Here is a 144179-nt window from a genome sequence, read left to right as displayed (position 1 = left end):
TTTCAGACTAACAACCTCTACAACTGCAAGATAATAAATTTTTATTGTCTTAAGTCATTGTCTGGTACTTTGTTGTATCAGCCCTAGGCAACTAATGACAGTAACTTTCAAGGTTTCTTCTCCTAGGCCCTCCCCAACTTATCTCATTAATTCTGTCAGTGAATATGGCAAACATCTTTGGAACCTAAATCAAATTACATGCTTTGATCCTTAAAAGTGTATTTATGAAAATGAAAAAAAAAAAGGATGCTTCAAATGAAACTTTCAGAAAACAAACATTTAGTTGCAAGTCTTTATATTTCGGTTTGGGTGGTAAAGCCAAGAACTACAGAACTCACCATCTTATTGTAGATGGTCTCGGTTTTGGATGAAGATGTGGAAAAGGGACTTGGAAAATGCTAGTAGAGGTTGCACGAGGCTTTCCAAACATTTCAAGATCCTTCAAGGGTACTCTATCTCTCCAAGCCCATACTGGCAAAGCTGGAGAAATATTTGTGGGAATGAGTGGACATGCCTCAGGAAAGCTTGCTCTGTCTTCAAGCCCAGGAGGTTCTCATGGGATCTCACAGTGGGGAGATAAAGGCCCACAGAAACAAGGTGACTTGCTCTGCATCACACAGCTTATCAGCAGAACAGCCAAGAATTAAACAAAATGCTCTGCTCTCAGTTCACTGCTCTTTCTACCACAACACAGCCAGCAGAGGGATGACATCGTTTTCGAGTCATTTAAGGTACGCTTAGAGGACTATATAGCTGTGTCTTAAATATAGCACCGTGGTTAAAATTAAAAAGCTGGACCTAAGAACTGAGTGCTTGAGCCACTCAGTTAACCCTTCTGAAGGACAACTTTTCACATTTTTAAAATGGAACAATTATATCTGTCTCATGTGGTTGACATGAATTTATTTTAAAAGGCTTTTTGGTGGTTGAAGACAAATTTCTGAAGAAACTCTTCTAAGGAAAGGAACTACTAAAATGGGGGACAGGAAGAAATGGGTGAGCCTTGCCCTTCTTTGGGAATATTTGTAGTTAGTGGCATTGCCTTTTCAGATCAAGAAAACTTCTCCTTCCCAGTTCTGACAATAATAGCAAAGGCACCGTTGGGAAAAACCCACCTCTGAAACTTTCTAAGAGATTGAACTCCCAGACAGTCCTCTCTGCTGATTATTCTTGTTTGTAGACAAGGCATGATCTCTTGCTATCCCAAAAGACTTAAGATCTTGGAACTGTTAGTAAAAGTCAGGCAAGAGGTAATGAGGACTCCTTCTGTTTCCTTTACTCCTGCCATGGCATACATTTGAGAGAATGTTCTGCAGTTCTCCATCTGAATGCCCTCCCGACAGCTCCTCCATGCCAAAAGAAAGTTGTTTTAGTGCCAGGGACCATGGACATGAATGGAGGAGACAGGGAGAACCTAGATGGATGGAAGTGCACATAGACCAACATCTCATAAGATTCTATACCCAGGGTAAAAAAATTGGTCTACTTACTTACTTACTTTAGGCAAGATATTTCTCTTATGCTTGATTTTACTTCTTTTTCAATACCATGAGGGATCTGGATCAGAATGACTCCTAGTTATGCAAACACATGAAAAGTGGACCTTTTTTACCCCTATTGCTGAGCTGAATTATTCTAAATTTGGCTCCTGTTTGGGGTTCTGAGCCAGATTGCTTACTCCTTCACACAGCTGGGCAAGTGGGAGGGGACAGTGCTCTGGGTAGGCCTTGAGCAAAGTCAATTTTATAACCTCTATGGGGTCAGTTCTAGCTAACACCTAAAGGGCTGGTATTCTCTGCATTGGGACTTTCTGGGCCTTGCTAAAAGTCTTTCTATAGTAACCTACCTGAGTCCCGAGAAAAACTCCTGACCAGTCTTTAGGAGTCTTATATGTCTGCAGCCGTATTCTCTTTGGCTACCTCTTTGCCAAGACAACCCTAGGAAAGGAGCATGAGGAAAGACCCTAGGGAACCTGCTCACTGCCCATGGGGCAGTATCAGAGTCATTTGAGATCTGGTGTTGACTTTGAAGGGCTGGCTGTAATTTGGAAGCAGGGACACAGAAACATTTCCAGGAGGAGCACAAGGGATGATGCAGAATCTGATAAATAAAGCTCAGTTTAGGGTTTCTCAATCTCAACTATATGAGTATGTGCATACAGAGGCATGAATGTGCCTGCTAGCGCACATGCACAAATACCACCTACATACTCCTATAAAGTCTAATGTTCCCTTTTCTCTTTTGGATTTCCTCCAAACTATTGTCTTCGGATGTGTTATCTTTTTTCCATCACATCCTCAAATGGCCTTGCAAGAGCAATTAGAGCCATGAGGCTGGAGCCCTTTCATTTTTTTTTTAAATTTTTATTTATTTATGATAGTCACAGAGAGAGAGAGAGAGAGAGAGGCAGAGACATAGGCAGAGGGAGAAGCAGGCTCCATGCACTGGGAGCCCGATGTGGGATTCGATCCCGGGTCTCCAGGATCGCGCCCTGGGCCAAAAGCAGGCGCTAAACCGCTACGCCACCCAGGGATCCCCCTTTCATTTTTTTTAATTTATTTTTTATTGGTGTTCAATTTACTAACATACAGAATAACCCCCAGTGCCCGTCACCCATTCACTCCCACCCCCCGCCCTCCTCCCCTTCCACCACCCCTAGTTCGTTTCCCAGAGTTAGCAGTCTTTACGTTCTGTCTCCCTTTCTGATATTTCCCACACATTTCTTCTCCCTTCCCTTATATTCCCTTTCACTATTATTTATATTCCCCAAATGAATGAGAACATATAATGTTTGTCCTTCTCCGACTGACTTACTTCACTCAGCATAATACCCTCCAGTTCCATCCACGTTGAAGCAAATGGTGGGTATTTGTCATTTCTAATAGCTGAGTAATATTCCATTGTATACATAAACTACATCTTCTTTATCCATTCATCTTTCGTTGGACACCGAGGCTCCTTCCACAGTTTGGCTATCGTGGCCATTGCTGCTATAAACATCGGGGTGCAGGTGTCCCGGCGTTTCATTGCATTTGTATCTTTGGGGTAAATCCCCAACAGTGCAATTGCTGGGTCGTAGGGCAGGTCTATTTTTAACTCTTTGAGGAACCTCCACACAGTTTTCCAGAGTGGCTGCACCAGTTCACATTCCCACCAACAGTGTAAGAGGGTTCCCTTTTCTCCGCGTCCTCTCCAACATTTGTGGTTTCCTGTCTTGTTAATTTTCCCCATTCTCACTGGTGTGAGGTGGTATCTCATTGTGGTTTTGATTTGTATCTCCCTGATGGCAAGTGATGCAGAGCATTTTCTCATATGCATGTTGGCCATGTCTATGTCTTCCTCTGTGAGATTTCTGTTCATGTCTTTTGCCCATTTCATGATTGGATTGTCTGTTTCTTTGGTGTTGAGTTTAATAAGTTCTTTATAGATCTTGGAAACTAGCCCTTTATCTGATATGTCATTTGCAAATATCTTCTCCCATTCTGTGGGTTGTCTTTTAGTTTTGCATCCACCTGCAGAAGAATGAAACTAGACCGCTCTCTTTCACCATACACAAAGATAAACTCAAAATGGATGAAAGATCTAAATGTGAGACAAGATTCCATCAAAATCCTAGAGAAGAACACAGGCAACACCCTTTTTGAACTCGGCCATAGTAACTTCTTGCAAGATACATCCACGAAGGCAAAAGAAACAAAAGCAAAAATGAACTATTGGGACTTCATCAAGATAAGAAACCTTTCATTTTTTTTGATTCCCAATTATGAATGTATTTTTCTGCTCTTTCTTTAGTAGAGGTATCTGCCTTGAATCCAAGACTAACATCTGTATGTGTATTTTAGCTCCCATTCCATCCTGGGCCTCTGGGTCCTTCTCCTTCAACTATGCCAATTATCTGTTTTTATCATCAGTTTCTTTCTCTTTTTTTAAAGATTTTATTTATTTATTTGAGATATATAGAGAGAGTACACACAAGCAGGGGGAGGAGTAGAGGCAGAGGGACAAGCCTACTCCAAGCTGAGTTCAGAGCCCAAAATGGAGTTCAATCCCAGGACTTTGAAATCATGACCTGAGCCAAAATCAAGAGTCAGTTGCTCAACCGAGTAAAAGAGTTACTCATTTGTACTAAGGATATAAACGTATTAAAATATCTCTCATATTTAAAAGTATCCAGTTGACCCCATTTTTAACTGGGAGTGAACTGATTTTACATTGTATTACTCTACTTCTCCCATGTAACTTTTACTGAAAGTCTAACTTCACTATATTACCTGCCAAACTTTTTAGCTTCTTATGCCACAACATTCTAGATCTGTATCCACCATTCCTTTTCCTTCATGTTGCCAGTGACTTCTACAACCAATGTGACTCTAAGATGTAAGAAACATCACATTTTAGTCACATTTTCTAGAGTTGACTGGACATCTAATACCTGGACTCCACGTGGTTAAGAAAAAGTTGGGTAGAGGGAGTGATTATTCTTTCTGAGCCATCATGAAAATAGCCCTTTATCCAAGCCTAATTTTGGAAGGAGTCTGGAATTCTTCCTCAATAGGATAAGCTCAGGAGGAAGAGTAGTTTCCATTAGTGATGGACACCTTTTTTCATAAGCTGTAGGATGCTGGCTGGTATGGATGACTAGAAGTACTTACATTGCATACGATGTACCATAAAAATGTAAATATCAATTCACTTTTTTAAGGGATATAAGGCTTAGAAGTATTAATATAGCTTTATTATTTACTTATATGTTTATTAATACATAAACTACCACTTTACAAAAATTAATTTGATATGGTTATATTAAATTTAGTACTACTAGGTTAAAAAGCCTAAGTATTCTTTTAGTATATTCTTTGAGCAAGAGATCATGGGCAATAAATTTCCTTAGCCTTTGCATGCTTGCATATATCTTTAGTTATTCCACATTTTAAAATATGCTTTAATACATATCCATGGTTCAAAAAGTAAGTTTTTCTGCAATCCCTACTGCTCAATTATTTAATGCCTTTCTTAGATACAAGAATTGTTTTCCATTTTACTTGTACAAATTTCCTGAGATAGTCTATGAGTATAGCCACATATGTGTATATAGTATTTTCACAAAAAAATGATAGCATAGTCTATACCATTTTGTAACTATCTTTTTTTAATTATCAATTTATTTAAAAAATATTTTTTTGTTTATTTGAGAGGGAGAACTCGAGTGCACAAGGCAAGAAGGGGAAGAGAGAGGGAGAAGCAGAATCCCCACTGAGCAGGAAGGCCGATGAGGGCTTCATCCAAGGACCCTGAGATCACGTTCTGAGCTGAAGGCAGGACACTTAACCAACTCATGAGGCACCCCCTCAATTTATTTTGAAGACCATTCCATATTGATGTATACAGAGCTGCCTCATTTTTATTTTATTTATTTAAGGACTCAAAGGTCATAGTTCATGTTTCCAAATGAAAACAGTTTCTCAGACAAAGAGATATCAGAGGTAATATTTTATGAGCACATTGAAGACTGTGGTTTTTAGGATTCTCTTAATGGAGGATCATGTTTTCTCCACACAGAACACTGGCTTTTTTTTTAATTGATGTATAGTTGACACTCATTGTTACATTAGTTTCAGGTGTCAAAGTTTCTCCATTTTTAAATGGCTGTCTAATAGTATTGTATGGGAGTACTACTATAATTTATTTAACATGTACTTTATAGATCACAATAGCCAAGATTTCATTATACTTTCATTCATTCACCAAATATCTTAAGCATCTATGATGGCCAAGGAACTCTTCCAAGGTGCTCAGGAAGACATTAGTGAACAAACAGCTCCTTGCCTGCATAGAGGAATATACTGATTATTCTTGTATATGTTTCCTTTTGCACACTTGTGAGATTATTGGTAAGATTAATTCCTAGGAATGATATACTTGATCAAAGCATTTTTGATAGAGATTTCCAGATTTCTCTTCATGAAAGCTGTATGAATTTAAAATTCATGAGCAATGTACAATAGTGCCTATTCCCCATACTTTTGCCAACAGTGCCTTATCAAACCTTTTGATCTTTGCCAAGCTAATAGTTAAAAAAAATCTCATTGTAGTTTTATTTTGCATTTATCTCCATTTTAAGTGAATTTACACATATTTTCATAGGTTTAAGAGCCTATATATTTTCTTTTTTGGTGAACTCTCTGTTCATGCAATTTGTCCAGTTTTATACTGGTTAGTTGACTTTTTTTCGTTCATTCATAGCCACTCATCATATTTTAGAGAATTGAGTGATATAAGTTGCAAATTTTTCCTAGTTTTTTTGTTGTCTTTTTAATTTGTTTAAAGTTTCTTCTTTGAATAACTTTAAAAATTTTGGTATAGTTCAATTTATTAATCTTTTACTATGTAGTTTTAACTATTTTGGTCATACTTACAAAGACATTTTACTTGCAACATATTTAGAAATTCTACATTTTTGTAGTTTCATTAATTTTCTTGAATTCACTTGGAATTTATTTTGGTATAAGACAGGAATCCAGTTTCATTTTTCACACTGAACTCCCAGTTATCCCGTGCCATGTAGTGAATAATCCGTCTTCAGCCTATTGATCTGAATTAACACCTTTTCCATATTCTAAGTTGTCTGTATACATATGGGTTCATTTATGGGCTATTCTGTATATTCATGTATGTCTGAATTATTGAATCCTTAGAATATGTTTTCATATCCTGAAGAATTAATCCCCCACTGCACCTTTTTCCTGGAAATCTGCTGATAATTCTTGCTTTTTTATTTTTCCCTAGAAATAAATAATTCAATTCTAAAAGAAGCTTGTTGCTATTTTTATTGAGACCACATTAAATCCATAGGCTTTCTAGATAGATATGAAATCTGTGGTCTACTGAGTTCTACCATTCAATAATAGGATATGCCTTTTATTTGTTTAAATCTTCTTTTTGGTTCCTTGATAGAATCTTAAAGTTTCTTCTGAAAGTTCTTGCCAATTTTGCTTAAGTTTATTCCTAGGTATTTTACATTTTTTCATTGCTACTGTAATGTTAAATTCTTTCATTATGCTTCTAATTGGTTGTTATCTGAAGATATAAAGACTATTGATTTATCTTTTTATATCCAGTCACTTTGTAAATTCTCTTATCATTTTTAACAGTTCTGAGTATAAATCTCCCAGATTTTCCAGGTAAACAATCATAAACTTTGCAAAAATCCTAATGTTACCTTCTTTTCAGTTTTTATTCTTCATTTCTTTTCTTTTTTCATTGTATTCGCTAATATCTCTAGAGATATTCCATGAATATTTAATGCATATATATACATATAAATGTATTTACAAAGTAGTGATTATTAATTTTTTATTTTTATTTATTTATGATAGTCACACAGAGAGAGAGAGAGGCAGAGACACAGGCAGAGGGAGAAGCAGGCTCCATGCACCGGGAGCCTGACGTGGGACTCGATCCCGGGTCTCCAGGATTGCGCCCTGGGCCAAAGGCAGGCGCCAAACCGCTGCGCCATCCAGGGGTCCCCAAAGTAGTGATTATAAACGACTCCCCTTTCTCATTCATGGAAATGTTCTTAGTATTAGGCCATTAGCATAATGTTGGCTTTGGAGATAAACAATTACATAAACACATGTATATTATTTATTTATACATATTCATATATTTATATATAACATGCTAAATAATTTTAACCATATTTATCATATCAATAAGTGCAAACAATAAAAATCATTTATTAAAATTAAAATGTGTTATTTTAAGTTATAAGCCAAAATTAAATATAGTATAGACAAGAAACAAACAGAATAATTTCAAAATGAAAACCAAGAATAGATAAAGTTATATCAGATAAATAGAAACAAACAGAAGGCACATTGTTAAGATCTTAGTAATAGATAAAGTTTAACTATTGGTAAAAAGATCACTCATGTCAAAAAAGTGTTTTATAATTACATTGACTATTCTTCATGATAAAGAACTGATAATTGTGAGTAGCTCTATTTCAAAATAAAAACCATTAGCTTCCAAAATAATCAGAAAAGCCAGAGGTATACTGAACCAAAATAGTAAAAGAGGCTTTAATTCAACTCTTCAATTCATCCTAGACCCAGAAGAAAAAAAATGAGAATGTAGATGATCTTAGTAATAGAATTTAGTTGTATACCTTTAATTCTATAATTCATAGGATATTTTTACTTTTTATTTTTTAAAGATTTTATTTATTTATTCATGAGACACACAGAGAGGCAGAGACAGGCAGAAGGAGAAGAAGGCTCCTCAAAGGGAGCCTGATGTAGGACTGGATCCAGGTACTCCAGGACCACGTCCTGAGCTGAAGGCAGATGCTCAACCACTGAGCCACCCAGGTGCCCCTCATAGAATATTTTTAAATGTACTTTTAATTTTATTTGGCTAGAAAGAAAATCTTAATATATTTTCACAAGTAGAAAAAATATAGATAATATTTTATTAAATTCAATAAAACCATAAATTAATTACAAACTCGTAAACCATCCTTGCCATCTGGAATATCTTATAGAAAAAAGGGATTCAAAACCAAAATTTGATAATATCTAGCAAATGTTTTGAAAAATACAAGATATCAATTATGGTGGAATATCAAACAGGAATAGGAAGAAAAATCCATAGCCTTATTTATCTTAATGATAAATACAGAACAAAAATAAAGCATTCAGCTTAAAAACTACTTAAATAGCCAACAAAATAAAGGAAAGAGCCAATAAAGAGACAAGCGGAAATAAATTAATAAGAAGAAACATCTGATTTCATAAATCCAAGAATTTGTCTTATGAAGAAATTGAATTACTCAATAAAAAAGAGGGAGGAAAAAAATCACTGAAATGGGAAATAATAATGCATAAATAACCACAGAGAAGAAACAGAAACTACAACCAACTAGTTATCATAAAATATAAGAAAAAAGTAGTTAAAGATCCATCTCCCCAATGCTCTCTCCTACTCTCCTATTGCTGAAAGCAATAAGCAAAGGATATTTCATTGTGATTTCTATCAAACCTTCAAAGAAATGATAGTCCTAATACTGTATAAGTTGTTCCATGAAACAGAAAAAGAAGAAAACTTCCAAGTTCTTTTTATAAAGGAAATATAACATTAATACCAAAGCTCCATGAAACAGCCCAAAGGGGGAAAAAAAAAACTAACTAGAATTGATGTAAAACATCCTAAGTAAAACATTAGCAAAGAAAATACATCATGATATTAATAAGTGATAATCCAAGACCTAATGCTATTTTTTGCAAGAATGCAATTATAGTTCAATATGAAGAAATTTCTTTCTTCTTTCTTTCTTTCTTTCTTTCTTTCTTTCTTTCTTTCTTTCTTTCTTTCTCTCTCTCTCTCTCTCTCTCTCTTTCTTTCTTTCTTTCTTCTTTTAGATTTTATTTATTTATTCGTGAGAGATACAGAAAGAGGCAGAGACACAGGCAGAGGGAAAAGCAGGCTCACTGCAGGGAGCTCCATGCAGGACTTGATCCTGGGACCCCGGGGTCACTCCCTGGGCCAAAGGCAGGTGCTCCACCGCTGAGCCACCCAGGCGTCCCTATATGAGGACATTTCTTAACAACTTCTATACTAACAGAGAAACTGAAAAATGATACAATTATTTCTGCAAATTCATTAAACATACATTTATTGAATGTTTACTATCTGCTATGCACTGTTCTTACTACAGGGGGTAGATTAGTGAGCCAAATAGATAAAAATCCCTGCATTCGTATTTGTTTGGAGCAGTGGAGAGCTTCAGAGCTTAAATCTGGAATGCCATTTTGACCTAATATAAAGCCTATACCGCTACACTGTACTTTTTCAAAATAAAATTTAAAAAGCCATCTTGAGTAGTGATACTAGTCCTCTATACTTTTCTCTGTACTTCCTAACTACTACAGCCAAGTACTCTTTTCAACACTAACTCACATTTTAAAATATTATTTTTTAAAGATTTATTTATTTATTTTTAAAGATAGATTTATTTATTTATTTATTTATTTATTTATTTATTTATTTTATGATAGGCACACAGTGAGAGAGAGAGAGAGAGGCAGAGACACAGGCAGAGGGAGAAGCAGGCTCCATGCACCCGGAGCCCGACGTGGGACTCGATCCCAGGACTCCAGGATTGTGCCCTGGGCCAAAGGCAGGCACTAAACCGCTGAGCCACCAAGGGATCCCCAATATTATTTATTTTATTAATGACAAATCTGAGGTGGCCAAAATTTGGTTTTTCTGTCATCACTCTTCTCACCCTTACTCCTTACCCACATCATCAATTCCACCACCAATTGACCAACCCAGAACTATTTCATTAGATGTGTTGAGAATATCAGTCCTTTGAGAAACTGCAATTTGGAAATTCACCTTAAGATATAGAAACACATGAGAAATACTGAATTAAAAACTGTTTGAGGGATCCCTGGGTGGCACAGCGGTTTAGCGCCTGCCTTTGGCCCAGGGCGCGATCCTGGAGACCCGGGATTGAATCCCACGTCGGGCTCTGGGTGCATGGAGCCTGCTTCTCCTTCTGCCTGTGTCTCTGCCTCTCTCTCTCTCTCTCTCTCTCTCTCTCTCTCTGTGACTATCATAAATAAATAAAAAATTAAAAAAAAACTGTTTGATTGGCTTACCATTTCACAAATTTATTTCATCTCCTAACATGTTTTAATTTTTTTGGTATTTTTTTTATTGGAGTTTGATTTGCCAACATATAGCATAACACCCAGTGCTCATCCGCCAAGTGTTCCCCTCAGTGCCTGTCACCCAGTCATCCCACCACCCCCCCCCGGCCCACTTCCCCTTCCACTACCCCTTGTTTGTTTCCCAGACTTAGGAGTCTCTCATGTTATGTCACCCTCACTGATATTTCCCACTTATTTTCTCTCCTTTCCCCTTTATTACCTTTCACTATTTTTTATATTCCCCAAATGAATGAAACCATATAATGTTTGTCCTTCTCCGATTGACTTACTTCACTCAGCATAATACCCTCCAGTTCTATCTACGTTGAAGCAAATGCTGGGTATTTGTCATTTCTAATGTCTGAGTAATATACCATTGTATACACAGACCACATCTTCTTTTTTTTTTTTTTTTTTTTCAGACCACATCTTCTTTATCCATTCATCTTTCAATGGACAACGAAGCTCCTTCCACAGTTTGGCTATTGTGGACATTGCTGCCATAAACATTGGGGTGCAGGTGTCTCAGTTTTTTCACTGCATCTGTTTCTTTGGGCTAAATTCCCAGAAGTTGCTGGGTCATAGGGCAGTTCTATTTTTAACTCTTTGAGGAACCTTCACACAGTTTTCCAGAGTGGCTGTACCAGTTCACATTCCTACCAATGCAAGAGGGCTCCCCTTTCTCCACATCCTCTCCAACACTTGTTGATTCCTGTCTTTTTAGTTTTCTTTTTCTTTTTTAAGATTTTATTTATTTATTCATGAGAGACAGGGGGATGAGGGGGAGGCGGCAGAGACACAGGCAGAGAGAGAAGCAGGCTTCATGCAAGGAACCTGATGTGGGACTCGATCCCAGGACTCCAGGATCACTCCCTGGGCCAAAGGCAGGCGCTAAACTGCTGAGCCACCCAGGGATCCCTGTGTTGTTAATTTTCATCATTCTCACTGGTGTGAAGTGGTATCTCATTGTGGTTTTGATTTGCATTTCCCTGATGGCAAGTGATGCGGAACATTTTCTCATGTGCTTGTTGGCCATGTCTATGTCTTCCTCTGTGAAATTTCTGTTCATGTCTTTTGCCTGTTTCATGATTGGATTGTTTGTTTCTTTGCTGTTGGGTTTAATAAGTTCTTTATAGAGAACCCAGAAATGGGCCCTCAACTCTATGGTCAACTAATATTTGACAAAGCAGGAAAGACTATCCACTGGAAAAAGGACAGTCTCTTCAATAAATGGTGTTGGCAAAAATGGACAGCCACGTGCAGAAGAATGAAACTACACCATTCTCTTACACCACACGCAAAGACAAACTCAAAATGGATGAAAGATCTAAATGTGAGATAAGAATCCATCAAAATCCTAGAGGAGAACACAGGCAACACTCTTTTTGAACTTGGTGACAGCAACTTCTTGCAAGATACATCTCTGGAGCCAAGGGAAACAAAAGCGAAAATGCCTATTGGGGCTTAATCAAGATAAAAAAGCTTCTGTACAGCAAAATAAACAGTCAACAAAACTAAAAGATAACCTACAGAATGGGAGAAGATATTTGCAAATGTCAGATAAAGGACTAGTATCCAAGATCTAGAAGGAATTTATTAAACTCAAGAGCAAAGAAACAAACAATCCAATCATGAAATGGGCTAAAGACATGAACAGAAATTTCACCAAAGAAGACATACACATGGCTAGCATGTTTTCATTTAGCCTCCATACATATCCTTAAGAAATCTCATCTATGTTCTTTTAAGGTCAGCAACTCCTAGAAAACAACTGGGTTGGGAGGAAATAGGGATTAGGGATAGTACATTATATTCTGAAAAAGGTAAACACACCAAAAACTTAGGTAGTAAAGGAGGAAAATGTAGGATGTTTATAAGCTTAGTGAAATGGACATTTTTATTTTGTCTTTCCTTTCTTTCCATTTATAGATTATTCATCATTTGCACAGAGGTTTCCTCACCCTCTGAGATTAAACTAGGTTGACATTTCAGAGATTAATCCCAAGAATGGACATGTAATCCACACAGAGCTGATCTCAGTCACTTAATGAGATCTAACATTAAGATATGTTTGGGGAGAGAGAGAGGGAGAAAATGAGAGAGAGAGAGTGTGTGAGAGAGAGCCTGACTCTACCTTTGAGATTTTAAACTGAGGAATATGAATCTAAAACTACCAGTGAACAACTTTACAACTTTCCTACTGTGTGAAGTCTTGAGAATGAAGCCAAAACAGTGAAGTTCAACTAAAATCTGGAGAGAGGAAAGTACAGAGGACCAAAATCATTGTTTGAACACCTGAATCCAGCTGTCCCTGGATCATTTGAAATCCTGAACTTTCCTGTAGCAAGTTTTCAGTGTGCAACATGAATTTGAAGGAAAAATGGATCAATGGTCTGGCACCAAGAGAATGTTGGAAGGTACAACTGATAACCAGTTTGAGTTCTGAAGCCTGAGATTTAAAAATGTTGACTCTATGCAGAGAAATAAGTGAAATAGGGAAACCTGGGTGACTCAGTTAATTAACCCTCTGAGCTCTTGATTTCAGCTCTGGTCATGATCTCAGGGCTGTGAGATGCAGCCCTGCATTGGGCTCTGTGCTGGGTGTGGAACCTGCTTGGGATTCTCTCTCTCCTTCTGCTTTTGTCCCTCCTCAACTCCAAAAAAAGAAAAAAAAAAATGAAATAATGAGGATAAAGAGAAACTATAAAGTTTCTTTCTTCTAGAACATAGAGGAAGGAGATAGATGATTTTTAAAATGTTCAGAGAGAAAATAAGAGATGTAGAAGAAGAAGAATTAGCTTTCCCAAAGAAGAGAATTGAGAAAATATGAATGAATATGAATAATAATATTCATTGGCACAACAGAGAAAGTTTCTCCTGAATTTAAGAAATTTTTGACTATGTTCACCTAGAATGTCATTCAGAATTCAAAAGAATGAATATTAATCACCATTCATAAATTTCCTGCCTGCTACCAGATGTTTGGATCTGATAATCTTTTGTTATCCCATTTGGTCCATTATTTCCATTGTTCCATTTTTATATTTTTGTATTTGAATTGTCACTGTCTATGTATCAGTACGTGGTTTATAACGAATATCTTGCTTCAATACTGTAAAGAAATATGGCTGTTTTAAGTAAAATTGATTCAAAATGTATAGCCATATAGTTTTACATACTTAAAAAATAAATGTAACTGATGTGACTGTTATGTTAACAGAAATATCATGAAGTATTAAAAACAAGAAAAAACAAGAAAAACTAAAGCTAGTTGGATACAGATTTTACTCACTTTGAACAAGTGTTTTGATAATTATATGGGCAACAGTATTTCTTCCTGAATTCCATTAGTATGGAATATCAAAGATTAGAGAAAGCAGAAAAAAGATCCCCTTCATTCATAGATTTTCTTGCCTCTATGTTCTTGAGAAATGTTGGCATTTGTTTTCTTGTAATGTCTTTCCAGTTTTGATATGGAAATTCTGGCTTTATAAAATGAAGTTGCAACTTTTTCTCTCCACTGTTTTTGGAAATATCTTTGTGAGATTGGTATTTTTCTTCTTTAAATGTTTAATAGAATTCCCTGATGAAGGCATTTGAGCCTGATGTTTTCTTTGTGGGATGATTTTTAATTACTCATTCAATTTTTAAAAATAGGCATAGGGCTATTGAGATTTTCGTTTCTTTTTCTTGTTCTGATAATTTGAATCTTTAAGGATTTTTTCCTATTTCATCTAAGTTGTCAATTTGGTAGCAGAAAGTTGTTTATCATTTTCCCTAATTATCCTTTTAATATTGGTAAAATTTGTGGTCAGGTTCCTCTTTCATTGTTGATACTAATTAGTTTTTCTGATCCTTTTAAAGAAGAAAACCTATTTACTATGTCCCTATTTTTTACATTTTAAATTCTAATCAGTTGACATACAGTTCAATATTTGTTTCAGGAGTAGAGTTCAGTAGTATTTGGTTCATCATTTACATATAACATCCAGTGCTCATCATAACAAGTGCCCTCCTTAATACCCATCACACGTCTATCCCATCTCCCACCCCTTCCCTTCATCAACCTTATTTGTTCTCTATATTTAAAGAGTCTCTCATTATTTGTTTCCCTGTATCTCTCTTTTTCACTCTCCTGTATGTTCATCCGTTTTGTTTCTTAAATTCAACATATAAGTGAAATCATATGGTATTTGTTTCACTCTGATTGACTTATTTTGCTTAGTATAATACACTTTAGCTCCATCCACATTATTGTCCTTATTTTTTGTTCATTATTTATATCCTTGGCTTCAATTACTATCCTTATAACTTATACTCTTATATACTTATAACTTTCTTCTGTCTGGTTATTTTGAGCATAATTTGCTCTTCTCTTACTAACGTCTCAAGATGGGAGCTGGTATCATTGAGTTTAGACTTCATTTCTAAGCATTAAAGCTCTAAATTTCTCTCAAATCGGTTTCTTTGACAACTTTTGAAAATTGAATTATAATTGACATATGAAATTGTGTAAATTTAAGTTGTACAAAGTGTTGATTTGATACGTTTATATATTACATGACTACCACCTTACCATTACCTGACACTTCTATCACTTCACATAATTATCATTTATTTTTTGCAATCAGAGCACTTAAGATCTTAGCAACTTATACAACTTTGAAGTATATAATACAGTATTGTTGACTGTAATCACTATGCTGTGCATTAGATCTCTAGAACTTATTCATCTTCTATCTGCAAGTTTGTACCCTTTGACCAACATCTCCCCTATTCCTCCCTCCCCAAGCTCCTGGTAATTACCATTCTACTCTGTTTCTGTGAGTTCAGATTTTTAGATTCCACATATTCAATATTTTTCTCTGTCTTAGCACAATGCCCTCAAGGTCCATCCATGTTGTCACAAACGGCAGGATTTACTTTGCCATGGTTGAATAATATTCCCCCCCCCCGTGTGTGTGTGTGTGTGTGTGTGTGTGTGTGTGTGTGTGTTACATTTTCTTTACCCATTTATCTGTTGATGGGCACTTAGGTTGTTTTCCTATCTTGGCTATTGTGAATAATGCTGCAATAAACATGAGTGCAGGTATCTTTTTGATAAATTGTTTTCATTTCTTTTATGTATATACCCAGAAGTGAGACTGCTGGATCATATGGTAATTCTATTTTAAATTTTTTAGGAAAAAATTTTTCCATTATTTTTTCTATAGTGGCTGCACCAATTTACACCCCCCACTAACAAGTGTTCTCTTTTCTCCATATCCTTCCCAGCACTTGTTATTTCCTGTCTTTTTGATGCTACCCATTCTAACAGGTATAAGGTGATATCTCATTGTGGTTTTGATTTACAATTCCCAGATGATTAGTGAGGTTGAGGATCTTTTCATGTACCTGTTGGCAATTTAGATGCCTTCTTTGGGAAAAGATTTCATTAAGTCCACTTCTTGATCATTGCTTTGCTTCTTGTGCTTTTGTTGCTATATACAAAAACTCATTGCCAAGACCAATGTCAAGGGTATTTTCCCCTATTTCCTTCTAGGAGTTTAAAGGTTTCAGGTCTTAGGGATTTAAATCTGTAAGCAATTTTGTTACTTTTTCTGAGGTATGTATGATAGGGGTCAGATTTCATTTTTATGCATGTGGTTATCTAGTTTTACCAATATCATTTATGGAAGAGAGACTATCCCTTTTCCATTGAGTATGCTTGGCTCACTTGTCAAATATTAGTTAACTCTATATGTGGGATTTATTTCTGGTCATTCTATTCTGTTCCATTGGTCTATGTGTCTATTTTTATGCCAGCACAATACTAATTTATCAAACTTTGTAGTATAGTTTGAAATCAGGAAGTACGGTTCCTCCAGCTTTGTTCATTGTCAGGATTGCTTTGGCTATTTGGAGTCTTTTGTGATTCCATCCAAAATTTAGAATCATTTGTTTATGTGAAAAATGCCATTGGAATGTTTATATTAGAACTGCATTGAATCTATAGAAGACTTTTAGTAGTATGGATATTTTAACAGTAATAATTTTTATGATCCATGAACATGGGATATCTTTTCATTTGATTGTCTTCTTAAATTTCTTTCACCCAAGTCTTGTATTTCTCAGGTATATAGATCTTTCTGTATACTTCTGTGGTTAAATTTGTTCCCATGTATTTTATTGGTTTTGATGCTATTATGAATGGAATGGTTGTCTTTACTTCTTTTTAAGGTATTTCATTCTCAGTGTATAGAAGGGCAACTTCTATATATTGGTTCTCAATCTAGCAACTTTACTGAATTTGTTGATTTAGTTCCAACTGTTCTTTTGGTTGAGTCTTTAGAATTTTCTCTATATAAGATCATATCATCTGCAAATAATTACAATTTTAATTCTTCTTTTCCAATTTATATGTCTTTTACTTCTATATCTTATGTATTTGCTGTAGCTAGGATTTCCATTATTATGTTGCTTAAGAGTGGTGATAGTGGCCTCCTTATCTTTTTCCTGATATAAAGAAAAGCTCTCATTTGCATAAAGGAGGGTGCTTGATGTGATGAGCACTGGGTGTTTTATGCAACTGATGAATCACTAAATTCTATCTCTGAAACTAATAAAACACTATATATTAACTAACCTGAATTTAAATTAAAAAAGAAAAGAAAAGCTTTCAACCTTCCACTGTGGAATATGATGGTAGTTGTTGGTTTTTTCTTTATAGTCTTCATTTTGTTGAAGTATGTTCCTTCTACACAAATTTGTGGAGGGCTTTTTTTCATGAAAGAATGTTGAATTTTATCAAATGCCTTTCCTGCATCTGTTGAGGTGATCCTATGATTTTTATCTTTCATTATATTAATGTGATGTATTACATTTATTGTTATGCCTATGTTGAACGATCCTTGCATCCCAGGGATAGAGCTTTATGATGGGATCTGTTGTTGAATTTATTTGCTAATATTTTGTGAATTTTTGCATCTATATTCAACAGGGATATTAGCCTGTGGTTTTCTTTTCTTGTAGTGTCTTAATCTGGCTTTGGTATCAGAATAATGCTGGCCTCATAACATGAGTTTGGGAGTATTTCCTGTTCTTCAATTTTTTGGGAAGAGTTTAAGAAGGAGTGACATTAATTCACCCACAAAACCTTGTGGGCTTGAACTTTTCTGCATTGGGGTATTTTGGATTACTGATTCAATCTCCTTACTGATTATTGGTCTGTTCAGATTTTCTATTTCTTCATGATTCAGTCCAGCTAGATTGTATGCTTCTAGAAATTTATCCATTTCTTCTAGGTTATACAATTTATTGGTGTATACTTGTTCATAGCAGTATCTTAAGATCCTATGTATTTCTGTGGTATCAGTTGTCTTCTCTTTCATTTTTGATTTTATGTATCTGCATCATCTCTTTTTTCTTAGTCAAGCCAAAGACTTGTCCATTTTGTTTGTCTTTTTAAAAACAGCTTTTAGGGGCGTTTAAGTGGCTCAATCAGTTAAGTATCTGACTCTTGATTTTGGCTCAGGTCATGATCTCAGGGTTGTGAGGGTAAGCCCCATGTCAGTCTCTGCACTGGGTGTGGAGCCTAAGATTCACTCTCCCCCTCACCCTCTACTCCCTCTCTCTTTCTCTTAAAAAAAAAAAAAAAAAGGCTTAGTTTCGTTGATCTTTTCTATTGTTTTTCAGTGTCCATTTCATTTGTTCCACTATGAGCTTTGTTATTTCCTTCCTTCTCCTAACTTTGGACTTAGTTTGTTCACCTTTTTCTAGTTCCTTGAGGTATAAAATTAAGTTGTTTGAGATCTCTTTTTCTCCTTAGCTGAGGCATTTATCGCTATAAATTTCCCTCTAAGAACTGCTTTTGCAGCATTCCATAGCTTTGGTACATTGTTCCCATTTTCATTTAAGATACTTTTTGTTTCTATTTTGCTTTCTTCTTTGATCCATTAGTTGTTCAGGAGTGTGTTTAGTTTCCATATGTTTGTAAATTTTCCATCTTATCTCTTGCTTTTGATTTCTGGTTTCATATCATTGTGGTCAGAAAAGACATTTGGTATGATTTACACAAAGATATCTTTTGTGGCTTATTAAATGATCTGTCCTGGAGAATGTTCTGCATGCACTTGAGAAAAGGCTATTGCCTTATTACTAGCCATACTAATATATCAGCCAGTATTCATGACAGACATCAAAGCCAGAATCTATTTTTATTTGTTGGGAATCCATTTTAATTGCTCTGTGCTCATGCCTTACTGGTTACTAAATATTTTGAATACCAGCCCTGAGTCCAGGTGGGAGAAAATAATGGCTTAAACTAGACACTGAGATGTGTCCAGATTCAGGAGATATTTGAAGACAGAACACATGGGATTTGTTTTTGTGTTGAAAACATTATATGTTCTCATTCATTTGGGGAATATAAATAATAGTCAAAGGGAATATAAGAGAAGGGAGAAGAAATGTGTGGGAAATATCAGAAAGGGAGACAGAACGTAAAGACTGCTAACTCTGGGAAACAAACTAGGGGTGGTAGAAGGGGAGGAGGGCGGGGGGTGGGAGTGAATGGGTGACGGGCACTGGGGGTTATTCTGTATGTTAGTAAATTGAACACCAATAAAAAATAAATTAAAAAAAAAAAAAAGAAAATATGTTCGGGGGATCCCTGGGTGGCTTAGCGGTTTAGCACCTGCCTTCGGCCCAGGGTGTGATCCTGGAGTCCTGGGATCGAGTCCCACATCAGGCTTCCTGCATGGAGCCTGCTTCTCCCTCTGTCTGTGCCTCTGCCTCTCTCTATCTGTGTCTCTCATGAATAAATAAAATCTTTATCAAAAAAAGAAAAGAAAATATGTTGGGAGAAAGAGAAAAAAGGAATCAAAAGATGACTCTCAGGCATTGGATGAATTATCGTGATATTAACTTTATTTAATTTGAACATGTTATGTTTGAGATACTTGTTAGACATCCAAGAGATGTCAAGTAGTTAATTAAATATGTGAGTTTGAAATTTTTCAAGAGAGGTTCAGGCTGGAAATACACATTTGGGATTCACAGGAGCAGAAGCAATATTTAAAATTAGGGATTTGAATGGGATAATTAGTGGGAGAGGGTACAGAGAATTGGGAAGATACATCGGGAAAATATAGTAGAATTATCTATTGGTATCGGACAGATATGTCTGTTTCTTAGATGTAAAGTTGTTAATGAATTTATACTTTGGGAATCTTAAGATTATAGACGACAGTTTAAAACTGAGGAGTAGGGACCCCTGGGTATCTCAGTGGGTTCAGTATCTGCCTTTGGCTCAGGTCATGATCCCAGAGTCCTAGGATCCAGCACCACGCTGGGCTTCCTGCTCTGCAGGGAGCCTGTTTCTCCCTATCTCTGCTGCTCGTGCTCCCTCTTGCTAGCTCTCTCTCACTCTGTCAAATAAATAAATAAATAAAATCTTTTTAAAAATAAATAAAACTGAGGCGTATATGAGAATACTCTTCACTTTTCCTCCCTACCCTTACATGAGTCAAGGGAATCATTCAAAAGTTATGTTTCAGATCCTCTTTGCTAACTCTAGTTGCAAACATGCTATTGAGAAGGCATCCAAATAGTTTATTTGGCTCTTGACATTATTTTTTTTAACTCAATATCTTTCCTTTGTTTCTCATTCATTTCTGTGTCTAGCCTTGCCTCCCTGCATTGAACAAGGATCAGAATTATGATTTTTTGCTTGGATGGAGCAAGAGAAATTCCAGATGGATTAAATGTAAAAAAAGCACACACACACACACAAAAAAAAAACAGAAGAAAAATTTTGGACACAGATGGTAAAGGACTTTGTAAGCTTAAATGTAGAGAAAATAACACAAAAGGGAAAAATAGACTGGCTACATAACACAGTTTAAAAAGTAAAAAAAAAAGTAAACAGTAAACTTTGAAAAAGTTTGGAACAATTTATAGCAAGTGATTAATATCCTTTTTATTTAACTACATCATTCAAATAGAAAAAATAATACTATGAATGCAGTAACAAACAGGAAAAATGGTATGCTAATGATAAAAGAGGAAACATCAATGTTTAACAAACATTTGAGAAATGTTAAATATTACTTATGATGAAAAATAAATGTAAATACATGAAAGAAGTAGCATTTTATGCTTATAAAACTGATAAAAGATTAAAATATGATTTTCTTATGCTTTTCGCTCTTTTATTGAGGTCTTTGATACATTTTGACTTAGTTTTTGTGTATGGTGTTGGATAGGCATCCAGTTGGATTCCTTTGCATGCGGCTCTCTATGGTTTAGAACATCACTTATTGAGGAGACTGTCATTTTCCTGTTTCATATTCTTGGCCCATTTGTCATACATTGACCACGTAAGTGTGGGTTTCCCTCTGGACTTTCTGATGTGTTCCATTGAACTGTGTGTCTGTTCTTGTGTTGATTTAAAAATGGTTCTCAGGCCTGGCAAATAAGCATTGTCAGACCCTCTAATATTCTGTTGGTTTGACTGTAAATTAATGCAAATATTTATGCAAGCATATGGGCAATATAAATCAAGATCACAAAGTACTTATAGCACAAAGACAGGAGTGGAAATGCAGTGAGAAGATGAAGGATTACAAATTCAGTGTAAGCCATGCTTTTACCAACAAAATTCATACATACAGTGTATATCTGGAAGGTAAGAAAGGAAGTCCACTATGGACCTTATGACATAGGGTCTGCAGTAAGAATTGAAAATAAAGCAGAAGGTGGCAAGCACACGTGTAAGTGTGTGCCAATAACTATCTCACTCTCCTAAGGGAGGGGAGATTGAGTATAGATTGGTCCTTGGATCTATCTCTCAAAGATGCAGGTGAGGAAGGAAATGGTTGCATTATGTCAATGATACACTGTTTGCATCAGTTTGTGTGACTTCATTTACATCCTTAGTTAGGGTTTGATTTGGATAAGGATGCCTTTCCTGTTATGCCCATAAACTGTATCTAAATATGTCCCCTTTGGAAAGTTTCTCTTAAGAATATTTAAAGTCAGGGTGGGGGAGTATAATGATGTTATTATTAACTATTCCTTTATTTAAAAAGTCATTAAGTTATATTAATTCTACTCCTACCATATCTCAAATTTAGGTCACTTAGGGAGAACCATGCTCCACATGAGGTACCTGGTTGGCTACACTCTGTACTAGAACCTCCTTTTCCTTGACAAAATCAGATGATGTTAATACTTAGAATAATTTATGCAAGGGCTATTTATCATTGATATAAAACCATTATCCATAATATACTTCATTTTGAAGTATATTTTTTCTGAAAAAAGATTTTTTGTATATTACATCTTAAAAATTATAAAATACTTCTTTTATTCATCCACTATACATTTCCCCTAATTTTATAGAATTTACTATATATTTAAGAGTTCATAATAAAAATATAACACCAACAATATTTGTTATTTTGATTTGTAAGAAGTTAAGAAAATGCCAAAGAAAAAATCTTACTTTTGGTTGATTCTTATAAGGGTAGAAATACAATGATTCATATTAAATATTTCATTACAGAGGTCATGTGAGTCCGTTTATATACTTTGGGTTGTGAGCTTATTGTTTCCCCCTCCATGGCTCTTTTGTGACAAGAAATTAATTTATTTGATTGAATATATGTCAAAGCAACACTGGGCAGTAGACTCGGGTTTGGCTGAGTGAGACCATCAGATACTGAATAAACTAATTGGTTTGATATCCTCAGGATTGAGTGAAAACATCATTTTGAGACCGCATAGGCATTCACCAGTTTTGAGTTCCAACAAGGTCTCTATTCTAGTCAACAAACATAATCTCATCCCACACAGTAGTCACTACCAGTGAAAAAATATATTTTTTCTTTTTAATGAACTAAGGCAGGTCTCCACTAATCTGTGTCTTTGCTTTCTGGCAACTAAGTATATCGATTTTTTAGGTTACTCCAGGTTAGGTGAATGAAACAAACTTCATTTAGTATCATCTTCAATTAGTAACTCATTTCCACTTTGAAGTGTGTTTCACACACATCTTTTTTTTTTAAAAAAAGACAACAAAACACTTTGATGCCTATAATTCCAAAACTCTTGAACAAAATAAACAAATTTGGACATAGTCTATACTACTTCATCCCAGTACGTATTTCTCAGTCTTCATTGAATTTTCTTGCCAAATACTATAAAATAAGCAATAACACACTTAAACCTCTATTACCAAGATCCAAGAGGTTATTTTCATCAAATGGCAAATTTTTGAAGTGATCAAGTTAGACATTATTAATATATTTCATCACCTGTTCTCTCATTGTCTTATAACCAAATACAATATGAATTTTCCATATATAGAGAGACACAGTTATTGTTTCAACATTTTATGCAGAGCTGCCTTCACCTCCTGGTTCTTGAGGCTATAGATGAGGGGGTTCAGCAAAGATGTGATCACACTGTACTGAATGGAAACCACTTGTTCCAACTTAGAGCCTGAGAGGGGAGTCATGTACCTGAATAAAGCTGTGCCATAGTACAAAAGCACCACAGTGAGGTGGGAAGAACAGGTAGAGAAGGCTTTGCCTTGACCCCCAGAAGAACGGATGACTAGGATGGCAGAGATGATTCTAGAATAAGAGAAGAGGATGAGGGGAAGTGTCACAAATCCCAACAATGCACATGACCCAGCAAGAAGGACCTCATTGGCAGTAGCGTCAGTGCAGGACAGAGGGAAGAGAGAAGGAAGCTCACAGCAAAAGTGAGGGATGACATTGGGGCCACAGAAATGTAAGTTGTAGGTGAAAAGACTATTTGGCAAGGAGTTTAGGAACCCCACTGCCCATGCTGCAATTATCATCCCAACACAGAGAGGCCTATTCATAACCACACTATATAGGAGAGGGTGGCAGATGGCAGCATAGCGGTCATAGGCCATGGCTGACAGTAAGCAGGCCTCTGTGCTCCCAGAAAATATGAGAAAGAAACTCTGGGTCACACAGCCCCATGTAGAAATAGTTTTCTTTTGAGCTAATAAATTCTGCAGCATCTTAGGCATCGTTACTGAAGAAAGGCAGAGATCTAGAAATGACAGGTGACCTAGGAAGAAGTACATGGGTGTTTTAAGGTGAGAATCATTTCTGATCACCAGGATCATCATCAGATTCCCCATCAAGGTCAAGAGGTAAATCACCAGGAACAGTACAAAAAGCATGGTCTGGATCTGAGGATTTCCGGACAGTCCTATGAGGACAAACTCGGTAATGATGGTAAGATTTTTCATGATTAAAGTTACTGGCCCTAGAAAGAAACATAATGCAGTTGAGTCATCCCAGATGAATAAGACTTTTTAAAAAAATGTGACTTCCAGCTTAGAGGTATAAATGAAAAACTATGAGGTCAAGAAGTTTCCCTCTGGGTCACATTCACCATCCCCATTATTATTTCAATTCTGGTGGCATGAGCACCCCAAAGTGCTTCCTCTGTAACTGGTTCTTTGAACTTTAATACCTATTTATTCAGGAAATATTTAATAAGCATCCAAGTGCTGGATACCGTACCAGATCCTGGGGATACAAATAATGCTTGAGACATTATTCCTGCCCTCAAAGGGCTTAGAATTTAACAGGGCAGAGAAACATGTAAAGAAGCAAAATAGTCTGTAATAACATAATGCATAGGACATAGCAATGGCACAAATATAAATTAATTGTCTCTGGATAACTTGGAAAATGAAGAATGGGTAATGCTTAGCCTGTTTTGGGATATTTACTCCACTAAGTAAACAAAGTGGAAGACAGTGCTCTAGGCAAAGGAAATGGCATGATCAAATATAGGGGAGGCATGAAATATTAGTGCCTCTCTGAAGAACTTCATCAGCTCAGAGTGGTTGGGTACAGGGTGATTCACAAGGGCATGTGGTGCTAAGTGTGAAGGTCATGTGATCAAATTGGTAGTTTAGAGACATTCACCCTGGGGACATGTGGAAGATGAGCTGGAGGCAAAGCAACATATAGTTAGGGCAGTGAGTTCATTCTTTTAGTAGATACTTACCAAATACCTACTATGTTCCCAGCACAATTCTAGACTCTTAGGCTGTATCATTGAACACAACAGACAAAAATTTTTATCTTCACAGAACTTACATTCTAGTTGGGAAATTTAGAAAATAAATAAAGACATAAGTAAGTAAGTATAATGTGTTAGAAGGTGCTATGTGCTATATAAAATAATAATAAAGCAGGGAAAGGGAGACGGCTAATATGGGGGTAGAGGAGGGCAGTGAGGTTTGCAATTTAAATAGTGTGGTCAGGAGAGGAGTGACTGAGATAGGGTTATTGGAACAAGGATTTGAAGGTGATGAGGTCATTATCCCTGCAAATGTTCTATGGATGGAGAATTGGGGGAGTATAGCACTGAGTCTAGTCAGAGCTGGTGAGGGGTTAACAGAGGCTGTAGCAGTGAGAGATTAGAGGAGACAGATTTGAGAGATATTGTTGAGATGAATTCTAAAGAATGTCATCACCAATTTGTTGTTTAGAGTGAAAGTAAGTAAATTAAAAATGATTCTCCAGTTTTTGCCTTTGGTAATTGAGTGGTCCCATTCACTGCAACAGGAGCATATTTGAGGCAAAGATAATAAACACAGTTTTGAATATGTTGTTTGATGAACCCTGTGAGACAGTGAGAGGGTGTCCAGAAGGCACTAAGAGATAGGGTCCTGAAGTTTAGAGAAGATATTTGGGCTGAATGTATGAGTCAAAGAGTCATAAACAAACTCACCCAGAGTGAGCCCATTTATAAGAGAAGACGCTCTAGGGTGGAGTTCCATATGACAGAAAAAATCCAATGGGAAAAAGAGAAAGAGAAACACAAAAGATCTCATTCAGCATGGTCAATCATGGACCCATGCCTTTCTGATTTGAAGGACCCACTGGAGGTCATACAGCACAATGCCCTGTTGATAGTTGAGGAGATTGAGGTCCAGTGAGGGAAGACATAACTCCTGCCACCAACTCCTTTACTCACCAACCCACCCATCATCCCTGTTTCTCTTTCTCTGCCTATTGTGTTAAGAACCCTCAGGTCTCAGCTCAAGGGTCATTTCCTCAGGGAAGCCCTTACTCTGCCACTATAATTTTCTTTTGTCACATTTGGTTTTCTATTATTATGCTTGCTATAATTGTGGTGCTCAAACTCACAACCCTGAGATCAAGACCTGAACTGAGATTAAGAGTTGGATGCCTAACCAATTGAGCTATCCAGGCATCGCAAAATAAATAAACTTTTCTGAATATAGAAGAGAGGTACTCCCAACCTCCCTCAACCTGTCCCCATCCCTGTAGTCAGTCTTTGTCTTATTACCCTGCTTTGTCTTCATAACACTTACCAACATCTGGTATTTTAAAGTACATTTATTATCCACTTTCTCTTCTACTAGAATGTAAACTCAAAGACTTTTTCTTGTTTTGGCCATTACTATATATCCCTAGCACTTAGAATAATACCTAGCATATAGAAAGGGCTCAGTATATATTTGATGAATGAATTTGTTTCATGTATGTCTGTGTTTTGAGAAGTTCCATGAGGACTTAGACCATGCCGGTATTTTTTATTTTTATATCCTCAGAGCTTAGCACAATGCCTAAAACTTAGTAGGCATTTAAAGTTTATAGAATAAAATCATAAAAAAATCACAAGATAGCTTTTGCACACTATTCAACTTTTAACATATCATATATTGGAGCTCAGAAAAACATTTTTGATCACCGAATAAGTAAAAGAATAAATAAAATAAATGAATGTATGATTCATAGGCAACCCTGTTAGTGAGACAAACTGCCATTGGGCAGTAAGATGTCATATTATACTCTAATGCCTGTGCCCCTGTTCTAAGGAAGGGGACAGTTTGAAATCCCTGTGACTGTCTTGGATGGATGGCAATGAGGCTGTACAAAGAGTCAGAAGACCTTGACACGAGTCTCAGCTACTAGTCAGGCAGTGTGGCTTTAGGCACGTAGGCAAATCTGTATCTGAATCTCTATTTTCTTTTCGTTTTCAAAGATTTTATTCATTTATTTGAAAGAGAAAGCGCATAAATAAGGTTAGGAGCAGAGGAAGATGAAGAGAGAGAAGCAGACTTCACACTGAGCAGAGAGCCTGACATGGGGATTGATATCAGGACCCGGAAATCATGACCTGAGCAAAAGGCAGATGTTTAACTGACTGAGCCACCCAAGGGTTCCTGATTTTCTGTTTTGTCATTAGATTTATCTCCCTAAGTCTACATGGCAATAGATAAAAATGAATTATTTTTAGGATTTAACATTTCTGGTTTCTGGTAAGGAGGGAAGATGGTACCAGAGTAGGAGGATCCTAGGCTCATCTCACCCCATGAACACAACTAGATAACTATCAAATAATCCTAAATACCCCAGAAATCAACCTGAAGACTGAAAGAATAAACTCCACACCTAAAGGAAGAGAAGAGGCCACACAGATGAAGGTAGAAAGTGTGGAGATGTGATTTAGGGAAGAAAGGAATTGTGGGTACTGTGGAGGAGAGGAAGCCATGGTCACAGAGAAGAATTAGAGAGACTGGAGGACACAGGGAAATGCACAAGGAGAACATTTCCCCCAAAGCCACTGGCTTGGAAAATGAGAGGGACTGAATTTTGTGGGTTCTTGCAACCAACATAGCTTAAAGCCTGGAGTATTAAAGGGCAGTAGGGTTGGCCAAGATAGAGCCTGGGGCACTGTGCCACTCTTGGAGAGAAGGCAGGGAAACAAACTGGGGACAGATGGCATGGAAACAGTGATCTGAAGAATGCAAGGGACACACAGGAAGGTGATTATTTGCTCTTCTTGGAATGCATCCCTGAGAGGCAGCATTCACAAGAATGCATCTCTAGGAACAAAGAAGCTAGCTGTTGCCATTTTCCTCCCCTGCCCCTCAGCATAAACACAGACCTGCAGGAAGCAGCACAGTGCCAACATTAGCTGCCTAACTTGCTTACACTAAGCCCCACTCCCCTGCACTCCAGAGGGACTGCCTTTCTCAGTTAAGCTTGCTTCAGCCCCAGTGTGGCATGCCCCTCCCCCAGAAGACCAGCACAAACCCCTGCCCACACCAGGTTGCCCCCCCCCCCGCCCCCCGAGTTCTTCAGGGCCTCAATTCTGGTGGAAGTGTTACCAGGCCTCATTTCACAAGCAGGCCAGAGTACACCTGGTTAAAACTCACCGCATTCAGGTCAGGAACCAAACACTGCCCACAGCACGCAAGATGAGCCTCCTTAAATGATTGACCTGAAGGGTACAGCAGCCAAAATACAACAGCAGAGCACAGGTAGCACACACCAGAGACATTTCCTGAAGTTCCAGGCCCTGGGCACTACATGACCTCTTCTTTATAACCATTACCTTCAGGAGCAGGAGACATGGCTTTTCTTTTTTCTTTTTTTTTTTTTTTAAATTTATTTTTTATTGGTGTTCAATTTACTAACATACAGAATAACCCCCAGTGCCCGTCACCCATTCACTCCCACCCCCCGCCCTCCTCCCCTTCTACCACCCCTAGTTCGTTTCCCAGAGTTAGCAGTCTTTACGTTCTGTCTCCCTTTCTGATATTTCCTACAGACATGGCTTTTCTAACACAGAGTAGAAGGTAGAAACTTAGACAAATGCCAAGACACAGGAATTTATCCCAAATGAAAGAACAAGGCCATAGCCAGAGATCTAAGAAAAACAGATATAAGTAACATGCCTAATAGAACTTTTTTAAAAGATTTTATTTATTTATTCACGAGAAACACACACACACACACACACACACACACAGGCAGAGACATAGGCAGAGGGAGAAGCAGACTCCACGCAGGGCACCCAATGTGGGATTGGCACCCGATGTAGGACTCGATCCCGGGACTCCAGGATCATGCCCTGGGCTGAAGGCAGATGCTCAACCACTGAGTCACCCAGGCGTCCCACCTAGTGGAAAATTTAAAGTAACAATCATAAGGATACTTACTGGGCTTGAGAAAAGAATAGAAGACATCAGCGAGATCCTTGCAACAGAGATAAAAGAGTTGAAAAACGATCAATCTGAGATGAAGAATACAATAAACAAGATTGAAAGCAGGTTTGATGCAATGAACAGGACACTGGAAGAAGCAGAGGAACAAATAAATTAGTTACCCAGAAGACAAAATAATAGAAATAGTAAAGATGAACAAAAAGGACAAAGAATTATGCAACATAAGAAGATTTAGGGAACTCAGTGACTCATTAAACATAATAAAATTCGTATTATAGAGGTCCCAAAAGAAGAGGAGAGATAAAAGGGGGAAGAAAATATATTTGAAGAAGTATAGCTGAAAACTTCTGTGTTCTGGGGAAGGAAATAGACATCCAGATCCAGGAGGCACAGACAACTCCCATCAAAATCAACAAAAGTAGGCTAAACACCAAGATATATTATAATTGAATTCACAAAATATAATAATAAAGAAAAAACCTTAAAAGCAGCAAGACAAAAGAAGTCCTTAACTTAAAAGGGAAGACCCATAGGGCTAGCTGCAAATCTCTCCACAGAAACTTGGTAAGAAGGGAGTGGCGCAATATATTCAACATGCTGAATGGAAAAAAATTGTAGCCAAGAATACTCTACCCAGCAAGGCTGGCATTCAGAATAGAAGAGATAGCTTTCCATACAAATGAAAGCTAAAGGAGTTTGTTACCACTAAATGGGATGCTTTAAGTGCAAAGGAGGACCAAAAGTGACAAAGGACAAGAAAAAAAATCAGAGAAAGCTCCAAAAACAAACAAAAACAAATAATAAGATGGCATGCAATGCATATCTGTCACTAATTACTTTGAATGTAAATGGACTAAGCGCTCCAAACAAAAGACATAGATGTCAAAATGGATAAAAATACAAGACCTATCTATACGCTGCCTACAAGAGACTCATTTTAGACCTAAAGACATCAGCAGATTGAAAGTGAGGGGATGGAGAAATATTTATCACACAAATGGATGTCAAAAGAAAGCCAGAGTAGTGATACTTAACATTAGGCAAACAAGACTTTAAACCAAAGTCTGTAACAAGAGATAAAGGAAGGCACTATAAAGAGGACAATCCAACAAGAAGATCTAACAGTGGATCTTGTCCAGTGTGTCATTCAAAGTCATTGTTTCCAAAAACAAACAAACAAACAAACAAACAAACAAACAAAAAACCCAAAAACACCAAATCATTGTTTCCTTGTTTTCTGTTTAGATGCTCCATTAATGCAAATGGAGTTTTAAGTCCCCTACCATTATTGTATTATTATCAATGAGTTCTTTTATGTTTGTTATTAATTATTTTGTATATTTGTTTGCTCCCATGTTGAGTGCATAATATTTATTTAGATCTTCTTTAGGGGTTGGATTTCTTTCTAAAGAAATAAATGATATAGACACTTAAAAAAAATCCAATAGAACAGAACAATGAAACTAGGAGTCAGTTCTTTGAAAGAATTAATAAGCCTCTAGCTAGACTTACCAAAAAGAAAAGAGAAAAACCCAAATAAAATCACAAACAAGAGAGGAGAAATAACAACAAAGACTAGGGAAATACAAACAATTGTAAGAGAGTATTATGAAAAACTATGCCAACAAATTGGACAATCTGTAAGAAATGGATAAATTCCTAGAAACATAAACTACCAAAACTGAAACAGGAAGAAATAGAAAACTTGAAAATCCTGATAATCAGCAAGAAATTGAATCAGTAATAAAAAGTCTTTTCAGCAGGAACGCCTGGCTTAGTGGTTGAGCATCTGCCTTTGGCTCAGAGTGTGATCTTGAGTCCAGGGATCTGGCATGACCTTGGGCTCCCTGCATGGAGCCTGCTTCTCCCTCTGCCTGTCTCTGCCTCTCTCTGTGTTTCTCTCATGAATAAATAAATAAAATCTTAAAAAAAAAAAAAAATCTTTCAGCAAACAAAAGCTCAGGGCCAGATCACTTCACGGCAAATTCTACCATACATTTAAGGAAGAGTAAATATCTATTCTTCTGAGACTACTCAAAAAGGTAGAAAAGGAAAGAAAACTTTCAAATTCATTCTATGAGGCCTGCATTACACTGATACAAAAATCAAATAAAGGAACGCCTGGGTGGCTCAGCAGTTGAGCGTCTGCCTTAGGCCCAGGGCATGATCCTGGTGGAGCCTGCTTCTCCCTCTGCCTATGTCTCTGCCTCTCTGTGTCTTTCATGAATAAATACAATCTTGAAATAAAAAAAAAGATAAAGATTCCACTAAAAAAGAGAACTACAGGCCAATATCCCTGATGAACATGGATGTAAAAATTCTCAGTAAGGGGCAGCCCCAATGGCTTAGCAGTTTAGTGCCACTTTCAGCCCAGGGTGTGATCCTGGAGGCCCGGATGGAGTCCCACATCAGGCTCCCTGAATAGAGCCTGCTTCTCCCTCTGCCACTGTCTCTGCCTCTCTCTCTCTCTCTCTCTCTATTTCTAATAAATAAATACAATCTTTTAAAAAAAATTCTCAATCAAATATTAGTAAACTGATTCCAACAATACATTTAAAGAAACCATTTACCACAATCAAGTGGGATTTATTCCTGAGTTCCAAGGGTGGTTCAATATTTGTAAATCAGTCAATCAATATGATACGTCACATTAATAAAAGGATAAGAACCATATGATCATGTCAAAAGATTCAGAAAAAGCAAAACCCACAGCTAATATCATCCCTGATGGAGAAAAACTGAGAGCTTTTCCTCTATGGTCAGGAACAAAACAGATGTACACTCTCACCACTGTTATTTAACATACTACTAGAAGATCTAGCCACAGCAATCAGATGGAAGGAAGAAAGGAAGGTAGATACCCTTAAGGGAGTAAAGTGAATTGCAAAACAAAAGCAATTTGTGTGTGAACTCTGTTTTTCTGATAGGAACTAGTTTAACTATTTTATGGTCTTTAACAAGTCAATTGATTCTTCTTGGTTTACTTTAAACATGGTGTTGAGCATAAGATAGTCTCCCTGATTTCTCCCTAACATCTTTTGTTACTCTTTTGTCTCATTATTTTAAAATTTCCCTCTTTTAACAATCTTCTACAATGTTTATGCTTTGGAATTACCATCTAGCATTCAATGAAATTCAATTTAAATTCATTCCAGAGCCTTATTAGTGACCTATCTAGAGCAATTTTTCTCCTGTGATGACTTGCAGCTGATACAATTCCTTGGGCAAAATTAAAGTGGCACCATGAATAGCCTGAAATCCTATGCATATGTGATAGATAGATAGATAGATAGATAGATAGATAGATAGATAGATGTGAAAAATCTCAACTCTACCTATAATCAAAGACTTGCAAGCTAAAACTAGATGATGATACTGCTCTACAACTATTTATATGGAAATAAACTATTTAAAACTGTAATAAACAGTGCTGGCAAGATTTGGTGAGACTTTTATGCCCTTTTACATTGTTGGTAGCATTATATGTTGGTATAATACTTTTGGCAATATGAAATACAAAATATCTCTTTTGGAAATTTATCTTAAACACATGCTTCAAAAGAAGAGAAAAAACCTATGTGTGAATATGTATATTCCAGTGTTGTTTTTAAGACAGTAGCACTAGGATCAACCTAAAGATCAAATAATTAGAAAATAGTTGCTACATTTCAGTGGAAACACATGACAATATTAGCTAACGGTGAAAATGATAATTACAGAGAGGAAGAAACAAAATGTCCATGATATATAGTTTAGAAAAAGATCAGAATATGTAATTGCTATAAATTCATTAGATTATGTGAAAATATGCATACAATAAGGATTTATATGAAATTAAAAACTGAAAAATTAACAGTTGTTAGGATGGTAACAGAATGGACAACTGCTTTGATTTTTACATTTAAAAACATGCTTTTTATACTTTCAATTAAAAAATATCTTTCTGGAGTAGATAATATATAAGCCACATTGCACCTTTTTACTTCTAACTCAGCAATTAATCAAACCCAATTCCAATAAGGAATATGCAACTCTTTCTTTTCTCATTCTATTTCTGCCTTGCATGTTCTATAACAAACTTGAATTTGGTCTAAAAAGCCATTTCTTTAAGGAGTCTTAGCTGCTCAGATGGAGAATGGAAATAATAATAGTCTGATTTTCCTAATGCCTTTTGCCTGTCCTCTGTCTACAGGTTTTTCAATCCCAAATTCATGATCCAGAAAACTTGGCTGGTCCTGAGGCCACTGGGAAGGTTGGAGGCTAGAGCTTCTCTGCATTGAAAGTTCCCTGATAGAGAAGTCTCCCACCCCCACCCCCATTCCCCATAAAAAGCATTTTAAGGAAAGACAGTGTCTTAAAGTAAAGGATGCTGTGCCCTTGTGGAATGGGAAGAAAGGGGTATCAAGGATGTTCTCTCTTCTTCATTTCTCACCCTAGTTGCAAACTTTGTGGTTTTCCCTGAGTAAATCTTTTTAGACATATGGTATTTAGTCATTTAGATAATGAAAATTTGTTTTTAAAAAATTTTGTTTTATAATGAGAATGTAAAGGAAAGTTAGAGGTTTTGCTTCATCTCTGAAAAATTCTAAGGAGCTGTACAATCAGGCTGTGCTTTCTAAATATTTGGTCTTGCTTGGAGATGGGGCTGTGAACTAAATAAATGAGCTCTCAAATTAACTTCAGCTTAAGATCCTGGCATTTAGCTAGGAAATTTCCCACCAGAGAAAATGAGAATACTCCAAACTTACTGCCACCCATAAGTCAGGAATTCTCCATCCAGCTGCCCACCTGATAGCTATAGCTGCCCCCTCCCCATTCAATCCCAAAGGAATCTCAACCTTTTGTCCAGAATCTGATAAAGGAAGAATACAAACAGATTATGGATTAATAAAGTGACAAACTGGGGTGCCGGGGTTGCTCAGTCAGTTGGGCATTTGCCTTTGGTTCAGGTCATGATCCCAGAGTCCCAGATCATGCTCTGCAACAGGCTCCCTGTTCAGTGGGGAGTCTGCTTCTTCCTCTGCCCCTCATCCTGCTCATGCTCTCTCTCTTAAGTAAATAAATAAAATCTTAAAAAATAAAAATAAAAAAATAAAGTGACAAACTACTTAACCTCCTAAAAATTTCATCTCAGCCCAGCCATGATCTTCTTTTGTGAATTTGGGAAGGCACTTTTACTTGTTCTTCCTAGGCTCAGTTCCCTCTGCAGTGCAATGAAGGTCTAGAACAAATTTCTCACATTTGGTGCAATGGGGAAGATAGAGAAGGACTGTTGAGTCTAGTTTTTCTGCCTTGTTTTAAGAGGTGAATGATGTAGGACACTCAAATAATTCAGGTCTCAGGAAAAAGTGTTATATTTTCCCAACCAGTTGAAAACTGTGTGTCTATTGCAGTTAAAGTCACCTTATGTTTCGTTTTGGATAAAGGATTAAGTGTTGACATGCATGGGCTCTGGTTTGAACCACTACCTGTTAAGAGGCTTTGGCCATCCTTTTTTTCTTCCTTTGTCTTCTTTATCTCTTCTGATTCAAGGAGAGCTCCTGGCCAATTTGTATGAATTTTATCATTTTTTCTAGTCTTCTACTTGGTACCTATATGCTAGGCTGGCCCTTGGAGAAGGAGAGTGAATAATGAGGACCCCAGGGAGCCTGGGATAGTCTGAACTTATGGGGGAAGTCAGTTGTCTGGGCCCCTGGCACTCTTGCCACTATGGTAGTTTGAGCAAGCGTGGAGTAAGGGGTGGGCACTGCTAGTGCTCTGCTAGCAGGAGACTAGCCTGGGGTTTCTTCAGGTTTGGCAGAACTTTATCTTCCCTATACATTTGCTTGTACACATAGTCCTACCCTCACTCTCTCACATACATGCAAACAGTTAAGCCTCACTTCTAGAATCACAGGATTTTTTTTTAAGATTTTATTTATTTATTCATGATAGAGAGAGAGAGAGAGGGAGAGAGGCAGAGACACAGGCAGAGGGAGAAGCAGGCTCCATGCAGGGAACTCAATGCAGGACTCGATCCTGGGACTCCAGGATCACGCCCTGGGCCAAAGGCAGATGCTTAACCTCTGACCCACCCAGGCAACCCTAGAATCACAGGATTTTATGGAACATAAAAAATCACACATATCATTTTATTTGAATCTCCAACCTGAAGCATGAGCTCCACACAGCCTCTCCCATAAGTGTACACCCAGCCTGTTAGAACTTCTTCAGGAATTCTCTTCCATCAGCTAACTACTGTAGAACTGATTTAAAGTTTGTCTCCACCCTGCCTAAAATTCTAATATTATATTACCTATGTTACCATTTCCAAAAACATCTAAACAAGCTTTAACAAAAACAAAGCAACTAGGAAAAACAAAAACTCCTCAGACTGCATATCCCCTAAATCTATGGCTGGCTCTCATATTCTCTATCTCCTTCATATCAAGACTTCTTCATGAAGTTATCTATGAAAATAACTTCTCTATGAAGTTATCTCTTTATACAGTCTCTCCTTATCTTACTTTAGCTAGTTGAAACTTGTCAGTATTATCAAGTACTTCCAAAACCAGAGTTGCAAAATCAGTGTAACTTTTCTGTTTCTTCTCACTAGAATTTTCAGTGGCATTTGACACAACTGACTTCTCTATCCTCCTTGAAACATTCTTTTGTTGGCTTTTTTGATACAAAAATTACTGATTTCCTTCCTCAATCAATGGCTACCGTTCCTGTTTCTCTTTCTGGGTCATTCTCAAGTTCAACTAAAAGTGCTAGACTGTTCCATGACCTCCTCTTCACTTCATTTTCCTTAGATGTTCTATGTCAATCATATAATATCTCCAAACACCATATATACTCCAAGTACTAGCCCTGATCCCTCCCTAGAATAATATATACAATTAGATACTTGACATTTCACTTTGATGTCTAAAACTATCTTTAACAATTTAGCTAAAATGCAACTAACCAACCAGCCAATCTAACAAATATCAAATCCTTAATTTTCACCCTCCTGGTATGCATTTCCCCCAAATATGCTGATCTCTGCAAGTGATGTCACCATCTACCTACCATTTGCTCAAGTAAAAATATGACTTATCTCTGAGCCCTCTCTCTTTTCCAGTCTAATGTAGCAAGCAGCAAGTCCTATAACTATACTCTATTAGTTCTCCATAGAGTAGCCAGAGTAATCTTCAAAGCTTGTCTCCTTAAAAATCCTTTAAAAGTGTTACTTTTAACTCTAGCTTCTTCTGCACTAGCTGTTTTCTCTGCCTGGAATGTTCTTCCTCCTGAGCAAGGTGAGTTTCTCTTGTCATTTGATCTCAGCTCAAATAGCATTTACTCAGAGAGGTCTTCCATAACACAACCCAACTAAAATAAAGAACCAGATAGTATTTACCACGTCAGCCTAATGTTATTCTCCACATAGAACTTATTATTGTTTGGAAAAAAAAAAAAAAAAAAAAAAAAAAAAAGAACTTATTATTGTTTGGGATTTCATTATTCATCATTTGTTTTATTGCTGGTTTTATCTCATTAGGTTGTAAGCTGTATGACAGCAGGGACCCTGAATGTGTCGTTCACCATGGAATTTCCCAGTATGGGGAACAAACCCTGACAATGTAGAATTTTGTTAAATAAAGGGTGGGTTAGGAAGCTGTTACTCAGACACACCAGCTGACATTTTTACATTAAAATATTACCTTTTAAAATAATTAGTACTTGATTATGTGGCCAGAGAAATTTTTATCAATTTTGATTTAGTATTTCCCATTCTGTTGCGTTTTCCTAATATGTCTTCTAAAAAACTCCCACGTGAGGCAAACAAGGAAGAGTTCAGTGTATCTGCTTGACTGGTTCAACTTTGTAAAGCTCAGTGTCAAGGTTTCCTTAATCTATTATTAGAGATTTTTTAAAAATTGTGGTAAAATACAGATAACATAAAATCTGCTATCTTAACCATTTTTAATGTAGAGTTCAGTAGTGTTAAATATATTTATATTATTGTATAACCAGACTCCAGAACATTCATTTTGCAAAATGCTAATTCTTTACCCATTAAATAACAACTCCCCATTCTGCCTTCCTCCCCAGCCCTTGGCAAGCACCTTCTACTTTCTGCCTCTATGAATTTCACCATTCTAAATACCTCATTTAAGTAGAATTATGCAGTAAGTGTCTTTTTGTAACTAGCTTATTTTACTTAGGATAATTCCCTCAAAGTTCATCCATGTTGCAGTGTGTGTCAGAATTTCATTCCTTTTTAAAGCTGAATACTATTCCTATTAGAGATATTTAGCCTTGCACTCTTATAAAAGCCATAGACTACAGAATCTCCTTATTACAATTATTACAAAACTTTGGACTACTTCATTTTCCTTGACACTTTTAGGTCAAGGAAATTGACCTTGACATTTCAAGGACAATTTTATTTTCAACAAAGCACCATTTCCTGCATGTCCTGACTTGGCTTCAAATGTTTTTAATTCACTGAGTTTGGTTGCTCTATTCTCTGAATATACCAGTTTTCTCATTCCTAAAGATCTGTTTGCTCTCTTACATTCCTTTGCAGTAATGCATTTCCTCCAAGTTGCTCAGGCTACCGGGGAGAATGTTCAACTTGAGTTTCTGCTTAAAGAACAAGAATAACCTGGTGAGGTGACTGTAGCGGCAGTAAGCCTCACTGAGATGCTACCATAGTGTTTACGTAGAACCACCTCCCTTCTTCTCTTTAGGTGTTCAGGAGCCATATTCCAAGGGAAGATACCCTGAAGGCTTAGCTTGGGTCTCCTGTATTTATCTTTGGCAGTTACTCTGTCAGGACAATGGGCTAAATAACTGCCCTATCTTGATTTCCTGCTGACAGTTCCAGTTGTCCAAGTGGACTAGATGAGTAATACCTTCTCAAAGGAAGAATGGATTGCTGTAGTTGAGGAAACTAGAAGCCATGCCATTTAGGGAAAACAAAACAAAATCCAGTGTACAGTGAATACTAAATAAACATTTTTAAAATAACCTCACAACAGGGATTATTTGACCATCTTATTTCTTCTAAGAAAACTAACTCTGTGTCATCACCAGAAAATAGATCCTTAACCTATCCTGGTCCACATGGAGATAATGTATTATTTTTTAAAATCTGGGTACTAGCAAACATTTCTTTAAGTGCTCTAATATCCCATCTGAGAAAACCCCTGGAAAAGTAGCTGCAGAGAGAATCAAATCAAGAAATCCTTCATTTTAGGCAGAGGGTCCATATGACCCAGTAATGAATAGAGCAGCAGGTTATGCAGATGGTTTTAAGGACGCACAAATAAAACCTCCTCCCAGCATCCAAATATGGCTGCACTATATATGCAATCTGGGTAGAGAGGTTCTTTGAACTGTAGAAAGATTTCTGACCTTGGAACTGAGGCTCTAAACTGAAAATATATATATATAGCTAGATTATTTTCTCACAGTCTATGCTAAGTGTTAATGTCACTAGCCAGAGGCTCGACATCTATAAGTGAAAAAGCTGTTTTTTTGTGTAAGGGCTATTAAGAGGATCATGATATATCTCCTTAAAAATTAAATATTCAACTTCCTTTTTTCTGCAGCTAATGCTGGAAATTTCTTCATCGAGGTTTTATTTATTCAGATTGTGTATGCAAAATTAAAATGCAAGGAGCTCTAGGAAGCAAGGAATATATAACAACTATCACTTCATATCAACAAACCATAGACCGGGTTTGCTGGAACCTGTCTGAAAGAAGTACTACTTGAGAACAGCTCCTTACAGAGTGAGACATACAAAAACTACTTGGCACAGACACTTGGAAGAACCTCAATGACCTGGAAAAGAACAGAGTGTCACTGTTTTTGGAAAATGCATTAGGTTAAATTGATTAGAATGAGCAATTCAGGGCTCTGTACTATCATGAAATCCCTGAGTTTGTGGGAATGTATTGGTCCAGAAAGAAGAGGAGAGAACCAAAAACAAAGGTAGGAAGGTATTAGAGACAAGTTCACCTGGTATAAAATTTTGCCCAGCAAATGCCTGAATCTTGCATCCTTGCCATTTTCTGTAACCCACAATCCCGATAGGTGGACAGAATTGGAGATTACTCATAAGAGCAGAAAAATTAATGCTCTGGAAATCATAGGAATGGGGTGTTGATTGAGATGACCTTTGAGACACATGGATCTCAAAATTATCTTCTTGATGTCCTTTCTTCTATCCTTTCCAGACTAGGGCAGTGCTACAATGCTAATATCTGCTTCCCTGAAGTTTCATGCCCCCCAAAATGCAGACTCTATTCTAGAGGCATGAGAAAGTAGCAGGATACATGAAAATTAAGATAGTCTTGTAAACATATCTGGGGCTAAGTTTAAGTCATAGCTCTGTTTCTCATTAGCTGTATGTTCTTTGTAAAGTTTTTAAGCCTACTTTATCTCAATTTCCTTATCCACAAAATGGCATCTAATACCTCTCTTGTATGGTTTTAGAAGTTATTTAGATAACTTACGTACCATGCTAAGCACACACTGGCTGTGATTAAAATTCTGTGTTATTCATTGACTAATTTTAATCCCCTAATGTTCCCAAGGAAAAGTCCATTCTGAGGGCAGATCAGAACATATTATTGAACTAAAAACCAGATCAAGGAGGGAGAGATGGAAACAGATAGGGGGAGGATGATCTCACTGTGAGAGCAGAATTTCAAGAGACATCAAACAAAATAAAGTACACAGCAAAGGAAACAGAGAGAGGAAGAGATGAAGAGAAGTGATAAGTAGCCCAGGAGCTAATCAGAGACATTAAGGGGGACCTAGCTCTCCTCTTTCCTGATGGTGAAACCCTCTAGGGGCTCTGGCCTGTTAATTGAATGTTTCAATAAACCTTAATGCAGAAGAAAAAAGCAACAATTGTGTGTGTGTGTGTGTGTGTGTGTGTGTGTGTGTGTCTTTCTCTCTCTCTTTCTCTGGGAAGAGGCTTTTGTCTATCTAGGTTCCAGTATTAGAAAAAGAAATATATTAGTGCATGTGCCAGGATCCTTCCAGGCTAAGATTTCAAAATCCTTTTCTAGATTCTTACAAGTTTGGGCTGCTCTGAATTCAAATAAAGAGAAATTTTGAAAAGTTTTGATTCTTGGCATGTAAATATTTGACCAATTATTTAGACCATTTCAAAACCAGCTATTTTTCACTGTTTTCTCTTACTGCTCTAAATATTTTTCCTGAGGGTATAATGCAAATTAAGGTTTCTCAGATCTAACCATTCAGAAGAGCAGGAGACTTAAATAGCCAGTGGGTTTAACAAGTTCTTTATAAATCTTGGATACTAGCCCCTTATCTGATATGTCATTTGCAAATATCTTCTCCCATTCTGTAGGTTGTCTTTTAGTTTTGTTGACTGTTTCTTTTGCTGTGCAGAAGCTTTTTATCTTGATTAAGTCCCAATAGTTCATTTTTGTTTTTGTTTCCCTTGCCTTCAGAGATGAATCTTGCAAGAAGTTGCTGTGGCCAAGTTCAAAAAGGGTGTTGCCTGTGTTCTCCTCTAGGATTTTGATGGATTCTTATCTCACATTTAGATCTTTCATCCATTTTGAGTTTGTCTTTGTGTGTGATGTAAGAGAATGGTCTAGTTTCATTCTTCTGCACGTGGTTGTCCATTTTTGCCAACACCATTTACTGAAGAAGACTGTCTTTTTTCCAGTGGGTAGTCTTTCCTGCTTTGTCAAATATTAGTTGACCATGGAGTTGAGGGCCCATTTCTGGGTTCTCTATAAAGAACTTATTAAACTCAACAGCAAAGAAACAAACAATCCAATCATGAAATGGGCAAAAGACATGAAGAGAAATTTCACCAAAGAAGACATAGACATGGCCAACAAGTACATGAGAAAATGCTCCGCATCACTTGCCATCAGGGAAATACAAATCAAAACCACAATGAGATACCACCTCACACCAGTAAGAATGAGGAAAATTAATAAGACAGGAATCAATAAATGTTGGAGAGGATGTGGAGAAAAGGGAACCCTCTTGCACTGTTGGTGGGAATGTGAACTGGTGCAGCCACTTTGGAGAACTGTGTCGGAGGTTCCTCGAAGAGTTAAAAATAGAACTGCCCTATGACCCAGCAATTGCACTGCTGGGGATTTACCCCAAAGATACAGATGCACCCCAGTGTTTCTAGCAGCAATGTCCACAATAGCCAAACTGTAGAAGGAGCCTTGGTGTCCATCGAAAAATGAACGGATAAAGATGTGGTTTGTGTATACAATGGAATATTACTCAGCCATTAGAATGACAAATACCATTTCCTTCGACGTGGATAGAACTGGAGGATATTATGCTGAGTGAAGTAAGTCAATCGGAGAAAGACAATCATTATATGGTCTCATTCATTAGGGGAATATAAAAAATAGTGAAAGGGATTAAAGGGGAAACGAGAGAAAATGAGTGGGAAATATCAGTGAGGGTGACAGAACATGAGAGACTCCTAACTGGGAAACGAACAAGGGGTAGTGGAAGGGGAGGTGGGCGGGGGATGGGGTGACTGGGTGACGGGCACAGAGGAGGGCACTTGACAGGATGAGCACTGGGTGTTATACTATATGCTGGCAAATTGAACTCCAATAAATAATATAAAAATTAGTTCCAGTATTAGAAAATAAAAAATATAAAAATATTTTTAAAATATAAAAAATATACAAAAAAAATTAAATAGCCAGTGGGTAGGCAGCTGAGCCTGCAAGCCCAGAGACAGCTGAATTGAAGTCTTGAGTTCCTTAAAGTTCATCCAGAAGCAAATTTTTGACTTCATTATCTTAGAAATTTCCTTATATGTATGTTTGTATTGACCAAAATACTCTTGACGTTCCCTTCAGCTTGACTAAACTTTAGAAAGGTTTCTTCCTGAATATAGACAGTTTCTCTCTGTGATCTCTATTTCTTGGCTTAGAGCATTTACTTCAGAAAATTTGAAACTGCAAATTCTTTCTCTGCCTCTTTAAAATGGATATCAATCTTCTCTCAGCCTTTGGCCTACTTTCTCAAGGTCCTGAGAACTATCTCTGTGAAATGCAAACATTGAAGGAAATAGTATTCCTATTTCTCAGTCTCTGTGGGAGAATAGGAGCCTAATTTAGATGGATAAAAATTAGCAAATACAGATGGCCTAATCACAGAGAAGAATATTTGCAACCTCAGGAATAATTCAATGTACTTGATACATCCCTTTGATCAATCTCCTCTGTACAGTTCTCTAATACTTTTAATCTACCTCATGCCAGTTCTTGCTTGCACTTTTTATTTATTTTTATTGAAGTATAGTTGCAGGGGTACAACATAGTGATTTGACAAGTCTATACATTACTCAATGCTCACCACAAAAGTGTATTCACATGTGCTTATGCTATTGTATTATAGTATTTAGTATATTCCTTATGCTGTGTTTTTCATCTTCATGTGTTTATTTTATAACTGGATTTTTGTACCTTTTAACTCTCTTAATCTATTTTGCCCATCCCCCCAAGCCATTTCCCTCTGGCAACCACTAATTTGTGTCTCTATTTAAGAGTCTGGTTTTTTTTTTTTTAATTCATTAGTTTTGTTTTTTAGATTCCACATATAAATGAAATCATATAGTATTTATGCTTTAAAACTGTCCTACCTTTTCTTTCAGTAGAGTTCAGTCTCTCTCCTTTATTGCAATTTTAAGTCTAGTATAAAAGTTGAAGTAAAATACTGTAGCTACAATAATTTGCTAACAGATACACAATATAAAAGATGCTCCAGAGATGAGTTAAGAGGACCAAGGCATAGGAAATGGAAACTGGCTTGGGTAAAGACATAACAATCCTATTTTTACTAAGTTTTTAAAGTGTGAATTTGGGAAAGGTTTTGATCCCTCTTTTTTTGTTTCCCCAAATTTACCACAGGGATAATAATATTCTTTGCAAAATTGTGAGGATCTAGTTCTGAATAATGTTCAACACTAATTAAGCAGATCTTCAGTCACATATTTCTAACTTGTTCATCATTCTAAATTTAATTGCTCAGTATCTATACAAAGATAAAGAGGAGTAAGGGAACAGCATCCTAAGAAGGAAATGTCAGGATAATGGTCTGCTTTATGAGCCAAGTGTCACTGCAAGTTAGATGACTAGAGGACACAAAGAGGACACAAGTAAAATATGCAGAAAGGGATGGAATTAAGAAAATTAGCATCTCTGTGTTAAAAAAAGAAAACTGCAGGCCCAAAATGGCATTTCTTAGACCGAGTTCCAAACTGGGCTTAATACCCAACCTAGTTGCAGTTTCAACCTTCCCCAGAAATGTAGCTTTAACCAGTCAGTTAGGAAAATTTTTCTTCTGTTAGCGCCAGAGAGTCTCTCATTTGGGTCCTCTCTATCCCCCAAAGAAAGATGAGGTCATCTGCATGATAAGACACCTGGTTGTTTTCCCCCTAGCAAACATTCTGCTCTGGAACAATCTTTTTCTTGTGCTAATAATTTTCTTACCCTCATCCACTATCTATAAAAACCTTCCATTTTGTACAACTCCTCGCAGTGCTTTACTTGCTAAATGGGGTGCTGCCTGATTCATGAATCCTTTAATAAAGCCAATTAGATCTTCAAATTTACTTGGTTGAATTTTGTTACTTAACATCTGACAGATAGCCAGGAGAATTCAGGATGGCAGTTTGCTTCTGTTTTCTGCAGATAGAAAGAGTGAACAGGTTTTCTGCCTTGATGGGTGAATAGGGTTGATCTCAGGAAACCTCTGCATAGCTAGCTATCCACATCTTGAGACAAACAGGTTTTTTTTTTCTTTTTCTTTCTGGAAATAATTTATGAAAAAAGAAAACCATATTGATTAGGGTTACAGGAATCCCCAGTCAAAATATTCAGAAGCATTTCTGAACTTGGACTTACTTGTGTACCCTGATGAGAGCCAAACTCAATCAAGAAGTTACAATTCTAGGGGTGCCTGGGTGGTTCAGTCAGTTAAGCGACTCTTGATCTCAGCTCAGGTCTTGATCTCATGGTCATGGAGCCTACTTAAACAAATAAACAGACAAGTTAAAATTCTCTCCAGGTAGTTATTTGAACTCCCAATCTCATGCTTTTCATTCCCATACATTCACTCCCCCTCTTCCCTGCCCCATAGCTTTCAGACCATTCTAAGTACCTGAGAGTATTATCAAAACAAAAGATTCTCAGGTCTAGTCAACTAGAGATGCCATTAGGCTTAACTAGCCAATGGGTGGGCAGAACCAGACGATGGCTGGGGTAGTATCTAGCATCTCCTGAATTGCTTACTTTTTGATTCTATATATCTCCTTTTAATTATTTGTATGTAATTTAATTTATTGAATAGAAGCTTTGAAATATTGTCTACTGTTTGTATTTATTTGTTTGTTGTTTAGTGACTTGCCTAGACTAATTCTGAGTGTGAAACTGCTTGTTTTACTTTTATTTATTAATTTTTAATTTTTTCCTTGCCAGTAATTATTTTTTCTTCCCAAATTTTTATTTAAATTCCAGTTAGTTAACATGCAGTGTAAAATTGTTTTTTGGTGTAGAATTTAGTGATCATCACTTACACTCAACACCTAGTGCTCATCACAATAGGTGATCTCCTTAATACCTATTACCTATGTAACCCATCACCCTGCCCAGCTCCCCTCCAGTAACCATCAGTTTGTTCTCGTAGTTAAGAGTCTATTTCCTGGTTTGCCTCTCTTTCTCCCACCATGTTCATTTGTTTTGTTTAAATCCCACATAGGAGAGAAATCATACAGTATTTGTCTTTCTCTGCCTAACTTATTTCACTTTAGCATAATACTCTCTGCTTCCACCATGTCATTGAAAATGGCAAGATTTCATTCTTTTTTTTTTTTTTTTAAAGATTTTATGTATTTATTCATGAGAGACACACAGAGAGAAAGGCAGAGACATAGGCAGAGAGAGAGGCAGGCTCCATGCAGGGAGCCTGATGTGGGACTTGATCCCGGGACTCCAGGACCACGCCCTGGGCAGGCACACTGAAGCAGGCACTAAACCACTGAGCCATCCAGGGATCCCCCGATTTCATTCTTTTTTATGGGTAATATTCCACTGCATATATATATATATATATACCATCTCTTCTTTAACCATCATCATTTGATGGACAATTGAACTCTTTCCATATTTCGGGTATTGTTGATAATGCTGCTATAAACATCAGGGTTCATGTATCCCTTTGACTTAGTTTTTTTGTCTTCTTTGGATAAATTCCTTAGTAGTGCAATTGCTGGATGATTTGGTACTTCTATTTTTAACTTTTTGAGGAAACTTCATACTGCTTTTCACAGTAGCTGCACCAGTTTGTATTCCCACCAACAGTGTAAGAGGGTTCCCCTTTGTCTGCATCTTTGCCAACACCTGTTGTTTCCTGAGTTGTCAATTTTACCCATTCTGACCTGGTGTGAGGTGATATCTCATTGTAGTTTTGATTTGGATTTCCCTGATGATTAGTGACGTTGAACATTCTTTCAAGGGTCTGTTAGCCATCTATATGTCTTCTTTGGAAACATGTCTATTCATGTGCCTAGTCTTTTCAATTGTATTATTCATTTTTGGAGTACTGATTTTGATCAGTTCTTTATAGATTGTGGATACTAACCCTTTATCAGATATGTCATTTGCAATTACTTTCTCCCATTCCATAGCTTGCCCTTTCATTTTGTTGATTATTTCCTTCACTATGCAGAAGGTTTTTATTTTGATGAAGTCCCAACAGTTTATTTTTGCTTTAGTTTCCCTTATTTCAGGAGACACATTTGCAATAGCATGGTTGGATCTAAAGCGTATAATGCTAAGTGAAATAAGCCAATCAGAGAAAGTCAGAGAAAGAAAAATGCCATATGATCTCACTCATATGTAGAATTTAAGGAATGAAACAAAGAAAAAAGGACAAACAGAAAACTAGACCCTTAACTGGTGGTTGATAGAGGGGAGGTCAGTGGAGGAATGGGTGAAATAGGTGAAGGGGATTAAGAGTACACTCCTCACGAGCACTAATGTAGAGAATTATGGAACACCTCAAACTAATATAACACTGTATATTAATTATACTGGAATTAAAAACAACAGCAACAAAATGAAGGTAAAGCAAATGAAATTCAGCATATTAAAAAGATTATACAGGGTGCATGTGTGGCTCAGTCAGTTAAGCATCTGCCTTTGGTTCAGGTCATGATCCCAGGGTCTTAGAATTGAGTCCCATGTTAAGCTCTCTGCTCAGTAGGGAATCTGCTTCTCCCTCTCCTTCTGCCTGCTTGTGCTCTCTCTCTCTCTCTGCCAAATAAATAAAACTTTAAAAAAATTATATATCATGATTGAGATTCATTTCTAGAATACAAGGATGGTTCAATATACAAAATCAATGTAATATACCATATTAACAGATGAAAGAAAGAACACCCATGATAATTTCAACTGATGCAGAAAAAGCATTTGACAAAATTCAACACCCTTTAATGATAAAAATATTTCAGGAATAGAAGGAGACTATCCTAAAAAATAAAAGCCATATATGCAAAGTTCTTAGAAAATATCATACTCAATGGTGAACGGCTAAAAGCTTTTCCTTTAAGATCAGAAACAAGAAAAGGATGCCAATGTCATCACTTCTATTTAACAGTACTAAAAGTTATCCAGAAGAATTAGGCAAGGAAAAGAAATAAAAGGCATCCAAATTAAAAAAGAAGTAAAATTATCTGTATTGGTAGATGATATGAACCTGTATTTAGAAACCCTAAGGACACAAAAATCTGCTAGACTAATAATGAATTCAGCAAAGTAGCAGGATACAAAGTCAAAACACAAAAATCAGTTGCATTTCTATATACTAACAATGAATAATCTGGAAAGGAAAATTAAGAAAACAATTCCATTTACAATAGCATCAAAAAATACTTATGAATTAACTTAACCAAGGAAGTAAAAGATGTGTACACTGAAAACTCTAAAACATTGCTTAAAGAAATTAAAGAAGTCATGAATAAATGGAAACATATATCATGTTCTTGTATTGGAAGACTTGATGTTGTTAAGATGTCAATACTACCTAAATGATCTATAGATTTATGCAGTTTCTGTCAAAATCCCAGTTATATTTTTTGCAGAAGTAGAAAAACCCATCCTAAAATTCAAATGGAATCTCAAAGAATCTAAAATAGCCAATACAATCTTGAAGAAGAACAAATCTGGAGAATTCACACTTGCTGATTTCAAAAATTACAATAAAGCTACAGTAATCAAAACAGTACAATATTGTTATAAAGACAGACATATAAACCAATGGAATAGAGAGCCCAGAAATAAATGTATTTAGTCAAAGGGTTTTTGACAAGGATGCCAATACCATTCAATGGAGAAGAAATAGTCCTTTTCAATAAATGATATTAGGAAAACTGGTTAGCCTGCAAAAAATGAAGTTGGATCCTTACCTAATGCCGTATACAAAAATTAGCTCAGAATGGAGCAGACATAAGATCTAAAATTGTAAAACTCAAAAATAAAATAAAATAAAAATGTAAAACTCTTAGAAGAAAACAGGGCAAAAGCGTTGTAACATTCAACTTGTAAACGTTTTATTGAATATAACCCCAAAGGCACAGGTAACAAAAGGAAACCTAGAAAATAGGACTTCGGGCAGCCCAGGGGGCTCAGTGGTTTAGCGATGCCTTCAGCCCAGGGCGTGATCCTGGAGACCCAGGATCCAGTCCCAGGTCAGGTTCCCTGCATGGAGCCTGCTTCTCCCTCTGCCTCTCTCTCTCTCTCTCTCTCTCTGTCTGTGTCTCTCATGAATAAATAAATAAAATCCTAAAAAAATAAATAAATAAAAGACGGGCAGCCCTGGTGACGCAGCGGTTTACTGCCACCTGCAGCCCAGGGCATGATCCTGGAGACCCTGGATGGAGTCCCACGTCGGGCTCCCTGCATGGAGCCTGCTTCTCCCTCTGCCTGTGTCTCTGCCTCTCTCTCTGTGTTTCTATGAATAAATAAATAAAATCTTTTAAAAAAATAGGACTTCACAAAAATTTAAAAATTTTGTACAATAGACATTACTTACAGAGTAAAAAGGCAACCCACAGAATGGAAGAAAATATTTGCAAGTCATATATCCGTTAAGTAATTAGTATCCAGAATGTATAGAACTCCTAAAGAACAAAAAAAGCAAACAACTCAATTCAAAAATGAGCAAAGGAATAGGTATTTCTCCAGATATACAAATGGCCAATAAGCACATGAAAAGGTATTCAGGGGGGGATCCCTGGGTGGCTCAGCGGTTTCGTGCCTGTCTTTGGCCCAGGGCACGATCCTGGAGTCCCAGGATCGAGTCCTGCGTCGGGCTCCTGGCATGGAGCCTGCTTCTCCATCTGCCTGTGTCTCTGCCTCTCTCTGTCTCTCTCTCTCTGTCTATCATAAATAAATAAAAATAAATCTTAAAAAAAAAGAAAAGGTGCTCAGCTTTACTAATCATTAGATAATGCAAATCAAAAATACAAGGAGATACTACCTCACACCCACTAGGATGGTTCCTATGTATATATATATATATATATTAAAAAAAAAAGACAACCAGAAAATAGGGGCACCTGGGTGGCTCAGTGGTTAAGCATCTGCCTTCAGAGTGATCCCGGAATCCTGGGATGTAGTCCTGCATCAGAATCCCTGCAGGGAGCCTGCTTCTCCCTCTGCCTATGTCTTTGTCTCTCTCTGTGTGTCTCTCATGAATAAGTAAATAAAATTTTTTTAAATTTATTTTTTATTGGTGTTCAATTTACCAACATACAGAATAACCCCCAGTGCCCGTCACCCATTCACTCCCACCCCCCGCCCTCCTCCCCTTCTACCACCCCTAGTTCGTTTCCCAGAGTTAGCAGTCTTTACGTTCTGTCTCCCTTTCTGATATTTCTCACACATTTCTTCTCCCTTCCCTTATATTCCCTTTCACTATTATTTATATTCTCCACATGAATGAAAACATATAATGTTTGTCCTTCTCCGACTGACTTACTTCACTCATCTTTTTTGAAAAACCCAGAAAGTAGTAAGTATTGGCAAGGATATGGAGTAACTGCCTTGTGCACTATTGGTGGAAATCTAAACTGGCACAGCCACTGTGGAAAATAGCATGGTAGTTCCTCAAATATTAAAAAATAGGATTACCCATATGAGCCAAAAAAATTGAAAACAGGGTTTCAAGGGGATATTTGTACACCCATGTTTACAGCAATATTATTCATCAGAGATGGATGAATAAGCAAATGTGGTATATAGGTACAATGGGATATTTGGTCTTAAAAAGGAAGGAAATTTGACAATATGACAAGATATGTATGAACCTTGAAGATATTAAACTAAATGAAATAAACCAGTCACAAAAAGAAAAACATTCTATGATTCCACTTATATGAGGTACTTAGAGTAGTCAAAGTATAGAGACAGAATGTAGAATAGTGGTTGCTAGTGGTGGAGGAAGGGAGGAATGGGGAGTTATTGTTTTAATAGGTATAGAACTTCAATTTTAAAGATCAAAAGAGTTTTGGAGATAAACAGTGGTGATGGTTGCACAACATTATAAATGTACTTAATACCACTGAACAGTATTCTTAAAAATGGGTAAGATGGTAGGGGTACCTGAGTGGTGCAGTTGGCTGAGCATCCAGTTCTTCATTTTGGCTCAGGCTGTGATCCAGGGTCATGAGATCAAGCCCCATGTTGGGTTCCATGCTCAGCACAGACTCTGCTTAAGATTCTCTTGATTCTCTCTCCCACTGCCCCTCCCCCTGCTCTCGCTTTCAAATAAACCAATAAATAATTAATTTTAAAAATGGTTAAGATGGCAAATTTTATGTTATGTGCATTTACCACAATAAAAAAATTGTAAAGAATTAAGGTAGAATAAAGACATTTTCAGATAAACAACAGCTAAGAGATTTATTGCTACCGGGCTGGCCTTTCAAGAAGTACTAAAAAAAAGTTCTTTGGACTAAAAGGAAGTGATAGAATATGGTAACTCAAATCAACATAAGGAAATAAAGAACACCAGTAAAGGTAATTACATAGTGTTTAAAAAACAAAATTCAACTGAGTATATTTGAAGATAGAATTGGTTTTATTAAATGATTCATGGATCAGGAAACAAGTAAAGGGGAGTTCCAAAGGAGCTGACCTGTAAAAAATGGAAGGTTTTTAAGAAAGGAGGATGGGGCAAGAAAGGTATAAGCAAAATAACAGGATTGTTCCAGGAAAGGTCACCTTCCCTTAGGAGGAGGAACAGGGCGTCTTATGCAGATTACCTCATCTTCCTCTGAGGGAGAGGATCCATGTGATAAATTACCTCTTGGCACTGATCCAAACATTCCTTACTGACCCATTAAAATGTACATTTCTCAGGGAGGTTGAAACTGTAATTAGATTAGGTATTAAGCCTTGGTTTGGTGATTGGGCCTACATGATGCCATTTTGGGCCTGTGGCTTTAATTTCAATAGGTAATAATAAAGGACAATATGAAATATATTTCCCTTTTGGTTTTAAAATTAATTTAAAAGGCAATTGCATGGGGCACTTGATTGGCTCAGTTGGTTAAGCATCTGCCTTTGGCTCAGGTCATGATCCCAGAGTCCTCAGTGATCCTCTGTCTAGCTCCCTGGCTCAACGGGGAGTCTGCATCAACCTCTCCCTCTGCCCCTCCTCGCTTCTTATGCTTTCTCTCTCACTTGCTCTCTCTTTCTCAAGTAAATAAAATCTTTTTTAAAAACCATAATTAGAGGAGGGGCAAGATGGTGGAAGAGTAGGGTCCCCAAGTCACAGTCCCCACCAAATTACCTAGATAACCTTCAAATCATCCTGAAAATCTATGAATTCAGCCTGAGATTTAAAGAGAGAACAGCTGGAACGCTACAGTGAGAAGAGTTCGCACTTCTATCAAGGTAGAAAGATGGAAAAAAAAAAAAAAAGAAACAAAAGGCATCCAAGGGGGAGGGGCCCCGCGAGCAGCCGGTCTAAGGCCAGGGCAAGTGTCCCCAGGACAGGAAAGCACCGTCCAGGAGAAGCAGGAGCTTCACCAATCTTCCTGGGCGGAAAGGCGCCGGCAGGGAGTTAGAGCAGGACCCCAGGAGGGCGGGGATGCCCTCGGGCTCCCTGGGACACTAACAGACACCTGCGCCCCGTGGAGAGCGCGTGCCACACCCGCCCACGGCAGGACCCGGGAGGGCTCGGAGGGGCTCAGGCGGGGGCTCCGCATAGAGAGGGGGCTGCGACTCCAGGAGCGCGAATCCAACAGCACAGGCCCGGGAGCACAGGGCGCCGGGGACACAGCCCAGGATCCGGCCTCCCCCCGGGATAGGCAGAGGCCAGGAGGGCACAGGACAGCAAGGACACTCCTGCCCCGAGCTGAGCAGATCAGCGGCCCCACCTCCGGAGCATCCAGGCCCTACAGACCTAGAGCTCTGTAGTTACTGCGGGAGCTGAATCCAGGGCTCCAGAGCTGGCCGCCTCCACTGGGGTTGTTCCTCCTGGGGCCTCACAGGGTAAACAGCCCCCACTGAGCCTCACCAGATAAACAGGATAAACATTACTCACTGAGCCCTAAACCAAGCAGGGGGCTGAGCAGCTCCCCCAAGTGCTAACACCTGAAAATCAGCACAACAGGCCAATCCCCCAGAAGACCAGCTAGACAGACAGGGGAAAAACAAATTCTTGTCAAAGCAGCACTGGAAAGTTCCAGGGGAAGTCAAGGGACTTATAGTATACAGAATCAGGATACTCCTCCCTGGTTTTTTTTTTTTGTTTGTTTTTGGTTTTGTTTTGTTTTGTTTTGTTTTGTTTGCTTTTTCATTTCTGTTTGCTTCCCCCACCCCTTTTTTTCCTTTCTTTTTCTTTCTCTTTTTTCTTTTTCTCTTTTCTTTCCTTCTTTCTCTCCTCTCTTTTTCTCCCTTTCTGAATACAACTTGTTTTTGGCCACTCTGCACTGAGCAAAATGACTAGAAGGAAAACCTCACCTCAAAAGAAAGAATCAGAAACAGTCCTCTCTCCCACAGTTACAAAATTTGAATAACAATTCAATATCAGAAAGCCAATTGAGAAGCACTATTATACAGCTACTGGTGGCTCTAGAAAAAAGCATAAAGGACTCAAGAGACTTCATGACTGCAGAATTTAGAGCTAATCAGGCAGAAATTAAAAATCAATTAATGGAGATGCAATCCAAACTAGAAGTCCTAACGACGAGGGTTAACGAGGTGGAAGAACGAGTGAGTGACATACAAGACAAGTTGATGGCAAAGAGGGAAACTGAGGAAAAAGGACACAGACAATTAAAAGACCATGAGGACACATTAAGGGAAATAAATGACAGCCTGAGGAAGAAAAACCTACGTTTAATTGAGGTTCCCGAGGGCGCCGAAAGGGACAGAGGGCCAGAATATGTATTTGAACAAATCACAGCTGAAAACTTTCCTAATCTGGGAAGGGAAACAGGCATTCAGATCCAGGAAATAGAGAGATTCCCCCCCCCTAAAATTAAAAAAAAAAACAACATTCAACACCTCGAAATTTGATAGTGAAGCTTGCAAATTCCAAAGATAAAGAGAAGTTCCTTAAAGCAGCAAGAGACAAGAAATCCCTGACTTTTATGGGGAGAAGTATTAGGGTAACAGCAGACCTCTCCACAGAGTTCTGGCAGGCCAGAAAGGGCTGGCAGGATATATTCAGGGTCCTAAATGAGAAGAACATGCAACAAAGAATACTTTATCCAGCAAGGCTCTCATTCAGAATGGAAGGAGAGAGAGCTTCCAAGACAGGCAGGAACTGAAAGAATACGTGACCTCCAAACCAGGTCTGCAAGAAATTTTAAGGGGGACTCTCAAAATTCCCCTTTAAGAAGAAGTCCAGTGGAACAATCCACAAAAACAAGGACTGAATAGATATCATGATGACACTAAACTTGTATCTTTCAATAGTAACTCTGAACGTGAATGGGCTTAATGACCTCAACAAAAGGCACAGGGTGTCAGAACGGATAAAAGAGCAGGACCCATCTATTTGCTGTCTACAAGAGGCTCATTTTAGACAGAAGGACACATACAACCTGAAAATAAAAGGTTGGAGAACCATTTACCATTCGAATGGTCCTCAAAAGAAAGGAGGGGGTAGCCATCCTTATATCAGATAAAGTAAAATTTACCCCGAAGACTGTAGTGAGAGATGAAGACGGACACTATCTCATACTTAAAGGATCTATTCAACAAGAGGACTTAACAATCCTCAAAATATATGCCCCGAAATGTGGGAACTGCCAAATATATCAATTAATAACCAAAATTAAGACATACTTAAATAATAATACACTTATACTTGGTGACTTCAATCTAGCTCCTTCTACACTCGATAGGTCTTCTAAATACAACATATCCAAAGAAACGAGAGCTTTAAATGATACACTGGACCAGATGGATTTCACAGATATCTACAGAACTTTACATCCAAACTCAACTGAATACACATTCTTCTCAAGTGCACATGGAACTTTCTCCAGAATAGACCACATACTGGGTCACAAATCGGGTCTGAACCGATACCAAAAGATTGGGATCGTCCCCTGCATATTCTCAGACCATAATGCCTTGAAATTAGAACTAAATCACAACAAGAAGTTTGGAAGGACCTCATACACGCGGAAGTTAAGGACCATCTTGCTAAAAGATGAAAGGGTCAACCAGGAAATTAAGGAAGAATTAAAAAGATTCATGGAAACTAATGAGAATGAAGATACAACCGTTCAAAATCTTTGGGATGCAGCAAAAGCAGTCCTAAGGGGGAAATACATCGCAATACAAGCATCCATCCAAAAACTGGAAAGAACTCAAATACAAAAGCTAATCTTACACCTAAAGGAGCTAGAGAAAAAACAGCAACTAGATGCTACACGCAGCAGAAGAAGAGAGTTAATAAAGATTCGAGCAGAACTCAACGAAATCGAGACCAGAAGAACTGTGGAACAGATCAACAAAACCCGGAGTTGGTTCTTTGAAAGAATTAATAAGATAGATAAACCATTAGCCAGCCTTATTAAAAAGAAGAGAGAGAAGACTCAAATTAATAAAATCATGAATGAGAAAGGAGAGATCACTGCCAACACCAAGGAAATACAAACGATTTTAAAGACATATTATGAACAACTATACGCCAATAAATTAGGCAATCTAGAAGAAATGAACGCATTTCTGGAAAGCCACAAACTACCAAAACTGGAACAGGAAGAAATAGAAAACCTGAACAGGCCAATAACCAGGGAGGAAATTGAAGCAGTCATCAAAAACCTCCCAAGACACAAGAGTCCAGGGCCAGATGGCTTCCCACGGGAATTCTATCAAACGTTTAAAGAAGAAACCATACCTATTCTCCTAAAGCTGTTTGGAAAGATAGAAAGAGATGGAGTATTTCCAAATTCGTTCTATGAGGCCAGCATCACCTTCATTCCAAAACCAGACAAAGACCCCACCAAAAAGGAGAATTATAGACCAATATCCCTGATATAATGGATGCAAAAATTCTCAACAAGATACTAGCCAATAGGATCCAACAATCCAGTAAGAAAATTATTCACCATGACCAAGTAGGATTTATCCCCGGGACACAAGGCTGGTTCAACACTCGTAAAACAATCAATGTGATTCATCATATCAGCAAGAGAAAAACCAAGAACCATATGATCCTCTCATTAGATGCAGAGAAAGCATTTGAATAAATACAGCATCCATTTCTGATCAAAACTCTTCAGAGTGTAGGGATAGAGGGAACATTCCTCAACATCTTAAAAGCCATCTACGAAAAGCCCACAGCAAATATCATTCTCAATGGGAAAGCACTGGGAGCCTTTCCCCTAAGATCAGGAACAAGACAGGGATGTCCACTCTCACCACTGCTGTTCAACATAGTACTGGAAGTCCTAGCCTCAGCAATCAGACAACAAAAAGACATTAAAGGCATTCAAATTGGCAAAGAAGAAGTCAAACTCTCCCTCTTCGCCGATGACATGATACTCTACATAGAAAACCCAGAAGCCTCCACCCCAAGATTTGCTAGAACTCATACAGCAATTTGGCAGTGTGGCAGGATACAAAATCCATGCCCAGAAGTCAGTGGCATTTCTATACATTAACAATGAGACTGAAGAAAGAGAAATTAAGGAGTCAATCCCATTTACAATTGCATCCAAAAGCATGAGATACCTAGGAAAAAACCTAACCAAAGAGGTAAAGGATCTATACCCTAAAAACTATAGAACACTTCTGAAAGAAATTGAGGAAGACACAAAGAGATGGAAAAATATTCTATGCTCATGGATTGGCAGAATTAATATTGTGAAAATGTCAGTGTTACCCAGGGCAATTTACACGTTTAATGCAATCCCTATCAAAATACCATGGACTTTCTTCAGAGAGTTAGCACAAATTATTTTAAGATTTGTGTGGAATCAGAAAAGACCCCGAATAGCTAGGGGAATTTTAAAAAAGAAAACCATAGCTGGAGGCATCACAATGCCAGATTTCAGGTTGTACTACAAAGCTGTGGTCATCAAGACAGTGTGGTACTGGCACAAAAACAGACACATAGATCAATGGAACAGAATAGAGAATCCAGAAGTGGACCCTCAACTTTATGGTCAACTAATATTCGATAAAGGAGGAAGACTATCCACTGGAAGAAAGTCTCTTCAATAAATGGTGCTGGGAAAATTGGACATCCACATGCAGAAGAATGAAACTAGACCACTCCCTTGCACCATACACAAAGATAAGCTCAAAATGGATGAAATATCTAAATGTGAGACAAGATTCCATCAAGATACTAGAGGAGAACACAGGCAACACCCTTTTTGAACTCAGCCACAGTAACTTCTTGCAAGATACATCCACAAAGGCAAAAGGAACAAAAGCAAAAATGAACTATTGGGACTTCATCAAGATAAGAAGCTTTTGCACAGCAAAGGATACAGTCAACAAAACTAAAAGACAACCTACAGAATGGGAGAAGATATTTGCAAATGATGTATCAGATAAAGGGCTAGTTTCCAAGATCTATAAAGAACTTATTAAACTCAACAGCAAAGAAACAAACAATCCATCATGAAATGGGCAAAAGACATGAAGAGAAATCTCACAGAGGAAGACATAGACATGGTCAACACACAATGTCCACAATAGCCAAACTGTGGAAGGAGCCTTGGTGTCCATCGAAAGATGAATGGATAAAGAAAATGTGGTTTATGTATACAATGGAATATTACTCAGCCATTAGAAATGACAAATACCCAGCATTTGCTTTGACGTGGATGGAACTGGAGGGTATTATGCTGAGTGAAATAAGTCAATCGGAGAAGGACAAACATTATATGGTCTCATTCATTTGAGGAATATAAAAAATAGTGAAAGGGAATTGATGGGAAGGGAGATGAAATGTGTAGGAAGTATCAGAAAGGGATACAGAACATGGAAGACTCCTAACTCTGGGAAACGAACTAGGGGTGGTGGAAGGGGAGAGTGGGGAGTGGGGGTGACTGGGTGACGGGCAGTGAGGGGGGCACTTGATGGGATGAGCACTGGGTGTTATTCTGTTTGTTGGCAAATTGAACGCCAATAAAAAATAAATTTATTATTAAAAATAAATAAATAAAATAAAATAAAAACCGTGATTACATGGGATGCCTGGTGGCTTAGTGGTTGAATGTCTGCCTCGGCTCAGGTCATGATCCTGGGGTCCTGGGTTCAAGTCCCACATCAGGCTCCCACCAGGGAGCCTGCTTCTCCTTCTGCTATGTCTCTGTCTCTCCCTGTGTCTCCCATGAATAAATAAATAAAATATTTAAAAACAACATAATTACAGAAAATAATAAAGTTGTATTGTTGATCTTGTCACATATAAGGATGAAATAATTATGACAACAATAGCACAAAAAGAATATGAGGGAATGGAGCAATACATTGGTGTAGAAATAACACTAGAGAGTAACTCAAATCTACAGGATAAAATGAAGAGTATTAACATGTTATAAAGAAAACCACAAACCTAAAATACAGTCACTGAGGTTAAAGCCCCAAGACTTAGTATCTATCCTTACTGCAGTTTCAACCCTACCTACTCCCCACCAGGAGCTAGTCCACTTGGAACTTCCTTATCAACACTAGGAAATATACTCTTAGACTCCCTTAAGATTTACTTTTACTGATGGCTCCCTTTAGGACAATCTTGTCTAAACAATGCTGCCCAAATCATGAATCTTTTAATAAAGCCAATTAGATCTTCAAACTTACTTTGTTGAATTTTGTTTTTTTTTTTAACAATGATAAATATATTGGTTTATTTTTCATTTCATTTTAATTTTTTTATAAATTTATTTATTGGTGTTCCACTTGCCAACATATAGCATATCACCCATTGCTCATCCCATCAAGTGCCCCCCTCAATGCTCATCAACCAGTCACCCCCACCCCCTGCCCACCTCCCTTTCTACCACCCCTTGTTCATTTCCCAGAGTTAGGAGTCTCTCATGTTCTGTCTCCCTTTCTGATATTTCCCACTCATTTTTTCTCCTTTCCCCTTTATTCCCTTTCACTATTTTTTATATTCCTCAAATGAATGAGACCATATAATGTTTGTCCTTCTCCAATTGACTTATTTCACTCAGCCTAATACCCTCCAGTTCCATCCTCGTCAAAGCAAATGCTGGGTATTTGTCGTTTCTAATGGCTGAGTAATATTCCATTGTATACATAAACCATCTTCTTTATCCATTCATCTTTCAATGGACACCGAGGCTCCTTCCACAGTTTGGCTATTGTGGACATTGCTGCTAGAAACATCCGGGTGCAGGTGTCCTGGCATTTCATTGCATCTGTATCTTTGGGGTAAATCCCCAGCAGTGTAAGTGCTGGGTCGTAGGGCAGATCTATTTTTAACTCTTTGAGGAACCTCCACACAGTTTTCCAGATTGGCTGCACCAGTCACATTGCACCAACAGTGTAAGAGGGTTCCCCTTTCTCCACATCCTCTCCAACATTTGTTGTTTCCTGCCTTGTTAATTTTCCCCATTCTCACTGGTGTGAGGTGGTATCTCATTGTGGTTTTGATTTGTATTTCCCTGATGGCAAGTGATGCGGAGCATTTTCTCATCTGCTTGTTGGCCATGTCTATGTCTTCCTCTGTGAGATTTCTTTTCATGTCTTTTGCCCATTTCATGATTGGATTGTTTCAATTTGCCAACATATAGTATAACACCAGGTGCTCATCACATCAGATGCCCTCCTTAATGCCCATCACCCAGTTCCCCCATCCTCCCACCCACCTTGCCTTCAGCAACCCTCAGTTTGTTTCCCAGAGTTAAGAGTCTCTCATGGTTTGTCTTCCTCTCTGATTTTTCCCCATTCAGTTCCCCCTCCTTCCTTATGGTCCTTGGCACTATTTCTCATATTCCACGTATGAGTGAAACCATATGGTAATTTTCTTTCTTCAACTGACTTATTTCATGTCCATGTATGTGGTTTATATAAAAGACCCTATACTTAAAATTCCTCCTTCCTTCTTTTAACTTCTTTAAAACATAAGATTTTGTAAAGCACTAACCATAATAATGCATTTTGGATTTGTAACAAATATGGACATGATATGATAATAATAGCACAAAGGAGAAAGAAGAAATTGAGCCATATTGGAACAAAGCTTCTATATATTACTAGAATTTAGTATTACTCTGAAGTAGATAATTATAATTTAAGATTTATATTGTAACTCTACAGAAAGATTTCTCAACCTCAGTACCACTGACATTTTGGGCTGGAAAATTCCTTTATTGTAGACAGCTGTCCTGTGTGTTGCAGGGTGTTTAGCAGCAACACTTGCCATTAGCCAATAGATACCACTAACACTCTTTTAATTTAACAAACAAAAATGTCTCCAGATATTGTCAAATGTTCCCTTAGGGGAAAAATTATTTCCTATTGAGAATCATTACCCTAGAGCAATAACTAAGAAAATAACTCAAAAGCAAGTTAGAAAAGTCACCAAAAAATAAAGTGGATCACTAGAAAATATTTACCTAATACAAAAGAAGGTGGTAAATGAAGAACACAGGAAGAAAAAAGACATGATATACAGAAAATAAACAGCAAATGGCTGACCTAAGTTTAACCATATGGAAAATTATGTTAAATGTAAATTGACTAAAGTGTACAATCAAAAAGTCAGATATGGCCAGACTGGATTTAAAAAATCAAGTCTAGCTATATGCTATCTATAAAAGAAACATGTCAGACTAAAAGAGACAACTAGATTGAAAGTATAAAAATGGATAATGATACACTTTGCAAAGAGTAACCACAGAAGGACTAGAAAGAAGTACTAATACATGCTACCACATAGGTAAACCTCAAAAACATATGCCAAGTGAAATAAAGACCACATACTGAATAGTTCCATTCAAATGAAATATCCAAAGGCAAATCTGGATCTGGGGGTGTTCTGCGTCTGAGGATGCAGATGAGTACGAGGGATTTTTTTTGGGTTATAAAATGTTCTAAAGTTGGATTGTCATGATGATTGCACAACTCTGTGAATGCACTAAAAATTACAGAATTTACACTTAAAATGAGTGAATTTTATTATATGTAAATCATACTTCATGGAGTTGTTAATAAAACATAAATGAGGGTAGTATGAAAAAGACTTGCATTATGATATTTCAGAATAACCAATGTAAAATTATAATAGAAAAAAAACCAAAGATAATTGACTCAGAAAAGAAATCTCAGGACATCCCTGGGTAGCTCTGTGGTTTAGTGCCTGCCTTTGGCCCAGGGAATGATCCTGGGGCCCCGGGATCAAGTCCTGCATCGGGGTCCTGGCATAGAGCCTGCTTCTCCCTCTGCCTGTGTCTCTGCCTCTCTCTCTCTCTGTGTTTGTGTCTCTCTCTCATGAATAAATAAATAAAAATCTTTAAAAAAATAAAGAAATCTCATACATAAGCCACAGAATTTAATTATAATATATATTATTTCTACTTGGTGGGAAAGAAAGTATGTTGAATAAATATTGTTGTCTCTTTAAATCAATAAAATAATACATTTAGACATCCATACTACACCAAATATAAGTTCCAAATGAAAAATAATAAAATATAAAATAATACTAACTAAGGAAGACTAAGAGAATATGTACAGAATACTCCAGTTGAGTAATTGGAGCATTTATTAAACAAAACAGGACATCTACATGGTATCAGGGAAAAGGGTGTCATACCTATGTAAATATTTAAACTTTTATATGACTATAAAAATAAATAGAAAAGTAATCAATCTTGGTCAACATTTGCAGCATAGATTGCAAACTACTGTTAATATTGCTAATGTACAAAAATTGCTAATGGACAAGAAAACACAAACATAGAAGAGAAATAGGCAAAAGATATGGATGACCAATTAATAGGAGAGCAAATCCAAATTGTTAACAAGCACATGAAAAGATAGTAACACTCACTGGTTTTTTTTTTTTTTTTTAATTTATTTATGATAGTCAGAGAGAGAGAGAGAGAGAGAGAGAGAGGCAGAGACACAGGCAGAGGGAGAAGCAGGCTCCATGCACCAGGGAGCCCGACGTGGGATTCGATCCCGGGTCTCCAGGATCGCGCCCTGGGCCAAAGGCAGGCGCCAAACCGCTGTGCCACCCAGGGATCCCAACACTCACTGGTTTTAAGGAAAATGCAGAATAAACTAAACAGAGAAACAATTTTGCACCCATCAGGCCAAAATTCTTAAATGATCTATAACATGTATATCTGGGGAGTATATAGGAGAAAATTACACTTACTCATTACTTAGTATATGTGAACTTTCCAGAAAGCAATCTAGCAACATATATTAAAGTTAAAATAACATATGCTTTGATATGAGAATCCCATTCCTGAGAATCACCTCCATATAAATAAAAGCATCTAAACTAAAGGATTTATATATAAATCTGTTTATTAAAACATTATTCATTGTGTCAATATCTGGAAGCAAATGTAATGCTCATATAAAAGACAGCTTGCATATATTATGGCACATCCTACCATGGAATATTAGGCTATAATTTGAAAGAATAAATTAGAACTAAACCATCTGACCTAGACTAGTATGTCCATGGTATTGCTGACTGAGGGAGAAGCAAGATAAAACCTGATATTTATTTTATTTTTAAAAATTCATACTTAAAAAAATTCAATTAATTAACATATAGTGTATTATTAGTTTCAGAGGTAGAGTTCTGTGATTCATCAGCTGTATATAACACCCAGAGCTCATTACATCACGTGACCTTCTAATTACCTATCACTCAATTACTCCATCCCCCCTCCCTCACCAGCAACCCTCGGTTTGTTTCCTATGATGAAGAGTTTCTTATGGTTTGTCTCTCTCTCTCTCTGATTTTATCTTGTTTTATTTTTCCCTCCCTTCCCCTATTCTCCTCTGTTTTGTTTCTTAAATTCCACATATGAGTGACATCATATAATTGTCTTTCTCTGATTGACTTATTTTACTTAGCATAATACCCTCTCATTCCAGCCCTGTCATTGCAAATGGCAAGATTTCATTTTTTTGATGGCTGAGTAACATTCCATTGTATATGTATACCACGTCTTCTTTATCCATTCATCTAAGGACCTCTTGGCTCTCTCCATAGTTTGGCTATTGTGTACCTTGCTGCTATAAACATTGGGGTGCATGTGCCCCTTCATATTACTACATTTGTATCTTTGGGGTAAATAATACCTAGTAGTGCAATCCTGGGTCTTAGGGTAGCTCTATTTTTAACTTCTTGAAGAACCTCCATACTGTTTTACAGAGTGGCTGTACCAGCTTGAGTTCCCACCAACAGTGTAAGAGGGTTCCCCTCTCTCTGCACTCTCACTAATATGTCATTTCCTGACTTTTTAATTTTAGCCATTCTGACCAGTGTGAGGTGGTAGACGTCTCATTGTGGTTTTGATTTGCAAAACCTGATATTTAAATGGAGTTTTTAAAAAGCAGAACATCCATAAATATGTAAAATGAACATGTATATCTGTACACATATATATGAGCACTTATGTGTGATTATATGAGTATGAAAAAGTTATGAAAGAAAATATATTCCATTAATGAGTTTCTGGAGAGGGAGACAGTGGTTGGAGGAAAAACAGAAATTGGAGAGAGGGAGACAGTGATTGGAGGAAGAATAGAAATTGGGGAAAGTAGAGGTAGGTAAAGAAAAAAATAAGACTGGACCACCATGAAGCACCTTACATAAAATAATCTCATTTACACATTCTCATAAAATTATATGTTTATCTTTATATGTAAAAGGATTTTAAAATTACTTTTAAAATGTCAAGTCCATACTCCTTGGTTGAACATATTTAATATCATTTCCCACAAATTATTTCCAGAGTTCTGAAACAGAAATTAATGGACTATTGTTTTAAATACAAACCTCCTAATATCTTTTCTGAATCTTCATTTCACCCAAAGTCATATTAATTTTGGATCCTGGAGACTAACAAGAAAGGAAGGCATGAGAAGAATCTCTTAATGGCTTTTTCCATTAAGAAAGGAAGAGCTTGGCTGAGGAAAGGACAGTAGGGATACTTTTTAAAATATATATATATTTTTTAAGTCATCCCTACATCCAGTGTGGAGCTCAGATTTACAACCCCAAGATAAAGAGTTGCTTGCTCCATTGGCTGAGGCAGCTAGGTACTGCTGTAGGGTTCCTTTTCAGTGGTTTGGAAGTTCTGTACTCTGAGATCTCAAATACTACAAGGTATCACTGTTGAACTCTTGATCAATTCCCTAATTTTACATATGCAGTCCAATACGATAGTTAATTCTAACAGGGTTGTAATTCAGCAAGCCAGAGAATGAACTTTTAAGTTTAGTTCTAGATCATCTCTAAGCCATATGTAAGGTCAGAATTTCCAGATTTGAATTTGTCTTGCTTGAAATTATCCTTGAATATTAATATTCTTATCTCCACCATCCTAGATGAGAGCACCAGCTTCTTAATCATTATAACTTCATTATCAATGTTGCATAATTTGAGGTTATCAAGGTGGTAACACACTTGCCATTGAATACCATGGTGAGAAAATAAGAGAACTATAAGAGAATATAAATAGAAGATTTGCTATCTTCTTCACCAACTTATATATTAATTCAAAAGGCTCACACATTTTTCTTGGGATCAAGTGAAGAACATAATTTACTTTTTAGTGCCAATTTGAATGTCAGTTTGGATTCTTTGGTTCCAACCAACATAATTTTAATTTGATTCAAACTAGCTAAGAAAAGGATGTTTTGCAAGGGATACCAGACTAATAAAGCATTTCTGAATGCTTAGAGTTGATGAGATCATCAAAGAGGATTATATGTGTAAAACACTTAACTTAGGGTAAGTGTCTTTGTTTTCCTTTTTTAAAAAAATATTTATTTATTCATTCATTTATTTATTTTAGAGAGAGACACACGCGCATGAGTGGGGGAACAAGCAGGAGAGGAAGAAAATCTCAAGAAGACTCTCTGCTGAGCACAGAGTCCTACGCAAGGCTCAAGCTCATGACCCTGAGATCGTGACCTGAGCTGAAACGGAGTCAAACACTAAACTGACTGAACCACCCAGGCACCCCAGAGTAAGTTTTTATTAAAGGTCTGCTATTATTATTGTGCTTGTTGAAAAACCTCCTGTGAGGAAGCTTAATAAGCAAAGTATCACTGGAGACTCTCAGCAGCAGCAGGGGCCTGGACAGTACCTTATGAGGCAGAGGTAGAATGACTGGCCTGTGGGTCACATGATCTCCTTGTGGTAAGGGGACACAGGGGGTACCATGGAGAGTCCCAGTGAACTGCATAAAATGGGGAAGGGTTAATTTCCCTAACCAAGAGTAGTGTGCAGTAGGAAGGGTAAATATATATATATATATATATTTACTGTAAAGTAATACCTTGGAAAATTATCTGATCCATCTTTCTTCCTCTGAATAGAGCTGATCTTTAATCATCCTAAGAGTAGAGCTTGCTGCCTTCTTCTTGAACATGCATTAAGATGCTGACACACACACACACACACACACACACACACACACACACAAAAGATGCTGACACGTACATCTCTTTCAACAGCTGGCATGATGGTCAATCAAGAAATAATCCCTTGTTTCTAAAAACTTCTCTTGCAAGCTGCATTCATACCAGTGTTTTATCAGTGAAGGAAGTGATCCTTATTCAATCTGTAATTTCATATAGTGAAGTTTTTAAGAACCCTTCTAATAAAGATGTTTCTAAGAATGCTTAAAAAAAAAAGCAAGAGGGATCCCTGAGTGGCGCAGCGGTTTGGCGCCTGCCTTTGGCCCAGGGCGCGATCCTGGAGACCCGGGATCGAATCCCACATCGGGCTCCCGGTGCATGGAGCCTGCTTCTCCCTCGGCCTATGTCTCTGCCTCTCTCTCTCTCTCTCTCTCTCTCTCTCTATGACTATCATAAATAAATAAAAATTGAAAAAAAATATTAAAAAAAAAGCAAGAAAAACAAAAAGAGAGAAGGAAGAAAGGAACGAACCAACCACCCTTGATTTTTAGTTATATTTTGTGGCATTATGGTTTAGCTTCTCCATGGTCCTGTTTCTCTGGTCCACTATGTGAAAGAACTAATATATCTTGTTAATTTTAGCCATTCTAACTGCTATAAAGGAGGCATGGGATAATTGGGTGACAGGCATTAAGGAGGGCACTTGATGTGATGAGCACTGTTACATGTAACTGATGAATTATTGAAAATGACACCTGAAACCAATGATGTACTATATGTTGGCAAGTTGAATTTAAATTAAAAAAAGAAAATTTAAAAAAATGAACTAACATATCTTAACATTCTTCTCATAGCTATCTTCACCTTGTTTCTGCAGGCTATAAATGAGGGGGTTCAGCATATGAGTGACCACACTGTACTGCACGGAGAACATCATCTCCAGTCAGAACACAAAACTGAGCGATAGAACAAGATCGCAGTAATGAAGTGAGAAGACAAGTAAAAAAGGCCTCACACCTACAAGAGATGGAGCTGATGCTGAGGATGGTGGAAACAATGCAGGCATGGGAAGAAACAATCATTAGGAAGGTTCCAAAGAAATGCAAGACAGAGGAGCAGAGCAGGAGTGCGAAATTGGTGGAGGTATCAGAGCAAGACAAAGGGAAGAGAGAAGACCGCTCACAGCTGAAATGGGGAATAGTCTGGTCCTCACAATAGTCTAAATTGACAACCAAGAGGATATTGATGAGAGCATCAGCAAAGGCCAGGCCCCAGGAACTCCACACCATCCCAACACAGAGCTGGTTGTTCATCACCTGGCCCTAGAGCAGAGGGGAGGTGATGGCTACAAAGTGGTCATAGGCCACCACAGCCTGCAGAAAGGCCTCAGTGCCCCCTGTGGCAAACACAAAGAAGGCTTGAGCCAGACAGCTCTCTACAAAGATGACTGTGCTTTCAGAAGATAGTCTCCATCATCTTGGGGACTGTGATAGATGAGTGGCAGAGGTCCAGGAAGGGGAGTTGTCTCAAAAAGAAGTACATGGGCATAGGAGAAGTACAGGGAAGGTGAGAATTAGCCCTCATCACCAGCAGCATCACCAGGTTTCCCATCAGAGTGAGGAGGTAAAGCACCAGAAACAACATGGAGAGCAGAATCCAGGTCTGAGGGTCAGCAGACAACCTAAGGAGGATGGACTCACTGAACATGCTATGGTTTCCCATAGTGATAAAAATATTTACCCTGGAAATCCAAGAGAGACATCACAACTCCTTTTGTGCCTCCCAATTACCCCCACTGCCTTAGCCCTCCTGCACATGTGCATTATTTCACAAATGTACTAGAAACCATGTTCAAATATTTCTAAGCTGACTTCCTAATCATGATGAGAAATTTGATATTCTTGGATGACAGTCCACCACCCCCATCAACTCCTTATGCAGTTTTGTAGACCCTCATCTTATGTCCCTAGAGGTCTCCTTTCTTTTTATTTTCAAGATGAACATTAACACAAAGAACATTTTGTATATTCAGTGGGAATAGAGAAAATTTGTTGATGTGGCAAAGTAAAAGGCCAATAACAGAAGTAAAATCCTTGATAAAGGAACAATAAATGATCCAGAGCACAAGTGGTTTTGTCCATAGGTAGGAGGAGGGGCCCTTTACCTGTTGTAAATAAGAGGTAAGGTAAAGAGAGTGGGGACTAAGGTAGCTAGTTTGGTAGATTTTATGGCTGGAATATGAGAGACTTTCTGATTGATCACTGCAAAGTTGTTGATGAAATATGAGATGAAATTGTGAACAAAGTATACCTATCTATTATCTATCATCTATCTGTGTGTATACGTGGTGTGTGTTTTTAGTGATGGGGATTTTGATGACCCAAGAACAAAAAACTCAGGTACATCAAGTGGAAGACTAATTTACTACGGAAATGCAGTAAGATTAACCAATGATATATTTGCCCACTTCAGATTTGGAGACTAATTTATCTCCAGTAATATTTATCTGCTTAAGCACATGTATGGAGCAGAAAGACATCTGGTATCAAATGGGGTTTGTTTTTTTTCCAGGAATATGCAGTGACAAAAAAAAAGGTAAGAAAGTAAAGCATATTTGCAAAGTGAACAAATCACAGAATCAAGGCTATGTTAAGGAATTAAGCAGAGAATATGCAGAGGAATATGGCTAGAGCAAAAGCAGCAAAAACCACTGGTTTGGGTTTGAAGAACTGTTTCTACTTCTATAGGAACACTAGGGTAAGCAAGCTATAAATTCTGGAGATAGTGGTAAGATAGAGAAAGGCTTGAAATTCAGATCTCATAGGTATAAGTATTGAGATAACAAAGCGATGGGCGTTATTTTAAGAATAGGAAACTAAGATAGGGTAGAAGATTCTGTCTCTGGCATAGTAGAAGATAAAGTCTAGGGTGCTGAGTTAGCATGGTAAGGATTTCTCTTGTTTTTTGTTTTACTCTCTTTTCCTTTCATATAGATTAGTTTTAGAATTTAAAGAAAATTTAATGAAAAAATTTCAGCCCAAGATAATCAGGCAAGTTATAACCCTAGTGTGTTGTTGGAGGAAATGCCTACTTGCATTTGATCAGAGAGGTTGTTGCCCTGGAGTAGGATAATATCCGGTCACATATCCTGTGCCCAGTTTAAACCAGACTCTGCTCCTGTCAATGTCTCAGCCAGTTTGGAAGTCCACATGCTAACCCAACCCACATTTTCACACTCTAAAACTTGCACACTCTAAAACTTTCAAACTCTAAAAGCAGATGTTCATCTGCTTTGTTCTAACACATATGGCTTGTAACCTGACAGGATAACTACTGTTTAATGCTGTCAAAGTCCATTCTACCCTGGCCTTTCGTTCTAATTCAAGACAACTAACTATATTCAGTTGATCAAAGACTGGTCTCTCCTACCTTGACTGTTAACAAGCACTGGATGGCTAAGTTCAGTTACCTATCTGAATAAATAGTAACACCAGATGGTAGCAGCTATATTTTGAGATCCACTGACAAATTATTCAAATCCAGGGAAAATTATTCAGCTTGTTCAGACAGTATTGAGAATCTTGTGTGAGGGCAGATTTGAGAAGAATTCTACTGAAAATTATTATTTGTAGTGAAATATATGTTGGCAATAAGAAATGACAAATTATGTATATTATTTTTCCAAAATATACATATTTATTTCCAGTTATTTGAGAATGGACTATGAAAATAATGGCTAAAATTTTCATATTTCACTCATATATTTAGATCTGATCACAGTGCCCATTTGGGCTCCTGCTGCCCAGATCGCATTATCTCCAGAGGCCATGGACAAAGCAGCTGGTAGAGAGCTGAAGAAGGAAATCCTTTATGTCAGGCAAAAGGCACACAATACCCAGAGTGTGGAAGGAAAGGGACTTCTATGCCCTGTGACATGATTTTAGGGCAACACAAAGAAAAACCCCTTTCTTATCTTCAACCTCCAAAAACTCCTGTCTTATTTACTGCAAAAGATTCTATGAATTATGGGATGAAGTTTATCCTTGAAACAAAGTGAAGACAAGGTAAGCTTGCCTAGTGTATTTGCACACATAAAATACAATGACAGCAAGAAAAGTTGCCATCAGGGGCCGGACTTCCACAGAAGTAGAGCAACATATTCTTTTTAGGGTATTTGTAAAGGGTCTGTCAGAGGCATTCCCTTAAAATAAGTATGTAAGTAAAATAATAAAAACAAACCTTTTTACTGTAGCTGATGACCAAAATATTACCATTAGTGATTTCTTTCTTCTGCTGTTTCTAAACATAAAATGTCAACAACTTTGGAAAACATGACATAGTAGTTTTGCTTGCAGGTAGCAACATCATTAGACGGAGAGTGTTAATTGGATCTCATCCAAAGGAAAAAATAGCTAAAGGCTGGTCAGTGCAGAATGAAATGTGAAACGACTTTATTTCATAATGTTGATCAGAAAGCATTAGCAGAGAACATTAATAAGCGTATGAATGAGTAGGAAGCAGGAGAAAATGGTCCCGCATTTTACTGATTTTGAAAGACAAGCTTGGTCACAAAAGAGCTTGAAGCCCTAGGTAAATGAAGAGGCACCCATATGCAGAAAAAAAATACCAAAACCAGATTTAAGTAGGTATTGGAGACAACCATCACCTAGTTCATCATTTTTGCCCAGACTGTGCCTCAATTCTGCCTCACATGTCTCAGGGGTAGGCCATCTGAAGATTATTGTAACCACAAATAAAGTAATTCTCTGAGGCTCATTAAGACTGGTTGATGAGGAGGCAGTTTAAGCCATGAAGAGTGGGAAATACGCTCCTAATGTCCTACCATATCCCTATCCATGCTGCTTTCAGATGGTAGACTCAGCTTCCCCAACATAAAATAAGGGCATTATGCCCGGTTCAGTAAATATAGCACAATGTTGCCAACATCCTGCAACCTGGACAGGCATATGTGTGGTGTGACCCAATTATATCACTTATTAGCTGTTTAATGTTTGATCTTTTAAACTATAATTGCTCCATATAATAGTAAACTGTGTAAATTTTGGGGAAATAATATATGTCTTATATTTGGTTGAATTAGCTTATACATAAATAGCTAGACGCAGGATTTCCGATCTTTTGTAAATGTTAATGCATCTCAAGAAGAGGAAGAAGAAGGGTATTTCAAATGAGTAGACTAGAGTGTATTAGGGAAGAGATAATATGAGGCCATATTGCAGAAAAGCTGTCTCTAGACCTGGAGATAGTGTCTAGACTTGAGAACGGTGAAAAGACAACAGGATTCAAGGGGAAGCTAAGATTCTTAGAAATCAAGAAGAGAGTAAGGGAGTTAAGGGGAAAAGGGAGTAGCAGGAGGAAACAAAATCATCAGAGGATTCAGAGGAACATTTTCATACTCTTGAATTCTTTTAATGGAGAAAGTATCCTGGAGTATTGAGACAATAGGTGAAAGGATCAGGGATCTGGTGATATTCATTAAAAGAAGATGTACCACAACTTCCCAACTCTGGGAATAGATATTTTCACGTATTTTCCTCTGTAACTCTAAATATTTTGCTGACAGCATTATCTGAACAAAGGACTCTGATGCCCCACCAATCAAAAGACCAGTTGGTTTAGGCTGAACTAAGGAACCCAGGAGACCAGCTCAATAACCTATATTCCTAGGAGTTAACAGCTTGAAGCTACAGTCTAGACTAAGCTGCTAAGAAGCTTGAACTTTAAGACGTTAGGGATTTTCTCACGTGTAACCTTTGCAACTTGTAAACTGAAATAATCAACTTAAACTCCTAGCTGTGTTTTCCTGCTAGTCTGCTGGGAACTGAAGAGAGGCAGGATTGGAAAAGAGAATTTAGAATTTTTACCCTCGGGAACATACAGGCCATATGGACCTTCAGAGAATTAACCTAGAATGTGAAGAGAGACTTACAGCTAACCTCCAAATTATCCTTTCATATGTGCATGAGATTATTTTATTTATTCAACTAGGGTTAATGTTAATCAGTACTAGTATTAATCAAGTAAGGTAATTTTTTAACATTTTAAAATAATTCTAATCCTAATTTGTATCTAACCATACAACAAATAGGTGGTCATGGTAAAGTATATAAGGAGAATGTAAATTTCAGTAGCTTTCCTAGGATCTCTCTTATTCTTATGTTACCTCAAAGATCAGAGAGCCAAAAAGGGAGAAGTTGTTAAAGATATCTGGTCTAATTATACTCAGTAACTAGGGAAATATCCATAGGAATTAGTAGGATGTTGGCTATATGTGTGTGTGTGTGTGTGTGTGTGTATGTGTGTGTGTATAAAACAAATTTTACATATATGGATATGTGTGTGTATAAAATTTAGTTTTCAAAAAATAAATATCTTAAGTATAAAAATGACTACATATAGGAGGATGGAGAAAACAAACAGAATGGGGAAAACAGGGAAGAAAATGATGCTTCTTTTAAAAAGATTTTATTTATTTATTCATGAGAGACACACAGAGAGAGGCAGAGACATAGGCAGAGGGAGAAGCAGGCTCCCTGTGGGGAACCCAATACAGGGACTTGATCCCAGGACCTGGGATCATGCCCTGAGCTGAAGGTAGACGCTCAACCACTAAGCCACCCAGGCGTCCCTTTATCCATGATTCAAGCCAATGGTGAGTTGGGTTCTTCTTATGCTTATATTATCTCTGAACTTCCCTTCTAAGCTTGTTGTTCCTGCCTATAGCTGAAGAAGTTTCCCTGCTTTTAAGGATTCATGTGATTAGACTGAGCCTACCTAGATAATCCAGGCTACTCTCCCTATTTTAAAGTCTATAATTTTATATGTCTGCCCGATCCCTTTTGCCATATAACATACTCATCGTTTCCAGGGATTTGGAAGGACCTCTTTGGGGGGCCAGCCTGACTATCCCAGGAACTTCTTGACATGAATTAAGAAATGTAACAAATTCACTATTGTTACTATATTTGTTAAAAATATGACCTCAGGAAGGACAATTGTTAGGGGAGCTGGATTTCATGGTCTCTTTAGGCACTATAGTCAGATTGACTCTGTTCCAAATGGTGTCTTTTCTTGTTGTTTATTCCTGCTAAGTACCTGCATTTTCTAGAATAAGATTCTGAGTAACCTCACTTGGGTCTTGGCTTTACTCCTTGCCACAGTGCACTGTCAGGAGAAAGGAATAGAAAGGTTAGTCTATCCTAGGTTATAGGATCATCCTATCTTACAGACGTGAATTTGAGAGAATGAGTTTTCCTAAAGATTTGGGTTTAATTACTTGAAGAAGTGTGAAAGAGTAATAAGCAACCAATAGCAATACATGTCCACATAGATATGAAAAATAAATCAACATTTTTATTAAATGATCCCCTAAAAAAGAAGGCTTACCCGATGCATTTCTCCTTTTCTGAATAAGATTGAACCTTATCATCCTGACATAATAGTTTTCTGTCCTATTCACAAACATTTTCAAGGAAATAAACGCCACTATGTTCTCTGTAGCATCTAGCATCATGGACAATGAAGAAACTCTCCTTAAAATCCATTATTTGATCATGTAGCATAATAGTTCATTTTCCTTTAGTCATGATTTTGTATCTACTACATTAAAGAATAGAAATATTTTCTGAAGATTCTTCCCATAGCTGCCTTCACCTCCTTGTTCTGCAGGCTGTAAATGAGCGGGTTCAGCATGGGAGTAATGACACTATATTGCAAGGAGAACATCATCTCCAGAGGGGAGCCTGAAGTTGGCAAGAGATAGCTGAGGAAACCTGAGCCATAGAACAAGATCACAGTAGTAAGGTGGGAGGAGCAGGTGGAGAAAGCCTTGCCTCTGCCTGAGGTAGAGCTGATGCTCAGGATGGTGAAGACAATGCGGGCATAGGACAAAACAATCATTAGGAAGGTTCCAAAGAAATGCAGGAAAGAGGAGCAGAGCAGAAGTGTGAAATTGGTGGAGGTATCAGAGCAAGACAGAGGGAAGAGAGAAGACAGCTCACAGCTGAAATGGGGAATAGTCTGGTCCTCACAATAGTCTAAATTGACAGCCAAGAGGATATTGATGAGAGCATCAGCAAAGGCCAGGCCCCAGGAACTCCACACCATCCCAACACAGAGTTGGTTGTTCATCACCTGGCCATAGAGCAGAGGGGAGGTGATGGCTATACAGCGGTCATAGGCCATCACAGCCAGCAGACAGGCCTCAGTGCCCCCTGTGGCAAACACAAAGAAGGCCTGAGCTAGGCAGCTTTCTACAAAGATAGTTTTACTCTCAGAAAGTAGATTCTCCAGCATCTTGGGGACTGTGACAGATGAGTGGCAGAGGTCCAGGAAGGAGAGTTGTTGCAAAAAGAAGTACATGGGTATGTGGAGGTGAGAATCAGCCCTAATCACCAAGAGCATCAAGAAATTTCCCATCAGAGTGAAGAGATAAATCAGAAGGAATAGCACAAAGAGTATTACCTGAATACTGGGGTCAATAGATAGTCCAAGAAGAATGAACTCACTGATAGCACTGTAGTTTTTCATTGCCATATAGAGAAGTGTTCTCTCTGGAAAACAAGAAGATCCACCAAAAATCTTTCAGTGTCTCTCAGTTTCCCCAGCACCTAGATCTTATTCTACATGAATATCTTTTCATTACTGTCCCACAATCCACATTCAGGTATTTAAAAGTCAATTTCTTGATCATCATCTTGCCAGTGATATTTTAAATAAGCCAAGATCCTAGTTTTTACTACAATATTTTGGGGAACTATAATGTTTTTATGTAGTTTAGAGTGATACATTTGAAAAGAAGTTTTCTGCTATGAGAAGAAGGTGGAGAAGAAAATTTCAGGAGGGCATTACTTGAGAAACTGAGGTAGGATTAAGTCTAAATTAAGAGGATGTAGGTAGGAGTAGGGATACTTTATGCCTAGAAGAAGTTAAGAAGGCAAGAAGTGTTTCCATTTGACTCCCTCCATCTGTTTTCAATAAAGTGTAAATAAAATCATTGGTTGTGCATGTGTATGTGTGTGAGCATGCCCACATGTACACAATAAATTATAAAGGTATTGATGATGATAAAATTAAGTGCACAATCATGGGACTAGGGACCAAGGTGAAGTGTAAGAAACTATTACAGGATAGGAGGACAATAAGACATCAAGGAATTAGAAACTGGATGTGGAATTAGATTGTTCTCGATTCTTCTAATTTTAAATTTCCTTCATTTTATTTAATGGCATCATATTGTAATTTAATTTTAAAATACATTAAAAAATAATAATAAATTTTAAAAAACTAGTAGCCTAGATCATGATGCACAGTAATATTTTAGGTGGGCTTTGTAAGCAATGGTATATGACTACAATTGGTCATGAGAAGCTGTTCTCAGTTAATAGGACAACATTCTAGTTAGATCACCATGTTAACCCTAAAAATCACATATCCAGGAATATATGTAATCACTACTCCTGTCCAAGCCATTATTGCAGATAAGATCCCCACATGGTTATCTAAACTCTCTCCTTATACTCTGAAACTTGTGCGTATACTCTCATAGTGGCTTGATATTTTAGACTTCATCTGAGTCTCAGTATAACTGTTCAATATTCTTGCCTCAAACTGGAAGTGCTTCCTGGCCCTTGCTATTCTATTTTAACACTACTTCATTTACTCCACCATCAGTGAAAACTGAGGGAACTGTCCTGTTGTTCATTCACTGACTGACAGCTAAGCCTCCCAGCCCACGTAAGGAACAAAACCTAATTATCTGAATTCTCATTGGTAGTACACTGTTTTGTGGCAACAATACTTTCAAATTCAGTAAGTAATAAAACTCTTCAGCTTGTGAAGAGAACATTAAGAATGCTGTTTTAAGGGAGAAGTAGAAAATCATATTTTGGAAGTTAACATGATGGATTCAACACCAGCAATGTAAAATAATAAATTGTGAACAATATGTGATATTTACTTAGTTACTTGGGGTCAGAATATAGCATATAATCCCTTAAAGTCTTCTTCTTTCACTCTTTAGTTATAGTAATCTTGTGCATGGGGGCTCCCAATGCTTATCCTGAGATCACCCCATCACTCCCAGGGCAAACCAAGAGAACCCAGGCAAGGGTTCACAGTAGCCAGGAGTGAGGCTTGTGTTGTACTATTTCAGAGCCAGCACTTACAAAATAAAATTCCCTTTCTGTTGCCTACCAACATAGTCCAACTAACGAGATCCAGAGATTCCATGAACTATAGCGAAAATCTGAACCTTGGATCAAGGCAATACCTTGCAAAGAAACAACCATTCTGATAAAAGTCAATGCTAGGGCTTTGATTTCACAGTAAGTTTCTTCTTTAACATTTAGAGATTCTCAGAACAACCTTTTAAAAACAAAATTAAGAAATGTTAGTAAGATGGTGGAATAAGAGATCCCAGCCCTTGTCCCCTCAAAGAAATACTGATTTAACAACCATCCATGGATGAAAATACCTTTATGAAAGATCTGGAATCCAGGTGACAGATTACAGCACCCTGGTGGAACACAGAAATGAGAAAAGACACATTTGAAAGGGAAAAAATATCTTTACTTGTGTCAATCTTCTCACAACTCAGCAAAGAGAACCACAAAAAAAGATATCCCTGACCCACAAGTTCTCCCATGGTAGAAAAAGAGGGCAAGCATACCCACAGATGCCAGCCCCAGATTTACCTGCCTATGAACCCCAGCAAAAAGCACAAGGCCAGCCCACATACTCCATCAGTCAGTCTGCTCATGGTCCCCACCAGCCAACCTACCCAGAATATCTGGCCCAGCTGACAGTGAAGGACTTTCCTTGCTAAAGTTCCTCTTGAAAAAATATGTGCACCCCAATATTCATTGCCATGTTATTCACAGTAACCAAGACATAGTAGCAACCTAAGAGTCCATCACAGATTAATGGATAAAGAAAACATCATATACACATGTAATAGAATATTACTCAGCCTTAAAAAAGGAAATCCTGCCATTTGCAACAGCACTGATGAACTTGGAGGTCTATATGCTAAGTGAAATAAGCCAGACGCAGAAGGAAAAATACTCCATGAGAACACTTATATGAGGAATCTAAAATAGTCAAACCCATAGAAGCAGAGAGTAAAATGTGGTTACCAGGGGCTGATAGGAAGGAAAAATAGGGAGGTATTAATTAGTCAAAGGGTACAAAATCAGTTATACAAGATGAGTAAATCCTAGAGGTCTACCATATACCATGGTGACAAGAGTTAGTAATACTATATTATATACTTAAAAAGTGGCTAACAGGGTATATCTTAAGTGTTCTTATCACACACAAAAATTGCAATGATAAAGAGGGTGAGAAGAAACTTTTGGAGGTGATGGGTATGTCTATGGCATAGATTGTAATGGTGGTCTTAGAGTGTATACTTACCTTCAAATTCATCAAGTTAATACATTAAATATGTACAGATTTTTCTTTGTCAATGTCCTCTCAATAAAGTGCTTTAAAATTTATATTAAAACTTCCATTTTTATCGCGGCTCATTTATTTCTTCAATCTTTATTTCAAAATTTAAAGTAAACAGCTCTGGGAACATAATATAATAGGTTTTTTTCTAAATATTAACATCATTATGTGCAGGAAATTAGTTGGCTCTTGCCCCAACTAAAAGTTCCCTGAGAAGTATTAATTTCAGAGTCAGACAAAGGGTACCAAGCATAATAAACAGCTCATAAGGGTTACTCAGAATGTGACAGTGAAAAACATGAATGAATGAATGAGTGAATGAATGAATGAATGAATGAAGAGACTGCTTTTGAAAGACAAGCCAGTCTATGTGACCAAGATACAAGCTTCTAAATGGTCTGTATTAGTTGAAGTCCCTGACTTGATGAGGGGCACTTGGTATTAGGGGAAAATATAAAATGAGAAGTGCCAAAGATAAACATCACCTTTTTTCTATGTGTCCTGGTTTTGCTTTATGTCCTGCTCCTTGACTGATGCGATATGTCATATGCTCTGGGTAGATTAAGGGAGGTCTTTGTCTGGTTTGGTTTCACTAAGTTTTACTAAACAAACCTGGAAATCAACAGTATTATTACATAAATTAGACTGCAGTAAAATTTCCCAAGGATTTATATGCAAATCACAATGATTCCTATTATGCACTTGATTGACAAGATTTTAAACAGTACTTCTCCACATGAGTGAGGACTAGCTGTATACATCACACAGTAACTAAGATCATCTTATGGAGTTTCCAGTTCCCGCTTGCCAGTAAGAGCACCAAATAAAAAAGCTTACTAAATCTGTGGTAGCTTTTAACAGTCACATTTGTCCTAGAAGCATGGACAACATGGTGAGACACAAAAAGAATGACACAAAAAGTAATAATTCTTTAGAGTGAAATACTCTCTTAGAGGGCAAGAAAGCACTACCTACATTTCAAAAGCTTTAAATTCCACTTGTTAAAATATAAACTCAGTATTAGATATTTATTGAATTATTGTTATTCATCTCAGGCCTGTCAATGGGCTTGTGATTATGTAAGAGGATATCTCTATTCATAGGAAATGGATGCTTAAATATTCACGAGTGAGGTACAATGTCATAACTTACTTTCAAATGATTCAGCAGATCAAATTAGATAGATACATACTGATAAATTAATAGATAAAGTATATGCAGCAAAATGCTAACAATTTGTGGATCTAGGTGAAAGTTATACTATCGTATTACTCTTTCAACTTTCCTATATGTTTATATATTTTCAAAATGAAAAATGTTTTTAAAATTCTTGAATAAACCTTCCCACACACAAACTTAATAACTAAGTTTTACTTAGACTTTTCCACTGTGGAAGATCAAATTAAAGCTAAATGTAGTTCTTAAAATACAAAAATTTATAGAAAACAGTTACAGTATATTTCCCTTAGTTACCAAGGCCATTGTGTTTACAATATAAATCTGATAGTAAAATATTATTCTTGGTTAAAACACATTCCCCTCTATGCCCACCAAACACACTCCAAATAAACAAATTATTTATTCAAATACATAATTAAGACAACTATTTATGTGCTTTTTCCTTTTGCTTTTGTCAGGTGGAAATTGTGAATTCTCACCTCTGTAAGAAACAAGAATATATAGAACTTGACCAACATATATAAGATATATGCTAGGTAAAGTGACCAAAACTGAAAAGCAACTGAGAAATCATACTTCAAATCCCTAATATTGAAGCAACAAAGAATCTAACATTCTGTTAATACAGTGAAAATCAGCTGGTTAGGGGAGAAATCCAACCAGTTGTTTGCCCTGCACACATCAACCAAGTAGCTGGACCAACTACTTTAATGTTCAGGTGTGATGAATATCCAATCTATGGTGCTCACTAGGTTAGCCTTTTCTGCCAACATGGTTGTGCCTTGAGATCTTTAGTTAACGGCATTAAAGGCATATTTTCACAGTCAAAATGGTGCAAAAAACCCCAAACAACTAAAGTCAAAGACAGAAATGGAAAACACGTCTTGAATTACTGAATTGTTTGGTTTTCTGATGATTTTAAATATTTAAATAACTTAATTTTTAGGTATAGATTTGCAGAATAAAATGTTGAACGAGAAACTTATAAACAAATAATCATTTGTGTGCAGTTGCTCCACAAATATAGATATGAGTGAGTTTTACAGTGTTGTGATTCTTTTACAAGTATCTTTTTGACTTTGTTTATTGCTTTATGTTGATATCTAAAATCATACTCATTGTCAGCATGGATAAGTTTATGCTGACAATTCCAATTTCTGTTGTGAGGGAATTAGAAATCTATTGATGAAAATGTGCTATATGCTATATATAGTCAGTTTTGACTTTACTTCTTGGTTTTATACACACATATGAAGATGAAGTAGTAAGATCTCTGCTTAAGAAAGCAAGACCCACCAAATATACTTATTGTTGCAATGTATGCATTTCTTAAAGATATTACTTTATAGTACTGATATTTAAGGAAATACTGACAACTCATAAAATTACATAAAATAAATCTATAACTTACCTGATACAAATTCTGTGATTTTTAAAAAGATTTTATTTATTTATTCATGAAAGAGGCAAAGTGAGAGGCAGAGACAATGGCAGAGGGAGAAGCAGGCTCCTCACAGGAGCCTGATGTGGGACTCGATTCCAGGACCCCGGGATCACGACCTGAGCCAAAGGCAGACACTCAATCACTGAGCCACCCAAGCACCCCCGTGATTTATTTTTTAACTGCAAAAATGCAACTTCCTGGAATTCAGGGCATAAAAAAGATTTTAATATACAAATACTAGAAATAATGTGCTTGATATTCTTACCTGCTCAGGTAATGTCAGTGGCCCAACCTTTCCAAACCCTGATAAAATGCAAGTTCTATGCCAAAAGGTAAGGAAAAGCAGCAGAGGCATAGCAGATCTCCTTGGAGGCAGACATTTGTAGGGCCCTATCCCAGATCTTCTATTTTCTAGATATGTGAGCTTAAAAAAGAAATTTCATCTTTTAATTTCATGTTTCCCATCTGCACAGTGGGGCTAATAATACCCAATGTTATAGTAATTTAATTGGATAATTTACATAAAATACAAGCTTTAAAGAAACTCAGTTTTCAATTTATTTTAAATGTTTAATATTTCAAAGGATGAGGAAAAGAAGGACATCTGAGAAACTGACTAGAACATCTTAGAGAACAGATAAAAAATAGTCATCCTAGAGGAAATAGCATTGCAAAAGAGCTCGACAGTAAAAAAAAAAAAAAAAAAAAAAAAGCTTAGATGAAAGGAATAAAAAATAAGTGTCTTAGAAAGCCATAAGAGAAGGAAAGCAGGAGAGAAGGGAGAAGAAAGTAGCTCATGGAACTGGTCAGACTGGGTGACGGGCACTGAGGGGGGCACTTGATGGGATGAGCACTGGGTGTTATGCTATATGTTGGCATATCAAACTCCAATAAAAAATATATATACAAAAAAAGAAAAAGGAACAAAAACATCAGACAATTTAGGAAGGACATTATTATGGTCTTGGCTTGTATTCTGAGGTCAGAGTTAATCAGTGAAGCCATCCTTGCTCAGGTGATTCCCATAGAGAGAATGTACTACAATTACTCTGCGACTAGGCATACTTTTCAGTCTAAGAAGCTGATTATGAAAAAAGAAGTAGGTTTACCCAAGCTCCAAAAGACCCTGTAGATAAATCTTCAGAAATTTTTTCTAATTTCTGCTTGAGAATCATGTCATCCAAATAATTTATTTCATCTTTCTTAATCCTGACAACACAATCATTTGTCCACTTAACTTCCTTTACAATAAATATCTTGCTGTTTGCACTATCCAAATAATGGATCCTCCTATGTAACCAATCAGAGGCAGGCAGCTGGATATTGTCGGTTGATGGGTTGTAGGATAGAATGAGGAGTCTAAGAGGCAGCTGGCTAATGTCAGGCAGTCCCTAGAGTCACACTAGAAGTTTGACTTTGGACTCATTAACTAAAAGGAACAACTTCTGGGAGTGCAACAAGGGACTTTATTATGCAATATCTTTGGAATTTCTGTGTTGAAGCAATCACTTTGGACTACTGAATGACAAGCCCTGCCATTCTGATGAGAGTTCCATAGGAACAGGGAGGGAAAAGAAAATAAAAGAAAATTTGGTCTCTGTGTAGGAAGCCAAGATTTTCCCACAGGCCAAATACAAGGTGGATGAACCCTCCTGGGATTTACTATGGAAACTGAGAAGTGACTGAATTTATCTCCTGATCATCTTCCCATGTGTATATGAAATAGGTTTGTAAATACAAGTGAGCTAAATATCAGGATAATCAAATGAGTAAAAACAAGACAAACTTGCTTTCATTAGTTTTTCATTATGTAAGAAATTATGAAACAATCTCCTGCCATATCATTAGGCACTATACCACCTTACCTAGACACAATGATTTAGCAGAAAATGCTCAGAGGCATTTTCTATATATATATGAGATCCATAGGTTTGCTCCAGCCTGTTTTCATCATTTAATTATATACTTTGGAGGTCTTTTCATGTCCACATGTAATATCCACCTTTTTCCTCTTTATGCCTATGTGATATTCTTAACACAGATCTGCCATAATTTAGTCATTCTCCCATTGATGACTATTCAAGCTGATTCCAAGTCAAATCTATTGTAATTAGTGCTATACTGAGCAAAAACTTATTGTGTCTATGTCTTGCGTATGTATGCTAGTTACTTTGTCGTCTAGAATGCTATATTGCAATTGCTGCATCAGTATCAAATAGAGATGTTTGAAATCTGGTTTGATAGTTTACATATTCCAATTCTGTTATACCAACTTACTGTTGTGTATTGACTACGTGAGGTTATCTATTTGACTATGTAGACTCATTGAGTAGATAGATAAGCTCACATAGTTGTTTATTCTCACACTCCCCTTAACATGTTAAGAATAACATGTGAGAATAAACAAGATCAGAGCCATGCATGTAAGTCATTCAGCCTCTCAAAGGAGACTTCTTCATCTCTAGGGGAGAACAGGAAAATTTTATGTGTCTACAGTTTCAGTAAAATATCACTTTGAGAAGACATATAATCTAAAGCCAATAAATTTAAATTAGTACAATGACAGGAAAACAAAGTCATAATAATTTTTGTATTTTTATCATCATAATTAATTTTCATAACTACTGCTGGCACAGATCAACTTCAATTGCAGTGAAGATTTCCAATGAAGACCAAGCAAGCATTTATTTGGCACACTGTTCTATTAAAAACATATAGCAATGACAGGTAAAGTACAAAAGGAATTTACCACTTATCTGAAATCTGATCTTTCGGTATTCTATTTTATGAACATTTCACAATTTATCCATTGTTCCGTTGATTGGTATTTTAATTGTTTCCACTTTTTGGCTAATATGCATAAAGTTGGTATGAACAATCTTATAAAAAATCTTTTATGTAGACATACATACTAATTTTCCTTGAATATTAGAGGAATTGCTGCTAACTATATGTTTAGTCTTAGAAACTGGCAAACTAATATCCAAAGTGTAACACTGCATGCTCAGTACCAATGTTATAAGGGTTTCAGTTGCTTCACATTCTTGTCAATATTTTGTATTGTTAGTCTTTTTTCTTAATTTTAGCAAATCAGATTCATGTGAAGTAGAAAATCATTGTGGTTTAATTTCATTTTACCAATCGTGTTGGGGACCCTTCTATATGTTTATAGGCCACCTGGGAATCCCCAACATCTTATTTTATTATCCCTTCCCTTCTCCTACATTCAACCATTTTGTTTTTTAAATCCCATATATGAGTGAAATCATATTTGACTTTCTCTGACTGACTTATTTGGCTTAGCATAACACCCTCTAGTTCCACCCACGTGGTTGCAAATGGCAAGATTTCATTCTTTTTGATGGATGAGTAATATTCCACTGTGTGTGTGTATATGTATGTATATATACACACTATATACACATCGTGTATATATATATGCATGCATATATACTATTTATATGCATACATATATATATATATATACACACACACACACTACTTCTTTATCCATTTGTTGATGGACATCTGGGCTCTTTCCATATTTTGGCTATTATGGACATTGCTGCCATAAACACTGGATTCATATGCCCCTCGAATCACAATGTTTGCGTCCTTCGGATAAATACTTAGTAGTGCAATTGCTGGGTCATAGAGTAGCTCTATTTTTAACTTTTTGAGGAGCCTCCATACCGTTTTCCAGAGGGGCTATACCAGTTTACATTCCCACCAACAGTGTAAGAGGATTCCCTTCTCTCCCCATCCTCGCCAGCAACTGTAGTTTCCTGAGTTGTCCATTTTAGCTAACCTGACTGGTGTGATGTGGTATCTCATCATGGTTTTGATTTGTATTTCCTTGATACCAAGTGATGTTAAGCATTTTTTCATATATCTGTCAGACATTTGTGTGCCTTATTTGGAAAAATATCTGTTCATGTCATCTGCCCATTTCTTGACTGGATTTTTTATTTTTTTGGTTGTTGAGTTTGATAAGTCTTTATAGATTTTGGACACTAGTCCTTTATCTGTTATGTCATTTGAGAATATCTTTTCCCATTCAAAAGATTGCCTTTTAGTTAATTTAATTGTTCCTTTGATTTTTATACTGGTGAAATCTCAATGGTTCATTTTCACTTTTCTTTCCCTTGCCTTGGAGACATGTCTAGCAAGAAGTTGCTATAGCCAAGATCAAAGAGGTTACTGCCTGTGTTCTCCTCTAGATGTTGATGGATTCCTGTTTCATGTTAGGTCTTTCATCCATTTTGAGTTTATCTTTGTGTATGGTGTAAGAAAGTTGTCCCATTTCATTCTTTGGTATGTAGCTGCCCAATTTTCCTAATACTATTTGTTGAAGAGATCTTTTCCCGTTGGATATTTTTTCCTGCTTTGTCAAAGATTAGTTGACCTTAGAACTGAGGTCAATTCTATTCTGTTCCACTGATCTATGTGTCTGGGGTTTTTTTTTTGCCAGCACCATAATGTCTTGATGATGACAACTTTGTAATACAGCTTGAAGTCTGGAATTGTGATGCCTCTAGCTTTGGTTTTCTTTTTCAACAATCCTGTGGTATTCAGGGTATTTTCTGGTTCCATACAAATTTTCAGATTATTTATTCCAGCTCTGTGAAAAATGTTGGTGGTATTTTGATAGAAATTGCATTGCATGTGTAGATTGCTTTGGGTAGCATAGACATTTTAATAATTTTTTGTTCTTCTAATTCATGAGCATGGAATGTTTTTCCATTTCTTTGTGTCTTCCTCAATTTCTTTCATAAGTGTTCTATAGTTTTCAGAGTACAGATCCTTTACCTCTTTGGTTAGATTTATGCCTAGGCATATCATGGTTTTAGGTTCAATTGCAAACAGGATCAATTCCTTGATTTCTTTCTTCTGCCTCAGTGTTAGTGTACAGAAATGTAACTGACTTCTGTGCATTGATTTAATATCCTGTGACTTTGCTGAATTCCTGTATCAGATCTAGCAATTATGGGGTAGAGTCTTTTGGGTTTTCCACATAGACTATTATGTCAACAGCAAAGAATGAAAGTTTGACTTCTTCTTTGCCAATTTGGATACATTTTGTTTCTTTTTGTTGTCTGATTGCTGAGGCTAGGACATCCAGTACTATGTTGAACAACAGTGGTAAGACTGGACATCCCTGTCATGTTCCTAACCTCAAGGAAAAAACTCGCAGTTTTTCCCCATTGTGGATGATATTTTCTGTGGGTTTTCTGTATGCAGCTTTTATTATATTGAAGTATGTTCCCTCTATCACTCCACTGCAGAGAGTTTTTATCAAGAAAAGATCCTGTGTTTCATCAAATGCTTTTTATGTGTCAATTAAGAGGATCATATAGTTATTGTCCTTTCTTTTATTAATGTGGTGTAACACATCTATTGATTTGTGGGTATTAAACCATGCTTGCAGCCCAGGAATAAATTCCACTTGATTGTGGTGAATAATCCTTTTAATGTACTGTTAGATCCTATTAGTTAGTATCTTGGTGAGAATTTTTACATCCATGTTCACCAAGGATATTGGTCTGTAATTCTCCTTTTTAGTGGGGTCTTTGTCTGGTTTTGGGTTCAAGTTAATGCTAGCCTCATAGAGTGAGTTTGGAAGCTTACCTTCCACTTCTATTTTTTGGCACAGTTTCAGAAAAATAGGTATTAATTCTTCTTTAAATGTTTGGTAGTCTGCTAGGAGGCCATTCGGCCTGGACTCCTGTTTGTTGAGAGATTTTTGATTACTGCTTCAATTTCTTTGAGGGTTATGGGTCTGTTCAGATTTTCTATTTCTTCCTATTTCAGTTTTGGTAGTTTATGTTTTTAGGAATGCATCCATTCCTTCCAGATTCCTAATCGGTTGGCATTTAATTTCTCATAATATTCTCTCATAATTGTTTGTATTTCTGTAGTGTTGGCTGTGAACTCTCCTCTTTCACTCATGATTTTGTTTGGGTCTTTTTTCTTTTTGATAAGTCTGGCTAGCAGTTTATCAATCTTGTTAACTCAGAGAAAAGCACCTAGTTTTGCTGATCTGTTCTACTGTCTTTTTAAATTTTTATATCTTTATTTCTGCTCTAATATATTGTTATCTATAGATATAGATATCTAGATCTATTCTAATCTATTGTTTCCCTTTTCATGGTGGATTTAGACTTTATTTGCTGTTCTTTTTCCAGCTCTTTTAGCTGTAAGGTTAGGTTGTGTATTCAAGACTTCTTGTTTCCTGAGAAAGTCCTATATTGCTATATACTCCCCCTTTTAGGATTGATTTTGCTGCATCCCAAAGGTTTTGAACTCTTGTGTTTTCATTTTCATTTGTTTCCATGTGTCTTTTAAATTTTTCTTTAATTTCCTGGTTGACCCATTCATTCTTTGTAGGATGTTGGTTAACCTCCATGTATCTGTGGTCTTTCCAATTTTTTTCTTGTGGTTGACTTCAAGTTTCATAGCATTGTGGCCTGAAATATGCATGGTATGATCTCAATCTTTTTGTACCAGCTGAGACCTGATTTGTGAACCATTATGTGATCTGTTCTGGAGAATGTTTCATGTGCATTTGAAAAGAATGTATATTCTCTTGCTTTAGGATGAAGTGCTCTGAATATATCTGTTAAGTCCATCTGGTCCACTGAGTCATTCAAAGCCCTTATTTCCTTGTTGATCTTCTGCTTAGATGATCTGTCCATTGCTGCGAGTGGAGTGTTAAAGTCCCCTACTATTATGGTATTATTATCAATGAGTTTCCTTAATTTTGTTATTAACTTATTTATATATTTAGTTGTTCCCGAGTTAGAAGCATAAATATTTATAATTGTTAGATCTTCTTATTGGATAGACCCCTTTATTGCAATATAGTGTCTTTCTTCATCTCTTACTACAGTCTTTGGTTTAAAATGTTGAAAAAAGCATAGAAGACACTAGAGAAGCCTTTCTGTAGAGATAAAGACCTAAAATCCAGTCAAGCTGTAGTTAAAAATGCTATTACTGAGATGCAATCTCAAGTGAAGGTCATGAAGCAGAAGAGCAAATAAGTGATATCAAAGATAACATTATGGAAAACAAGAAAGCTGAAAAGAAGAGGGAAAGAAAACTATTAGATCACAAATAGATTTAGGGAACTTAGCAATTCCATAAAGTGGAATTACACTTTATGGAATAAAGATATAACACTTTATTCACTCAGATAACACTCAGATAATAGAGGTCTCAGAAGAAGAGTGGGAACAAGGAGCAGAAGGTTTATTTGAACAAATTATAGCTTAGAATTTCCCTAATCTGTGGAAGGAAACAGGCATTCAATTCCAAGAGGCACAGAGAACTCTCCTCAAAATCAACAAAAGTAGGTCAACACCTTGACATATTATGTGAAACTTGAAAATTACAAAAATAGAGAAAATCCTGAAATCAGTTCAGGACAAGAGGTCCTTAGCTTACAAGGGTAGACACATAAGGCCAGCAGCTGGCCTGACCACAGAGACGCTGTAGGCCAGAAACAAGTGGCATGACATATTCAAGGTGCTAAATGGGCAAAACATGAAGCTAAGAATACTTTACCCAGCAAGACTGTCATTCAGAATAGGAGGAGAGATAAAGAATTTCCAAGAGAAACAAAACTAAAGAAATTTATGAACACTAAACCAGCCCTACAAGAAATATTAAAGGGTACTCTGAACAGAAAGAGAGACCAAAAACAACAAATAATAGAATGGAACAGAGAAAATCTATAGGAACAGTGATTTTACAGGTAATAAAATGGCACTAAATTCATATCTTATAATAATTACTCTAAATGTAAATGGACTAAATGCTCCAATAAAAAGATGTAGGTTTCAGAATGGATTTTAAAAAGACAAGACCCAAGAAACTCATTTTAGATCAGACACCTCCAGATTGAAAGTGATGGGAAGGAGAACCATTTGTCATATTAGAAGACATGAAAAGAAAGCTGGAATAGCTATCCTTCTATCAGACAAACCAGATTTTAAGCGCATTTTAATTGGATTGTTTTTTTGCTATACAGTTGTATGAGTTCCTTATATATTTTGGATAGGAACCTCTTATCAAATATGTGGTTTGCAAATATTTTTTCCCATTCTGTAGTTGCCTTTTCATTTTATAGATTGTTTCTTTTGCTATGCTTTAGTCTGATGTAGTCCCACTTGTTTATTTTAGCTTTTGCTGTCTGTATTCTTGATATTTTATTCAAGAATTCAATTTCTTTTTTTTTCATCAGAAAAATACAAATCAAAACTACAATGAGCTATCACCTCATACCTGTCAGAATGGCTAAAATCAACAACACGAGCAACAACAGATGTTGGCCAGAATGTGGAAAAAGGGGAACCCTCTTATGCTGTTGGTGGGAATGCAAACTGGTTTCCACCCTATGGAAAACAGTATGGAGGTTCCTCAAAAAAGAAAAACAGAACTACTTTATGATCCAGCAATTGCACTACAAGGTATTTACACAAAGAATACAAAAATAATAATTTAAAGGGACACATACATGCACCCTGTAGTTTATAGCAGCAGCATCTTATTAATCAAACTATAAACTGGCCCAAGTGTCCACTGTATAGGGATATACATATATATATATGTATATATACATATATATGTACACACTCTACATATATATGTATTATGTATACACACACACACACACACACACCATCTCTCCCCATTTATATAGACTATTCAGCCTTTAAAGAGAATGAAATCTTGACATTGCAATGATATGGGTGTAGATAGTATAAATGCTAAGTGAAATAAGTCAGAGAAAGACAAATACTGTATAGTTTCACTCATATGTGGAATTTAAGAAATAAAACAAGTGAGCATAGGGCAAAAAGAGAGAGAGGCAGAGAGAGGGGCAAACCAAGGAACAGACTCTTAACTATAGAGAAAAAAACTGATAGTTACCAGAGGGGAAGTGGGTGGGGAGGCTGGGTTAAATAGGTGATGGTGATTCAGGAGTGCACTTATAATGAGCATCAGGTGTTATATGCATTGAATCACTAAATTGTACACCTGAAACTAATATTACAGTGTATGTTAACTGAAATTTAAATAAAAATTTTAAAAAGTTATTATTTTTTAAATTTATGATAGTCACAGAGAGAGAGAGAGAGAGGCAGAGACATAGGCAGAGGGAGAAGCAGGCTCCATGCACCAGGAGCCCTATGTGGGATTCGATCCCGAGTCTCCAGGATCGCGCCCTGGGCCAAAGGCAGGCGCCAAACCCGCGCCACCCAGGGATCCCTTAAAAAGTTAATCTTCAATACCAATATCAAGGATCTTTTATCCCTATGTTTTCTTTGATGAGTTTTATGGTTTCATGTCTTACATTTAAGTTTTTGATCCATTTCAAATTAATTTGTTAGTGATATAAGATAGGGGTCCAGTTTCATTTTTTTTGCACCATTTATTGAAGAAATTATCCTTTCTGCTGTTGTGTGTTCTTGCCACTCTTGCCAAATATTAGTTCACCATATACATGTGGGATTACTCTGGGCTTTCCATTCTGTTCCACTGATTTTTGTCCCTGTTTTAATGACAGTACCATACTACTTTGATTACTACAGCTTTGTAGTATAGTTTGAAATCAGGAAGTGTGAAGCCTCCAATTTTTTCCTTCCTTCTCAAGACTGCTTTGCCTATTTGGGGCCCTTTCTGGTTCCACAGACATTTTAAGATAGTTCTTTTTCTTTGAAAAATGCCATTGGAATTTTGATGAGGATCGCATTGCGTCTGATTACTTTGTGTAATTTGGACATTTTAACAATATTAATTCTTCCAATCCAACCACATAGCATATCTTTCCATTTACTTATGTTTTCTTCAATTTATTCATCAAAGCCTTATAATTTTTAATTTACAGGTTTTTCACTTCCTTGGTTAAATGGACTCATGTTGGGGAACATTTCTTTAATATCAAGTTTATTGAGAGTTTTTTTGTCAATAATGGAAGAATGTTGTATTTTGTCAAATGCTTTTCCTACATGTACTGAAGTAAGATTTTTATTCTTCATTGTGTTGTTATGGTGTATGATGTTGATCCATTTGCAGATGTTAAACCATTTTTTCATCCCAAGGATGAATTCCACCTGATCATGGCATATGATCTTTTTGGTGTGCTGTTAAATTCAGTTTGTTAGTTTTTTTGGAGGATTTTTGCACCTATGTCCACCAGGGATATGAACCTGTAATTTTCTTTCTTGAATCGTCCTTGTCTAGCTTTAGTATAGGGTAAAGCTCCCCTCATAAAAATGCATATGAAAGTGTTCCTTCCTCTTCAATTTCTTGGTTGAGTTTGAGAAGAATTGCTATTAGTTTTTTAAAAGTTGATAGAAGGGATCCCCGGGTGGCGCAGCGGTTTGGCGCCTGCCTTTGGCCCAGGGTGCGATCCTGGAGACCTGGGATCAAATCCCACATCGGGCTCCTGGTGCATGGAGCCTGCTTCTCCCTCTGCCTATGTCTCTGCCTCTCTCTGTGACTATCATAAATAAATAAAAAATTAAAAAAAAAGTTGATAGAATTCACCTGTAAAGCTATCTGGTCCTGGGATTTTATTTGTTGGGAGATTTTTGATTACTGATTCAATCTTTCCTCATTATTGGTCTTTTCAGATTTTCTATTACTTCACAATTAATTCAGTCTTGGTAACTTGCGTGTTTTAGGAATTTATCCATTTCTTCTAAATTATCTAATAAGCTAGCACATAATTATTCACATAGTTTCTCATGATTCTTATATTTCTGTCATATTAGTTGTAGTGCTTTCTTTTTCATTTATGAGTCAGCTCTTTCTTTTAAGTCTAGCAAAAGTTTGTCAATGCTGTCACTTCAAAAAACCAACACTTAGTTTTATCTTTTCTATTATCTTCCTAGTCTTTATTTCATTTATTTCTGATCCATTTTGTTCTTTCTTTTCTATTTCCCTGACAGGTAAGTTTGAGATTTTTCTTTTTTTCTCAATATAGATGCTTATAAATTTGCCTCTCAGAACTGCTTTTGCTGCATCACATAAGTTATGGTATGTTGTGTTTCCATTTTTCTTTGTCTCAGAATTTTGATTTCCCTTTAGCATTCATTTGCAAGCCATGTCTAGCATTCATTTGCTAGCCATGTGATAAAATTTCCTCAGCCTTTTTTTTTCTCTCTAGGAAAGTCTTTATTCCTTCTTCATTTCCGAATAGCAACTTACTTTGCTGGGTAAAGTGTTTTTTGTTGACAGGTTTTTTTGTTTTTTGTTTTGTTTTGTTTTGAGCATTTTGAATGTATCATTCCGCTCTCTCCTGGGTAGAAGGTTACTGCTGAGAAATCTGTTGATCTTATTGGGATTACTTTGCATGCGATGAGTGTTTTTTCTATTGCTGCCTTTAAAATTCCCCTTTTGTCTTTGATTTTAGAGAACTTGATTATAATGTATATCGGTTAAGACCTCCTTGGGTTGAATCCTTTGGGGATCTTTGAGCTTTGTGTACCTTGTTGGTCATATCTCTCCCAAGATTTGGGAAGTTTTCAGCCATTATTTCTTCAAATAAGATTTTTGTCCCTTTTCTCCTCTGGGACTCCCATAATGCAAATATTTTTCTTTGTGATAGTTGCCCATAATTCACATAGGCTTTCTTCATTTTTTTCATTCTAATTTCTTTTTCTTTTCTGATTGGATAATATCAAGAGCTCTGTATTCCAGTTTACAGACTTTCTTCTGTCTGAGGCTGTTGTTGAAGCTCTTATTGCATTTTTCACTTTAATCATTGTATTCTTCAGCTCCAGAATTTCTGTTTGGTTCTTTTCTGACTCTAATCACTTATTAACTTACCATTTTGTTCATGCATTGTTTTCAGGAGACTGTTGAGTTGTCTGTGTTAAGTCTCAATTTCCTTAAAATAATTATTTTGAATTCTTTTTCTGATAACTTACAGATCTCCATTTTTAGAGGATCAGTTACTGGAAAACTATTATGTTCTTTTAATGGTATCATCTTTCCTTGTTTTTTTTTTTCATGTTTCTGATGAGTTTGCATTGATCTCTATGTATCTGAGGAAGCAATCACCTCTTCCATCCTTTTTGGACTGGCTTCATGGGGAATATCTTCATCTGAAGGTCACTGCAATGGCACTGGTCAGGTGGGATGCAGTGTCTTTGATTCTGGGAGGACAGGGCAGTACAGTCTCTGTGCAGCTCCATCATCTGAGGCCAACATTGGCACAGACTGTGAGAGTCTTCCGTGGCCAAGACTGTTGAGTTCCTGTGGATGGTTGTGTTGGCTATAGCAATTGCTATTCTCAAAGGAAACCTGCTGGGGTCTTCTTGTTGCATTCTTTTACCCATGGGAGGAAATCAAAGAGATCCCTCTTGGTGCCTGTTCTGGCATGCTGGCACTCAAAGTGGTAGTAAAGCTCGGGTCCTAGTACTAGGTATGTGTATCACTATCTGTGTCCTGGGACACAAATGTAGTTCCTACTGCACTGGTACTGGTGTCTAAGGTGTGAAAACGTGCAAATCTCCCATGGAACCAGGGTCTAGGGCTCTAGGGCTGCCATAGTGACTCAAGAAGGAAGAAGAAATGCAGTAGTAGCATCAGGCTCAGAATTATAGGACACAGCAGTGGCTTGGGCCAAGGAGGCAGGGTGTAGTAGCAGCATAGCCCATGGATGATGGGTCAAAGTCCCAACTCTGGCCCCAGGGGGCAAAGGCAGAACAACAGGAGCATGTTTCCAGTGGTAGTCCATTAAAGGTGCATGTTAGGACCCAGGTAGACTGCAGAGCAGTGGTGGCTGAGTCCCAATAATGGCAAGTCAAAGTCACAACCTGTTATCTGGGGACAGGGCTCAGAACAGTGGCAGCATGACCCCAATAATGGCAGTCAAAGAATGATTTGGGACCCAAGGGGTACAGCTCAGAGAAGCAGTGGATGTCCTGGTAATGGTAGGACAAAGCTATGACCTGGGACTGGGGGCAGGGTGCAGAGAAGCAGCAGCTCTGGTCCCATATATGGCAAGGTACTATAGCATCCTGATCCCAGAAAGTGGGGCACAACAGTGACTGGGGACCCCAGGGGCAAGTCTCACTACAGCAACATCTCCAGCCCTAGGGAGGAGATGCAGTGGTGGGGACTCCAGGCAGCTCCATCAGCTGGAATAAGCGCTGGTAAAAAACTATGGGAGTCCTCAGTAGCAAAGGCTGCAAATATGCACAGCAGGGAGGTTTTCTGGGGTTCTCCTGCTCTCCTTTTCCCCGTGGTATGAGGGGATCCCCATCCTCTGAGGAGATCTTTCCTGGAACTGAGTTGCTCTGGACCAGAGAATAGGATGACACAAGTAAAATGCTTCCTATGCTTTTCTATGTGGCCATCTCCAATTTTTGAGCTCAGCAGAGTTTCTTTCTGCTTCTTCATTACAGTCCAGAACTTTCTCTGAGATATTTTATTTGTCTATTTATTGTTTTGCGGGTTTTGGGGGGCGGAGAGAGTGTGCAAAACTCCTCGCCCTTCATCTTGCAGATATCACTTCTCTTGCCTCATATATTTTTGAAGCTCTGTTTTTAGATCAATAAACATTTAGGACATTATTCTTTGGGGGAGATTTTATTCTTTTATCATTATGTAACATCTCTTTTTGTCCCTGATAATCTTATTTATTCTAAAATATACTTTGAAAAATTAGCATAAACGGAGTTCTCACAGTTCTCTTCATAGTCTTTCATAATAATATGTCTTTCTCCATCCATTTTTGTTTTATATACTATTGTATTCTTAAATTTTATTTCTTATAGACAGCATATACTTGCGTTAGACTGCAATATAATAATATCTGTGTTTAAACCCATTTGCTTAGTGGTTCATTCACATTTAAAATTATTATTAGTGGTCACCCTAGGTTGCTATCATACACATACTTAAATAATCTGAGTCTACCTTCAAATAAGTATAGCACCTTATAACAATTTATTCTCATTCCTCCTTCCTCTCCCTTATGCCACTGTTGTCAGGCATTTTACCTGTAAACACACAATGTGTTGTTATTATATAAAACAGAACAAACACGTCGTTACTATTTTTCCTTTAAAAATAATTTTAGAGCAGTTAAAGTTTTGTAAAAGATTGTATTTTCCCTTCATTTGTTCTTTTTATGCTCTCCATTTCCTTTTGTAAGTCCAAAATCTTAGCTTATATAATATTCCATGTACCTGAGAAACTTCATTTATCTTTTTAATAAAGTAGGTCTTCTGGAAATATATTCTCTCATGTATTGTTTGCCTTAAAAAAAAACCTTTATTTATTTTTTAGTTTTGAAGATTATCTTTGCTGGGTATACAGTTCTCAGTTGACCATTTATTTCTTGCAGCATTTTATTTATTTATTTATTTTTTTTAATTTATTTTTTTATTGGTGTTCAATTTACTAACATACAGAATAACACCCAGTGCCCGTCACCCATTCACTCCCACCCCCCGCCCTCCTCCCCTTCTACCACCCCTAGTTCGTTTCCCAGAGTTAGCAGTCTTTATGTTCTGTCTCCCTTTCTGATATTTCCCACACATTTCTTCTCCCTTCCCTTATTTTCCCTTTCACTATTATTTATATTCCCCAAATGAATGAGAACATATAATGTTTGTCCTTCTCTTCTTGCAGCATTTTAAAGACTTCACTCTACTGTCTTCTTGGTTGCATGGTTTTAATGGGAATTCTGCTATAAAATAATATATATATTCTTATATTGTACCTCTTATATTTGTACTTCTCTAGGTAACATATGTTTTCTCTGTCTAGCACAAAATCCTGCTCTTTTTCCCATGGGTACTACTCCATTTTCTCCCTCTTTTCCTTTCCTCAAGGTGCAAAGAAATTTTACCAGTACCCTCAAATTAAAGGTTTTAATGATATACTCTGTGCAAATTAAAGTTTTGGTTCCATATGGAAATAAAGGAGAAGGGTCCAGGTGGAGTTTTTGCAATGACTGTTGCTCCCCTACCCCTAACACAGGGAGGCTTTTTTAGGGTACTCTATTTCGTTACATTTCTCAGAAGAGAAGCCTGCAAGAGAGTGTGAACTACTCCACAGCCTCCAGAGACCTCATATTCTCACACTAGCCCACACTCACCCTTTAGGAATTCATTTAAAATGTTGTGTTTATTCTTTATACCAGTTTAGTATTTTTCATAGTATCTATCCTAGTTAAACCTTGTTACTCATGCAAGTGTTTGCCCTATAACCTGCTTATAGTTTCAGGCATTGTAGTTGTTAATCCACAGTGTGTCCAGCTATCTTCTTGTTACAGTGATAGCAGTGGTTCTCTTTCCAGCTCTCCACCTCTGGCCTATAACGGGAATTTCTCTCTTCATCAATTATCCACCATTTCACTCTATTTTTTTAAATTTAAATTCAACTAGCCAACATATGGTACATTATTAGTTTCAGATGTAGAGTTCATTAATTCATCAGTTGCATATAACACCCAGTGTTCATCACATCATGTGCCCTTCTTAATGCCCATCATCCAATTACCCTATCCCTCCACTCCCTTTCACCCCTCTCCCCTCTAGCAACCTTCAATTTGTTTCCTATACTTAACAGTCTCTCATAGTTAGTCTCCCTGATTACTTCTCATTCAGTTCTCCCTCCCTTCCCTTATGATCCTCTATGCTGTTTTTTATATTCCTCATATGAGTGAAACCATATAACAGTCTTTCTATGATTGACTTATTTCATTCATCATAATACCCCTAGTTCCATCACATCAATGCAAATGGTAATATTTCATCCTTTCTGATGGCTAAGTAATATTCCATTGGTATATGCATACACTACATCTTCTTTATCCATTCATCTGTCAATAGACATCTGGGCTCTTTCCATAGTTTGGCTATTGTGGATAATGTTGCTATAAACATTGGGGTGCAGGTGCCTCTTTGGATAATTACATTTGTGTCTTTGGAGTAAATACCTAACAGTGTAATTGCTGTTTCATAGGGTAGCTCTATTTTTAACTTCTTGAGGAAATTCCATACTGTTTTCCAGAGTGGCTACACCAGTTTGCATTTCCACCAACAATGTAGGAGGGTTCCTTTTCTCACATCCTCAACATCTGTTGTTTCCTGACTTAATTTTAGCCATTCTGACTGGTGTGAGGTGGTATCTCATTGTGATTTTGAATTGTATTTCCCTGATGCCAAGTAATGTTGAGCATTTTTTTCATGTGTCTGTTAGCCATTTGTATATCTTCTTTTAAGAAATGGTTGTTCATGTCTTCTGCCAATTTTTTAGTTGGACTATTTGGTTTTTGGGTGTTGAGTTTGATAAATTCTTTATGTATTTTCAATACTAGTCCTCTGTCTGATATGTCATTTGCAAATATCTTCTCCCTGTCTTTTAGTTTTGTTGATTTTTTCTTTCACTGTGCGGAAGATTTTATTCTGATATAGTCCCAATAGTTTATTTTTACTTTTGTTTGCCTTTCCTCAGGAGACAAATCTACAAAGATTTTGCCCCACCAATGTAAAAGAAATTACTACCTATGATCTCTTCAAGGATTTTTATGGCTTCAGGTCTCACATATAAGTCTTTAATCCATTTGGAGCTTGCTTTTGTGTATGACATAACAAATTGGTCCAGTTTCATTCTTTTGCATGTAGCTGCTCAATTTTCCAAACACCATTTATTGAGGAGACTGTATTTCTTCCATTGTTTATTATTTACTCCTTTGGGAAAGATTGATTACATAATTGTGGTTTTATGTCTAGATTTTCTATTCTGTTCCATTGATCTGTGTGTCTTTTTGTGCCAATATCATACTGGGTTGATTACTATAGCTTTATAATATAACTTGAAATATGGAATTGTGATACCTCCAGTTTTTTTCTTTCTCAAGGTTTCTTTGGTCATTCATGTCCTTTTGAGGTTTCATACAAATTTTAGGATTCTTTTTCCTAGTTCTGTGAATAATTCCATTGGCATTTTGGTAAAGGTTGCTTTATTTTTGTTTTATTTTTTTATTAGAGTTCGATTTGCCAACATATAGTATAATAACCAGTGCTCATCCTGTCAAGTGCCCCCCCTCAGTGCCTTTCACCCAGTCACCCCATCCCCCCGCCCACCTCCCCTTCCACTACCCCTTGTTCGTTTTCCAGAGTGAGGAGTCTCTCATGTTCTGTCTTCCTCTCTGTATTTTCCACTCATTTTCTCTCCTTTCCCCTTTATCCCTTTCACTATTTTTTATATTCCCTGTATGAATGAAACCATATAACGTTTGTCTTTCTCCGATTGACTTACTTCACTCAGCATAATACCCTCCAGTTCCATCCACATTGAAGCAAATGGTGGGTATTCGTCATTTCTAAATGGCTTTAAATCTGTAGATTATTTGAGGTAGTATAAACATTTTAACAATATTTGCTCTCCCAGCCTATGGGAGAGCAATGCATTTCCATTTCTTTGGGTCATCTTCAACTTGTTTCATCAATGTTTTATAGTTTTCAGAGTACAGAACTTTGATTATGTTTATTCCTAGGCATTTTATTAATTTTGGTACAACTATATATGGGATTGTTTCTCTTAATTTCTCTTTCTGCTGTTTCATTATTAATGTATAGAAATGCAACAGATTTCTGTCACAGACTAATTTGAATTTGGCTTTGGTTACTTTGTTTTGTTCCCCCTCCCCATTTCTCTATTTCTTAATGCTGTTCTCTATTTCTCAACTGCCTTCATATAGACCTTTGTGACTTTCTGCCCAATCGGTTACTCAGTAGGGTATTGTCTCAAAGGCAGGGAAAATTGAAACTTGATTAAACACTACTCTGGTTTTACTTAACAAAATTTAAAACAAGAGCTGAAAGTAACCTAACTGCTTCTAGAATGAAGCTCAATAATACTTTTAGGAATTCAAAAAATATCAAGAACCTGGAAGAGTAAATTCTTAATATCTGATATCATAATATCACAATAAAAAACTCTTAGGCATGTAAAGAAAAAGGAAAGTACAACACACAATAAGCAAAAAAAAAAAAAAAAAAAAAACAGTCAGTCGAAGCTGACCTAGAAATGGAGTTTGTAGATTATTGGAATGTTGGCCAAGTGCAAGAGGTTAAGGATCACAAAGCAGCATAAAGAAACATTTGTACTGTGGTGGCGCACGCGTGCACACACACACACACACACACACAATCATATATATGTCAAAGCTTATTAAATTATATAGCTCTTGTATACAAATTATGCCTCAATAAAGCTGTTAAAAATTTAAACTGCCTTTCAGATACAGCAAAAGTGGTCCTAGGAAGGTAGTATATAGCAATGTAGGCCTACCTCAAGAAACAAGAAAAATCTCAAATACACAACCTAGCCTTACACCTAAAGGAGCTAGAAGAAGAACAATTGACACGTAAAGCCACCAGAAGGGAAATAATAAAGATTAGAGCAGAAAAATGACATAGAAGCAAAACCAAAAACCAGTAGAATAGATCAATGAAACAGGAAGCTGGTTCTTTGAAAGAATGAATAAAATTGATAACTTTCTAGCCAGACTTATCAAAAAGAAAAGAGAAAGAACTCAAAAAAAAAATCACAAATAAGAAAGGATAGATCACAACCAATAGAACAGAAATATAAACAATTATAAAAGAATATTATAAAAAGTTATGTCAATAAATTAGGCAATCTAGAAGAAATGGATGCATTCCTAGAAACATATAAACTACCAAAACTGAAACAGGAAGAAATAGGAAACTTTAACAGACTGATAACCAGCAAAGAAATTGAATCAGTAATCAAAAATTTCTCAACAAACAAACGTCCAGGGCCAGATAGCTTCCCAGGGGAATTCTACCAACATTTAGAGAAGAAGTAATACCTATTCTTCTCAACTGTTTCAGAAAATAGAAATGGAAGGAAAACTTTCAAACTCATTTTATGAGGCCATACTACTTTGATTCCAAAACAGACAAGGACCTCACTATAAAAAAGAGAACTATAGGCCAATATGCTCGATGAACATGGATGCAAAAATTCTCAACTAAATACTAGCAAATTGAATCCAATAGTACATTAAAAGGATTATTCATGGGACACCTGGATGGCTCAGCGGTTTAGCGCCACCTTCAGCCCAGGGCATGATCCCGGGTCTCCGGGATTAAGTCCCACGTCGAGTTCCCTGCTTGGAGCCTGCTTCTCCCTCTGCCTGTGTCTTTGTCTCTCTCTGTCTCTCATGAATAAATAAATAAAAATCTTTTAAAAAAGAAAAGAAAAGAAAGGATAAGAATCATATGACCTTCTCAAAAGATACAAAATCAATGCCCAGAAATCAGTGGCATTGCTATACAATGAGACTGAAGAAAGAGAAATTAAGGCGTCAATCCCATTTACAATTGCACCCAAAAGCATAAGATACCTAGGAATAAACCTAACTAAAGAGGTAAAGGATCTAGACCCTAAAAACTACAGAACACTTCTGAAAGAAATTGAGGAAGACACAAAGAGATGGAAAAATATTCCATGCTCATGGATTGCAAGAATTAATATTGTGAAAATGTCTATGCAATCTACATAATTAATGCAATCCCTATCAAAATACCATGGGCTTTCCTCAGAGACTTGAAACAAATAATCTTTAAGATTTGTGTGGAATCAAAAAAGATCCCGAATAGCCAGGGGAATATTGAAAAAGAAACCAAAGCTGTGGGCATCACAATGCCAGATTTCAAGTTGTACTACAAAGCTGTGATCAAGATAGTGTGGTACTGGCACAAAAACAGACACATAGATCAATGGAACAGAATAGAGAACCCAGAAATGGGCCCTCAACTCTATGGCCAACTAATATTCGACAAAGCAGGAAAAACGATCCACTGGAAAAAGGACAGTCTCTTCAATAAATGGTGCTGGGAAAATTGGACAGCCATGTGCAGAAGAATGAAACTAGACCATTCTCTTACACCATACATAAAGATAAACTCAAAATGGATGAAAGATCTACATGTGAGACAAGAATCCATCAAAATCCTAGAGGAGAACACAGGCAACACCCTTTTTGAACTTGGCCACAGCAGCTTCTTGCAAGTTACATCTATGAAGGCAAGGGAAACAAAAGCAAAAATGAACTATGGGGCTTCATCAAGGTAGAAAGCCTCTGCCCAGTGAAGGAAACAATCAATAAAACTAAAGCACAACCTTTGCAATGGGAGAAGAAAATTACAAATGACAGATCTGATAAAGGGTTAGTATCCAAAATGTATAAAGAACCTATCAAACTCAACATTCCAAAAGTGAATAATCCAATTGAAAAGGCTAGAAGACATGAAAAGACATTTTTTCCAAAGACATGCAGGTAGCCAACAGACACATGAAAAGATGCTCAACATCACTCATCATCAGGGAAATGCAAATCAAAACTGCAATGAGCTATGACCTCACACCTGTCAGAATCACTAATATTAACAACATAGAAAGCAAGGATGTTGGCAAGGATTCAGGGAAAGAGGAACCCTCTTGCTAGCACTGATGGTTGGAATGCAAACTGGTGCAGTCACTCCAGAAAAGTTTGAAGGTTCCTCAAAAAGTTAAAAATAGAATACCCTATGATCCAGCAATTGCACTACTAGGTATTTACCAAAGGATACAAAAATACTAATTTGAAAGGACATATGCACCCTGATGTATATAGCAGCATTATCAACAATAGCCAAATTATGGAAAGAGCTCAATTTCCCATCAGCTAATGAATGGATAAAGAGGTGGTGTGTGTGTGTGTGTGTGTGTGTGTGTGTGTGATGGAATATTACTCACCCATAAAAAATAATGAAATCTTGCCATTTATAATGACACGGATGGAGCTAGATTATATTATGCTAAGCAAAATAGACAAATACTGTATGATTTCACTCGTGAAATTTAAGAAACAAAACAGATAAACAGAGTGGGGGCAAAAAGAGAGAGGCAAACTATAAAACACACTCTTAACTATAGAGTATAAATTGAGGGTTGCTGGAGGGGAGGTGGGCAAGGGAATGAGTTAAATGGGAGTTGGGTTTTAAGGAAGGTACTTATTGTGATAAGCACTAGATATTACATGTAAATGATGAATCTCAAAATTCTACTTCTGAAACTTAACTAATATTATACTCTATGTTAACTAACTGGATGTTAAATAAAAATTTGAAATGAAACACAATTTTTTAAAAATTAAAATAAACTAATAAGTGGGAAATATCAGAAAGGGAGACAGAACATGAGAGACTCCTAACTCTGGGAAATGAACAAGGGGTGTTGGAAAGAGAGGTGGGCGGGGGGTGGGGGTGATTGAGTGATGGGGACTGAGGGGGGCACTTGATGGGATGAGCAGTGGGTGTTACGCTATATGTTGGCAAACTGAACTCCAGTAAAAAAAATAAATAAAAATAAAAATAAAAATAAATAGGGATCCCTGGGTGGCGCAGCAGTTTAGCGCCTGCCTTTGGCCCAGGGCGCGATCCTGGAGACCCGGGATAGAATCCCACGTCGGGCTCCTGGTGCATGGAGCCTGCTTCTCCCTCTGCCAATGTCTCTGCCTATCTATCTCTCTCTCTCTCTCTCTCTCTCTCTCTGTGACTATCATAAATAAAAATTTTAAAAAATTTAAAAAATTTAAAAAATAAAATAATAAATAAAAAATAAAATAAAATAAAATAAAATAAAAAGGGGGATCCCTGGGTGGCTCAGCGGTTTAGCGCCCGCCTGCCTTTGGCCGAGGGTGCAATCCTGGAGTCCGGGGGTCGAGTCCCACGTTGGGCTCCAGGCATGGAGCCTGCTTCTCCCTCTGCCTGTGTCTCTGCCTCTCTCTCTCTCTATGTCTATCATAAATAAATAAAAATAAATCTTTAAAAAAATAGATAAAATAAAAAAATAAAAAATAAAATAAAATAAAATAAAATAAAATAAAATAAATAAATAAAATAAAATAAATAAAATAAAATAAAATAAAATAGCTCCAGGTTGGCTGTGCTCTGGGATTAGTGGCAAAGACAAATGCAAACTGAGTAGAGGAATACAACTTCAAGTTTCAAAGTATTCTCCCAGATAAATTTCTAAGAAAAAGGAGCCACAGATATTAAAAAAATCAAACATGAGATTTCACTATAAGTAAAGATCAAGAATCAGAAATACCAAGATATTTGATACTGGAATCTTAGTCACAAATATAGAATAGATGGATTAAACACATTTTAGAAATAAGAGAAGTTGGCAATGTAATAACAGAGTAAGACTTATAGAGGACAATAAAATCAATTTGAGAAAGAAAAAAAAATTGCAGAAATGTCACATACAAACAAACAAACACACCCCTTCAGAATTTCAGCAATGGATTAAGCAGTTGTTTAATCCAGTTTTAGAGAAAATTGATAAATTTTATTATTAAATCAAATCAATTGTCCAGATTGTAGTTCTAAGAACAAATAAATTAAAAATATTAAGAAGAAGGTAAGAGACATGAATGATAGAGAAGATAAAATATGCCTAGATCAGAGTCGCATAAGTTCACAAGGGGTTGAAGAAGAAGGAATATCTTAAAATCTCTTCCAGGAAGTAATATCAACAGATTAATAAAAATAAAATGTAAATCTAGTCATATAATATCCATCTGTCTGTCAATGGACATCTGAGTTCTTTCGATAGTTTGGGTATTATGGACATTGCTGCTATAAACATTGGGGTGCAGGTGCCCCTTCAAATCACTATTTTTGTATCCTTTGGATAAATGAATGGACAAAGATGTGATACACACACACACAGAAATATTATTCACTTATAAAAAATGAAATCTTACCATTTGCAATGAAGTGGATAGAACTAGACGGTATTATGCTAAGCAAAATAAATTAGTCAGAGAAAGACAAATACCATATGATTTCACTCGTGTGGAATTTAAGAAACAAACAGATAAACATAGGTGGGAAAAAAGAGAGGCAAGTCAAGAAATAGTCTGTTAACAACGAAAAACAAACAGATGGTTACTGGAGGATAGGTGGATGGGGGGTTGAGGTAACTGGGTGTTGGGAACTTGATGTAATAAGCACTGGGTGTTATATGCAACTGATGAATTACTAAATGTTACCCATGAAACTAACAATACACATATATGTTAATTGAATTTAAATAAAAATTTGTTTAAAAGAGAGAGAAAAAATAAAAATAATCATATAATAATAAAACTGCAGAACACAAATGCATGGAGTACAACAAAGCAACCAGAAAATAAATGACCAATTATCTACATAAGAATGGTAATTAAATTAGAGCTTGCATTCTCTATAACAACAGCAAAAGCCATGGTGAGCTGAGAGAAATTAAACATCTAGAATTCTGGGACCCCTGGGTGGCTCAGCCGTTGAGCGGTCTGCCTTTGGCTCAGGACATGATCTCAGAGTTCAGGGATCGAGTTCCACACTGGGCTTCCTGCATGGAACCTGCTTCTCTCTCTGCCTATGTCTCTGCCTCTCTGTGTCTCTCCTGAATAAATAAAATATTTTTTTAAAAATCTAGAATTCTATACTCAATGCAACTGTCTTTCAAATGAGTTAAATAAAGGTAATTTCTGACAAATTAAAAAAAAAGAGAGAGAACCTAAAGTCTAGTTTCTCACTAAAGGTCCTATCTAAAAACTATGCATGGAGCAATAGGGAACTAACCCCAGGTGAAAAATGTAAGATGCAAGAAGGAATGGTACAATGATTATCAATGACCATTATGAAGTAGAGTTGTTTCCACATAATAATAATGGAGAAAATATATGGCACTGAGCTGATCCTCTGGGATGCCTCTTGACACTGCAGTTATAGGAGCTACATCTTGATAAGGATATAGAAATTCTTTGTTTCTATATCAAGGATAAGGATATGCCAAACAAAGGATATGCCTAGGGATGAAGTTCTGGTTCACTCTGCAGAAATGTAAGCCAATGAAAGTAACCCCTAATGGGTGTTAGAGAAAGGAAATGATGAATATGTTATGGTCTAGGGACTAAGCACAGCAGCAAGAGCTGTAATTCCCACTAGCCTTATCCTTGTAGATTGGGGCAGACACAGAGATAAACTGTCCAGATTCCATTTCAACAAAACCTACTGTGCAGAGTCAAGGAGTGTAGTTAGCACACACCTTGCAGGGCAGGGGTGAACCACCTTGCCTAAGGTCATGTCCTTCCAGGGACAAACTATACCACTTTGAGTGAGCCGGTAGCATATGACTGGCTGTCTTGGCCTACTGTGGGACAAATTTGATGGTTAATACTCCCAGGCTTCCTGTGGATTGTCTAAACCTTCATCAGACTTGTATCACAGTTTAATTCCTCCTTCTGCCCAGTCATGCTTACCCTCTAACTTTCACAGGCATTGTGACTTACTCCAATAAACTACCTTGCCCCTCAAACTCTAACGCATTAGCTTCCAGAGAACTCAAATTGTGATAGAAGTTTTCTCCCAAGAAATGATGACCCAAATAATTCTTTTTTTTTTTTAAGATTTTTTAAATTTATCCATTCATAGACACACAGAGAGAGAGGCAGAGACACAGGCAGAGGGAGAAGCAGGCTCCATGCAGGAAACCCGGCGTGGGACTCGATCCTGGGTCTCCAGGATCACACCCCAGGCTGCAGCCACCGGGGCTGCCCTGACCCAAATAATTCTTAAAGGGTTTTGGCATGATGGAATTAAATTAGTGTAAGAAGTATATAAATCTGAGTGGTATAATGAATACGCTTCACTGGTACCTCTGTAGAATCCTTTGGATTCCTCATCTCAAGGTCTGCTCCTGGAGAAGGAACTTAAATTATGTAGGCCATAATTTTGGACTTGATGGGCCTATCCTGCTTCCAATACAGTATCTGGCAGGTAAAATGGCATAGTCTAATAAAAATATAATGAGAATATCCTTGAAATACAAATGGAACAGAAATGCAAAATGTTGCACAGCACTGAAACAATACATCTTCCAATCTCTAGGTATAGCTCTGGTTAACATCATACAGGATACTGGGAAATAAATGTGCTCTGTATGAGATGGAGGACAAGAGAGTTAGCCAAGCTTTAAGTGAGTGTATGAGGTGGGGTTAATTTATTCTTGAGAGAAAGCTAAGAACCAATGAAACTTGCCAACTTTCTAGTCAATAACTTTATAGGAGTTTCTGGAACAAGCATGTCAAGAAATCATAAACAAAACCTCATTAGGAGGCAGTAAGACAATTTGCTCGCTGACTCACTGACAAGAAGGAGTTTCAATTAATCATCACCTAATATCATGACCAACCAAGAACCCCAAAAGGATATGAAGGCTGTTTGTGAACTGGTTGGGGTAGAGGTAAGGAGACACAAATTGATAAGGAGGAGACTGCACAGATGACAAGACAAGAAAAGAAAAGAATCAAATCCTGCTTATTACGTGAAACTGCCCACCAAAATTACAAAACCTATGAAAAAAGCTAGTGCTAAAAATCTAGCCAACAAAATCAATTCACTATTTGGAACCCTATCACATAGACTTTAGCATACATGTTTTTAGTATACTAAAAAGGGATAAATGAATAATAGTTTAAATATTAGAATTCTGAAAAATTTCCTACCCATTTCTTCTCCCTTCCCCTCTATTCCCTTTCACTATTATTTATATTCCCCAAATGAATGACTCCTAACTCTGGGAAACGAACTAGGGGTGGTGGAAGGGGAGGAGGGCGAGGGGTGGGGGTGACTGGTTGGCGGGCACTGAGGGCAGCACTTGACGGGATGAGCCCTGGGTGTTATTCTGTATGTTGGCAAATTGAACACCAATAAAAAATAAATTTATTATCTAAAAAAAAGAATTCTGAAAAATTAAGGCAAAATGAAACAAAATCAAACAGCTATTAAGATAAATTATTAGGTATTTTTAAAATTGTTCTCATTAAAATTAAAACTATAATGGATGGAATAATCTGTATACTATTTTGGTTATAAATTAATGGGTGATTTTGAAGATAGAACTATGAAATTCCCTCAGAACATAACACAGAAAAATAAAACATAAAAAAGAGAGCATTTAAGAGACAAAAAATAGGTTGAGAAATTGCTTATATTATAGAGCCCTAATGAGCTGTCCAAAAATTCCAAAAGGCAAATGAATGATAGAGAATAAATATTTGAATAACTGGAGAATTTTCCATAAGGACATATTCTATTCATTGTAAAGTGTATTATTAACATCAAGCAGGATAAATAAATATAAATTTATAGTAAAGCATATTCTGGTGACTCTGAAATCAAAGCTTTTTTTTTTTTAACATTGTAATCATTTTTAAAAGTATGGTTCAGTGACATTAAGTACATTCACATAGTTGTGCAACCATCATCACCACTCATCTCCAGAACTTTTTCATCTTACCAAACTGGAACTGTACACCCATTAAACAATAATTCCTGATTCTCCCCTTTCTCTGTCTCTGGCAACTAACATTATCCCATTTGTCCCTATGAATTTGACTTTTCTAGGTACCTTATATGTACTGGTTTATTTCACTGAGCATAAAGTCCTCAAGGTACATTCATGTTGTTGGATGTGTTAGAATTTCCTTCTTTTTCAAGGCTGAAGAATTTTCAATTTTATGTACATCCAGATTTTATTTATTCATTTATGGACAAATATTGGGTTGCTTCGAACTTTTGGCTATTATGAATAATGCTGCTATGTACATGGGTATAGAAATATCTGTTCAAGCACCTACTTTCAATTCTTTGGGGTATATAATCAGAAGTAGGATTGCTGAATCATGAGAACTGTTTAATTCTTTTGAGCAATTGCCATCCACACTATCTGCCATAGTGACTGCACTATTTTTTTTCACACTCCAGTGCATAAGGGTTCCCTTTTCTCCACATCCTTGACAACACTTATCTATTTTATTTTATTTTTAAGTAGGACTTGAACTCACAATCCCCAAGATCAACAGTTGCATACTACCAACTAAGCCAGCCACATGTTCCTCTTGTCTTTTTGATACTAGTCATTCCAACAGGTAGGAGATGATATCTCATTGTGGATATGATTATGCATTTCTGGCCTAATGTGTCATCTAAGGTCATGTCATTTGTGTGTCACTGGTGACAACATGGATGCACCTTGAGGGCATTATGCTAAGTGAAATAAGTCAGAGAGAGAAAGACAAATACTTTCATACAGTGATCATGCTGTATGATTCTGTTTATGTGATATTTTGTAAAGGCAAGACTAATCTATAGCGGAAAAAGCAGTTCAGTCATTAACAAGTGGGGAACAAGAGTTGACTGGAAATGATATGAAGTAGTCTGCTTGAGTGTGGGTCTACTGGTTCTGTCCAAGTCTTGCTGGGGCTTGGGCAATGGCTTGAAGTTCCAAGGCAGACCCACCTCACCTATGGGTTAGCACCTGCCCCACCAGGGGCTCAGCAGCCTTCTACTGCTGCAGCTCCTCAGCAGAGCCTTGCTCCTCAGCAAACAGGTTTGAGAGTTTCCAAGTCAGCAGTAGTGCCTGAGCTTCTCTGACAGCAGCCTTTCCCTGAGGGTGCCCCTGATGACTGGGATGAGGTAGGGGACTTGGTCCATACCCCACTACTGTAACCTGAATAGTATGCTTTGAATAGGTGACCTTGTGACGTGTGAAACATAATCTCAATAAAGCTACTGAAAAGACAAGATCAGATGAATGTAAGAAAAAAATTATACTATCTCATTTATGACCATAAATGGGAGATTCCTAAATATTGGCGAAAGCTAATTCAGTCTTTACAATTCCACCTAAAGGGAGATTTCAGTAATGCAAAAATAATTCAATACCAGAACACCTACTTATACAATTTAGTATTTTAAAAAATAAAATTTAGGATTGTTTGTTCTAGCTCTATGAAAAATGCTGTGGTATTTTGATAGGGATTGCATTAAATGTGTAGATTACTTCAGGCACTACAAACATTTTAACAATATTTATTCTTCCAATCCATGAGCATGGAATGTTTTTCTATCCTTTGTGCTATCTTCAATTTGTTTCATGAGTGTTTTATAGTTTTCAGAGTACAGATCTTTTACCTCTTTGGTTAAGTTTATTCCTAAATATCTTATGGTTTTTGATGCAATGGTAAATGAGATTGATTCCTTGACTTCTCTTTCTGCTTCTTAATAGTGTATAGAAAATATACAGATTTGTATAGAAGTGTATAGAAAGGCAACAGATTTTTGTACATTTATTTTGTATCCTGCAACTTCACTGAATTTGTGTTATCAGTTCTAGCAATTTTGGAGTGGAGTCTTTTGGGTTTTCTATATAGAGTATCATGTCATCTGCAAATAGTAAAAGTTAACTTCTTCCTTTCCAACTTAGATGTCTTCTTTTTTCTTTTTGTTGTCTAATTGCTGTGGCTAGGACTTTTAGTGCTATGTTGAATATAAGTGATGACAGTGGATATCCCCTACAATCTAGTAATCACACTACTGGATATTTACCCAAAAAATACAAAAACACTAATTCAAAGGGGAACATGCACCCCTATGTTTATTGCAGCATTGTTTCTAATAGCCAAACTATGGAAGCAGCTCAAGTGACAGATGAATGGATAAAGAAGATATGGTATATACATACAATGGAATATTATTCACCCATAAAAAATTAAATCTTGCCATTTGCAACATAATGGATGGAGCTAGAGAGTATAATGCCAAGCAAAATAAGTCAACCAGAGAAACACAAATATTATATGATTTCACTCATATGCAGGGTTTAAGAAAAAAAAACAAATGAGCAAAGAAGAAAGAAAAAAGAGAGGCAAACCAAGAAACAAATTCTTAACAGAACAAACTGATGGTAAGCAGAAGAGTGGGGATGGAGGTAGGGAGATGGATGAAATAGTTGTTGGGGATTAAGTTGTAAGGAGCACTAAGTGTTGTCTGTAAGTGTTGAATCACTAAATTTTACACCTTAAATAAAAACTTAAAAAAAAACTTAAAACTTAAATAAAAACTTAAATAAAAACTTAAAAAAAATAAAACCTTAAAAATAAAATAAATTTTTTTAAAATAAAAAACTTAAATAAAAACTTAAAAAAATAAAACCATATGACTATTGCAATGAATTTATTTTTTATTCAATATGTATTTATTGCATGCCTATGTGACAGACATTATATATTAGTAAATAAACAAAAGAGTCCTAGTCTTCAATGGAAACAGAAAAGGCATTTGATAAAATTTTACACCAATTCCTAGCAAAATAGAATTAGAAAATAATTAAGTTAAAGGTATTGATCAAAAACAGAACAAACATAAGTTTCTCACTGATCCCAATAAAAAGATGTTTGTAGGAGAGATTCTGGCCACTGAATTAACTTTAAAAATGAAATATATATACAACTCAGCACCAAAAAACAAACCGATTAAAAATGGGCAGAGGACCTGAATAGATATTTTTCTAAATAAGACATACATATGGCCAAGACACATGAAAAGATGCTCAAAATCACTAATTATCAGTGAAACGCAAATCAAAACCACAAGCAGATAACTACTTTACACCTGTCAGAATGACTAAAATAAAAAACACAAGAAATAACAAGTGTTGTCCAGGATGTGGAGAAAAAGGAACGCTTGCACACTGTTAATAGGAATATAAACTGGTGCAGCCACTATGAAAAACTTTTTGGAGGATAGAATTTCCTCCAAAAAATTAAAAATAGAGATACCATATGACTCAATAATTCCACTACTGAGTATCCACCCAAGGAAAATAAAAACACTAATTCAAAAAGATATATGTACCCCTATATTTATTACAGCACTATTTATAATAATAGTCAAGCAACCTAAGTGTTCATCAACAGATGAGTGGATAAAGATGATGATGATGATGATGTGTGTGTGTGTGTGTGTGTGTATACAAATGTTACAGCCATAAAAAGGATGAAATCATTTCATTTGGGACAACATGGATGAAACCAGTGGGTATTATGCTAAGTGAAACTGACACACTGAGAAAAACAAACACTAGATTTACTCATGAGTAGAATCTAAAAAGAAAAAAGCAAATAACAAAAAGCAGAATCAGACCTATAAATACAGAGAAAAAAACTGGTGGTTGCCAGAGGGGAGGGGGGCCAGGGGATGGGCAAAATGAGTGAAAGAGAGAGGAAGATACAAATGGACTTCCAATTATGGAAGGAATACATTCTGGGAATAAATGGCACAGTATAGGGAATATGTCAGTGTTCTTGTAATAGCGCTGTATGGTGACAGATGGCAGCTAAACTTGTGAAGAGCATAGCATAACACATAAAGAAGTTAAATCACTGTGTTGTAGACCTGAAACTAATATAGCATTCTGTGTCAACTATATACAAAAAGAAAATTTTTAATTTAAAAATAATAAAAATAAAAATGAAATACATAAAAATTAGAAATAGAAAATGGTAAAAGAAATAAATTATTTGCTTTTATTTGAGATAAAATAATTAAAATGTAATTTTAATAAATGTAATTTAAAAATCTAATAATGTCTATAAACAAGCCATTAGAACTAGGAAGTTCAACAAAGTCAACAAATACAAGCTTAGTATAGAACATATCACAAAATTCATATGTACTAGAAATAACCAAGTAGTAAATGTAATTGAATTTTTAGTTCAGAATAAAAACAACAAAAAAAGAGAAGGTATCTGATAATGTATCTAACAAAATTTGTGTGTGACCTTTATCAAAATAAGTTTCGCCAATGGCAACAGTAGAATAGTTTTGGTGAATCAAAGTGTTGCCGAACCTTTGCATAACCACCATGCCCAGCCATGGCCACACTGTTAGCAAATTTGTGGGCCAAAACTAGGCTCACCAGGAAGGAAAAGACTGGCATTCACATGGTAGCCTATTCTATTCATAATTATTTCAAACTGCTTTGGCAGTGGAATACCTCTCGTGAAAATTCATCCTATATATTTTGTTTCTCTGCCCATAATTTACACAATCAAAATACATTTACTGTGCAACATGCATGTTTGAAACTATTTTACATCCTTGAAAAAGTAGCAAAGATTGCCAAAAAATGCCCTTAATCTCTTTGAGTTTATATTTGCTGCTACTGAGGAGTAAAAAGTGAAGGGTAAGTAAAAACTAAAAGGTAATTTGAGAAAGAAGTAATAATTAATTTTTGACATGATAGTTTTAATCTCCCAAATCTCCTTCCCAGTAATTCTACAATTGCATTTCAAGATCTAAGGGGCCTTTGTTGAAATTCTGTTGGTTTCTTTCTAGAGTTTGTTATAGGCACCGTGCAGCATTTATTCTCTCACATTCCACCATTTCTGTAGCACTATTAGGGCTGAGTGGCAGAGCTACTTGTCAAGCAGGGTCTTTCTCTCACAATTAGGTCTTACCTAATTGACCATTAGGTAAATGGTTTGAAGCTAGATAAACAAATGTTATATAGTCTCTATTGGACACACCTAGGTCCAATAAACAATTTCAAATATCCCAATTGTTCTTGGAGGTCTATACCTGCAATTCAATTGCAGTATATGTCTCTGTGTGTGTGTGTGTGTGTGTGTGTGTGTGTGTGTGTATCTTTTAGGTCTTTTCCTTGCAAATGACAGAATCTAATTCTGACTTACTTAAGTGAAATAAAACAAAACAACAATAATAAAGCATTAAAGCGACAATTCATGAACTGGGTCTGGGGTAGCTCACAGCACCAAAGGGATAGTCAGTGTGTCAAGATGGTAAAGAAAACAGGTTTTGGGATGAGTCTGTTCGGTTCCAAATTCCATCCCCACCACTTACCTCTCTGAATCCACCTCCTCTTCTCTGAAACAAGGATAACTGAAGTATTTACCTAAAGCATTTGTTGTGATATTTAAATGGGATAATGCATGTAAAATTCTTAACACAGTGCCTGACACGATGCAAATATCTAATCATGTGCTTTTAATATAATTCATGTTTATCAATCTGCCTTAAAAGTGTAGAATCTAGGATAACAGTAGTGGTCTTATCATCAGGGGCACTGGGATAGGCTATCAGAGTGCTGCAAACAGAAAGACTTACCTCTGCCTCTCTGAATCTATTCTGAAGATTAAAATTCCTAAGGGAGTGGATAGTCTAGCACTGACCATATGCTCATTCCTATATCAGCCACTGTGCCAGGAAGAATGAGCAAATAAGGAGTGGGGTTGGGAAGAGGATTTAGGGACACCATGCTTAACAGTCTCTCTGGAACTATACTGAACACATGGAATTTAATTACTGGAAGAATGGTAAAGATAATGTAAGCAGGCAATAACAAAGTTTACCATTCTGTTTACCATACTGTAATAAATTAAAGATTTTTGTAAGAAAAACTATAAGACAAGAGGTTCATCCATCCATTTTCCTCTGGCTAGGACAGACCTACTATCACACCAGGAAAATAACTCCACATTTTCTTAACCATTTTAAAGAAAAAATGCAAGATATCTTGCAGGTCCTGATATCAGAAAATTCTCCTTAATATTCAGGCACTACTTATTGCAGTTCTATTCAGTTTCTCCCCTCATCATTCTGATTTTGTAGTCTATTAATTATAATACTAGACACATTTTCTCAAAATTCTTCTCACAGCTGCCTTCACCTCTTTGTTCTTCAGGCTATAGATGAGAGGATTCAGCATAGGAGTGACCACGCTATACTGCAAGGAAAAGATTAACTCTTGAGTGGATCCTGAATTTGGCATGAGATAACGGAGTAACCCTGAGCCATAAAAGAAGATCACTGCAGTGAGGTGGGAGGAGCAGGTGGAGAAGGCCTTGCTTCTGCCTGTGGTAGAACTGATGCTCAGGATGGTGGATAAAATGCGAACATAGGAGAAAAATATCAGGAGGAAATTTCCAAAGAAATGCAGGAGGCTGGAGCAGAGCAGGGCAGTAAAACTTGCAGACACATCAGAGCAAGACAAAGGGTAGAGAGATGGCAGCTCACAGCTGAAGTGGTGTATATTCTGAGCCTCACAGAAGTCTAAATTGAGAGCTACAAGGATATTGATAAGAGCATCCAGAAAAGCTAAGCTCCATGAGCCCCAAACCAGCCCCATACACAGTGGTCTGTTCATCATCTGGCCATAGAGCAGAGGGGAGCTGATGGCAACATAGCGGTCATAGGCCATGACAGCAAGTAGGCAGGATTCAGTGCCCCCAGTGGCAAACACAAAGAAGACCTGAGCGAGGCAGCCCTCTACTGAGATGGTTTTCTTCTCAGACAGAAGGTTCTCCAAAAGCTTGGGCACAGTGACAGAGGAGTGGCAGAGATCCAGGAAGGACAACTGTCCCAGGAAGAAGTACATGGGGCTGTGAAGGTGAGAATCAGCTCTAATCACCAGCAGCAGTAGCAGGTTCCCCATCAGGGTCAGGAGGTAAATAACAAGGAACAGCATAAAGAGCAGAGCCTGGATCTGGGGGTCAGCAGACAGCCCAAGGAGAATGAACTCAGAAACAACACTGTGGTTTCTCATTGCCTTCAATATTTTCTTTGGAATAGAAGAAATAAATCAGTTAAATCCTCTTCTTATGTCGTTCAAGGGTTTCAATGTTCTTCTCCAGTCAGTTTCATGCCTACTCAAAAATTTATGTTCTGAAATGGTAAACTTCCCTGAGTCTCTAGATTTCCTAAAATCTGCAATAATTTTTTTCTACATAATTACAACCTTAAATCAACTCCCTGTCCACTTTTATTGTTCTTTCTTTAATGGCTTCAAATTTATTTGTTGTTGTTGTTTTATTATTAAAGCAACTGGGGGATGTTTTGTAAACTCTTGATAATAATGCAGTAGAGAGGGAGAAACTGCAGGAGGAAGAGATAACTGCAGAAATAGTGTCTCTGAGAGCAGCTGGGTTGCAGAGCAAAAGCATAGCATGTCCTTACATGGGAGCAGGTTTACTTCATCCATCAAACACGCACAGATGTGATGTTGGGAAGGAAGCAGTTCCCATCTAATGGCTCATATTTTTTCAATAAATATTTAAATGGGTCATTAACGGAAACTGAAGAGGAGTCGTGGCTAGACATTTGCAGAATAAGGAGAAAGGAAATGAGTTAGAAAAAAGGTAGCATAGAGATATCCCAGATGCTATATAACTGATCAAAAGAAACTGTGGACATATGCTGGTCATCATCTCTATCCCCAGTCAGTGTTATCTATTCAGATTCAGCTCCTGTCTGTGTCCTTATGCCATTTGCAAATAAAGACTGCCTACTAACTTTCCAAAGTTTAGCCCTTTGTTCCTACTTTGGGCTGACAACCCAGATTATAACCATATACTCAGAATAACTCTTCAACACCAATGACTATACCATCTTGACCCTGCATGTCCTCCTCTATCTCTTGCATTCATACTGCAAGACTGGCACATTCAATTTCTCAAAGGACTTAGGATTTCTCTCCCATTATTAATCCAAACAACACCCAGAATTAAAGCTATTCTTAGGAAGCAAGTCCACATTACCTGTCCTTCTCAACTAGCTGAGCAATAACTAGCATAGAATTAAAGAAAAATGTCAAATCCAATTATCCAGAAGACAAGTTTGAGTGTCAGGGTTAGAATTCAGTGTTAAGGTAGAGTTTGAAAATTTGTTGGATACAGACCTCTCCCTTGATTTCTAAAAGAGGAAAGAAAAGGCTAAATTGTGTGCATTATTTCTAAAAACCTAAATACTTCTAGTCATGTAGGGATATTTTCTATGCTAGTACATTTTTTTTCTTTTGTTCACCACTGTAGCTCTAGCTATAGCAATCTGGATTCATCCTGAGAATACTGTATCATTGGCAGAAGATACTGGAAAAGCAAGGAATCAAACCATAAAATTCAGACAGAGAACCACCCATTTTAATTTTTGAGGGCAGCAAAAAGAAAGGTCCCTCCTCTTCAAATGGAGTCCCCAGTTACTAACACTAGGAATTCCTTAAACTTTGGGGAAATTTTCTCTCTTAGAAATAAAAGAACATTTTCATGAAAGACAAACCTGGAGACTGTACTCTATCAGGAGCCATACTTCCTCAAAGGTATAGGTTTACTGTATTAGAGTTGAGGGGTCACATAAATAACATCACTTACATTTTTACCCGGTGCTGCAATTCATTATTCTCAATGCTCTGTTTGTTCAGGCTGTGAGTCCAAATTTAGAATAGAAACAGCTCTGAAAACATTACCACTATTTTTCAGTCATTATCACAATTAGATGGAGTTAGCTGACTAGATAATATCTAAAGAAAAGCTGCCCAAGAGAACTTCTTTTAAGATGAGAGACACATAAGAGTACTTAACATTATAACTTGCCCGAAGGAATTGTTCAAAAGGTATTATTTACAAATAAAAATGAATACATGAATGAGTGAATGAGTAAGTGAATGAATGAAACTCAGGAGAATAGTAGCCTAGGGCTTACTAGTCACAGGGAACAGATCTGATTAGGAATCAGTAAGGGATTTGAACACTTGGTGCTTGCATGAAAGCAGATGTATAAGGGGTACCGAAAAATTTTGCCAAATTTTGCCCAAATGCGGTGTCTCATGCCCTGTTCTGAACTTCCACATACCTCAGGATACATAATTGTAGAGAACGCCTATAATTAAAGATGTAATCAGTTTCTGGACCCTATACATTTGGAGTGCTTGAAGAGGGTATTTTTGAATGACAGGATATCCAAAGTCTATCACTCATGTCCTATCCTCTCTCACATCTTACAGACAGCTCTCGGGTATTAGCTTTCCTGGACTTCCACGTTTCTGGTATAATGTGGTCTTTCAGCACCAGAAACACTGAATATAGCGAGATATAGAAAAGATCTTGTCCCCGTTATCCCATATGTAAAACAAACGCTAAAATAATTACCTTGAAAAGTTGTAAAGACTTAAGAATCCTGAATTCTGAAGAATCATTAGATTCTATTTTCTTCATATCCAATGCAAGTATTTAATTTTCCCAAAAGGAGGAAGAGAGGTGATTTTGAGGAGTAGACCCAAACATTTCAGGTCAAGAAATGAATGCCATGTCAGAGAGAAACAGGGAATCCATAAAATCCAACCCAGGGGAACAGAGATAAGATGAGAGAACTGAAAGAGAAAGCAAGTGCCTGATGAGGGAATAAGGGGAAGTGGCAGGAATTGAGAAAGAAAGGATCCTACACAGGAAGCACAGGAACAGAGAAACCCATTAGAGAATAGAAGAAAAATGTTACCATATTTCTAGGTTTTCCTGGTGCAGAATATATCCTGGAGAGAAAATGTGTCACAAGTGTCCAATCATGTGAACTGACATTGCTTTTTCTATTTAAAAGACTTTTTGTGCATAAAGAGAAATACGTAAGCTCTGTCCTCAAAAGCCTCTGCTACCGAAGACATCAGAAAATGCTTCTAAACTTTAACAGTATTTTACACTTATCCCTTAATGACTCCAGAAAATGACAAAGGAAAACTTGAAAACTTCAAATTTCTAACAATAAAACAACTTCTCTTTCATATTTCCCCTAGCATAATTCCACCATCATTTCTGCACATATCCCTTTGTATGACTATTCATATATTGCTATGAGTATCATTCTGACAAAGGAGGCCCAGATCTAGCCATTAAGAAGGGATTGTGGGTTAAGGTGGCCAATGAGATTGCAAACTATGACAACCTGAGAGCCCAAGGGACATTATGGGTCAGTCCTGATTGCTGGGAAGCTTAGCCTGAAGCTTTGACTCATTAGCTAAAAATGGTTACTGAATGATCCCTCTGGGAATTCCCATTAAAGTTAAGTGATTCACAGCTTACTTTTAGATCATCTTCCATAATGTTGTCATGTACTTAATTATTACATGTACTTAATAATTATTATAGATGACATCTTTACTACTACTACTACCACCACCTGGCCAATGGTAATTTAAATTTACCTACATATTTGACTTTATTTATTCAATTTTTTTCTACAGCTAGAATTAAAAAGCTTAATAGCTAAGATTTCAATGAATGAGTTTAACACAAATTAGACAATGCTGAAGAGATTTTAGTGAATCAGAAGATAGGACAGAAGAAAATAAAAACTTCCACCTGTGAGTGTTTTCTTTCTCCTAGAACTCCTTTTATTTTTCATTTAATGCTTGTCTTCTAGTGATGTATTTATGTCACCTTCATTCTTAAATGATGTTTTACTGGACACAGAACCCTAATGGGGAAGTTATTTTTTATCCAGTACTTTAAAGATATTATCTCAGTGTCTTCCATCTTCTTGTTAGTCTAATGCTTCTCTTGAGAAGTCAGTTGTTAATCTAACTGTATTATCTGGAGTTAATCCATCTTTCTTTTCCCTCTCTCTAACTGCTTTTAATATTTTCTCTTTTGATTTTTAGTAACTTTGTGACAAAGTATGACTTCCTTTTTATCATACTTGGGATTTATTTATAGGACTTCTAGCATTTGTAGTTAATATAAACTTTAGTTTGGAACATTTTCATCCATTACCTTACACATTGCCCTAGTTTCTCATATATTACCTCATTCTCTCTTTCTCTGTAACTCCATGTACATGTACCTTATCCTTCTCATTCTATGGATTATTTCATACTTTTTTTCTTTACTCTGTGCCTTTCTGAATATATTTTCTTCTTACCTATCTTATAAGTAATTAGTATACTTCTCAATACCGTCTAACCTCCTTCAAACTTATCCATTAAGATCTTAGTTTTGGCTACTGAGTTTTCTAAAATGTTCACTTAACATTTTTTATAGTTTCCAGAAACTATGCCAAAATTCTCAATCTTGTCTTAAATCTCCATAAATATTTTATTTTAAAGTGATGTGTCTGCATCTGTTTCTACTGTCTCTAGCTTTTATCTCTCCATATTATTTCATTTTTTTCTATTGAGAACAGTATGTTATTATAAAAATTATGGAAATAATTTACAGCTCTGGCTTGTATTCTCTTCCTCTAGAGAAAATTTCCACTAGCTTCTGTCAGACAGCCATGGGCATTCACAGTCCTGGATCATTCTCATGTAATTCCAGGGACTGAAATGAAGCTGGGCCTCAATCCTTATGAAGTTGGTATGCTTCCAATCTACTTTTATTTCAGGGTACTGCCCTTTAAGGCTCCAACTCCCCCTTGGTGGTCTCTGAATTCCATTTTTCACCCTTACTTTAGGACTATGTCAAAATAACTTTTCACATTCTCAACCACCTCTTCAAGATGCCCTTATGGGAAAAACAGATCCCCAAATGCTGAGCTTGCTTTTCTAGATTTTCTTTTCTTTGGGATGATGGCTCCAAAATTCTTCACTGGTTTCTTTGCTTTAAAATATCTTCAAATCATACATTAAAAATATGCCCTTCAAATAAAGATCCCAGAAATAAAACCATACTTATATGGTCAATTAATCTATGAATAAGGAGGCAAGAATATATAACAGGAAAAAGTATCTTTAATAAATGGTGCTAGGAACACTGGACAGCTACCTGCAAAAGAATGAAACTGAACTACTTTCTTATACCATACATAAAAATAAATTCAAAATGGATTAAAGATCTAAATGTGAGACCTGAAACCAGCTTACCAATCCTAGAAGACAGCAGAGGCAGTAATTTCTCTGACATTGGCTATAGCAACAATTTTATAGATATATCTCGCAAGACAAGGTAAACAAAAGCAAAAATAAACTATTGGGACTCCACCAATATAAAAAGCTTTTGCACATCAAACTATCAACAAAACAAAAAGACAGTCTACTAACTTGGAGAAGATATTTGAAAATTATATAAATATGATAAGTGGTTAATATATAAAGGACTTACACAACTCAACACTAAAAAAACAAACAATTCAATTCAAAAAATGGGCAGGGCATCTGAATAGACATTTTTCCAAAGAAAACATACAGATGGCCAACAGATATATGAAAAGATGCTCAACATAACTAATTACCAGGGAAGTCCAAATAAAAACCACAATGAGATACCACCTTACACCTGTCAGAATAGCTAAAATAAAAAACATAAGAAATAACAAGTGTTGGCCAGGATGTGGAGAAAAAGGAACCTTCTTACACTGTTGGTAGGAATATAAACTGGTATAGCTGCTGTGGAAAACAGTATGGAGTTTCCGTAAAAAACTTAAAAATAGAAATAAAATTAAAAATAGAAATACCATAGGCTCCAATAATTCTATTACTGGGTTCTACCCAAAGAAAACAAAAACAAAACACTAATTCAAAAAGATATATGAAAAAAAAAGATATATGTACCCTATGTTTATTGCAGTATTATTTACAATAGCCAAGATATGGAAGCAACCTACATGTCCATCTATAGACAAATGGATCGAGTAGATGCTGTGTGTGTGTGTGTGTATACACACAGATAATGAAATATTACACAGCCATAAAAAAGGATGAGATCGTGCCATTTGAGACAATATGGATGGACCTATAGAGTATTATGCTACATGAAATAAGACTGAGAAAGACAAATAACATATGGGTCCACACATAAGTGGAATCTTTAAAAAAATGAATAAACGAACAAAAAGCAGAATCAGACCTATAAACACAGAGAACAAACTAATGGTTGCCAGAAGGGAGAGGTGTGGGAGGTCAGATAAAATGGATAAAGGAAAGAGGAAGATATAAGCTTCCAGTTATGGAATGAATAAGTGATGGGAATAAAAGGCACAGCATGAGGAATACAGTCAATGATATTGTAATAGCAATGCAACATGGCAAATAATAGGTAATTTGTAGTGAACATAGCATAATGTATAAACTTATAAAATCACTAAGTTGTACACCTGAAATTAAGGTAATATTATATATGAACTATACCCAAATTTAAAAAAAAAATAAAAAATTTAAAAATATGTTCTTCAGCTTTTTTGTTTTGGAAATATGTTAGTCTAAGTCATCTAGTTAGTAGTTACCAGAGTGGAAGTCTGTGATAATTTTTAGTCCATGCATATTCTATTATTATTATTTGGTATTGCTAATTTACATATTTTATAATACATTTTTTTAGTCCTTCTTTGGTTTACTTACTCTTCTGTCTACCTTTTCCTCTAAGCCCAATTTTTATCATTTGCTCCCTACCTTTTTTAAGGAAACGAATGTTCTTATTACATATTACTATCAGCAGAACAATATGCAAAGAATTTGAGATTCTTTAACTTATTTTTCTCCTAGATTCCTTCTCCTATCTTTGCATTGTATATCAGTTAGGATGCATTTGGATGAAAATAAAGGATAATCTAAAAAGCCATTGTTTAAATCACAAGAATGTTTAATGTTACTCAAGAAGTCTAAGGAGGATATGAGATTTTGAGTTTGGTTCAGCATTTCCATGATCAGTCCAATTGCTGGTTAAATGTGACTATAATTTTTTTCCCTTTCCCTCACAGTCTCATTACAGTTTCTGTAGCTTCTAGCATCACATTCTCAGACATCATGTCTAAATTAGAGAGAAAAGACTATTCCACCTAAAGATTCCCTTTAGACTCACTGCCTAATTCTGTATCACATGGCTACCCTTGGTGGCAAGGAAGACTGGAAAACTAAGTGTCCAGCCAAGGAGAGTTGGAATTTCATGTGTGGTTTAGACAATAATCAATCATCCCCTGATGCTGGGTATCTAACTAAAATTAGAGTTGTTAGTAAGCAAAAAGGTAAAAATAACAATAAAATAGATAAGCAACAGTGTCCACCCATGTGGCATGTTTCTCTCCTTCCTAATTTTGAATGTCTTTGCTGTAGTATGCCAGCGATCTCAGTGATATCCTTACCTTGCTCTTTGCTAAAGATTATGAACTTATATATTTCATTGTGTGCATTTTTTTTGGTAGCCAATATATAAGAACATTTTCACCGATTTCCCCACCTGTGACTAGATACCTCTTTATCCAACTGTTTTTACTCCTTCCTTCAGTTTGGTAGATGCTATGAACTGTTAGAAAGATCCCTATTATCCTCAGTTTGCAAAGACCTTTATAAAAATGAATACGTGATGAATTTTATTGAATATCTTTTTTGGGTTTTTTGGGGTTTTTTTGTATTTACTTTTGTATTTAAATTCCATTTTCCATTAGTATGTATGTCATTAGTTTCAGATGTAGTTAATAATTCATCAGTTGCATATAACACCCAGTGTTTATTCTATCATGTGGCCTCCTTAATGCTTGTCACCCAGTTACCCCATCCCCCCACCCAGCACCCCGTCAGCAACACTCAGTTTGTTTCCTAGAGTTAAGAGTGTCTCATGGTTTGTCTTCCTGATTTTTCCCCATTCAGTTTCCCCTCCTTCACTTATGATCTCTTGCACTATTTCTTATATTCTGCATAGGAGTGAACCCATATGATAGCTGTCTTTCTCCAACTGACTTATTTCATTTAGCATAATACCCTCCAGTTCCATCCATACTGAAGTAAATGGTAGATATTCATCCTTTCTGATGACTGAGTAAAGTTCCATTGTATATATGTACCACGTCTTTATCCATTCATCTGTTGAAGGGCATCTCGGCCCCTTCCACAGTTTGGCTATTGTGAACACTGCTGCTATAAACACTGGGATGCAGGTGCCCCTTCATTTCACTACATCTCTATGTTTGGGGTAAATACCCAGGAGTACATTTGCTGGGTCGTGGGTAGCTCTATTTTTAACTTTTTGAGGAACCTTCATACTGTTTTCCAGGGTGGCTGTACCAGCTTGCATTCCCACCTACAGTGCAAGAGGGTCCCCCTTTCTCCACATCCTTGCCAACATTTGTTGTTTTCTGTCTTATTAATTTTAGCTATTCTAACTGGTGTAAAGTGGTATCTCATTGTGGTTCTGATTCGTATTTCCTTGGTGACAAGTGATGTGGAGCAATTTTTCATGAGTCTTTCGGCCATTTGCATGTCTTCTTTGGAGAACTGTCTGTTCATGTCTTCTGCCCATTTCTTGACTTGACTATTTGTTTTTTGGGCGTTGATCTTGATAAGTTCTTTATAGATTTTGGAAACTAGCCCTTTATCTGATATATGATTTGCAAATATCTTCTCCCATTCTGTAGGTTGTATTTTAATTTTGTTCGCTATTTCCTTTGCATGCAGATGCTTTTTATCTAAAAATAGTTCGTTTTTGCTTTTGTTTCCCTTGCCTTTAGAGATGTATCTTGCAAGAAGTTGCTGAGGCTGAGTTCAAAAAGGTTGCTGCCTGTGTTCTCTAGGATTTGATGGATTCCAGTCTCACATTTAAGTTTTTCATCCATTTTGAGTTTTATCTTTGTGTATGGTGTAAGAGAATGGTCTAGTTTTATTCTTCTGCATGTGGCTGTCTAATTTTCCCAGCACCATTTATTGAAGAGACTGTCCTTTTTCCACTGGACATTCTTTCCTGCTTTGTTGAAGATTAGTTGACCGTGGAGTTGAAGGTCCATTTCTGGGTTCTCTATCCTATTCCACTGATCCATGTGCCTGTTTTTTGCCTGTACTATGCTGTCTTAATGATCACAGCTTTGTAATATAGCTTGAAGTCAGGCATTGTGATAGCCCCAGCTTTGAGGTTTTTTTCCAACATTACTCTTGCTATTCGGGGTCTTCTACAGTTCCATACAAATCCTAGAATTGTTTCAACTCTGTGAAAAATCTTGATGGTATATTTAACAGGATTACATTGAATGTATAGATTGCTCTGGATAACATAGACATTTTAACAATATTTATTCTTCCAACCTATGACCAGACTTCTCAAGAAGAAAAGATAAATGACCCAAATTAATAAAACCATGAATGAAAGGGGAGAGATCATGACTAACACCAAGGAAATACAAACAATTTTAAGATATATTATGAGTAACTATATGCCAACAAATTAGGCAATTTGGAAGAAATGGGTACATTCCTGGAAACTTATAAACTACCAAAACTAAAACAGGAAGAAATAGAAAGCCTGAGCAGAACAATTGCCACCAAGGAAAATGAAGCAGTAATCAAAAATTTTACAAAAACAAAAGTCTAGAGCAGGATGGCTTCCCACGGGAATTATACCAAACATATTTTTTAAAGATTTTATTTATTTATTCATCAGAGAGAAAGAGAGAGAGAGAGAAGCAGAGACACAGGCAGAGGCAGAAACCGCCTCCATGCAGGGAGCCTGATGCAGGACTCAATCCTAGGACTCCAGGATCACACCCTGGGCCAAAGGCAGGCGCCTCAACTGCTGAGCCACTGAGGCATCCCTCTACCAAACATTTAAAGAAGAATTTATACCTATTCTACCGAAGCTGCTTCAAAAATAGAAATGGAAGGAAAACTTCCATACTCATTCTATGAGGCCAGCATAACCTTGATCCCAAAAGCAGATTAAGACCCTGTTAAAAAGAATTACAGACCAATATCTCTAATGAACATGGATGTCAAAATACTCACCAAGATACCAGCCAAAAGGATCCAACAGTACATTAAAAGTATTATTCACAGTGGTTTATGTATACAATGGAATATTACTCAGCCATTATAAACGACAAATACCCACCATTTGCTTCGACGTGGATGGAACTGGAGGGTATTATGCTGAGTGAAATAAGTCAATCAGAGAAGGACAAACATTATATGGTCTCATTCATTTGGGGAATATAAGAATTAGTGAAAGGGAATAAAGGGAAAGGAGAGATAATGAGTGAAAATATCAGTGAGGGTGACAAAACATAAGGGACACCTAACTCTGAGAAATGAACAAGGGGTAGTGGAAAGGGAGGTGGGCAGGGGGTTGGGGTGACTGGGTGATGGGCACTGAGGGGGGCACTTGGTGGGATGAGCACTGGGTGTTATGCTATTATTTGGCAAATTGAACTCCAATAAAAAATTTTTTTTAAGTATTATTCACACAACCAAGTGGGATTTATTCCTGGAATGCAAGAGTGATTCAACATTCACAAATCCATCAATGTGACAGATCACATTAATAAAAGACAAGAACCATATGATCCTCTCAACACAGAAAAAAAATTTGACAAAATAGAACATTCTTTGATTAAAACTCTTCAAAGTGCAGGGATAGAGGGAACATACCTCAATAACATAAAAACCACCTACAAAATGCCCACAGTGAATATCATCCTCAATGAGAAAAAACTCATTGAGCTTTTCCCCCGAGGTCAGGAACATGACAGGGATACATACTCACACTTAACCACTGTTGTTCAACATGGTACTAGAAGTCCTACCTCAGCAATAAAAGGCATTCAGACTGGCAAAGAAGTAGTCAAACTCTCACTCTCTACAGATGATATGATGCTGTATATGGAAAACCCAAAAGACTCCAACCAAAAATTGCTAAAATTCACATAGCAACTCAGCAATGTGGCAGGATACAAAAATCAATGCACAGAAATCAGTTGTGTTTCTATACAGTAACAGTAAAATAGAAGAGAAGGTCCTGTTTACAATTGCACAAAAAAACCATAAGATTTTCTAGGCATTTTCTATGCCTATTCTAGGCATAAATCCAACCAAAGAGATAAAGGATCTGTACTTTAAAAACTACAGAACACGTATGAAAGAAATTGAGGAAGACACAAAGAGATTGAATGTCTTTTTGCATCTGTGGAGATAGCGGTATTTTTTCATTTTAAATTTCAATTAGTGGATTTAAATAAGATATTTTTTAAAGCTTGAATCAGAAAATTTTCCACTTATGGTATAAATCCAACCACTTTAAAGTTAGAGGAATGGAGAAGAAACAATTCCTTCTAAATATATTTATATTCCAAGATTCAAATAAATTAATTTGCCCAAACCTTGCAACTAGACATTTAAAGGTAGTGAAGAACAAGGATTAAAGTTTATTTAAATCTAAAATACATTTCATGTTGCCCTTTTCAAACACACACACCATTATATATGAAATATATAAATGAAATATCATATACCTCTCTATCCATCTTTCTCTCATGTATCTTTGTATCTACACACACACACATACACACACACACACACACACACATCATTTGTAGCTCATTTGCTCTGTCCTTGGGGGGAAAAAAGGGGAAGGTGATATTTCACTCCTCCACCAAACTGAAAAAGAGAAATCCCTTATTTTGATTTAGATAAATTGGAATAAGAAGCTCCTGTAACCCTGAAGCATAATGGCTTCAGTTAATTTCTCCATTCCTCAGGTCAGACAACTTCTGTTATTGCTGAGAAATAAAGCAGGGGTTCCAAGTTATAGGAAACAAAATTAAGACAATTCCTTTAATTAAATTAATCAGATCCTACAGGTGGCATAGCCATTTTTACCTGAGATCAAAACAAGACAGAGATGATCACAAACTGTAGGCACATTAGGAAGGTGTAGGACATGTGGAGTTTTGCTGAGCAAGTCTGATGGCTGAGAATAAAGCCTGTGAACTACTTTTTCTCTTCCTACCCTTTTTCCTCTTTCATTCTTCTTTTAATAAAACCTAAAATTAAAGTTAATTAGAATAAGCTGAGTTAAAAGTACAAAATTTTCCTTTTTAACATCTAAATTATTCCTTTTTAGCATTGATTCCAAATATATTTTAAATGGTGTCTATTGCAATAGATTTACATTTTTTTTGTAAATGACATATGCAAAGCTCAGCTTATAAATCTGTGGAGGCATGAGTAAATAAGTCAGCTAGTTCAGACCTAATAACACATCACTGCCTCCTTGTGGCAAAATTCCAGGATGATAAGTTATGATTATTGGAAGTTTTTGCTTGTTTTCAAATCAGCTTTGACAGTCAACGAATGTCACAGAAGCCATGGCTTGGAGTAGAGACAGAGTTGTTAAAGGTCCCAAAGAGACATGAGAAAGATAACAATTCTGAACAGAGACATAACCAGAGAAAGTTATCTTTGTTTTTCTTTCAGATCTCCCAGGAATGAGAGTAGAGAGATTAAAAAAGACTTGAGTAATAAGAAAACCTGGAGTTGAGCAGCTCCAGAATAGTATGCAGCCAAAGCATGATTGTGCAGAAAAACAGACACTGAAATCAAGTCTACAGTACAGGCATTGCTCTTTTATGTGTTATGTAAAATTATGAAAAGACATATACATATATAAAACCTGGGTCTTTCTTTATAATTACAGAAAGACTCAGGTTCAAAATATGCCATTTATTGTATATTTGTCTGTGAATAAGTTACTTAATCCTCTATCAGTTTACTTATCTATAGTGACAATCACAGTTAACTACTCCAGCGAGATTCTGCAACTCAGTTTAAGAGTTTTGCAGTTAAAAATGGTAATAATAATAAAAAAAAAAGATTGAGTCTTCACCACATGCCACAGGCTATTTTAAATGGTTTATCTTATTTCTTCAAGACATTTATAAAGTCTGTAAATCTCTTAGTTAATACTGTGTCAGCAATGTGTCCTCATAAATGATATTTTAATATTTTAAAAGTCTGTAAAAGCTTTCTCTATATCTCAGTCAAGTAGGAGGAATAACACAGATGAACTCAAATCCCAGCTCTGCTCTTCACCTATTTGTGACTCTGGGCAGGATATTTCTCTTTCTCCTGTTTCCTTGCTTAAAAAAATGGATTTGACAATTGTGTGCTCTCATAGCTTGGTTGTGAGAATTAAAGGAGATGTGCACATAACATTTAGCACACTGTCTAGTCCAATAGTACCAAGTTATTATTAATATATTGGCCTCTACGTTGTCATTTGATGAAAAAGGTAAACCACTTATTAATTGCTAATATTTTTGTCAAGTAGATAAACCATGTTAAAGATGTATTTGAATTCCAGGAACACTAAAATATGAAAAATATGCATCTTTCAATCAAGGAAGATACATTATCATAATTATGACAACTGACCTGCAAAGAATCTTTAATACTATCTTCAATGTTCAGATGTGAGCCTATTGTTAAAACCCTTCCCTTCTCGGTGATTTCTAGGTATTTTGTTTGTAGTTCTTAAACTGCACATTATGTTAATGTTAACTTTCTGTCTCATATGGTCTCTAACATGTCCTCAGCAAATAGTGGACATTCCAAAGAATACGGAATTAAATGGAACCTGACCATCCTGTGAGGTGATCATCAGGATCTCATTCTAGAACTCAAAGGCATAAGCCGTAAGAGCAGTACAAAATAAATGCAAAAACACACAGTTTTGCCTGAATCTAATAGCTGATAGATGATAGCTTACCTCCTCCCATTATGTGCTTGGTAATCCCACCAAAAAAAAAAAAAAATCAAAACAAACAAAAAACCCAACTATATCAGTGGTTGCCAAACTTTAGAGTGCATGTGAATCGTGTTTAAGCCCTGATTGCTGCCTGGCCCCCAAAAGCTTCTGATTCAGTAGGTTCAGGGGTGAAGCCCAAGCACTTGTTAAATTTTGTAGGCCAGTACTGATACATCTGGTCTGAAGACTACACTTTGAGAATGACTAAAGGTTGAGGAAATTGAGCCTCCAGAGCCTCAGGCAGGGACAATTATTCTGAAGGGTCCTTGACTCATCTGACTTTTTCTTAAGTGGGTTGGGTAAGTTGGCCTCAATGCCCAGAAGCCTGTGAGCCTCTCCAGTAAGCTGCCTTCTCTGGTTTTGGCTCTTCTTTTTGTTTGGCATTCTCTACATCCACAATGACATTAAAATATTATCCTGGGGAAAAGCAACTGTCATCCCATTGAGCATTATTAGCCACAGGGTGAGATAAATGGGAAGTGAGATTCTGCAAGGTATCTTGGGGTCTTGTTACTGTAAACTACACTGGTCTCTTCAGGCTCCAGCAGCTTCTGCCTCCTCTGACAGATCACAGGAAGCTTAGTTGAGGAAAATTTGTGGAAGAAGGTCCCCAGTGTCCAACCTCAGGAAAAACTGCTTGAGCAAGGACTTTAGTCTCCCTCATCTAAAGACTTCTGAAGAAATTAGCCAGGCGCCCACTCTGTCTTCAGCTTCTTAGCAAAAGTAACAGGAATGCAAAAAAGAGAGGGGATACTCTTGAGGCTTTCATAGTGAGCTCCAGCCTGACCTGCTATAGCCTATTGCAAGCATAAACTGTCTTCAGCCTCGCTTACTGGGATTGTTCAAAAGCTAGCTGGATTTAGAAAATATTTGTTGACTGCCACAGGAGAACGATGACACCAGTTAAAATCCTGAACTACACACATTTAAAACACATAACTCAAATAATTAAACATTCATGGCATTTTATTATTGGGATGTTTGGGCAGAACAGACTCCTCCTTTTCCATAATTATTCACATATCTTTTCTACTGCTTTGTTATTGTAACAGCGACCTCTGTTGACCTCCTCCCTGATTAACATCGTCAATTACTGCAGCCTCCACCCAAACATGACTGCTTAATTACAAAAGGGCCACTTAAAGACTGAGACCATCTCATCCAGCTATTTCACTTCGTTTCCATCCCAGTTCTCAGGACACAGCAGGTGCTTAATAAACATTCACAAAATAATGTTAACATCAAATTCCTGATCTCTCTTCATTACATCCCTGAAATACCCTTTCCATGAGGATACCTCATTGTTTGTTTTACAAAACCCCTATCCTGATGATACCTCTCTCTTTTTTTAATAATTTATTTTTTATTGGTGTTCAATTTGCCAACATACAGAATAACACCCAGTGCTCATCTCGTCAAGTGCCCCCCTCAGTGTCCGTCACCCATTCACCCCCACCCCCCGCCCTCCTCCCCTCCCACCCTCCCTAGTTCGTTTCCCAGAGTTAGGAGTCTTCCATGTTCTGTCTCCCTTCCTGATATTTCCTACCCATTTCTTCTCCCTTCCCTTCTATTCCCTTTCACTGTTATTTATATTCCCCAAATGAATGGGACCATATAATGTTTGTCCTTCTCCGATTGACTTATTTCACTCAGCATAATACCCTCCAGTTCCATCCACGTTGAAGCAAATGGTGGGTATTTGTCATTTCTAATGGCTGAGTAATATTCCATTGTATACATAAACCACATCTTCTTTATCCATTCATCTTTCGATGGACACCGAGGCTCCTTCCACAGTTTGGCTATCGTGGCCACTGCTGCTAGAAACATCGGGGTGCAGGTGTCCTGGTGTTTCATTGTATCTGTATCTTTGGGGTAAATCCCCAGCAGTGCGATTGCTGGGTCATAGGGCAGGTCTATTTTTAACTCTTTGAGGAACCTCCACACAGTCTTCCAGAGTGGCTGCACCATTTCACATTCCCACCAACAGTGTAAGAGGGTTCCCTTTTCTCCGCATCCTCTCCACCATTTGTGGTTTCTTGCCTTGTTAATTTTCCCCATTCTTACTGGTGTGAGGTGGTATCTCATTGTGGTTTTGATTCGTATTTCCCCGATGGCAAGTGATGCAGAGCATTTTCTCATGTGTATGTTGGCCATGTCTATGTCTTCCTCTGTGAGATTTCTGTTCATGTCTTTTGCCCATTTCATGATTGGATTGTTTGTTTCTTTGGTGTTGAGTTTAATAAGTGGGGAATTTTTAAAAAGAAAACCATATCTGGGGGCATCACAATGCCAGATTTCAGGTTGTACTACAAAGCTGTGGTCATCAAAACAGTGTGGTACTGGCACAAAAACAGACACATAGATCAATGGAACAGAATAGAGAATCCAGAAGTGGACCCTCAACTTTATGGTCAACTAATATTCGATAAAGGAGGAAAGACTATCCATTGGAAGAAAGACAGTCTCTTCAATAAATGGTGCTGGGAAAATTGGACATCCACATGCAGAAGAATGAAACTAGACCACTCTCTTGCACCATACACAAACTCAAAATGGATGAAAGATCTAAATGTGAGACAGGATTCCATCAAAATTCTAGAGGAGAACACAGGCAACACCCTTTTTGAACTCGGCCACAGTAACTTCTTGCAAGATACATCCACGAAGGAAAGCAAAAGTGAACTATTGGGACTTCATCAAGATAACAAAGGTTACAGTCAACAAAACTAAAAGACAACCTACAGAATGGGAGAAGATATTTGCAAATGATGTATCAGATAAAGGGCTAGTTTCCAAGATCCATGATACCTCTCTTTTGATTTTAGAAAGAAGATTGAGATGTTCCAGCATGGATAAACAGACTACTATATTTTTAGTCTTCACCAAAATATGTAAGGTTTTACTTAAGTTTTCAAACATAGATTTTAGTTTAGGAGAACTTATCAAATCTTTTCTCTTATTTCTGCTGCTGTGCTTTTCAACACCAGGTCCAGGTATACTGACATTATTTTCTATCCATCAATTCTTTTCTTAAACTCCACTTTCCTTGTAAACTGGCTTCCATCTGTCCTCTTCAGGAATTTCACAGTTTGTATACCAAAATCTTATTCTTGGCAAATCTTAACTATCTCCTGTCTTTGATTTCCATAGTCCCTTGAATGTTATGAAACTGTACTTTCTCCCTCCTTATATTTCTTATAATTTTTTTCTCTGCATAATAGATCTTGTTCTAAATGGTAGGTATCTCAAGTCAGGACTTTCAAAGCTTGTAGACACTGAGGTAATTAGCAATGCCATTCACCAATACTCCAGTTCTCTGTCTGACCCCATCATGGGAAGAAATTCCTGAGCCATCTCAAAGCTAAGAGTGCTTGTATGTCTTGTTTGGGCCAATGAAATATGAGTGAAAGTTATGTGTCAGTTTAAGGAACGTGTTTTTAAAATAGGCATGATTCATAATGTTTCTGTTTACCTACATCAGAAATTGCTGAGACATGAAGAAACCCTCTCAGCTTGATTACCTGAGTGAGGATGATACAGAGCTGAGCCCTTCCCCTAAGCACCGCCCCCCCAAAAGGACAAGTTTCCAATTTTAAGCTGCTCCCAAGAGTACCCTCAGGCTTAATGATTCACCAGAAAGATGCACAGGACTCAGAAGCTGTCCTAATTATGGTTACAGTTTACTATAGGGTTAGGATACAAATCAAAATCAGCAATGGGAAAAAGCACATGTGGCAAAATCCAGGAGAAACCAAGCACAAGCTTCCAGCTGTTGCCTCCCAGTGGATTTGCATGAGGGCACATTTCCAGTAATGAAATGTGACAATACATGGAAAGTGTTGCCAAGCAGGAAAAGCCCACCTGAGCCATGAGATCCAGGGTTTTTATTGGGTATCAGTAACATGCAGTGCCCGGCCTCAGCTACTCAGACTCAAATCCCCTCCAGATCACAAATAGGCAATTTACCATAAATATAAACTTATTGGTCAAATTAGTACTACATGGCTCAAAGCCTCAAGCTACAAAAATGCTCTTGTCAAGAACAATATTCCAAGAGTTCAGAGGTAATCTCCCAGAAGCCAGACAAAGAGGAGTACTAAAGACAGGCCTTTCTTTGGAATATGTAGGGTATGAGAAACCCAGGCCTGCCAAATTAACTCTTTCTTGCCCAGGTAGTTAACGTGCCAGGTCATACCACCTCTACTGATTATCCAAATATTTCCACTTTTGAAACACTGGCTATACTAAAAAATGAACAAACGTCCAAACAGAGCTCTATGGAAAGGTAGAATAATTTAAACATTTATACTTAGTAAAATAAAACCTTGGAAATAATACTTTGAGACGTACAAAAGTTAAAGAATTCATTGTCAGGAGATCTGCACTGCAAGAAATTTAAAGAAAAGTCCTTCAGGGAGAATGAAATGATATTATATGTATCTACATAATCTGCATCTACATAAAGAAGTTAGATACTTACATGGGTAATTCTAAAAGATGGGTTTATTCTTTTTACATCTCCTTTAACAATAATTGACTATTTAAAGTAAAAAATAAATAATGTACTCGGAGATTTATAACATAAGACAATAGCACAAAAGCATCAGGGGATAAATGAACATATATTGTTATAAGATTCTTTACATAAAGTGATATCATATCACTTGAGACTAGACCCTAATTTGTTAAAAATATAAACTATAAATTATAAAGCAGCTTCTAAACTAGAACAAAAAGAGCTATCGCTAATAATTCAACAAAGGAGATCAAAGAAAATCATTAAAATACTCAATTCACAAAGACACAGAAAAAGAGGAACAAAGGAACAAAGAATAGCTAGAACAAATAGAAACAAAGAACAAGATGGTAAACTTACATCAAATGTATCAAAAATCAAATCAAATAGAAAACAGGACAGCAAGATGCAGAAGAATAAAACTGGGCCATTTTCTTATACAATATACAAAAATAAACTCAAAATGAATTAAGAAACTAAATGTGAAACCTGAAACTATAAAAATCCCAGAGGAGAACACAAGCAGCAATCTCTTTGATCTCAGCTGTAGGAACTTCTTACTAGACACATCCTGGAGGCAAAGAAAACAAAAGCAAAAATGAACTATTGGGACTTCATCAAGATTAAAAGCTTCTGCACAGCAAAGAAAACAAGGCTAAATGGCAACCTACAGAATGGAAGAAGATAACTGCAAATGGAATACCTGATAAAGGGTTAGTATTCAAAAAAAAAATATATATATATATCATAATATTCAACACCCAAAAAATGAATAATACAATTTAAAAATGGACAGAAGACATGAACAGACATTTCTGCAAAGAAGACATACAGATGTCTAACAGACACATGAAAAAATGTTCATTATCACTCATCATCAGGGAAACGTAAATCAAAATTACAATGTGCTATCACCTCACACCTGTTAGAAAGGCTAAAATCCGTAACCCAAGAAACACCAGCTGTTGGCAAGGATGTGGAAAAAGGGGAACCCTCTTGCACTGTTGGTGGGAATGCAAACTGGTAGAGCCACTCTAGAAAGCAGTAAGGAGGTTCATCAAAAAGTTAAAAATATGATCCAGGAATTACACTGCTAGGTATTTACTAAAAGAAAACAAAAAAACTAATTCAAAGGGACACACACACCCTGATATTTATAGCAGCATTATCAACAATAGCCAAATTATGGAAACAGTCCCAAGTGTCCATCAATTGATAAATGGATAAAGAAGAGGTGGTATATCTATACATATATATGTAGGTATGTATATACATACACACACAAACACAATGGAATATGACTCAGCCATAAAAAGGAACAAAATCTTGCCATTTACAATAACATGGATGTAGCTAGAGAGTATTATGCTAAGCAAAATAAGTCAGAGAAAGGTAAATACCATATTTTCGCATTCATATGTGGAATTTGCAAAACAAAATAAGCAAGCAAAGTGAAAAATAAAAGAGAGAGGCAAACCAAGAAACAGACTCTTAACTACAGAGAACAAATTGATGGTTACCAGAAGGGAGGTAGGTGGGGCAATGGATAAATAGGTGGTGGGGATTAAAGAGTGCACTTGTTATAATGAGCACCAGGTGTTGTACGAGTATTGAATCATTATATTGTACACCTGAAACTAATACTACATGATATGTTAACTAACCGGAATTTAAATAAAAATTTAAGAAACAAAACAGGGGTACCTGGGTGGCTCAACGGTTGAGCGTCTGCCTTTAGCTCAGGTCATGATCCCAGGGTCCTGGGATTAAGTCCTGCATTGGGCTCCTTACAGGGAGCCTGCTTCTCCCTCTGCCTATCTCTCTGCCTCTCCCATGATAAATAAATAAAATCTTTTTTAAAAAATGAACAAAAGAATAACATCAACTGTAAAATAAATTTCTCAAACAGCAGAAATAACCAAATTTAGTTAAAGAACAAAGCAAGATCTGACTACGTGCCTCCTGGAATCCCACTGTAAATATAAAAACACAACTATATCAAAAGAAAAGTGAAGGAAGTGCTGTGCCATGTTAGCACGAGTCAAAATCAATTTGGAGTTAGCCGTTTTAGGATGAAAGATCTAAATGTCAGACAAGAATCAATCAAAATCCTAGAGAAGAATATAGGCAATACTTTTTGAACTTGGCCACAGTTAACTTCTTATAAGATACAGCTATGAAGGCAAAGGAAACAACAGCAAAAATGAACTACTGGACTTAATCAGGATAAAAAGCTTCTGCACAGCAAAAGAAATAGTCAACAAAACTAAAAGACAACCTACGGAATGGGAGAAGATATCTGCAAATGACATATCAGAGAAAGAGCTAGTATCCAAGATCTAGAAAGAAGTTATTAAACTCAACAGCAAAGAAACAAACAATCCAATCATGAAATGGGCAAAAGACACGAACAGAAATTTCACCAAAGACATACACATGGCCAACAAGCATATGAGAAAATGGTCCACATCACTTGCCATCAGGGAAATACAAATCAAAACCACAATGAGATACAACCTCACACGGCAAAAATTAACAAGACAGGAAACAACAAGTGTTAGAGAGGATGTGGAGAAAAGGGGACCCTCTTGCACTGTTGATGGGAATGTGAACTGGTACAGCCATTCTGGAAAACTGTGTGGAGGTTCCCCAAAGAGTTAAAAATAGAGCTACTCTATGACCCAGCAATTGCACTGCTGGGGATTTACCCCAAAGATACAGATGCAGTGAGAAACTGAGACACCTGTACCCCAATGTTAATAGCAGTAATGTCCACAATAGCCAAACTGTGGAGGGAGCCTCAATGTCTATCGACAAATGAATGGATAAAGAAGATGTGGTCTATATATACAATGGAATACTACTCAGCCATTAGAAAGGACAAATACCCACCATTTGTTTTGACGTGGATGGAACTGGAGGGTATTGTGCTGAGTGAAGTAAGTCAATCGGAGAAGGACAATCATCATATGGTTTCAATCATACAGGGAATACAAGAAATACTGAAAGGGATTATAAGGGAAAGGAGGGAAAATGAGTGGGAAAAATTAGAGAGTGTAACAAAACATGAGAGCCTTCCAATTCTGGGAAACGAACAAAGGGTAGTAGAAGGGCAGGCGGGCAGGGAGATGGAGTATCTGGGTGATGGGTACTGAGAAGGGCACTTGATGTTAACACTGGGTGTTATACTGTATTTGGCAAATCAAACTTCAATAAAAATTTTTTTAAAAATTTGGAGTATCCATTTTAACATTAAACAAAGTAGATTTTGGAAAAATATTACTAGAAAAAATATTACTAGGGCTAACGAAAGTTATTTAATAATGATAAACGGGTTAATTCATAAATAAAATATCTGAGCATGTTACAAAATAACATGACAAAAACAGAGTACTACAGAGAAATAGACAAATTTATCATTATAGTTGGAGATTTAAATACCCTTTACCCTCTTTCAATACTGGTAGAACAAGAAGACTAAAAATCAGTAAGCATATAGAAGATTTGAAATATGCTATGACTCAACATGAGCCAACTAATTTATATACACTGCCCCAATAATGGTATAATATACATGTTCTTTTCAAGTGCACATGGAACCTCTTCCAAAAGAGTCTACACTCTGGGCCATAAGCCATGTCTCAATACATTTTTTTAAAATTCAAGTCCTGTATGGTAAAGATTTTTGGGATATGACACCTGAAGTACATGCATAAAGTCAAAAAGAAACAAGTGGAGGTACATCAAATTAAAAAGTCTTTGCACAGCAAAAGAAATCAACAAAATGGTAAGACAACTTATAAAATGTGAAAAAATATTTGTAAACAAGGTATCTGATGAGTTAATATTCAAAATAATAAAGAACTTATAGAATTCAACAGCAAGAAAAACACCAAAAAAAAAAAAAAAACTCCTAGAGAATACAAGCAGCAACCTCTTTGACCTCAGCTGTAGCAACTGCTTACTAGACACATCTCTGGGAGGCAAGGGAAATAAAGGCAAAAATGGAACCTTTGGGACTTCATCAAGATAAAAGTTTCTGCACAGTGAAGTGTAGTTTTGATAAACTACAAGGCAACCTTTACAATGGGAGATAATAGCTGCAAATGACATATCTGATAAAGGGTTAGAAACTTACCAAACTCAACATTTCAAAGATAAATAATCCAAAAAAGATAATCCAAAAAAGAAAAAGATAAATAATCCAGTTAAGAAATGGGCAGAAGACATGAATAGACATTTCTCCAAAGAAGATATACAAATGGCTAACAGACACATGAAAAGATGCTCAACATCACTCATCATTAGGTAAATACAATCAAAATTATGATGAGATACTATCTCACACCTGCCAGAATGGCTAAAATTACCAATACAAGACACAACAGGTATTGGTAAGGATGTGGAGAAAGGAGAACCCTCTTACACCATTGGTGGCATTACAAACTGGTGCAGCCACTCTGGAACACAGCATGGAGATTCCTCAAAAAACTAAAAATAGAACTATCCTATGATCCAGAAATTGCACTACTAGGTATTTACCCAATGGACATAAAAACACTGATTCAAAGTAGCACATGCACCCTGATGTTACTATAGCAGCATTATCAACAATAGCCAAATTATGGAAAGAAACCAAATGTCCATCGACTGATGAATAGATAAAGATGTGGTGTATATATAATGGAATACTACTCAGCCATCAGAAAGAACAAAATCTGGCCCTTTGCTATGACGTGGATGGAGCTAGGCTGTACTATGCTAAGTGAAATCAGTCAGAGAAACACAAATATATGATTTCACTCACATGTGGAATTTAAGAAACAAAACAGATGAACATAAAGGAAGGGAGGAAAAAGAGAGGGAAATAAACCACAAATGATTCTTAACTATAGAGAATAAACTGAGAATTGCTGGAAGGGAGGCAGCAGGGGATGTGCTAACTGGGAGATGGAGATTAGGGAGGGCACTGAGTGTTATATTAAGTGATGAATCACTAAATTTTACATCTGAAACCAATATTACCCTATATGTTAACTAACTAGAATTTAAATAAAAAGTTGAAACAAAAAATAAAAAATAAAATTCATTATAACAGACTAACAAAAAGCAAAAAAACAAAAAACAAAAAACAAAACAAAAACCCAAATAAACCAATTAAAAATGGGCAAAATATTTGAATAGACACTTCTCAAAGAGAACAAATAAAAGACCAGCAGGTACATGAAAAGATGCTCAAAATCACTAATCATCAGGGAAATGCAAAATAAAACCCAATGAGGTCTCATTGCATGCCTAGTGGAATGGCCACCATCAAAAAGACAAGAGATAACGAAGCTGGTGATGATGTGGAGAAAAGGGAACTATTGTGCACTGTTGGTGGGAGTGTAAACTGATACAGCCACTATGGAAAACAGTGTGGAAGATCCTCAAATAATTAAAATAGAACTATCATATGATTCAGAAATTCCACTTCTAGGAATATAGTCAAAGAAAATAAAAATACTGACTCAAAAAGATATCTGCATCCCCATGTTCTAATACAATATCATTTACCTACATTACTTATATTATTTACAATAGCCAAGACATGGAAACAATATACATGCCCATCAGTGGGTGAATGGATAAAGAATGTGGTATATATACCCAATGGAATCTTATTTAGTCATAAATGTGAGGAAATCCTGCCATTTGCAACAACATGGGTGGACTGTGAGGGCATCATGTTAAGTAAAATAAGTCAAAGACAAATAATGTAAGATATGTGCAATCTAAAACAAACTCATATGAAAGATCTGTGTTTACCAGAGATGGGAAGGTGGGAGAGGAAAAGGGAATGGGAAAAAGGTGGTAAAAGGTACAAACATTCAGTTACAAGATAAATAAATACTATGGACGTGATATACAGCATGATTACTATAGTTAACTCTGCTGTAAAATATATATGAAAATATTTTTTAAAGTAAATCCTAGGAGTTCTCATCCCAAGGAAAAATTATTTTTCCTTTTTTTTTGCTTTCTCTTTTTTTTTATATATATATAAGGTGATAGATACTAACCTCATAGTGGTAATCATTTCACAATATATGTAAATCATTGTAAACCTTATGCTGTAAACCTTAAACTCATACAGTATTGTATTTCTATTATATTTCAATAAAACTGGAAAAAAACAAAAATATAACAAAAAGTTTAAGTCATAAAAGCATTTTTCTGGGGCACCTGGGTGGCTCAGCAGCTGAGCATCTGCCTTCAGCTCAGGTCGTGGTTCTGGGGTACTGAGATCAAGTACTGCATCAGGCTCCCTCTGGGAAGCCTGCTTCTCCCTCAGCCTATGTCTTTCTCTCTGTGTGTCTCTCATGAATAAATAAATAAAATCTTCAAAAAAGAAAAAGCATTTTCTGACTATAATGGAATTAAATTAGAAATCAATGACAAAAAGATAATCTGACAAAAAAAAGATAGTCTGACAATGGAATATTACTCAGTCATTAGAAAGAATGAATACCTACCATTTGCTTCGACGTGGATGGAACTGGAGGGTATTATGCTGAGTGAAGTAAGTCAGTTGGAGAAGGACAATCATTATATGGTTTCACTCATACAGGGAATATAAGAAATAGTGAAAGGGATTATAAGAGAAAGGAAGGAAAATGAGTGGGAAAAATTAGAGAGGGTAACAAACCATGAGAGACTCCTAACTCTGGGAAACAAACAAGGGGTAGTGGAAGGGAAGGCGGGCAGGGGGGATGGAGTGATTGGGTGACAAGCACTAAGAAGGGCACTTGACAGGATGAGCACTGGGTATTATACTTTATGTTGGCAAATCAAACTTCAACAAAATATATATATATATATATACATATTTATGTGTGTGTATCTAAATAAATAATAAAAAAAGATATCTGAAACAGCTCCAAAATTTGTAAAGACCTGACAAACTAACACACATTTTGACAAAAGTCAAAAAAGAAAAGAGAAATTAGAAAGTTTTTTGAACTACATGAAAATGGAAATAATATTTCAAAATTTGTGGGATACAATTAAATCAGTAATTAAAAGGAAATGTAAAGCATTAAATGTCTATATAAGAATAAAGGGACACCTGGGTGGCTCAGCGGTTGAGTGTCTGCCTTTGGCTCAGGGCATGATCCTAGGGTCTGGTATTGAGTCCCACATCAGGCTCCTTGTGGAGGGCCTCCTCTGCCTATGTCTCTGCCTCTCACTCTCTGTGTCTGTCGTGAATAAATAAATAAAATCTTTTTTGAAAAAAAAAAGAAAAAGGCCTAAAATTAATGATATCAGCTTCCAGCTTAAGAAGCTAGGTAAAAAAAGAGCAAATAAAATCGAAAGTAAGTAGGAGAAAGAAATAATAAAGATTATAGTGGACATCATGTAAACAGAAAACAAAGGGAAATTAATAAAACCAAACTGAAAATAACTCAAATGTTCACCAACCAGTAAACTGTATAGACAAACTGTAGTATATCCGTATTAGTGGATTGTATGGTGGCCCTCCAAAAGATATGTCCACTCAGAACCCGTAAATGTGTTAAGAAAATGGTCTTTGCAGATGTAATTAATTAGGTTAAGGATCCTGGGATGAGATCATCCTAGATTGGGGTGGGCCCTGAATCTAATGATGAGTATTCTTGTAAGAGAAAAGAAAGGGAGAGACAGACACATCAGAGGAGAAAAGTGATGTGAAGATGGAGGCAGACTGAAGTAATACATCTATAAGCCCAGGAACTCCAAGGACTGCTGGAAGCCACCAAAAGCTGAGAGAGGCATGAAACTGATTCTCCTTTAGAGCCCCCAGGGCGGATCTGATTTCAGGCTTCTGGGCTCCAGAACTGTGAGAGAATACATTCTGTTGTTTTAAGCCATTAAGTCTGTGGTAATTTGGCACACCTCGGTGGCTCAGCAGTTGAGCATCTGCCATCATCCCAGGTTGTGATCCCAGGGTCCTGCGATTAAGTCCCGCATCAGGTTCCCTACAGGGAGCCTGCTTCTCCCTCTGTCTATGTCTCTGCCTCTCTCTGTGTGTCTCTTATGAATAAATAAATAAAATCTTTTTAAAAGTTTGTGGTAAGTTGTTAGGGCAGTCCTAAGAAACTAATATACCACGTGATGGAATACTACTCAGCAATAAAAATGAACAATTTTTTTCCAGCATTGAGAACATTGAATGAAAACATCGTGTAAGCTGACGGTGTATGACATGATGATTTGATAGACATATATATTATGAAATGATGAAGACCACAATAAGGTTAACATACCTTTATCTCACATAGTTAACTTTTTGTGTATATATACCTCACATAGTTAACATTTAAAACCTACTCTTAGCGATTTTCAAGTATACAATACAGTATTGTTAACTATAGCCACTATGCTGTACACTAGATCCCCAGAACTTAATTCATCTTCTAACTTGAATTTTGCACCCGCTGACTAACATCTCCCCTCCCACCACCACCACCACCACCACCACCCCACCCCCGGCAACCACCATTTTACTGTTTCTATGAGTTTGGCTTTTTTTATATTCCACATGTAAGTGAAATCATACAATATATGTCTTTTTCTGTCTAACTTACTTCATGTGGCATAATGCCCTCAAGGATCATGCATGTTGTCACAAATGGCAGGATTCCCTTGTTACAACTAAGAAGGAACTGTTGAAATACACAATAACATAAATTAATTTCAAAATAAGATTCTGAGCAAGAGTTCATGTAAAAAAGTATATATCATTTATGTGAAATTCTAGAAAATGTATACCATAATAACTGAAAGTATATGTGGTTGCTTGAGGATGGAGGTGACATAGGCAGAGAAAAACAAGATAAAAATTTACAAAAATTCACAAGAAAACATTTTGAGTCACGGATATGTTATCTTGTGTCATTGATGTATGATTTTATGGGTGTATACAAATGCTCAAACTTACCAAACACGTTCTCAATAAAATTTTAAAAACTGTCATATGAATTTAGTCTTAGTGTGACAACAGATTTTTCTCTCCTTCTCCCTCTAAGGGACTTTTTTGCAGCAGGGGAGTGATATCATGGCAGTGTGCCTCTGCTCTACCAGAAATCTTTTATATCCTCATCACTGTCCTGGCCTAATAATACAATGGCTTCCCACCCACGCCTTTGGGGGAATTATCTGTACTGTTGATGGGCTTATTCATTCAATGTACATTTGAGTTCCTTATATATTCCAGACATAATTCTTGGCACTGTAAATACAATGTATAGTGAATAAAGACAAAAGCTCTCATGGAGTTTACATTCTGTAAGATGAAACAGACAAACAAAACTAACAGGTATTTATATTAAAATGGCCAGTGGTGATGAAAAGAAACATAAATCAAAATAAAGGGCTAGTAAGAGTGATGGCAGCCCCTGGTTTAGGTGACACAGAAAGACTTCTCTTAGGAAATGTTATTTGAACAAAGTCAGGAAGTGGCTGAGGTTGCCAAATAATGTTTAGAAGAGTACCCTGGGACAAAAGCATGTTTGGCACACTTTGGAAAAGGCAAGAAAGACAGTGCAACTAGAACAGAATGATCAGGATGGAGCTGGATAGAGAACAATGTCTGAGGGATACACTTGGACGTGGAAAGACTATGTATTTTGTTCTAAGCACGAAGCAAAGGGAACACAGGGTACAGGAAAGTGATGTAATCCATATGCATTTTTCAATGATCACTTTGGGTACTGCATGAAGATGAGAATGGAACAATTAGGAGGTTTTGGCAACAGTCCAGGAGATAAATGATATGGACTTGCCTGAATGAAAAATGATCAGATTCAAGGTACACTTTAAAGGTGTAGCCAGGGATCCCTGGGTGGCTCAGCGGTTTGGTGGCTGCCTTCAGCTCAGGGCATGATCCTGGAGTCCCTGGATCGAGTCCCACATCGGGCTTCCTGCATGGAGCCTGCTTCTCCCTCTGCCGGAGTCTCTGCCTCTCTCTCTCTCTCTCTCTCATGAATAAATAAATAAAAATCTTTTAAAAAATATAGGTATAGCCAGTAGGATTTTTTAAGAAAAAGAGAGACTTATTGTTTCCAAGGTTTCTGACCTAGGCAAGTGGATACCTGGTGCCACCATTTAATGTGATGGAGAAGAAGAGACTTTCAAGATGGGTAGAATCAAGAAGTTAATTTTGGATAGTGAAAGATTAGGGTGGTTAGAGAGAGGCAGGACTAAAGTTGGATTATGGGATGTATCTGGCCATAAAAGGATGAAAATGGGCATCTGGATGGCTCAGTCAGTTAAGTGCCTGACTCTTAATTTCAGCTCAGGTCATGATCCCAGGGCTGAAGCCCTGTGTGGTCTCTAGGCTGGATGCAGAGCCTGCTTGAGATTTTCTCTCTCCCTCTGCTCTCTCCCCCGACTCCAATGTGCTCTCTCTCTCTCAAAAAAAAAAGTGTGTGGGGGGGGGGATAAAAATGTGATTAGGGATGATGGGGAGGGAAGAGTTTAGACTTTTTGTTGAACTAAAGCAAATAGGGAGGTAGGTCATGATGGGACTGGCCCTGGGGAAGCTCTAAACAGAACCTCCTATGGTGACTGATCTAAGGAGTTCATAACAGAAGGTAGTGTTCAGGAAGGGACCATAGTAGACTCACTGGCAGCACCCAGAACTCTAAAATCTCCCTTCAAAACCAGAGATGGGTAGTATGTCTTCCCTTAAACCCTGCTGAAGACAGGTGAAGCAAATGTCCATACCCTTATCTACGCACCTATCATGTTCTTTTGCCACAGGTGAATATGCTGTGAGTCCTCTTCAGAGATCAGAACTTTCCCTCTTTGCTCTACATTTCTGTATGAGGAATCATACAGATAATTTTGATCTCTCCCACAATCACCTGGACAGGTTGTGGGGAACTGGAAGTTACCATCTTAGGTCATATCTGCTTAAATACACCATACCACGATTTCCATAACCTCCCTACATTGGCAAAGCATCTTCTCTGAGGCTGCTTCTTCTAGGGTTTCAATTATAGGAAGGAAGTAGGTCTTTGGTTGCCTCTGTTGTTACAGTTTTAAAACATATTGGGAGATTTTATATGTGCCATCACCAAAAACCAGCAGGCCCCTTTCAGAGTTATACACCTACCGCTAAATCTCTAATATTTACTTCCTGCTTTTCTTTTTGACACTTGTCTTTTTTTTCTGCAGTAAAATCATTTCCATCCCCACTAAGGCTGTTCAGGCAGGATCATTCACCAATATTTGCTGATCTTCCAAGTCAAAGACTTTTGGAATTCAAAACAAAACCATTTCTCTCAAAGACCTAATTCCTGAAATCGAAAGCCAATGGTAGAACTAAGGGATCATATGATAATTCTATTTTTAATTTTTTTAGTAACCTCCATACTGTTTTCCACAGTGGCTGTACCACCAGTTTGCACTCCTACCAGCAGTACACATGACTTCAAAAGGAAAACACTAATTTAAATGACACATGCACTCAAATACTTATTGCAGCATTATTTATAATAGCCAAGATATGCAGGCAACCTAAATGAAGATACTCCCCCTCCCCCGTGTTTTTTTTTCTTTTTGATTTGTTTGCTTCCCCCACCCTTTTTTTCTTTCTCTTTTTCTTCTTTTTTTCCTTTTTTCTTTTTCTCTTTTCTTTCCTTCTTTCTCTCCTCTCTTTTTCTCCTTTTCCCAATACAACCTGTTTTTGGCCACTCTGCACTGAGCAAAATGACTAGAAGGAAAACCTCACCTCAAAAGAAAGAAACAGTCCTCTCTCCCACAGAGTTACAAAATCTGGATTACAATTCAATGTCAGAAAGCCAATTCAGAAGCACTATTATACAGCTACTGGTAGCTCTAGAAAAAAGCATAAGGACTCAAGAGACTTCATGACTGCAGAATTTAGATCTAATCAAGCAGAAATTAAAAATCAATTGAATGAGATGCAATCCAAACTAGAAGTCCTAATGACGAGGGTTAACGAGGTGGAAGAACGAGTGAGTGACATACAAGACAAGTTGATGGCAAAGAGGGAAACTGAGGAAAAAAGACACAAACAATTAAAAGACCATGAAGATAGATTAAGGGAAATAAACGACAGCCTGAGGAAGAAAAACCTACGTTTAATTGGGGTTCCCAAGGGCGCTGAAAGGGCCAGAGGGCCAGAATATGTATTTGAACAAATCACAGCTGAAAACTTTCCTAATCTGGGAAGGGAAACAGGCATTCAGATCCAGGAAATAGAGAGATCCCCCCCTAAAATCAATAAACACCTCGACATTTAATAGTGAAGCTTGCAAATTCCAAAGATAAAGAGAAGATCCTTAAAGCAGCAAGAGACAAGAAATCCCTGACTTTTATGGGGAGGAGTATTAGGGTAACAGCAGACCTCTCCACAGAGACCTGGCAGGCCAGAAAGGGCTGGCAGGATATATTCAGGGTCCTAAATGAGAAAAACATGCAACCAAGAATACTTTATCCAGCAAGGCTCTCATTCAAAATGGAAGGAGAGATAAAGAGCTTCCAAGACAGGCAGGAACTGAAAGAATATGTGATCTCCAAACCAGCTCTACAAGAAATTTTAAGGGGGACTCTTAAAATTCCCCTTTAAGAAGAAGTTCAGTGGAACAATGCACAAAAACAAGGACTGAATAGATATCACGATGACACTAAACTCATATCTGTCAATAGTAACTCTGAACGTGAACGGGCTTAATGACCCCATCAAAAGGCGCAGAGTTTCAGACTGGATAAAAAAGCAGGACCCATCTATTTGCTGTCTACAAGAGACTCATTTTAGACAGAAGGACACCTACAGCCTGAAAGTAAAAGGTTGGAGAACCATTTACCATTCAAATGGTCCTCAAAAGAAAGCAGGGGTAGCCATCCTTATATCAGATAAACTAAAATTTACCCTGAAGACTGTAGTGAGAGATGAAGAGGGACACTATATCATACTTAAGGATCTATCCAACAAGAGGACTTAACAATCCTCAATATATATGCCCCGAATGTGGGAGCTGCCAAATATATCAATCAATTAATAACCAAAGTTAAGACATACTTAGATAATAATACACTTATACTTGGTGACCAATCTAGCGCTTTCTACACTCGATAGGTCTTCTAAACACAACATATCCAAAGAAACGAGAGCTTTAAATGATACACTGGACCAGATGGATTTCACAGATATCTACAGAACTTTACATCCAAACTCAACTGAATACACATTCTTCTCAAGTGCACATGGAACTTTTTCCAGAATAGACCACATACTGGGTCACAAATCGGGTCTGAACCGATACCAAAAGATTGGGATTGTCCCCTGCATATTCTCAGACCATAATGCCTTGAAATTAGAACCAAGTCACAACAAGAAGTTTGGAAGGACTTCAAACACGTGGAGGTTAAGGACCACCATCCTGCTAAAAGATGAAAGGGTCAACCAGGAAATTAAGGAAGAATTAAAAAGATTCATGGAAACTAATGAAAATGAAGACACAACTGTTCAAAATCTTTGGGATGCAGCAAAAGCAGTCCTCAGGGGGAAATACATCGCAATACAAGCATCCCTCAAAAAACTGGAAAGAACTCAAATACAAAAGTTAACCTTACACCTAAAGGAGCTAGAGAAAAAACAGCAAAGAGATCCTACACCCAGCAGAAGAAGAGAGTTAATAAAGATTCGAGCAGAACTCAACGAAATCGAGACCAGAAGAACTGTGGAACAGATCAACAAAACCAGGAGTTGGTTCTTTGAAAGAATTAATAAGACAGATAAACCATTAGCCAGCCTTATTAAAAAGAAGAGAGAGAAGGCTCAAATTAATAAAATCATGAATGAGAAAGCAGAGATCACTACCAACACCAAGGAAAACAAACGATTCTAAAAACATATTATGAACAGCTATACGCCAATAAATTAGGCAATCTAGAAGAAATGGACGCATTTCTGGAAAGCCACAAACTACCAAAACTGGAGCAGGAAGAAATAGAAAACCTGAACAGGCCAATAACCAGGGAGGAAATTGAAGCAGTCATCAAAAACCTCCCAAGACACAAAAGTCCAGGGCCAGATGGCTTCCCAGGGGAATTCTATCAAACGTTGAAAGAAGAAACCATACCTATTCTACTAAAGCTGTTTGGAAAGATAGAAAGAGATGGAGTACTTCCAAATTCGTTCTATGAGGCCAGCATCACCTTAATTCCAAAACCAGACAAAGACCCCACTAAAAAGGAGAATTACAGACCAATATCCCTGATGAACATGGATGCAAAAATTCTCAACAAGATACTGGCTAATAGGATCCAACAATACATTAAGAAAATTATTCACCATGACCAAGTAGGATTTATCCCTGGGACACAAGGCTGGTTCAACACTCGTAAAGCAATCAATGTGATTCATCATATCAGCAAGAGAAAAACCAAGAACCATATGATCCTCTCATTAGATGCAGAGAAAGCATTTGACAAAATACA

At 36.9% G+C, this 144179-nt stretch overlaps 3 protein-coding genes, 1 long non-coding RNA gene and 1 pseudogene across 19 annotated transcripts; all 5 read right to left on the bottom strand.

Annotated features, from left to right (window-relative positions):
• Positions 1–20723: 20723 nt before the first annotated feature.
• On the bottom strand, positions 20724–25577 carry LOC140617170 (olfactory receptor 5BS1-like). The gene has a single exon (XM_072798144.1). The coding sequence runs from the start codon at positions 23983–23985 to the stop codon at positions 23074–23076; it is 912 nt and encodes a 303-aa protein (XP_072654245.1). The 5' UTR covers positions 23986–25577; the 3' UTR covers positions 20724–23073.
• Positions 25578–42248: 16671 nt separating this feature from the next.
• LOC140617175 (uncharacterized) lies at positions 42249–124962 on the bottom strand. Of its 16 annotated transcripts, none has more exons than XR_012017379.1 (10): positions 124798–124962; positions 123244–123407; positions 78221–78379; positions 75818–75944; positions 74356–74397; positions 74152–74246; positions 72345–72433; positions 70977–71045; positions 43641–43762; positions 42249–43545 (listed from the first exon to the last, which is right to left on the bottom strand). It is a non-coding gene; the product is annotated as an uncharacterized lncRNA (long non-coding RNA). The 16 variants fall into 16 exon arrangements; XR_012017382.1 differs by having other exon boundaries at positions 72389–72433; XR_012017378.1 differs by lacking the exon at positions 70977–71045.
• Positions 63963–66325, bottom strand: LOC140617171 (olfactory receptor 8S1-like; annotated as a pseudogene).
• Positions 71059–72330, bottom strand: LOC140617172 (olfactory receptor 8S1-like). Its single transcript, XM_072798145.1, has one exon. The coding sequence runs from the start codon at positions 72297–72299 to the stop codon at positions 71481–71483; it is 819 nt and encodes a 272-aa protein (XP_072654246.1). The 5' UTR covers positions 72300–72330; the 3' UTR covers positions 71059–71480.
• On the bottom strand, positions 110539–111559 carry LOC140616808 (olfactory receptor 8S1-like). Its single transcript, XM_072797555.1, has one exon. The coding sequence runs from the start codon at positions 111454–111456 to the stop codon at positions 110539–110541; it is 918 nt and encodes a 305-aa protein (XP_072653656.1). The 5' UTR covers positions 111457–111559.
• Positions 124963–144179: the final 19217 nt, after the last annotated feature.

Source organism: Canis lupus, chromosome 25, assembly GCF_048164855.1.
Source record: "Canis lupus baileyi chromosome 25, mCanLup2.hap1, whole genome shotgun sequence".
In the NCBI taxonomy this organism is placed as follows: Eukaryota; Metazoa; Chordata; class Mammalia; order Carnivora; family Canidae; genus Canis; species Canis lupus.
This window is presented reverse-complemented; position numbering and strand designations above follow the sequence as displayed.

Excerpts from the sequence above, each read along its gene's own strand:
- LOC140617170 (XM_072798144.1), bottom strand. The coding sequence starts at position 23,985 with ATGAAAAATCTTACCATCATTACCGAGTTTGTCCTCATAGGACTGTCC.
- LOC140617172 (XM_072798145.1), bottom strand. The coding sequence starts at position 72,299 with ATGGGAAATTTCTTGATGCTCTTGGTGATTAGGGCTGATTCTCACCTC.
- LOC140616808 (XM_072797555.1), bottom strand. The coding sequence starts at position 111,456 with ATGAGAAACCACAGTGTTGTTTCTGAGTTCATTCTCCTTGGGCTGTCT.